This window comes from Ochotona curzoniae, unplaced genomic scaffold (assembly GCF_017591425.1).
Source record: "Ochotona curzoniae isolate NIBS_2020 unplaced genomic scaffold, NIBS_Ocur_1.0 contig_1302, whole genome shotgun sequence".
NCBI lineage: Eukaryota > Metazoa > Chordata > Mammalia > Lagomorpha > Ochotonidae > Ochotona > Ochotona curzoniae.
In genome coordinates, this window is record NW_024465035.1 from 19234678 (window position 1) to 19372359 (window position 137682).

The 137682-nt window shown below is 47.4% G+C and overlaps 1 protein-coding gene, 1 non-coding gene and 1 pseudogene across 5 annotated transcripts; 2 read left to right on the plus strand and 1 right to left on the minus strand.

The window, feature by feature from the left end:
* Positions 1–4065: 4065 nt before the first annotated feature.
* Positions 4066–4173, minus strand: LOC121146288. Its single transcript, XR_005882170.1, has one exon. It is a non-coding gene; the product is annotated as a U6 spliceosomal RNA (small nuclear RNA).
* A 12874-nt stretch (positions 4174–17047) lies between these two features.
* On the plus strand, positions 17048–95422 carry SCN10A (sodium voltage-gated channel alpha subunit 10). 4 transcript variants are annotated; one of them, XM_040965476.1, is made up of 27 exons: positions 17048–17320; positions 18537–18655; positions 22404–22484; positions 43860–43988; positions 44539–44630; positions 46140–46340; positions 46718–46781; positions 48572–48713; positions 48837–49034; positions 50120–50290; positions 53575–53868; positions 54597–54708; positions 60493–60731; positions 63823–63996; positions 72504–72863; positions 74055–74483; positions 75742–75882; positions 77395–77518; positions 78422–78576; positions 81786–81959; positions 85488–85610; positions 86686–86970; positions 88834–88887; positions 89555–89696; positions 90554–90654; positions 91433–91703; positions 94203–95422. In XM_040965476.1, exons 1-27 carry the CDS (start codon positions 17048–17050, stop codon positions 95420–95422), a joined length of 5868 nt encoding a protein of 1955 aa, XP_040821410.1. The 4 variants fall into 4 exon arrangements, with proteins under 4 accessions (XP_040821410.1, XP_040821404.1, XP_040821418.1 ...); XM_040965470.1 differs by having other exon boundaries at positions 89555–89692; positions 90550–90654; XM_040965484.1 differs by having other exon boundaries at positions 75745–75882; positions 89555–89692; positions 90550–90654.
* An 8881-nt stretch (positions 95423–104303) lies between these two features.
* LOC121172167 lies at positions 104304–109710 on the plus strand (annotated as a pseudogene).
* Positions 109711–137682: the final 27972 nt, after the last annotated feature.

Genomic DNA, 137682 nt, shown 5'->3' on the forward strand with positions numbered 1-137682 from the left:
TCCAGAGAAAAAATGCTACTGAATAACCAGGTTGAAGAACCTGTTTTAGGGTATTCTGATGGATGTGCAAGGGGAGACATACACAGGTGGTCAGGGTGTTTTTGGTCTGCTGGGAAGCTTGTCCACATGTTAGAGGGATGAATACAGGTAGGACATTCTGTTTTTGGCCTTCAATCTGGAATCCAGGAGAATGACTCATTCAGGAAATTCTGAGAGTTCCTGCCTTTTCCCCCCTCCCTTTATAGCTCTAGTGCACTTAGTGGAAATTTGATTTTTGACCATGATTTTGTTCTTTGAGATTGTCTGATTGTATTAGTACTAAGAAAAAAAGAGAGAGAGAGAGAATCCCGCTATGGTTTTAAGATGTGATTTGAGTCAGTTTTATTGAACTGGATAAAATAGGCAGGACAGGAACCACACTCACATATTTTGAGTAACAGAAGCCAGAGGTTGGGCTTCCCAGCCACGTAGTGTGGGAGGGAGGTTGAAATGACACAGAGAAATGAATTGCTTTTAGACTGATGAAAAAAATTGTTGCAAAATGGCTTGAAATGTTAGGAAGGTATAAGCGTGGATTTAAAAGTAATTTCCACCAACTTAGTGGCAATACTAACAGTAAACAACTATAAGAAAGGAAACATGAGCTCCTCTCTGCTTTAGACACATGACACTTTCTACAAGGAAGGTTTTGGGGTGCGACCATGGAAAGGAGAGGCGAAAGAGCCTGCAGATGCCATGGAGTGGTAAATGGTGGTTGCCAGTCTTTGAGAAAGAATATTACCAAGGAAACGGTGTCAAAGGGGGAGGAAATTGATCACCAGGTGGGGCAGGCCAGTGTTCCCATGGTGCTGAGATCTGTCAGGTCTAAAAGACTCCTAGCATCTCTAGCTCGGTTTATGAGCCTCAGCCCCTGGTTTCCCAGATCCCCAATTCAAGGTGACACTACGAGCTCAGAGGCTGTGGCAGGTCCCCTCCTCACCCTCTCCCACTGTTGTGCTATCTCTCACTCATTCTGTACTTAGGCTCACCTTCTCTGCACACCAGCCTGTCTAACAGGTAGACCTTGCCTTCCCACCAGAGTAAGGTAGACGTTAATGTCTGTGCACGTGTCCAATGCTTTGGATTACAGTGCTGCGCTTGTTTGATCTCTTTCCATGCCAGAATGTGAATCAATGAGGTGCAGGGTCTCAATCTCTTTGATTTTTATACCTGCCACCAAAACTCTGTCAACATCAGGCATCCAATAAGTGCTTGTGGAGTAAAACTCACAGCTTGGTGTTCCAGATGACATGGGATTATAGAGTCGAACGTGAGAGCCCCTTCTCTCATTCTCTCCTCTTGCTTGCCTCTCTGCATCAATTCCAGGAAAACTGGGCTATTTGTCCTTTAGGGAGGCTGTCGCTCTGGTGCACCTGGCTCATTAGATGTCATGGGCACTGCTCTTACCTAACTGTTGATTTGTGCTGCTTCACTCACACCATCCATGCTTTATGAGCTAGCAGGAAAGGGTCAGAGTGACCACGGCCAGAGCCAGTAGCATAGAACATCAGCCTGTAGGCTGAGTCATATGTTGTCCAGGGTCCTAGTCTTGCAGCTTATTCACACATTAGGCAAATCGCTGCCATTTCTTTTGGTTGCTGAATCACAAAATGGCTGTGAGGTCACCTATGACATAAAGTACTGTAAGGATGCCAAAAAGATGCCTAACCCGGCCCTGTTACCATTCAGTTGGACACAGGGACTCAGAGTTCTAATTTCAGAAACTTTGTCAAGTTCCCACAGCCAGGCACTGGCACAAGGACCCCAGGGCCCAGCCCTGTGTGATACTAAGTGGCTCCATCCTTGTTGGAGATGCCTTGTTTACACTCTGCAGGGTAGAACCAAGGTAGTCAAAGTCTTCACAATCTTTCAGCCAGGGGTGAACCTGACCTTGCCCTAGATACAGTCCTAGGGGAGTTATCATTATTATCATTATTACTATGAGAAGCTCAGCAAGACCAGAAGATGCCTCAAGGAAACAGGAAATGCATGGATGGGATGAGGGAGAGGTCACATGACTACTGTGTGCCCAGTGATCCAGGCAGGGAATCAGAATCATCTAGAAAGTGCTGACTCCGATGACAAAGGCCAGAATACTGGTAGCCATTGAGAAAGAGCACAGTGGAGTCTTCCCCAGGGCAAAAAACATTTCTCTGACTGCTAGCTACACATATTTTTGCCTATGTTTGTAAAGGACCAAACTATGAACTTAAAATTAGTGCATGTATATTATCCCTCAATTGTTTAAAAAAAAAATCACCAGGGCCCAGCGCTGTGGCCTAACAGCTAACGTCCTCACCTTGCACACGCCGGGATCCCATATGGGTGCCAGTTCTAATCCCGGTGGACCTGCTTCCCATCCAGCTCCCTGCTTGTGGCCTGGGAAAGCAGTCGAAGATGGCCCAAAGTTTTGGGACCCTGCACCCACATGAGAGACCCAGAAGAGGCTCCTGGCTCAGCTCCAGCCATTGTAGCCACTTGGGGAGTGAATCAGACAAAAGATCTTCCTCTCTGTCTCTCCTCTTTGTCAGTGTTTTTGTTCCCTATCCTTGGGAAGAAGGGAGAAAAGTGTTGACTTGGATCTTCACTGGCTCTGCCCTTGGCCGAGGCAACCCCAAGGTTTTAGTGTCTTGCATGTAGAAGTGTGTGTTTCAGGTTTGCATGTGAGCATGAAATGGCATAATGTGCATACAATATTTAGTGCTGGGGCCAGTACATAGAAAGCAAGCAGTATAAATGTATTTCTTAGACAGATAACAATCTTTTCTGTTAAATTCTTCAACAAATAGAACTGGGATGTGTTGGTTTTTAAAGGTCTAGCTTGTTCGTTCATTAGTGACACGGAGAGGCTACCAGCTGTCCCAGAACTGTCTGGCATGGGTCAGGGAGCTCAAAAAGTGCTGCCTGGGTTTCCAGCGCATTTCCCTGTGGTGAACCATGACAGGGGAAGGGGGCACTCGGCGCATCCTGATTGACCCACTGAGGCTCATCCAGACCCTGTGCTAAAGCTCTGGGTCTAGCCTATCCTCATCCTTAATGGAAATTTAGTGTGACAGAGGGAAAACACAGTGCTAGCACTGGAGTAAGAAAAAAACTGGACACCTGGTTTACTGTCCCAACTCTGCCTCTTAGCAGCTGCACCACTTGGGCAAGATCCTTTACCCAAGTAGATCTCAGATTCCCCACCTGCAGATGGGACAGCTATACATGGAAAACTATGGTTCGATATAAAAGCAGACAGATTGAGATGTACTTCTGAATCAACTACTTAATAAAAATGCTATTCTGGCAAATAGTATCAACAGCAAAATTCATTTAATACTGTTGTGTCTTTTGTCCTTAGCATTCTAGACATACATGATTAATACAAGTACAGCATGCACACACACACACACATGCTCAGTCAATTCTCATGACTATGTCATAGCACTATTTTTATAACTTTTACAGATGAGAAAACTGAGGCACAGAGAACTTCAATAATTCCACATAATCCCGAAGCTAGCAGTGGAGATTCGAACGTAGAAGGTCTGGCTCTAGAATCCATTTACACCAAGCTGCCTCTCCAAACAATGGAAACATTGTATTGCATTGCTGGAGAGATTTGAAAGGCATGAAATAATTTTTACAGATTTCAAACATTAAACCAAAAACATTTGGAAAACTCAGAAACACTAAACAGATTCTGTGTTTTCATATGATATTTCATATGATGTTTTTCCAATGTGACTATTCCATGGAGACCCCATGTTACCTACGATTTCATGCAGACGTCAGCAATCCCACATAGCACCTGTGCTGTGTGCTGCTCCATGCCCCAGGTGCTGAGTCACCAGGCTGTGCACAGAATACAGGTTGTTTCTGCCCTTATGTAACTTACAGTCCAGGGGTGGATGTTTGGCCTGGCACCTGAGACATGGCTTGCAGCACTCACATCTTATGTTGGAGTGCCTGTGCTTGAGTCCCAGCTCCACTTTCAATTCAGGCTTCCTGCTAATGCATACCTAAGAAGAAGCAAATGACAGTTATGCACTTGGGTCCCTGTCACTACGTGGGTGTCATCCTTGCACAGGGGCCATGCTAATCGTCTCTGTATTGTTCCAATTTTAGTATATGTGCTGCCAAAGCGAACACCACACGGGTGAACTAGATTGAATTCCAGGATCCTAGGTTCCACTCAGCTAAGCCCTAGTTATGTGGACATTTGGAGAGTGAACCAGCAAATTAGAGCGCCTTCTCTCCTCTCTCTCTCTCTCTCTCTCTCTCCTCTCTCTCTCTCTCCCCCCTTCCTCCCACCTTACTTCCCTCCCTCTGCCTATCAAATAAGATAAGATCTTTTTTAAAAAAGAACTTACGTCCAGTACCACAGGCTAAACAAACATAATCAGAAGCTGTGAGAAATGCCAGGGAAGAAAAGAACAGGATTCTTTGGGAAGATTATCTTGGGGGCACCTGATTTAAACAGGCAAGATCAAGAAGGGCTTAAGGCAATGGCGAGCAAGCTTCCACCTCAAAGGAGATACACTATTTTTGTCAGGCTTTGCCATTTGGAAGTAGCATTGGAGGATGCAATCAGAATGTGATTTGTGAACAAAAGACAAATTCCTTCAATGTCAGGAGTTATGCGGCAGCACCAGATTTTCTGAGTCTCCTTTGCTTCTGTGGAATAAGCCAGCAGGCTGCGTTGCTGGTTGGCATTTACATAACGTTCACAGTGCTCCTGCCTTAGAAGTTTGTCCAAAACCCATTTCTACCTGTCACTTTTTATTAGGATTTGCATATTTTTCTTTAGCAATTTAACAAAGGAAAAGGGGAATTAGTGCTCATGAGAAACATATTTGGCTCTAAAGTAATTAATGTTTAAGAGAAAAAAAAATGAACAACCACGAAGATGCCTCATGAACAGGAACCCCACATTGGTGCTTATGTCTTCAAAAAGCATTTGACCAAGGGCAGATCCAAAGAGAAAAGGTCCCAGCAGGTTCCTGCATGTTCTCCAGGGTCCCAAAGCCCCAGCTCACTCGCTCCCTTGGTAGACAGAGTCTGTGGTAGTCACACTGCAACTCGTATAGGCATGAAGACACTCTGGCAGCAGCTTCATCACTCTGTTTCCTCTGCATGTGTGGCAGGCACCTTGATGACATCAAACTCTATGACCACAACCACATAATACAGCTCTTATTTTTTTTTCCTGTTTATTTGAGCAGCAGGTAGATTCAAAGTTCCCCAAAATAAGAAACCCGGCTTGTTGTCAAGATAGAAGCTCCAATCGCTGTCTCAGAATGCTGAGATTCAGAAAGAGGAGGCACCCAGAGACTGAACAAGGTGCCATGGCATGATATCATAGCTATTGCTTCTCCAGTCTCCTGAATCCTAGCTTGGTTACCTTTCCACCACACCCCCAGGTCTCCCACAGCCCCTAGTGATGTACTGTGCATGTAGGTTTAACCACTATTAAACATGAAAGCAGAAGTTAATATCCAGCAGAATGAGACAGAGATAAGACCATCTTGCTCACTCATCCCACATCTCTCAGAAGCTCAGCAGGCACTTCCAGCACTACAACAGTATCAGTGCAGAAACTCTTCAACTAAGGGCCAGTGTTGTGTGCAGCAGGTTAAGCCTCCACCCATATGAGCACTGACTCCAGTCTCAACTGCTGCATTTGGAATTCCGGGCTCCTAGCTTTGGCTTAGTGCAGCCCCAGTTATTGAACCATTTGAACTATTTGTGGAATGAATTTGTGAATGGACAATCTCTGTTTCTCTCTCTCTCTTTCTCTCCCCTCCCCCAGAGAAGTGTTTCAGCCAGGTGCATTGTAAAACTAATCCTGCTGTGTGCTAATACAGAATCAGCCTTCCTCACCCTAATCACAGCTTTCGTTTCCACACAAAATCAAAATTGAATCAGAGTCAAAGCCTTATTTTTGGCCTCACCAAGATGCTGGAGCTCACTGAGGTCCCTCCAGTGCACTTCTCCACCTTTCTGTTTGGTGACTGTTTCTCACAGATGCAGACACAGATGAAAGAACATCTACAGGTCCATAGAGCACCCAAGATGACCCCAGGTCTCCTTCCCTTTAGAGGAGTTTTTTTTTTTTTCCCTCCAGTGACTTCCTCATATTGTCTCTGGATTTGCATTCAGTTGTCTCCCAATTTCAGTCTTCCTTTTATAAAGATTTATTCATTTATATGAAATAGCATCAGCAAGAGACAGGAAGATTTTTTTTATCCATTAGCTCACTCCCTAAATGGCCACAACATCCAAGGCTGGACAAGGCTGAGGCCTGGAGCCAGCAATTTTAGCCTGGTCTACCACATGTGTGGCAGAGACTCTACTTGAGCCATTATCTTCTGCTTTCTCAGACACATTAGCAGGAAGCAGGATCCGAAGCAGGCCAGCCACGTCCCAATACTGGATGCCTGAGATGTAAGCAGGGTTTATTTTCTATGCCACAACACCAGCCCCTCATCTCTTCGTTTTCTTGTTTTCATATTTCAGCTCCAGGATCCCGTTCCTTCAGAAAAGGACCCCAGTCATGCTTGGCATCTCAGAGAATTGAGCAATGCCTTTCATTTTAAAGTTAAAGCAGACCCACTGGCAGCAGAAGTTCTAAACTGAGTAAAATTCTACACTAAGCAATAGACGGCTCTAAAATAGTGTCTCTGAAAGAGTCAACTTCATTTATAAATTTCTTTCTTTACTCAACAAATGTTTGTTTTTTAACATGGGTCACATTGTCCTGGGTGCTAAGGATAGTCAGGAGGGAAAGATGGGCATGGTCCTAACAATAAGAAGCTAACTTCGGATGAAAAGAGCAGATGTTGAACTGATTAACACCAAAACAGCCATTACACTGGCTGCTACACAATGAGTCACAGAAGATGTTTCTGTCCAGAGGTCAGACACAGACACAGGCTGTGATGAAGAAGTGATATTTAAACTCAACTGAAAGAAGAGATATCAACCGTGAGGAAGGGAGGGGAATGTATTGCTGAGAGGGACCAAGCAAAAAGAAACTGGTGAACTGTGCTGAGGAGAAGACCAGGGTAACCACTGGGGGAGAGGGAGGGGGGCAGTGAGGAGAGTCATGCAGAAGTGGGGACATGGGCCAGAGAATGCCAGACCTGGTGTGCTGCCTAAGTGAATTTTGACATTGTTGGAGGAGGAGGTCAGGAAGCCTTTGAAAAATGCACTCAAATGAATGATAGGATCAGATTCATATTTTTTAAAAGATTGCCATGAACAAAGGCAAAAAGCATATTTAGAGAGACCAGTTAATAAGCAACCAAAGATGACAGATGAGAGATAATTATGACTTGGAGTACTTGTAAACAGTTAGGAGGAGGGAAGGAGAGAGAGAGAGAGAGAGACAGTGTATGGGGTTTATGATGACAACAAACGGGAGCTTGATAGTGTCATTCAACAAAACAGGAGATAGGGACTAGAGAAGAAGAACCAATTTATAAGGGGCAGATGTTCAAAAAGTGAATGCAGGCAGTGAGACTTGGCACAGAAAGGGGGTTTAAGTAGAAATTAAAACTATAGGAGAGTAGACTAGATTTCTCTGTAGGGGAGAGGTATCACTATTGAATGGCCCTCTGAGTTCAAAAACAACAGACTGATCAAGGTGTCCGTCAGGGTAGTAGCGACTAAAAGTTCATCTAACATCAACTTCTTGCAGGTCATTTGCAACTCAGTAAAAGCTTTTGGGACACACAAAAAAGTATTGCAATGGCTTGAGGAGTAACATCATGGACTAATGCCTGTTATCAAGTATGTCCTTTGTGATATGATGTCACCTATTTAAACCTGTAGCTTTATCATCCATAGAGAACCTTGGCTACAGAATTGACTGCCCAAAGTAGCTCTCCATCAGAACTTGACAAATAGCAGAGTTGTCTGCTTTGATGATTATAATGTTCTTGTACATTCAAGCCTGATTCTCAACCTTACAAAATTACATCCAACTTAAAAATATCTGCAAATGTTAAATCACATTTTTTTAAAAAAAAAAAGTTGTTAAGATTTCACATTGCTTTCTAATCTCCAGGAATTCAAAATGTTTTCTAGTAATATATGTTCTGGTTGGGTCCCAGCTGAATAGCAGAGGAATGGGGCTGGATTAACAAAAGGAGAAAGGCAATAATTTTGTATGCTTTAGAGAAAAGTCTTCCCACTACAGGAAGACTTATTGGATCTAGTGCAGTTTAAATGACCTTCTTTTTACTTTAAGTAGTTGAATCATGTTCAGAAATATTCACATGCTAAAGATTGGGTATGGAAAAACAAAGTGAAACATTAAGAGTCCTTTATATTGCAGTTAATTGCAAATGATCTCACATGTTTAGTTTATTTGCTGAGAGCTGGTGATGTTTAATGGAAATAGGCTAAGTGGCTATTGGCTATTATCACATGTGTAATGGGAATATTATTATCTATACTGTGCATTTTGTAGCACTTAGCTTACAAAGTGCTTCTGCATACACTGCTTGACTCTCCCAACAGTAGCTCTAGATAAGCAGGGCAGAGAGAATCAGATTCAGTTTGCAAAACATAGAAATGAGAGTCAGAGACTCTGAAAGACCTAGTTAGTGTCAGAACTCACACTTCCCACCTTCAAGTTCAGTGACTGATTCAACAAAGCAGGACTATTGCTCTATGATTACTGAATAGTTGTAACTCAATCTTTGAATTTGCTCCAGCCAATCACCATGACGTTAGAAGTCCACAGCTCTCCCAGATTGAATGATTAGAAAGAGCTTGTTATATTCTTAGAGATAAAAATCTAAGATTTTTAAAAATCTCTCTCCGGTCCCATTTTTAATAACTTGGGGGAAATTTTATGGACATAAAATCCTGAGAAAGGATTATTTCTCCTCTTAAACTTCACTTAGCTCTCCATTCTGATGGGCAGAGTGGTTTTGATTAAATGTCTTAATAAATATTTTCTCCCAGAAGCTCCTAACTTTCTTTCTTCCTTGAATTTCTACATTCTTCCATTTTAGCTTCCCACACAAGCTTTTCTTTCTTGCAACACATCATCAGTGCTGAAAACAGATCACAACTCAAACTTCCCAGAAAACCAGCTCCACTCAGCTACCACCTGTCCCCACCTTCCTCATTCAGAGAACACAGAGGTTCCTATCAGACATGGGCTCCCTTTTTAAGCACCATGGATAGCATCCAAGTTTGTCTGACTCCATACTTTGTTCTCATTCCCACGCCTGCCTTGTTCTGAGGTGAATCATACCCAGTAAGGATTGCCCTTACTTTCATGGCGTGCCAGGGGCAACTTGAGATTCTTGAACCCTAGCGATAGCTCAGTACTCTATTTCTGACCTTATATGTAACTGACAACTGGGAAGTCCAGAGTGTGGTCCCACTTTCACACCTTGAACAGCTTATTACCCTTTCACAGGGCCAAGCATTCTCTGTTCTCAGGCTATCCAGCATTCTGTTGCTCCAATCAGATCTCTGAAGATGAAAATTTTCAGAGCAACGGACAGCTTAGCTGACATATTCCAATGCTATATAAAACACTAAAATCTCAGGAACAGTATTCTTTAAGCCTTGACCAGTCTGTCCACGTCTCCAAAACCAGCAATATTTGATATCATTCTTCTGTTGCCATGGAGAGCTCAGCATCATCATCTGTGCTAAAGCAGCCCGTTCGTTTGTTCCATGAGCTGCTGAATCTAATCACACCCTTTGCACCATGCCACAGTACAGTTCCATGTGTACACAGCTGTGGCTGTGCTACTGCTTCTCAACACAGACCAATCACATTTAACCCAGTGCTATGCAATATCCATCTGCATACTTAGTCCTAGAAGCACCAATATCATGTATGAGCTCCTCTACCAGACAGAGAAGTCAGTCCAGCAGAACCCAGAACAGCTCCAAGTCATGGTCTTGATGCTTTGGTGCCTCTTGTAACTATCTTAGTCATGTTTGCAGTTATACCACCTTATTTCAGCAACTCAATCTAGTCCCATCCTCTTCATTCCACAGTACTTATTCACACACTTCCTGAGTTCCTGTAACTAAAACCATTCCTACAACTAGAATAATGCTCCATAATACTTAAGAATATTCTCTTATGCTTGTTTGGCACTGACAAATTCTCTTCTTCCCCTTCCTTTTTAGTTGCTGCATCTTTGTTCTACGCAGTGCCTCTCCATCCCTACAATCCTCTTGTTTCCAGTCCTCATTGTTCTCCTCCAGTCTTGGAGAACTACTTTCACATAAGTCAGAGTGGATTTTTGCAAGTTGCCATTGAAACAAGACATTTCTGTTTCGGTAGCATGAGAAACAGTTTCTACCCACTCAGAATTCTCCACTCCTTATTTTCTCTAACCACAGTCTTGGTATCAGATGAGATTAACTGCACCATAGCTACCTAACGCATGCTCAATCAGATTCATTGATCAATTTGGTCATTTATTGAACAAACATTTGCTGACTATGCACAAAGTGCCAAGCACTATGCTCAGTATTGGGAATGCAACAGTTAACAAAACAGGCAAAATATGCATTCTCAAGCAGTAGGAATTCTAGTGGAAGCAGAGAAAAAAAATAAAAATGTGAACTATTAGGTAACAAAAACCTAATGTAGAGAGAGGTAAAGAGATAGAGAGTGGCTTGGGTCACCATTTGGGAAAGTTCGATCAGGATGCTCTTCCCTAGCAAGGTTACATTTGAATAAGCCTTGAGGTAATAAATGGAAAGAGAATATTGGGAAGATATATAGCAATCCAAAAATGCCAAGGGAAAGAGTATTCTTGATGTGTTCAAGAGACAGCATAATCTGGGGGACGGGGTTCCTGTGAGCAAAGGGGAATATAATATATGATAAACTTAGGGAATTTTGGGAACACATTGCAGGATGTGTTTGTAAAGGATCCCACTGGTTGCTTTGAAAGTCTTCAAGGGAGAGAGAAAACTCTCAGTGAGTCAGGAAAGCATGACAGCAGCCCAGGGAAAAGATGGCGGCAGTTGGGGCATTGGCAGGATCAGGAACGTGGCTTAGATGGGTTTTGAATATGATGGTGGTCACGGCTGTGATGGGAAATAGACACAAATGAGTGACTAAATGTGAAATTTGAGAAAGAGAAATACAGGATAATTATAAAATATCAAGGTTTATATCCTGAGCTACTGGGAGGATGAAGTCTCAGTGTGTTAAGATGGGGATGAGAGCAGAGGAAGAGCATCTCTGTGAAGATGAATCTGTCTGACATGAGGACGGGATTGATGAGTACTTTTGAAATGTAGGTGAAAGGCCCAGGCTGCAGATATAAACTTAGAATCATGTTTCAGATGCAGCACGGACTATTTTGGTTGTCACTGTAACTTGAGCCTTGTGTTCATCTGTGAAGTAAAAATCTGGGAAGTGGGACAGATTTGTTGGCTGTGGGCCAGAGCTACAGGTAAATCCTAAAGGTTGTGGGCCTACAGCTTTGTCTATTTCTACAACCAGAATCTAAAGCAAGTATCTGGCACCAGTGAGACTTGAGGGGGAAAGTGGCATAAGGGAAGACCCCTATTTTTCCATTTTAAAAAAAGAACTGTGCAGGTTATTGAGATAAGAAGCACTCTGTCTGAGTGGTAGGAAGAGAATAACATCATAGGACACAATGATTTGAAGTGTCTATTGATCTTTCTGGTGCTGTGTACAAAGGCACTGGGTTCACAGACCTCAAGCTCAGAAAAAAGCTCTAAATCCAGGAGGGATTGCCCATATGAAGGTGACAATTTCACTATAAATTGATTGATATAGAAGCTATCAGAAGCCTAAGAAGTGCCATTGTGTAAGGGTTGGAGTTGGCACTTTTACTACTAATTAAGCTTTGGAGAACTAACTCCTCTGTTTTTCCCCCACATCATCTCTGTCATACAAAGCCAAATATTATAATCTTAGCAAGAAACACCATCCACTGAATTCTTGGAGAGTCTCAATAAGCTGTAAAAACAGAAGCTGTTCTTTCAGGCTCCCCCAGACCTCACCAGCTCCAAACACATTCACAGCACTCTCTCAAGTCCCAATATGTTCCAATAACATCCCATCAGTAGGATTCCAGAACTTCTCCAGCAGCCAGACCCATGCCAGGGATGGGAGAACACTTAGTCTGGAAACCAGAGATTCAGAGACAAGCTTGTTTACACCATTATCTGAACATATGCCAAGCCAGATCCTCACTGGTCCTGTTTCCTGACACCTAAGAGAACACCTTCTACTTAATAAAAGGATTTGGATTTTTGTGGGGAGTAGAAGGAACAATCAGGCAGAAGTAAATCCACTATACATGAGTGAGGCCCTGGAAATGTTGCTTTGATTGGAAATGGGACCATTTTTCCTGGAGTTTGGTCAACTGTATGGTCAAGTGGGACTTGATTCAGTGCACTGATAGGAGTGAGCAGAGTTTGGAATCCAGACAGCCAGAGAAACACCTTTATACCTAATACACAGAGGCTAACAGAAATAACTGCCCAGGGAACACACATTCATACCCTTATTCACACCCACATCCTTCAAGTCTGCTGGACCTTCTAAAGACTGACACCAACCACAGCTGCTCTGGACTCAGAAATCCACATTAAAGAGCTTCTAGAGTCGAGTCCCAGTGGGTCTTCTTGCAGCCCACATATCTTTCACATAGAGTAAATATCTACAGAACTGTGATCCTCAGGACCAAAATCATGCTTTCCTATTCCTTTTCTCTAAGTGTAAGCTTTTTGATGTTTCTGGTCAGCAGGTGCCCTGATTCTGCCAACAGAAGAAAGCAAGTCCCGGGGCCTGCTTCGGAGGAGCCCCAAGGAGGCAGAATTTGGTAGAAGAGTAACACAAGAACACCTGTGCCTTAGTGGCAAGCTCTTTTATAATACTCCCCAACCTAGGTTCTGACCTTGCTAAGAGAATTTAAGAGGATAGGTCACCCATGCTCTAGAGCCATGGAAATAAGTCGTGGATCTTGGCTGCATCAGATCCTGTACCCTGACCTGTACTCCATCTTATACGTACAGTGACAGAACTTTTCAGGGTTTCTCAAAGGGCCAGTGAAGTAATGTAGAATCCTGGGCCTGACCTCGGTCTTACTTATGAACATTTGAGTTCAGGAATCTGCCTCTAACCCCATGTAATGTGATGCAGCCTGCCCTGTATCAGGCCGTGGGCTGGCATTGTAAGATTACAGTATCAGAGAAGGTGGGACAACTGCCCCCAGAGCCAGTGATTGCTGCAGATATCAAAGAGGAAAGGTGCTCACTGTAGGGCCTTTGTACAACTTCCCGAGAGGTAGCAGAGAGGAATGCACACAGATAGGTGATTCTCAGCAAGCTGTGCTGGCAAGACACTCTTTCTTAAGCTCAGGGCTGCCAGGCTTCATGAAAGCACGCAACCCAAGGAAACGCTCAAGAACCATCTGAGTGCCTCACAGGGTTTGCTGAGACCAAGGTAGACCAGCTCCAGAGAACAGATGTTAGCAAGGATTTTTTTTTTTTTTGTCAAGTTAAGGAACTGGTAACACATTAAGTCAACATACACTGCTACATCACCATGGGTTCCCAACGGATGTCAGGTACACTTAGACAGAAATAAACAGCCAAATTGGGGTCACAGGTTAGCCGCCTGAACAGGTAAAATCTTATTCATGTGATTCTATAAAGATAACATACATATTAGCAGAAGAAATAACCAATCAGGATGATTCAATCATTTATTTTATTAAGAACAACAATAATGACAAAAACTACAGCTATGCTTCTATCTGTGGTGTATTAGTCAAATGCTCACACTCAGATGGGCCAAAGAAACCAGGAAATTCAAAGAGCTGGCTCTCTTCTCTGCCTCTCTGCTCTTTGGGAATGTCTAACCCCTCTTTTGTTAACATTTACATTATTTTTTTTAATTGAAAATCCAGATTTACAGAGAGAAGGGGACACAGAAAGATCTTCCATCTGGTGATTCTCACTCCAAATGGCCACAGCGGGCAGAGCTAAACTGATCTGAAGCCAGGCGCCTCTTATAGGTCTCTTGCACAGGTGCTGAGTCCCAAAGCTTTGGGCCATTCTCCACTGCTTTCCCAGATTATAAGCAGGGAACCGGATTAGAAGTGGAGCAGCCGGCACTCAAACCAGCATCCATATGGGATACTGCTGCTTTCAGACAGATGATGGGCCAATTGAGCCACTGTGCCAGCCCCTGGCTGCCCTTCCCTTAAAGTGTGCCATTACACTGTACAAGAGCAATAAACCGTACTCTGTCCTTCATACTTCTAGCAAATCCATTTTCATGGGGAGATTCTACCAGCATGGTTTTGCCCACAAAATACTTGTAATAGTGCTCTAAAATTGTACAAAACACGTTAGGGAAAATGCAGGGGTAGAAACTCCTCTTTGAGGGATTAGAATATATAGTTCTACGATGGATGACTTACTGTGAGTGACAGAGGCTGCATGTAAGAGGAGTTTCTGAAGACCTTGGTTGGCCCTCGAGAGTTGGAGCCAAACCCAAACCCCAAAGCAGAAAATAAGGCATTGTCCCTGTAATTTGTTCTGCCTATCACTAAGATTAGTAATGAGGAAGTTTAATTTTTCCCACAGAATCTGGGAGACAGGATCTTTAAAGGAGAGCCGTAGAGAAAGGTCCTTTCTCACCTGTTAGTGAGAAAGCATCAAATGGGCTTATTGAGAGAGCTGAAGAGTCACCAAACGGGGTTTGCTTAGCAGGATCAGCCTTGAAGGAATATGCCTGCAAAGACTCACACTGGGCTCTGGCTGAAGGGCATAAATGTCTCTTGGATTAGCTCTTCACCAGTCATCAATCCAAGAAGCAATCATCGGCCTAACCTTATAACACATTGGCCTGAAACATCCACTTCACAAGAGACATTCAAATACACCCAGAATTAAACATTCCCAATGTGTATTACCCGAAGAGGGAGAATAAAGACACTGATCATATTCACCCAATAAGTAGTGGTTGAGTGACCATTGCATAGATATACCATGTAAATTAGGATGTGGGCATACAGCATGAAGAACCTCTAGGGCAGAAGGAAATAGGGCACGGCTATTAAATTCTAGAATACAGATTGACTTTGAAGAATTTTCTAAGAATTCCAAGAGACAATCAAGGGAAGCATTACAGGAAAGGAGTGGTGACAGAGGTGCAAGGGCTTCTCCCAGGACTACAGTCTGGTCTTGTCACAGCAAATAAGGTGTCAAACAGATACTGAGTGTAACACCAATCTCTAAAACAGGTGACAGCAAGCAAGGTCTTGTTACAGGGACATTGAATCCAAGCGCTGCCTCTGACACTATCTGCTTTACTTATGGTGTGCTAACTTTAAAAGTCACTGGATTTTGTTTATTTTTATGAAGTTTGATAGATTCCACAGACAAATTCAGGTCAGGGACCTGAGAATACATAAGAGTTAGAGAGGAAGAATCATAAGTTATATTCAGAGAGACGAGAGTTGAAGATGCAGGGGAGACAAGATGCTTCCAAGAGACTGTTAGTCAGACAGACTTGAGTTCAAGTGCCCATCGCACCACTCACTGGAATGGGATTTTGGAAGGTTTAACTGTGTTGTTCTGGCTTCTCATTTGCATACTGGACATACTACTTGACAAGGTACAGGATAGTTGATGCTATAATGCATGCAAATTGCTTCATCCCGAGTCTGAAACATAATGGAGTCTCAGTAAATGCCAGCCATGACACGTGCAATAGCATTTATTACTTTTGTTACTATTGAAGAACAAATGGGTCATAGCATACAGCCACCTGATTCGCAATCATGTGTGTAAAATGAAATTGAGAAGGGGCAAACAGAAAGTCAGGAAACCAAACTAACAAAAAAACATAACCCAGGAGAAAGTGGTCAAAAATAACCAACAAGATCACCAAGAATTGAGAAGGGTTCCTGAATACAGTCACAAGCAGATCGCTGGGGTCCAAGCAGGGCACTATGATAATGAGTGTGGGCAGTGAAGTCACACAACAAGGGCTGGAGGCCATGAGTGAAAGAGGAACAAGGGAAGGGCTGGATGGACTATGTGTCCAGATGACAGGAAGAGCTAGGGGATCAGAATAAGGAGAAAAAAGAAATAGCAAGCAAACAACATCCTAAACACAGGGAAAGGATTAGTGCAACCCAGAATGAAGGCTGGCACAGCCCCGGCTGGACAGAGGGAAGGTGGAAAGCAGGGTTCAAGGGCAGGTGAGTTAGAGGTTTGCGGACATGAAACTGAGAGCGTTCTGACTTCCTCCACGAATGGTAAAGTGTGGGCATGGGATCCCTGCAAGATAAGGCAGGAAATCTTGAAATCTCAGACTAGAAGAAGCTGACAACTTCAGAACTCATGTGACTCTGCAGCCCTGCATCACCTCGGGGCTCCAAATACAGAGGAACCTGAATTGGAGCCCCAGGTTGGCTTGAACTTGAGATGTGCGGTTGGAATGCCGGCAATAATGGAGCCAACCGTAGGTCTGAGCTGCTTCAAGAGAGAAGTGTTCTGCCAAAGAGGAAGTAATCAGGAGGTTGGAATGAAGTTCAGAGAGAGGTGGAGACATTGCAAAGGTGAATAAATAAAAGATCATGGTCAGAAAGTAGGATGAAAAGTCTGATAGGATAAATGGCAAGTGGGAGTCTTTGATGAACTTGGAAAGTGCCTGGAGTGGTTCTGGCAAGCAGGAGAGGGGGTCAGTAGGGCAGAATAGAGTTCAGAGACTCTAGATGACCTACACAGAGCAGTGAAAATCTCATGGTTTAGGAGTGCAAAGACTCATGCCCAGGCTGCCTGGAATAGGAAGGGATGAGCACTGCAAGGGGTGGGATCCTCAGAAGGATCTGGAGATGATCAGCTGTAGAGTAGAAACCGCTCTAGGACTGGGAGGGTGGTAGTTGCAGGGGAAGGAGAGGTTTGGAGGGCAAGATGTTGCCTCTCTCTGGTCTGTCCACTCTTCTAAGGGTATACACTCCCCCTGGAGAAGAATGAGAAGATGGAATTCCCCTTTGGGTCCCTGGAAACCACCAACTTCCGTCGGTTCACTCCAGCATCACTGGCAGAGATTGAGAAGCAAATCACCTCTAAGAAGGCAGCAAAGAAAGTCCGAGACAAGCACAGGAAGCAGAAGGACCAAGAAGAAGAGAAGCTCCGGCCTCAGCTAGACCTGAAGGCCTGTAACCAGCTGCCTAAGTTCTATGGCGAGCTCCCTGCAGAGTTGATCGGGGAGCCACTGGAGGACCTGGACCCCTTCTACAGCACACACCGGGTAAGAGTGACAAGCAGGAATGCGGGCCCCTGGGCTCTAGGAGGTGTTCCCCTGAGCCCGGGAGGATGTGGCAGCCTGCTAGAGACTCAGTCAGTCACCTTAAAACAGATCTTCTCACTCGGATACTCCTTTAGACTCCCAAATGACATTTGTAAGACAAGCTAGTTAAAACCCAAATTCACAAAAGTAGACAAGAGCTGCAGAATTTCAGGAAAAACTGGCTATCTCCCTGCATGAGCTCTAGCTGGGGTCTCTGGAGGTGTTAGCTGTTGTAGCAGGTGGCAAACAGAGCACTGGAGTCTCACAGGATGTGGGCAAGAGAGAGCAGAAATAGAAGGCCAGTGGTCCTCAATGAGGAATGACCCAGGAGTTTGCAAAACTTGTAGTGGGTTCATGAGGTCAAAATAAGTTCATACTCCCATTCTGAGGCCATCTGTCTTTTTAACTCCCATTCTATGGAGAGCATTCAACAGTGCACACGGAGGCCACCAATCTGAGGGTAAGTTCCTCCTCTAACGACTGCTGCAAGGTGACCTGCACATGCCTGCATAATAAATATCTTCAGTTTTAAATTTCTCACGTCACACACACCAAACCAAAAGGTGCAGACACAAACAAAAGCCCCTTGATATTGTCAGTGATTGTTGTAACACTTTTTTAAAAACAAAATCTAAAGTTTGAAACCCCCTTGCTTTCATAAGAGCTGTCCTTGACTGTCAGGCTGTGTGCAGTCAGCCTTAAAAGTCACACACAACCACCCAGTGGAGGACTCAAATCTGGAAGTTGGGAGGGGCAGCATTGCGACGTCATAACTGCGTTTTGTAGAGAAAATTTAAAAAGACACTGGGATGTTTTGTCTCTCTTCTCTTTCCTGCCGAGAGCCTCCACCCTCCTCAGTGCTCAAAGGATGAAAACAGAACAGAATTAGAAGGAAGAAGCATCCCAGGACTCCTCCACTGGGTGGGGTGCATCTTCCCAAGCTTGCTGTCTGCCTCTTGTCCTGCAAGCACTGCCAAGGAACCTGCCCAGTGCACAGTCAGCCAGAGACCTGAATGGTGCTGGGGCAGAGCCGATGCAACACAGAATTCCCTTACAACACTGTGTATTTCCATGGTCCCCAAAGCCTGGCTGCGTAAGCATTCCTGTTTGGCCCTGAAGGCTGATGTCCTGTCTTTTTTGTTGTTTTGTTTTGTTTTGTTTTTTTGCTTCATTGTAGACATTTATGGTGCTGAACAAAGGAAGGACCATCTCCCGCTTCAGTGCCACTCGGGCCCTGTGGCTGTTCAGCCCCTTCAACCTGATCAGAAGGATGGCCATCAAACTGTCTGTCCACTCGTATCCTTTGCTCACTTGCTTGTTGCGCATGTTGGTGTCAGCCTGGCCCACCGCACCCAGCACTCCCCTCAGAGGTCAGTGATGGAAGCTTCCAGAATACAAAAGCTGTCTGTGAACTCGATGTGTCCAACATCCCCAAGGCTGTCCCAGATGCATAGGAAGAGTTGGTGTCTCCTGCAAGTTAGGTCCATTTTGGACTCGGACACAGTTATGGACATGGAGAAAAGTCCTCTTTTTAATTTTTTATTTTCTTTTTAATAGTTTACATGATTGAGAGAGGTACACACCCATGTGGACCTCTGATTAGGGCAGGGAGGGTCAGGTATGGAAGAAAGTAGGTCGGAGAAATGTTGCAACTTTTTTCTTTGTCCATGGGTAGGAGATGAGTGCTGTGTCTTATTCTCAAACAACATTAGCACCTGGGGTAAGGGGGACAGTCATTTTTTTCCTCTCTTTTGCCCATGGGGAGGAAGGGAAGAAGACTGCTCCTTTCTGTCAAACTATATTAGCACCCTGGGGATGGGGGACGGTCATTTGATGACACCTAAATGACCCGGATGTAGGGAAGAGTGCTCTGGGGATGTTACCTGAGTGGTTTTGATAGCTCTGAGAATTTGTTGGTTTCATTGCTGCAGAGCTGAAAAAAATCTTTCCAGGGTCTACTGATTGACGAGGTTCACCTTAGTGCATCCACAGATCCAGGAATATGCTGAAAGCTTGGCCAGGAGAATTGTGCAACCTATTTGCTCTTCATCCTCTGATGAGGCAGTCGTTGTTCCCTGCTGGTCCCATGTATGCATTTGGGCATGTTGTCCACTGTGCAGGCATTAGCAACTGAGGGAGGCCCACTCCCCATAAATCACTCCAAGGTCAGACTACACATTCTGTGATTTTCCCTGTGGCCAGGGTCTGAGTCCAGCCATCCAGCTGGGGAATCCCCTAAGAAACCTCGTCTGCTGTGACCTCTGACTTGACTCTTACGTGTGTCAGCCCAGTGCAAGATCAGGTGCTGTCTGTCACCTGTACCAGCTGATGCACATACCCGTGGATGCAACTGACTGGTTAGTTCTGCCTCAGATGAACTAACAGGTACCACAACCCAGCCCAGGCCAGCCAGCCCCAGACACAGTCTGGAGGGTGCTGGAGGGTGCTGCAGCTTAGTCGGGGCAACCTCAATAACTTCCACCAAGCCAAGCTCCAGGTGCAATTCCAGCCCTGCTTTTAGCACGTGCCGGCCTCTGCTGTAGTCCAGACCAACCCAGCCCATATCCCATCCGGCTGTTGCACACACCCATGGGTGCTGCAGCTTAGGTGAGCCCACCCTGCCCCCAAACCCAGTCCTCACTTGTGCCTGGTCTATCTTGGCCCACCCCCAGCCCTGGTTCTTGTGCTCACCAGCAGAAGACACAGCCTAGCAAGGGAGTGCTCACAGTTCCTCTAACAGGCACGCTTCCTGCCCCGGATAAGACAGGAGGCCCAAGTTGAGCTGGAGAGGCACTGCTTACTGGGCCAAAGACAGAGGCCTCCACAGAGCAACCAGAACAGACCACAGCAGGCAAGCAGACTGCTCTATTAGGGTCTCATTGGGCTCCAAGCTCTGCCATCATCCCAGCTTACTCCAAAAACTGCTAGCAGGTTAGAATGCAAGGAGATCTGGGTTTCTGCTGTAGAGGAATGTAATGATATGTGAATAAATGTCTATGTTGCATTAATTGTGTGAGGTAGCAACAAATCCTACTGCAGTTGTTTTTTTCAAGGCCAGCTGGGGTATTTGGGAAAGAAAAGAACTAGGGCTTAGCTTCTAAGGTTCTTCCCTGGTGAATGACCACACTGGAAGTTCCTACTGACAAATTCAGCTCTGGCTTCCAGGGGTTGAGGTGTACACGCAAGATTGCCCTCTTTGCCAGCCTCTCTTGGCAGGCGCTCTCCCCAGCCTGTGCCCTCTGGAGTGGCTTGTTGAGTTCTTGGACAGTTACTACTGGACCAGCCACATTGCTTACTCAGATTGTATTGTGCTTTTTCTGCCTTTATGGCTCACCAGGAGGAGCTACATTTTCTGATTTGACTCCTGGGTTTCCAGACTATATGGGAGGATACTTAGTGACAATACCAGCCTCTCATTGGCGAAATATTTGCTAAGTGTCAGTGCTGATACAGGGTATACATCCCATTTCACAGATAATGAAACTGACCCTCAATGCATCAGTCAACTGTGCAACATCACGGGGCTGGTTAGGAGGTCCAGGCTATATCCTGTTAAAAGCAATGACTATGAAGAGGAAATTGATCATGAATGGAAATGAGTTAGGGTAATTATTCTCTCAATGTGCCACCTCTTCTAGGACAGTTACTGCTTTCTAAAAAATATGTATACCATTACCCAGATATTAACAATAAAGAGAACTGGCAAACCAGCTTTCTGTGGATCCTGGTTGAATTACATCCAGATAAGTAAGAAACAGCTAATTAGGGATAATATCCTTTTAAAAGAAGCAAGAGGCCAGTGAATATTCTTTAATATGAGACTCGATGAGTAAATAATTCCTTGCTGGAGCTGCAGCTGGGTAGCAAGTACATGTTGGAAACTGACAGGTTTGATCATTCAAAGGCACCTATTTGCAATAGAGAATTTTCAGAGAGCAAGTACAACTGTTTCCCCCTGAGTGATTATTGCAGTGACTTTTGATGTGTTCTGTAAGTAGCACTACACGTAAGACAGCATAGAACTTCGAAGGCCTATATAGAATTAGCAGTAGGCTTTTGACTGCTTGGGTAGATGCTTCTCCCTGTGTGAACACATTTCCTGATGCAAACAGCAGATCCCTTTTCAGAGTGCATGTGTTCCCAAGCAACCACGAAACAATGCTCCCTGGAGGCATTTGCAGAGGCCTGAAAGAACCATGCACACTCTTTGGCCCCCACGGAGGTCAGGACAGAGACGAGGGCTGTGTGTGGTCTGTGGCTGGAGCACAAGCAGAGGCTTTGTTTTTCCTTAGGAAGCATTGCCAGGAGCCCAGCTTGGCCAGAGGACAAGTGGCCAAGTGAAGAGTGGTATCCACCTGTGCTTCTCCCAACCCCGGTGACCCTTCCACTCACGCTCCTTTCCCTTCTGATAATGCCTCAGCCTGTCCCCTGCTCCTGCCTCCTCATTGGCTCTTCAGGAATCTCCATGCCAGCCTGATCCATATTTTCCTCCACAGCCAGCATTGCAGGCACTGCTCTGTGCCTGCCTCCACCAGTCCTAAGGCCCATTCCCCCAGTGTCTTTGACCTCAAGCTATTGAACTAGTCATTCCCATGAGCCACTCTTCCATGTGTCTCTAACTACCTAGCTTCTCTTTGTTAGAACAGAGGAGCGGTGTGCCAGCTGAAATGACAACCCACATTGCACAGTGAGATGGATGCATTGGGGCAGAAGGAAATTTTGGAGAAGGTATTCTATTTTCCTAGGAATCTGGTATAAAAGAGATCTGAGTCCTCCTCTCAGCACCAGGCTGAACCAGATGTAAGATCTTGGGAAAATTACTTCAGCCCCAGCGGCCCATTTCCCAATTCCCCTTTGTAGAGCATCATACCCCAACTAGAAAACAGTTGGTACAAAGTGCCCAACCCCGGTGGTGCTCACAGAGTGTTAATGAGTGAGAATATTCTCTCTCCGAGCACCACTTTAATCTCTCAACATCTAGACGATCCTACTTAAGGCCGGAGAGATCTGGACTTTCAGCTTTTCCTTAACCTGTGCCTCTCAGATGGTTCAGCTTGTTTATTACAGTCACTATTGTGGTCAATTGCGTGTACATGACCCAAAGCGAATCTTCGGACAAAATTGAGTGAGTAGATTTGCTGTCCTTGCGCCTCTGTCTTTGTTTCTGTCCTCTTCCTTCACCTGCTGGCCTTTTATTTATCCTCCCAGATCTCATCTGCACCCTGCTGAATCTTGCTATTTCACTTTGTAAGGATGTGCACTTTGGTAACTGTTAAACACACACGTTGAAGTTTTAGATCCAGTGGGAGATAGATTAGTATTTCTGAGCGTTTTGCAGCTTTTTCAACAGCACATTGCAATTTCCTGGGGACACTTTTTTTTTTGTTTTTTTTTTTTTTTTTGGTTTTCTTTGTTTTTTTAATACTGGTGTGTGAGTTCAACCCTAGAAAGTTTGAGTTCTTTGGTCTGGGTGGTATAGGCATAGTATTCTCCTCAGTACCACAGCACATGCGCAAACACACACACACACACACACACACTCACTCACTCTACACATGAGTGAAGTTTAAGGAAGATCTACTCTGAAGGAGCAACAGAGCAAAATAGAGACACAGCTATGAACAATGGTCCAAAAATTACCCACAGTAAAATTAGCCACAAGCAAAGTTACTCTTATTACCACAATTCTCAGATTTCAAATCTCCTTAGGTTATTCCACGTGCCTGGGTTGGAGGACAGACCCTCTCTAGATGCAGAATAACACAATTTTCCAAAATGCCCAGAAAAAAACTTCTGGCATGAAAGTGTAAAATTCTGTCTTTTTCCAACTATATTTTTGACACCTGTGACAGATGACACCTCACAGCAGAAAAAAAAATGTTCTCTTTCTATTAACAAGTTAAAGGGGGAAATCATGTGATTCTCTTAAATCAATGCTGAAAATTATTTGATAAAGTTCAATTTTCACTTTTGATTTCAATATCTTTTAAAAGTGGGGCTAGACATGAAACACGTCAGTCTGACGAAAGGCATTCATTCTTTAAAAAGTAGCAAACATCCTACTGAGCTATGAGCTTGGAAACTCTTCCCTTTAAGAACAAAAGGGGAAAAATGATATCTATTCTCATCAGTTCACCTTTATAATTAAGGCCACAGGGACAAGATTAAAAGGTATAAATATAAGAAAAGGTAAAAAGGTGCTCTAATTTACAACTAATAATCTTGAGGACATAAAATATCCAACAGACTCTAAAGATAAGCTATTAGAATTAGTGAGAGTATGGCAAGGTGTTTTGGTGGAGATTAATATATATATATATATATATATCAATTGCATATCTAGCATCAGCAAATAGGATTTTTTTAAAGATTTATTTTTATTATTTTTTATTGGAAAGGCAGATATACAGAGAGGAGAGACAGAGAGGAAGATCTTCCGTCCGATGATTCACTCCCCAAGTGAGCGCAACGGGCCGATACTATGCCAGTCCGAAGCCAGGAGCCTCTTCCGGGTCTCCCACGTGGGTGCAGGGTCCCAAAGCCTTGGGCCGTCCTCGACTGCTTTCCCGGGCCACAGGCAGGGAGCTGGAAGGGAAGCGGGGCTGCCGGGATTAGAACCGGCGCCCATATGGGATCCCGGGCATGCAAGGCGAGGACCTTTAACCACTTGCGCCACCGCGCCAGGCCCCAAATAGGATTTTTTTCAAAAATATCACTGCTGCCACTTATAATATTATGCTAGCACTTAAAGATATCAAGTATCTAGCAATGAAATTATTGAAATATAACTAAGATCTCTATAAACATAATTATAGAAGGTATTGAGTAAAATTGTTAGAATCTGCAATAAATGGGGTGATAACGTTATGTTCTTGCAACCAAAGCCTCAATATTGTAAAAACTTCTCCAGATGGCTAATAAATTTTATGTAATTTCCAACCCATATCTCAACAGGCTTTCATTGTATTACTTGACAAACTGGTTCCAAAATGTAAATGAGAATGCAAAGAGCAAATTACACTCAAGACATTTTTGAGGAGAGAAAGAGGTGGGAGAAGTCACTGTTCTAGATGTTGTGATTTGCTCTGAAGCTCCAAGCACTGAAGGAGTGCGCCATTGTTCTAACAGCCCAAGACAGCCCAGAGCAGGGGCAGACATCTCATCTGTGGTGACAATGGCCCCAGAGGGAGAGAGGAGAAACCCACTTCAGCAAGCAGTGCTGGAGAAGTAGGAATGTCAGTGGGGAAATTTTATCGTATCCAACTTGGCACCACACTCAGGAATCAATTCCAGCTACTAACAGCTGGTTTTCCTTAGACGGAAAAAAAGCAAAGCTAAATTTCAGGATAGAAAAAGCTTTACTACATGTGACACAAGAATCATAGGGGAAAAGACAGGCACATTTTAGGATACTAAATTTGAGGACTTCTGCTCCTCAAAGGACAAGCTCAAGAAACTGGAGACACCTGTAAGGCATAGCTCTTAAAGGTGGATAAGAATCAGAATCTCTACCATCAAATGGGAGGGAGTCACAAAAGTCAAAATCCAAACAGCCAGGAAGCACAACCAAGTATTCTTAACTATTTTAATCCAGAAGAAGCAAATCAGGCTCAGACTGGGAAATTTTCTCCTTCTCTCACTCTAGTGGGGGGGGGGGCGGGTGGGCACTAGTGCCACGTATCCAGAAACAGCAAGCAAAACTCACGCACCACTAGATGTGTGTATGAATGCAGAAATGTTTGGAAAGCGATGGACATGATCCAGTAAGAGTGACAGCTCATACTCTGTGCTTCTCTAGTTCTCTAGTGATCTTGCACACCTACACTTGACAGGAATATGTGCGTGTGGCCCCAGACTACACATACAAGGAGGAGCACGATCAATGTGGATACGAATCCAATCCTGAAAACAACCCAAATCTTCATAGGTCTGGAGCACGTTGGACATTCCTGTTCTATTCTAAAGTGGGATAATGTTCAGCAATGGGAGGAGTCAACTATAGCTCTGCGCAAGAAAAAGGTCAATTCTTAACAACAACAAAGACCAGACGCAAGGGATTGCACAAGGACCATTCCATTCAAAATTTAAAATCGAGTAAAGCTGTAATGTTTCAGGCTTCTTACTATGAGAAACTTGATAATTGATAAAGGGAGAGCATTTAGCTGCTGGTTCTGGAGGCTCAGAAGCCCAGAAGCATGGCACCAGCGTCTCCCCAGCCTCTGGTGAGGGTCTCATTGCCGCATCATGATGTGCAAGACAGAGCAGCTGTGCTGGCTCAGGTCTCTCGCCTTCTTCTAGTGAAGAAGCGCCATCATGGGCCTCAGCATCATGACCTCATGGAATCTTAGTCACCTGCCCAAGGCCTCACCTCCAAACTCATAACAGAAATTAGCAGATTAAATCTCCAACACATGGATTTTTTTAGGAACACATTCAAATCACCCCATAGATGCACATTAAGAAAAATATATATATATGAAGACAAGAAAAGTGACAGAAATTAGGAAAAGAGCCAACTCCAAGAAAGAGGAGATTTTGTTAGAAAGGGGCTGGTAAGTGCTCCTAGCATCCCATTTTGTGACATGCACAGTTTCACATACACTATTAAAGAATGAATTGTGTCTCCAGAAAGCACCTATAGGATGTTGAAGCACTTGAGTGAAGTTGAATGAGATCATGAGAGTGAAGTCCCTGGCCCACAGGACTGGTGCCCTTTGAAGGGGAAAAGACACCAGAGTTCTTTCCTGGATGATTGAGAACACAGGGAGATATAGCCATCAACATGGCAGGAAAAGCACGTTGTAAGTCCCGGGCCCTGCAGGTCCTCTGATCACAGACATACATCCAAAAGTCTGCACAAATAAATATCTGTCCTAGTCACCTTGCCATGGTATCTTGTGATGAAAGCCATATGACTGATAAACAGCACTAATTTCACCACTAACTTATGCTTTAAGTACACTTGAATTTTGAATAATACATTCTTAAGAAAAGCTTTACAGGGCCTGGTATGGTAGCCTAGTGGCTGAAGTCCTTGCCTTGAATGCTCCAGGATCCCGCGTGGGCTCTGGTTCATGTTCTGGCTGCTCCACTTCCCTAGTGATCTCTGCTTGTGGCTTGTGAAGGCAGTAGAGTATGGCCAGAACCTTGAGATCCTGCACCCAAGTGGGCGACCTGGAGGAGGCTCCTGGCTTTGGATCAGCTCAGCTCTGGCCGTTGCAGTCACTTGGGGAATGAACCAGGGGATGGAGGGTCTTCCTCTCTGTAACTCCTTCTCTCTAAATCTGACTTTCCAGGAGAGATGAATAAATCTTTTTTTCCTTTTTTTAATTTTGAATTTTATGGTACAATTAAGATCAATAAAGAAATGAAAAAGAAAACACCAAAGCTTCTTGGGTAAAGTGATGTTACTGTGGGATCTACAAGTCAGTGGAGAAGTTGACAAAAGAAGCTATTTGGAAGAAATGAATATAAAAACAAATATATCAAAACCCATGGGTTGCAGCAAAAACAAAATGGAAAGGGTTAATGATTTTACAATTTGCGTGAAAGCTGCCTTATATCAGAGAAAACATGATATTTGTCCTTTGGGGATTGGCTTATTTCACTGAGCATAATGGTTTCTAGTTGGGACCATCTGGTTGCAAATGGTATAATTTCATTATTTTTAATGGCTGAGCAGCATTCTGTGGAATAGATGCACCACAGTTCCTTTAACCACTCCTATTTGGGTGGGCACCTGGGTTGGTTGGTTCCATGTTTTTTGCTATTGTAGATTCTGCTGCTCTAGATGTGTGATTACAGATCCCTTTCTCATAGGCAGTTTTCATTTCCTGTGGATGCATTCCTGGCAGTGGGACAGCAGGTTCATGTGGCAGGTTTGTTTGGAGTTCTCTAAGCTTTCTCCATACTGATTTCAGTAGTGGTTGTACTAACCTATACTTCCACCAGCAGTAAAGGAGGGCACCTTTCTCCACACAAGCACACCAGCAGGTGTTGTTAGTAGAGTTCTGAATGTAAGCCAACTTCACTGGAGTTGGAACCTCAATGTGGGTTTCATTTGAATCTCCCTGACAGCTAGGGAGTCTGAACATCTTTTGGAAAATGTCTGTTAGCTATTTCAATTCGTTCTTTTGAAAAATGTCTGTTCATCTCCTTTACCCATTTCTTCACAGGTCTGTTTTTATTGCTGTCCCTGGTTCCTGAAGCTCTTTGTAAATCCTGGATATTAGTCGCCTTTCACTTGTGTAGTATGCAAAAAAATTTCTCCCATTCCATTGGTTGTTCTTCACTTTGTTGTTTCCTTTGCTATACAGAAGCTTTTCAGTTTAATGTAGCCCATTTGTTCATTTTGGTTTTGACTGCCTATGCTTTTGGTGTCTTTTCCAAGAAGTTTTTCCCCATCCCTGTATCTTGGAGAGTGCTTCCTATGTTTTCCTTTAATACTTCAGTGCTTTCTGGGTGTAGATTTAGGTCCTAGTTCCATTTAGAGCTGATTTTTGCATGATGTGATAGATGCTGGTCCTGCTATCCAGTTGTCCCAACAGCATTTGTTGAAGAGACCAGGCTTTTCCCACAGATTGTTTTCAGTTTAATTTAATTTAATTTAATTTAATTAGTTGGCTATACATGTGCATGCTCCCTTCCTGGGTTTCTATTCTGTCCCATTGATCTGCTCTGTTTCTGTACCAGTACCAGACTGTTTTGGTGATCACTGGTCGGTAGTATGTCTTGAGGTCTGGAATTGTGATTCCTCCAGCTTGGTTTTTATTCTTCGGATAGCTTTGGCTATTCATAGTCTCTTGTGTTTTCAGATGAACTTCTGTATCTTCTTTTCTATTTCTGAAAAGAATGTTGTTGGGATTTTGATTGGGATCATAACGAATCTGTATATTACTTTTGGAAATATGGACATTTTGGTAATGTTGATCCTGCCAATCCAGGAACATGGTAAGTTTTTCCATTTTTCTATTTCTTTTTTTAATGTTTTCTAGTTTTCATCATAGAGGTCTTCCACATATTTAGTGAGTCTAATTCCTAGGTATTTAAGATTCTTCTCTGCTACTTTTAGGGGACTTTCTTTCTCAGCCATGGAATTATTTACATACACTAGCGCCATCGATTTGTGTTCATTAACTTTGTATCCTGCTACCCTGCCAAAGTATTCTATGAGTTCCAAAAGTCACTTCACTGAGTCTTTGGTTCTGCTAAGTAGAGAATCATGTCATCTGCAAATAGGGATAATTTCAATTCCTTGTTTCCTGTTTGAATTCGTTTAATTTCTTTTTCTTGCCTAATAGCTCTGGCAAGGACTTCCAATACTTTATTGAAGAGTAATGGCAAGAGTGGACATTCTCGTCTAATTCCAGATCTTAGCAGAAAAGTTTCCAATATTTCCACATTTAGTGTGATAGTGGTGTTGGGTTTTTCGTATATTGCTTTGAATCATGAAGCAACTAAAATCCAAATCGCACTATAACATGGACTGAGATGGAATCAGTAATTAAAGCCCTCCCAACCAAAAAAAAAAAAAAAAAAGCCCTGGAACAGATAACTTCTCTGCTGAATTGTACCAAATGTTCCAAGAGGAACTTACCCAAACTCTCCACAAGCTTTTCTAAATGATAGAAATGGGGCCCCGCGCGGTGGCGCAAGTAGTTAAAGGTCCTCGCCTTGCACGCCCGGGATCCCATATGGGCACCGGTTCTAATCCTGGCAGCCCCGCTTCCCTTCCAGCTCCCTGCCTGTAGCCTGGGAAGGCAGTCGAGGACGGTCCAAAGCTTTGGGAACCTGCACCCGCGTGGGAGACCCGGAAGAGGCTCCTGGCTTCGGATCGGCATAGCATCGGCCCGTTGCGCTCACTTAGGGAGTGAATCATCGGACGGAAGATCTTCCTCTCTGTCTCTCCTCTCTGTATATCCGCCTTTCCAATGAAAAAAATAATAATAAAAATAAATCTTTAAAAAAAATAATAAATGATAGAAATGGAGGCAATCCTTTCAAATTCTTTCTATGAAGCCAATATCACCGTAATACCAAAGCCAGAGAAACAACAGAAAAAGAGAACTACAGACCGATATTATTGATGTACATAAATGCAAAGATCCTCAGCAAAATACTAGCCAACGGGATCCAACAGTACATCAGGCAGATCATTCACCTGGACCAGGTGGGCATGCAGGGGTGGTTCAGCATTCACAAACCAATAAATGTGATATCAACAAATTGAAAAATGAAAACCATATGATCATCTAATAGATGCAAAGAAGGCATTTGATAAAATCCAACACCACTTCATGTTAAAATCCTTAAACAAGATGAATAATTTTTTTAAAAGATTTACTTTATTCTTATTGGAAAGTCAGGTGTACAGAGAGGAGGAGAGACAGAAACGACGATATTTCATGTGATGACTGACTCCCCAAGTGGCTGCAACTCCTGGAACTGTGCCGATCCAAAGGGAGGAGCCCAGAGCCTCTTCTGGGTCTCCCACATGGGTACAGGGTCCCAAGACTTTGGGCCATCCTTGACTGCTTTCCCAGACCATAAACAAGGAGCTGGATGAGAAGCAGGGCTGCCAGGATTGGGCAAGAAGTTTAGCCACTAGGCTACCGTACCAGGCCCAAGATGAAAAACCTACACAGTTACTATATACTCCTTTAAAGAAAAAGCTACTAAACAAAATCAAAAGGAACAAAAAATGAAACTTATAATGCCATGAAGGTAAAAAAACATGCCACTGAATGACTAATATGTCGCTGAAGAAATGAAAAAGAAACTCAAGAAACTTCTTGAAGAGAATGATGCTTCTGTATGACCTATGAGTCAGGGAAGAAATTAGTGAAAAAATAAAGTTATTTTGAAGCAACAAGCAAACAAACAAACAAAAACACCAAAATCTGTGAGATATGGTTTCTGCTGATCTTTGTTGGTGAGATGTGTCTCCTGTTAGGCAACAGATAGATGGATTTTGTTTTATTAATCCAGTCTGCTTATCAATGACTTCTGATTGATGCATTTAAGCCATTTACATTCAAGGTTAATATAAATAGGTGGCAATTTGGTCCCATCACTTTATCCATGGGTTGTTAATTGATATAGTCTTCTGTTGTCATTTTACTGGGATATTCTTCACATTTGCTTTTGGTTTTAGTGGGTACTATTCTTTCTCTCTGTCAAGAGAACATCTGTAAGTATCGTTTGTAGGGCAGCTTTGGAAAAGGTGTGTTCTTTGAGCTTTTCTTTACTGTGGAAGAATTTTATTTCATTTTCAAGGACAAAGGAAATCTTTACTGGTACATAATTCTGGGATGACAATTTTTCCTTTTGGAATCTGGAATATGTTGCTCTATTCTCTTCTGCCCTGTTGGGTTTCCTGTAAGTGACCAGCTGTGAATTTAGTTGCCATTCTCTATAGGTCAATTGGTTTTTTCACATGTACATTTAAGGATCTTTTCCTTATGTTCAATTTAAGAGAACTTGATTATCATGAGTGGTGATGAAGATCGCTTTTGATCAAGCCTGTTGGGAGTTTGTGCCCCTCCTGGATGTTGTTTCCCAGTTCTTTGTCTAGATTAGGAAAATTTTCCTTTCATTATTTCATTAAATACATCTTTAAACCAAGTTTCTTTTTCTGTGCCTTCTAGAACTCCCATAATTCTTATATTTAACCTTTTAATAGTGTATTTTAATTATTACATACTTTTTTTAGCTGATCCAGTTCTGCTTCCAGCTTTGTAACAAGAAATATCTTCTCCATGGTAACAATAAATATCTTCCAGTTCTGAGATTCTTTCTTCTGCTTCACTCATTCCATTATTGAGACTTTTCACTGAATTTTTAGCTTGCTCTATTGAGTCCTTCATTTCCAATAATTCAGCTTGGTTTTGTTTCAGTGTTGTTATTTCCTGTGTGACATATTCCTTAAATTCCTTCAATGCCTGTATGTTCTTCTCATTGTTGATAAGAAGCTTTACAATGAGTTTTCTGAATTCTATATCCCCCATTTCCTTGGTTAACTCCGAGGTTGATAAAGAGTTTTGCTTCTTTTCAGGGGAGTCTTTAGTAATATTTATTGTGCTCTGTCTCTTTTTTTGCTCTTGGTCATTGTACTTCTGGTTATCAGATTCTTCTCCTTAGGGCAGGTTTCTAAGCTGTGTCACCCACAGGTGTACAATTCAATTTTACTTATTGCGGTTGGTACACGGTTTTTTGTTTGCAGTCATATGCCACTCACTCAAGCAAGTTTCAGACCTGGGCTCTTGTGTTAGCCTTCCACCATGGTCTCTGTAGCCTCAGCTCCTGGCTCACCAGTCTTCATCTCCTGTTATCCAGTGCTGTGGCTGCTCTTTTTTCCATACAACCTTTCTTTCACTTCTAGTTTGAGCAGTTTCCAGGATTAGGAAGACACAAAGTGTCCTAAATAACTAGATTCTTGGTGGTGCTGCTCTTGGTGGAACCTGCTGGCCATTAGGTCTGAGGGTCACACAGAGCTATTTTGAGTCATAAGATGTCAAAGTTGGTATTATTTCCCCTGTGGGACCCATGCAATGCACTAAGCTCAGTGGGTTTGTTCCCAGCTCAGCACTAAATGTGCAGCTCACTATTATCCTTGCATTGTCAAAGCCTTTGCCACACTGTATAAATGATGCCTGATGTGCCACTAGTAGAGTTCTTGATCTGTTGGCCATTAGGTCTGGGGCTACCCGGACCTATTTTTGGGGGAATCTGTAGGATGCCATGATACAATTCACTGAGCCAGGAATGAGTTCAGTCCTGACCCATAGCCTATGCATCTCTATACAAAATGGCACCTGATTCAGCACTGTTAGAGGTCTAGGTTATGAAATCCACCCTGTTCCTGCATAGCCTGTTTTGGATCTACTGCTCTCTCTCTGTTCCTGCTTGAGTCAAACTAACCAGCAGGACAGGCAGTTCTTTGGATTCACTTCCTGAACTCCCAGTGAACTCCCCTTCCCACCTGGCTGCTAGTGGAGCTACAGCCAACGGGTTCATATCACCATTTGCTGAATTCTTCTGGGTTATTTTGTCATTGCAAGATCACACCATCGTCTCCTCTGCTTTCTTGTGTCCACCAGTCTCCAGGTGTCCCTCTGCTATCAGTCTGTCCTCTTCTATTTCCTGGAATGTGCCTTCTCTGCTTCACCCTTGCTAATGTTTCTCTGTTCAAATGTGTCCTTACCCTATTCTACCATCCTGACTCTGCTCAGGACCTAGTCACAAGATCTTATTTAATACAGCTGAGATAATGAGTCATATGATTTATATGCCACTTCTGATCATTTAATGCAAAGTGTCCTTGCTCAAAATGAGTTATTTGGGAGATATTTGTGGATTCTGGTTAGATATGGAGGATAGCATGCATCCGTTCTTCTTCATCCTTCAAAAATGCCAATAAAAATGACTGCATGGGAATAAGAACAGATCTGTTCAAACAGAAATATATATAAGCAAATGGAAAGGAAAAGAAAAGCATGGAGGACAAAAGATGGCACAGCAGTCTAGGAGGACCAGAGTGGGTGGAGGGGAACTCATCAGTATGCACTCAGCACCCAATAAATAGTAGGGCCTGCAGAAGGCAAAAGTGAGGATCAAGCTCTGCCCCTTCACAAACTGCACAGGCCCTGGTTGTGTCCGCAGGACAGGAAGAGACATGACAGGCAAGGACACAGGACAGCCTTGGTCCATGTGTCCTTGTTTGGGTAATAGCGTGAAATTAAAGAGTATTCTTTAAAGCTACTAAATCAAGGAGTGGAAAAGCAGACATATTCAACAGTATAGAGGTAGACATGTAAAACATTAAATAAAGTGAGATGAAAGCTAAAACAGAAAAAGAAAAGAATCACTAAACAGAAATATTAGATATTATTTATAGCAACAGCCTATCATGAGTAATATGTTACATGGTCCTAATTATAACTATAAATTTATATGAATTTATACTTACTAAGACCATCCCTAGATCAAAAATACAAACTCTTATAAGAAACAGAAGAATTGGACACCAAAAATCAAGCAAAGAAAACATATCAGATAATGAACTATTGTTAAAACTATTAAATGTGAAACACGTAAGGTCTGGTGCCATGGCTCAACAAACTAATCCTGCCTCCTCAAACACCAGCATCCCATACTGATGCCAGTTCATGTCCTTCACTTCCACTCCAGCTTGCTGCTTACGGACTGGAGGTGCAGCGAAGTGTGGCCCAGATGCTTGGTGCCCTGCACCACTGTGGGGGACCTGGAGAAGGCTCCTGGCTCCTGGCTTTGGATCAGTTCATCTCTGGCTATTGTGGCCACTTGAGGGGTACCCATTGGTGGAAGACCTTCTCTCTCTGCCTTTATCTCTCCTTCTCTCTGTAATTCCTGCTTTCCAATAAAAATAAATATTTTTCTTGAAAAAATAAGATAATAATATATGAAAACTATGAGTAAGCAAATTTGACATGTCAACAAATGGAAATGGATTTCTTTGAAAATTTTGTATTGTATTGCAAAACAATATCCAACAATATGCTGAATAAAAATATACTCCTCAAAATGATATTGAAAGGCTGAAATTCAAGAGTGTGGAATGATACAAGCAAAGGGAATCAGAAAGAAAGAGTTACACTCCTAATCTCAGAAAAGATCAAATTTAGACCAAAATGTACTCAATAGGACAAAAATGATACTTTGCAAATGCAAAATAATCCATAACAGTAATTGGAATATTTGCAACAAATATTGTGGCAATAATAGTCATAAATCTTAAATTATGAGTTTTAAGGTAAATAACCAAAAACATCATAGAGGTTAGAAAGTCAAATGTATAAAACAGTATGGAAAGTCATAGATGACCCAAATAATACGATGAATAAGGTGAATCTGAGGATGTGGTAGCTTAGAGGCTAGAATCTCATGTAGGGAAAACCTCAACAAGATCCCAAAAAATGGACTTAATAAAGAAAAATTTCTGTGATCACACTGCAATACAAACAATTAGAAAACAGCAACAAAAGCAAATAAAAATGACAGTAACAAGATTTTCTACTTGGTGATTTTAAAAACCTCTGAAGAATGAGCAGTTTCATCAGAACTGTCAGATGTAGTTAAAAATATATTCCTGGGACAATTCATAGCATTGAAGCAGACAGCATTTATATCAGTAAAAAAATGAAATTAGTTAAGTACTTCTGATAAAACTAGAAAGATAATAATAAATAAAAAGAAGGAGGAAAGTATAAAAGAAAAATAGAAAATAGAAAAAATAGTAGAGCTAATCGAAAAGTTATTATACAAATATGCATACAAATTACATACTTTTAAAAATGACTATTTTAACAGAAAGTTTTAAATTGCTAAATAAATTTAAGGACATCTCAAGTAAATGTAATAAAAGACTCCCAAATGTTAAAATATCAATACTGCCCCAATAATCAGTGAACTCCCTGTGAAAGTCCCATGAACATTGGCTGAATAGATTTTACTTGACAGAACAAAGCAAAATTGAGTTGCTATCCACTTGGAAACCATGTAGGTTCTAATCAGCATAGCCTCATATTTTGTCAGCACAAATAATTATCTCATGAATTCTCTTCCTCTTACATCCATCTCTCTACATATGATATGGATGAATAGAGGAATGAAATGCCAGAAGCAGAATTGCCAGATTAAAAGAATGTGTGACTTAAATTTTTGCCACATTATACTGCAAAAACCACACCAATTTTAATTTCCATTAACTATTAAATCTATTCCTGAAGAAATATTTGTATTAAATGAATTATTGATAAAATTTCCATATATATACATATACATAAATATATACACATCATACACACACACACACATATATATATATATGATATTGAAATCTTACTATCCGGTCCTGGTCTTTGCTGTGCCTTGTGGAAACTATTGGCCTAGATTTTATTTTTGAAATGGAAGCTGGTACCAGCTATAAGGTGTTCACTGTATCTCTTGGGCTCAGGGGAAGAAAGTAAACATGCTTGGAGATAAACTGGAGTTCCAAGTATCACTTTGTGTGGAAGATTAAGTTACACCCAGTGAGGACTTCAAAGCCCACCTGTCACCATGTTCTTGATACCAAGTGTCTCCCATTCCTTACCTTTCTTCCATTATCCCTCTCAAGAAGATCAGCTTTGTGCTGTCTTCTGTGACAATGGTCGCTCCCTGTTTGCCTGTCTGTCTGCTTGTAGGGAGATCAAGATACATACATCATTTTTCATCATCTTGTTGCGCTCAGAAAGAAAAGAGAGATTCAGTGAAGCCCAAATGTGGAAGGACATTCTAGACTAGACACTAGAATGAGATGAGAGATGTGGGAGAGGCAGAAACAGAGTTCCCCTCCCTTCCCTACCCTGAAACACTGAAGAGAAACACTGAAGGGACTCCTGGGCAGCCCCAGGTCACCCGTATCTAACCATTCTCAGGTTCTGCAGAAGATGGCTAATGGCAGCAATGTGGTTGCAAGGAAAATCACAGGGGAAAGATAAATGCTTTCTCACGTGAATCTAATAGGAATGAATGTCGGCGCAGCGAGAGTGGGGGAATTTTTATGTTTTGTCTTTTCAAATGTACAGAAGTGCTGTGATACTATATGTGCTTTATCTGATACTTTGCAAAAATCAGTCCTTCTTGATCAGGTACTTTTTTTCAAAAACCAATTTTGTTTTTGAGATCTGCGTAAGTGAATACATATAGATCTGATTCGCTCATTTTCTTCACTTTTATGTGATATTCCTTGAAGCTGTTAGATACTTTTACCTAAAAGCCATGCTTTTCCTTTGTACATTTAGGTGTTCCATTCTCCAAAAATTTATGTTTTGTGTGTGCATGGCACTAGGTAGTGTTTCCTCTATGTATTATCCCAACCTCATGTTTTCTTTTTATTAAAAAAATTTTTTTACTTGTGTTGTTGTTGTTGTTTACAGAGAAAGAGGGAGAGAGAGAGAGAGATCTTCCATTTGCTAGTGCACTTCTCAAATGGCTGCAACAGCCAGGGCTGGTCCAGGTTAAATTCAGGAGTCTGAAACTCCATCTGGGTCTCCTACATGAGTGGCAGGGACCTAAACATGTGGGCTATCCTCCACTGCTTTCCCCAAGTGCATTAGCAGAAGTGGAACAGCTTGGACCGAGGTGGGATGGTGGCAGCTTAGCTTGCTGTGTCACAACACCAATGAGATTAACCTCATGTTTATAGGTCATCATCACCGTCACCACCATGCTCTCGATGCCTGGTGGAATCTATTTCTCCCAATCATGTTTGTCCTCTCTGAGTCAACCACACACTAATATAAATGCTGAAAAACCTGGGTTTATTGGTTCTTGTTCTCCTCTTGTTGGTTTTTTTAAAAAGAGTGTTGGGCCTTCCTGTCTCTACTTTTCCTTAACAATTTGAACATCATGTTTTTTAAAGCTTCATTTATTTGAGAAGCAGATGAGATGGACAGAGATCTTCCTCTGACTGGCTTACTCCCCAAATGGACACATTGGCCCAGGGGCTAGATCAGGTTGAAGCTGTGAACCAGGAGCTTCATCAGGTTGTCCCACATGGATGCAGGATCTCAAGTAATTAGACTATCTTCCAGTGCTTTCCTAGGCACATTAGCAAGAAGCAGGATCAGAAGTGGAGCAGCTGAGACTCAAACCAGCATGTATGAGCTGCCAGCTTGCACACGATTGTTTAATGCACTCTGCCACAGCACTGGCCCAAAATGTCACATTTTTTAAGCCTTTTCTTAAAACAATACTGAAGCTTTTATTGGAAATGCACTTAATTTATTTATTTCCAAGGGAAAAATTACATATGCAGTATTAAATCTCATACATTAGCAGGCACATCTTTTAATTCATAAATTCTTTTATAGTCTTTAATAATATTTTATAAAGTCTTATCAATATGTACATTGCACTTGAGGTTAACCAGTAGTTACTTTTATTTCTACAATATGTTAATATGCTTAATTTCTATATATTGCTTTTTTTTCCCACCAAGTAACAGTTGAGCTTCTTAGCAAGTTATACTCCTCCAGAGGGTTTCTTGGTTTTTCTGTTTAGGCAATTCTATCATCTGAATGACATATGATTTTTATGTCACTTATCTTTGTTATTGAATTGATCAGGATCCTTAGCATTATGCACAATAAACGCTGTAATAGTGCCTTTCTGTTTCTCCTGTGTTGTCTTTTTTTTTTTCAAAGATTTATTTATTTTCACTGAAAAAGCAGATTTTACAGAGAGGAAAGACAGACAAAAAGATCTTCTGTCTGCTGGTTCACTAGCCGCAATAGCCAGAAATGAGCTTAACCAAAGCCAGGGGCCAGGAGCTTCTTCCAGGTCTTCCATGTGGGTGGGGGCAGGGTCCTAAATCTTCGAGTCATCCTCTACTGCTTTCCCAGGCACATCAGCAGGGAGCTGGATGGCAAGTAGAGCAGTGAGGACATGAACCAGTGCTCATATGGGATTCTGGGCATGCAAGGCAAGGATTTAGCCACTATGGTATCACACCAGACCCTCTCTTGGTTTTAAACCAATGCTTCATTGTCAACACGGTGTCTATGGTGTCATCACAATTGCTCTCTATCAAGTTATGGACATTTCTGCTGCTATTTTAAGATTTGCATTAAGGATGGATATTGACCTTTTACCAATTGTGTATTTATTAAAGTTATACTGTAGTTTTTTCATATATTAATACAATAGGTTACACTGATAGATTTGCTAAAACTCTTGCTGAATTCAGTTTTCCTGTAGGTTTTCATTTGATGCAACTAAATGGCTGCCAACAGCCAGATTCAGGCCAAACCCAGGCTGAGAACAGGAGTATCATTCTCCTCTCCCACAGACATGGTAGGGGCCCAATATCTTGAGTTCATACTCAACAGTCATGTTCTGCTGTTTTCCAAGCACATTAGCAGGGAACTGTATCAAAAACTGAGCAGCCAGGATACGAACCAGCGCTCCAATATGGGATGCTGATATCCTAATCCATGGCTTAACCCACTCCTTCACACCACAGACCCCAGACTGCTTTTCTGAACTAATGCATTCTATTGTCATCTGCTAGCTGCCTAGATTTGCATTTGCCCTGGTTACTTTAGAATTGCATAATACCACAATTCACAAAAAAAATGAATCATCATCTCAAAATTGACATGCAAAAGTGTAATAGTAACAAGAAATTACATGTAAATTATACAACATGAAATAAGCTCTTAAACAGAAGTAATGAATGAACTCCAATACAGAGATAAACTGCGAGCCTGTCTGTCGTGAGACAAGTAGACAACAGCTGTGAATAATCTGAAAAAGAAGGTAAAAATGTGTACAAGAAAGCGGGCACCAGGGAGTAATGCTCATTGAATTTTGTCACACCAGTGATTCTATTGTCCTGGCATCCAGATTATTATCCATTAACACATTAACAATGTGCACCAAAAATATGAGAGAGATGTGCTTAGTTCCTGTCCTATTTCTCACGAAGCTCATTTTCAAAGAGACATCTAATCTGATCAAACTACAAAACTTTAAAAGATTACCAAAAGGTGGCAAGAAATCACAGTCAATAGATCAACAGAGGGATACCACTGAGCTTTAAACACAAATGAGATTCTGATACAGCCCACAACCTGGTAAAAGTTGAACAACTTTATACTAAGTGAAACAAGCCAGACCCTAAAGGACCCATCTTGTGTGACTGCATCAGTGTGGAGTATCTGATTCACACGGGCAGAAAGTGGAGCAGAAATGTCCAAGGAGTGAGTGGGGGATGGGATTTATTGTTCATTGCCATTTGAGATGACAAAAAAGTTCTGTGAATGTACTCAATGACGGTTAACTGTAAACTTATTATTAAGGTGTTAAATTTGTTGTGTGTATTTTACCAAAATTCTGTAACAATGACATGTTGGAGGCTGATATTATGGTGATACAGCATGATAAATTTCTGCTTACAATAAATACATCACAGTGCCAGTTCAAGTCCCAGCTGCTTCACTTCCAATGCAGCTCCCTGCTAATGTGCCTGGGAAGCAAATGGAAGATGGCCCAAGTGTCTGGGACCCTGTACCCATACAGGAGACCAGGATAGGGCATCTGGCTCCTGGCTTCAACCTGGCCCAGCCCTGGCTATGGTGGTCATCTGGGGAGTAACCAAATGCAAAACAAAAAGAGGTATGTGGAACTGATGCTAAACAAGCTCCGGCCACAGGACAGACAAGGAACGGATCATCATACAAAAGGAAGGCACTGCTTCTTGCAGCAGCACAGACCTTGCTCAGGGAAACCAGCAAGGCCCACACAGGCCCCCAGACCCTGATTTGTGCCATGGGAGGAGTGGGAATGGTGACTGAAATGGGTGCTCTGGGTGGCCTGCAAAACAGGTTTCTGCCTGTTTTCAAAGCAAGGAACAAACACTTTAAAGAACCATCCCTCTGGATACATGCAATGTGTCCCAACGATCTCTTGGGATTTGCAACAGTATGGTTCTTTCATTTTGGAACCTACAGAGCAGCATTTCTTTTTTTAAAAAAAATGATTTATTCATTTTTATTTGAAAGGCAGATTTATAGAGAGAAGAACAAAGAGAGGAAAAGAGATCTTCCGTCTGCTGGTTCACCTCCCCCTCAAATGGCCTCAATAGCCAGAGCTGAGCTGATCCAAAGGCAGGAGCATCTTCCAGGTCTTCCATGTGGGAGCAGGGTCTCAAAGCCTTGGGCCATCCTCCAATGCTTTCCCAGGTCATAAGTAAGGAGCTGGAGAAAGCAGAATAGCTAGGACATGAACTAGTGCCTGTATGAGTTGCCAGCACTAGCAGATCGAATATTAGCTCACGGAGCCACAGAGCAGCATTTCTGATGATTAACCATCAGGATCTATTCAGACTGAAGAGCAGTGTCAGGAACCCAAATACTTACCTTGGAAAACACGTTCCAACGCCACCCTTGGACATGGAGAGGTGGCTCCCAGTGCCAGCCAAGGATGTTCAACCATCCAGCTCTCAGCTGTCTTCTAAAAATAGTCTTTAGAAAAGCCTTGCTCCATAGTTTCTGGGTCTGTGTTGGGTCTGAAAAGCTGGAAATGTCTGCCCAAGTCCCCAACAGCTTGTAATTCTGATTTAGGAATTTCTAATTTAGAAAAGATAAAGAGTTGGAGTGAGGGAGAGAGCACAACACGGGAGCTGACAGGTCCGATGGGCAGGCAGCCAGAGCCCTCTCCCACGACTGACGTCACACCTGAGCTCTCCTCTTGTAGAAGGAAAGCGATTGCTGGAATTAGCTTTGTCATTTGATTTGTACCTTTGTTGAAGGTATGCATATTCGTGGCATAAAAGGTCAGACAGTTCTCGAAAGATTTTAAAGCAGCAGTTTTATGTGCCTCACCTGCCTGTCCTAATCCCATCTTTCCAGAAGCCAATACTTTCACTTTTTTTTACATCATCTGTTCATTTTTCCCTGTCTCCAGTAACTCTTACTATTATTAATTTCTCCATTCTGGATGGTTTGCTATTGGCTCCCAACGACACACAACAGGAAGAAATGAGTGTGTAAATGAATACACGTTGCCTCTGACTCTCACTTTCCTGTGATAGTTAAGCCACCGACTTCGGCAAGATGGTCAAACAGCATGCACTTTGCCTGGCTGTCTTATGGCTGTGCACACTAACACTCCTTTTGCACAAGTTCTGCTTTCCCTGGAACTGCTGACTTGACTTCCTTATGAACTCACGTTTCTGTGTATTTGTACCATACCTTGTTCCCAAATGTTTTTCCAGATGTTTAATTTCTGCTTTAGCTCATCGGAGGACAGCCAGTGGTGTGTGTGTTTGGGAAATCCTTCCTGCCTCACCCTGACCCAGGTAGTCTCTGAGAGCTGAATCTTTACTGAAGATCTGTAATTCCCATCCCGTTTGGGGATTCCTTTTGCCTCTCTCCTGGATTTCATGTCATTCTTTTTTATGGGTAATTTCCCTATTTGGGTGCAGAAGGGAAAGTGGGCAATAAACTTTCTGAGAGTTTCCGGGTCTGTCATTATGTATCTTACCCTTGGGGAAGGCAATTGGCAGTAGAATATATATATTTCTTGCAGAGTTTGGAAGGCATTCCTCATCTTCTCCCCTGCTGTTGCTGGTGGTGTTTGTATTCTCAGTCCCTCCTGCGTTATCTGTTATGTTTGCCCTCTCACAAGCAAGTTGAATCCTCCTCTGGGTGCTCAATGCTTTGAGATTTTGAGATGCTGCGCCTTGATGCATACTCTGATTTTTTGTTTTCTCAAAAAACGTATGACTGTATTTGACTCAATAGTTAAGCCTTCAGGTTTTGAGGTGCTTTATTGAACTAATTTTTCATAATTTCCCTCAGTCTGTTTCTTCCTCTGTATCTTTCTAGATCTCTTTTTAGTCGCATCCACTAGTCTAATTCTCTAATCTTGTACCCATGTCTGCTTTTTGTTCCACTTTTTACATGTCATCCATAACTCTTCACAGCCCCTATTAATGTTCTGCTTTTTTGCTGTTCTGGTTTTTTTGTTTTCAAAATATTTTGGGGGCCTGTTCTTTTTGTAACTTTGCATTAATTTCTCAGTTCTGAACTCTCAGAGAATATCAGTAATATTTTTTTCTAACTTTTCTTCTGCTCCCTGCCCTGTGTCTTGTTCTGTTTCCTTTCCCGCCTGGTTAGCTGCTTTGGGTTTTAGTATGAGATGCACCACTCACAGTCCTGGTACCCCTTGGGCTGGCTGTTGATCGTGACATCACTACACCTTTGGGGATGTACTGTCTTCATGAGGAGCAGAATGGACAATGGATACCTGCCTCTCCATATGTCAACCTCCCCTTTCTTGATATTTAACCAACTATTTTTTATCATTTCTTTATTCTTCTTTATTGTGTTTATGTATGGAGTGCATGTAATGAGCAGGTCAGGGTAACTGGGAAATCTATCCTCTCAGACACTCCTCTCCTCCCTGCCTAAATGTCAGAAGGCCGCTCTGTCCCTCTCGGTCAGCACTCAGAAAACCGCCATCTGCAGCGTAGAGCCAGTTTTTACTACACAGCTGGCATCAGCATGCAAGGCCCAGCTGGATCCTGAACAGATTGCCATCCTGCTGGCACCGAATGCCACAAGGCTTTCCTCACCACAAGCAGGTCTGGGCTCCATGATGCCACTTGCCTTACTCCTGGGCGCTGCCCACTTTGAGCTGGTCTTCAACTCCATCCGTTCCCACTCAGCAGCCTGCACTCCGGTTTCTAAAAGCCGTGTCTGTGCTCCATTAGCTCTGCCTCCTTTTTAAAGGAAATCCTCTGTCCATCATTTCAAAAGTGCTTCACAGAGGCTGGGGGCAAGTACATGAGCTCCATCTTCCACGTGTAGTCAAAAGTCTGTTTTTCTTGCCAGAGTACATGTTTATAAATTTATTACTAAATTTTTGTAATGTGTTGAAAGTGATCTGTGGTTCATGGGTGCACCTGAATTCCTGGGGCTCCCTAAGCCAGCAATATAGCACGTTAGCTGATGACTCATTAGAAATACAAATTCTTTTTTTAAAAAAAAAAAGATTTATTTATTTGTTTTTATTACAAAGTCAGATATACAGAGAGGAAGAGAGATAGAGAAGAAGATTTTCCATCTGCTGTGCCAATCCGGAGCCAGGAGCCAGGAACTTCCTCCAGGTCCCCCATGCAGGTGCAGGGTCCCAAAGCATTGGGCCATCCTCCACTGCTTTCCCAGGCCACAAGCAGGGAGCTGGATGGGAAGTGGAGCTGTCGGGATTAGAACCGGCGCCCATATGGGATCCCAGCACGCTCAAGGCAAGGACTTTAGCCACTAGACCACACTGCCGGGCCCAGAAGTACAAATTCTTTTAAAAAATATTTCAGATCTTTTGCCCAATCTTCACTGGAGACTTTGGAATTAGTGGTGGTTGTTGTTTCAGTTCTTTGTAGGTTTCTATCGATCCTTTGTCAGATAACTAATTTGCAAATATTTTTCTCCCATTCTCTTGGTTATCTCTTTGTTTTGTTACTTATTTCCTTTGTTGTACAAAAGCTTCTTTTAGAAAAAAAGACTTTTGGTGATGCTTGTTATGAAAAAAAAAATTTTTTTTAAGTCAGATTAGAGGCATTTGAAAGGAAAAGATACAATGAGGCCTTATCAGGCACCTCGTCTCCTTGTCAGGCTGGGAGAGGTGCCTCCCGCTCCCCTCTGGCTGGGGGTTCTCCACCAGGTCCCTGTTCCTCAGAGGTTGCCTGGGTTTCTGCCACACACAGCCCTTTCCTCCCCATCTCATCTTGCACCCCCTTGACCTTCCCTGCCTGCACCTTGTCTCCTTGCCTTGTTGTTTTTCTCCACCACCTTGAAGATATTCTTGGCCCGGTTTTCATCAGGAACAAGCCCAGTGACTTCGCTCCCTCCTGAAGCCAGAAGGACTCTCTGAGTTCTGCCCATCACTGACTCTCCTCCTCTGTCTTCCTGCCCAGGACTGTCTTTACTGTCATTTACACATTTGAAGCATTGCTCAAGATTGTGGCCAGGGGATTTTGTCTGAACGAGTTCACATACCTGCGAGACCCTTGGAACTGGCTCGACTTTAGTGTCATTACCCTGGCGTGAGTATTTCCTGGTGCTGAAGACATGAGTGCGGTTAGGGGCGGGGAAGTGGTCACATGATATTTGCAGGTGGTCCAGGCTTGTATGCTGGAGCCATTTCCTCATCTCAGCTGTGCTTCCTTCTGCACTCTCTTAGGGCCGGGGACTTTCTTGTCCCAGAGTGCTACTTTGGGGGCTACTTCTCAGGGTCAGCTCTACAGGGCCAGAAAATTAGATGTCAAATCCGAGTTGTCTGCATGGACCATACAGGACCTGAAGTTGTACCCACTGGCAAGGCCTTCTTGTGGGCATTCAGCAAGGAGATGGACTGGCCAAGCCTGCATGTGTGCAGAACCATCTGTCTACATATCACTCAAGGTCTCCTTGAGTACCACATCTTTTCTGGTGGTCCATTGACCAACCCAGAAGTGTCAGCCCAAGAATAGTGGTGTTTCTGGATTCCCAGCTTCATTCCTAGGCTCATGTGACCCCGGGTTGTCCTCAAGTAGGCTGCCTGCATTCCCAGGACCCTCTCCTTGCACAAATGCTGACTGCCTTCTGGTCCCACAGATATGTGGCCATAGCCAAGGATCTCCGTGGTATCTCTGGCCTGCGGACATTCAGAGTCCTCAGGGCACTGAAAACAGTCTCTGTGATCCCAGGTGAGCACATGGAATCATAGGGTGCGCGTTGGCTTTCACAAGATCCCTAAGGGGTTCTAGGAGAAGGATTGCTGTCACCAGTGAAGAGGCCAGGCATTAGCTGGACACCTCACATCCCGATTTACCTAGGCCAGCACTCTGCCCACACTCCATGTGGCCCCAGCAGTGAGAAATGACAAGTCCGTGTCCTCACCTTATCCTCTCTCTGCGGGGTTTGGTTTTCATCCATGCACCACACTTGCAAGTGAGAGGGAGCAGAGAAAGGAAGCAGTTTGGGGTGCTGGTATCTCCTCTATTTCTGTAGATCTAAGAGCTTGAGCCCCAACCTTATCTTTGAACCTGCAGATGATAAAAGAATCAGAGAGTTCCTAGTTCCAGAGAACTCATACATAAAGGTAATCCCTTAAGATCCATGGTCAGGGCCTCCTTTACCTGCTCTTGTCCACACTGGCTGAGCCACTGCTTCTCATCTCCCACCAGATAGGTGGTGGGGATGACGAGGCTAGAGTACAGATGCAGGACCCTGAGCTCTCCCCATGACATGCTGCAACACCTTCCTTGCCCCCTCCCCTGTAAAACAGAAATACTGGTCCTGGAATGGGTGTCTCTTCTCGCCTTCCACATGGGCTCTGCAGGCAACCATTCAAAAGCCTTTGCCAGACTTCTCTGCACAAACCTGCAAGGAAGGTTACAGCCCTCAACAGGGAAGATCCTGTTTCTTGGTTGGACTCCCTAGCCTAACCAGACTCCATCTCTGCAACTACCCACCTTGCTTCCTGTTCCAGAACCCACCTGTGGCTCCGCAGATGCTCCAGGCCTTCCACACCTGCTCACCTCTTCACTTGGGCCATGCTGCTGCTTGCCAGAGCCTGTCTTCCTCTCATCATGCAACTCACACTCATCCCACAGGGCTCTCCCACAGACTCGCCTCCCCAAGGAGACTCCCGGATCTTTCCAGACTTCCCCAGCCCCACCACATTTTCACCCTGAGTGTCAAGTGGGGACTGCTGCTTTGATGGTCCCCTGGGGCTTTTCTTCCAGTGTCAGACACACCCACTGCATGTTGGCACATGTGGCTCCCAGTGAAGTATTTGCCCAGCAACATGACAAGCCCAGGAGAGACCCGAGATGGCTTGCTTGGACAAAGCTCTCCCTGCTGCCTGTGATTCTCTCTCCAACCAGGCAGGGTCCCCTTTGTGGCCAGCTGTGCCCAGCTGTAAGGAACTCTTGTTCAGACTCCCTGTGTTTCTATCCCAGGAAATTCTCCCAGTATGGCCAGAGAAAGAGAGAGAGAGAGAGAGAGAGAGAGAGAGAGAGAGAGAGAGAGAAACAGAAACACACACACACACACAAGTGGGGCTCCTGACTGCCTGCCCGCCTCTCAAGGCAGGTGCAAGCTTCAGGGGGAGATGCTGGGCTGGACACTTCCCTGGGCTTTGTGCGGATGGGAGAGTTGAAGCTGTGTATGGCCCTCATCCATGTGGGAGTGTCACCAATGTCCACCCACAGGACTAAAGGTCATCGTGGGAGCCCTGATCCACTCGGTGAGGAAGCTAGCTGATGTGACCATCCTCACCATCTTCTGCCTGAGTGTCTTTGCTCTGGTGGGCCTGCAGCTTTTCAAGGGCAACCTCAAGAACAAATGCATCAAGAATGTCTCTGCTCTCTATGAAGATGCCAACTACTCGCTTGATGCAGCAGGTGAGTTGGGTATCTGCCGCAGGGAACAAGAATGCAGTCAGGACCCAGGGACCCTACAGACCCTGGGATGGGGAAGAGGGGAGTGGAGTTGAGGGCTCTGCACACCTGCACAGGCCAACACAAGTGTTTTGAGTCCTCTCGCCTGCTGATTGGCTTCTTTCAAATTATGTCTTACATGTGTCCCCCAGTATCCCTACAGCAAGGAAGTGAACTGTAAACAGTGAATGCACTGTTCAGGCCTGTTCCATCTGTCTGCTCAGCTCCTCCTCCAAGGTGTGACTGAGTTCCCAGACACCAGCCACCCCAATGTCTTCTTGGAGGGCTCCAGGCCATCGGGAGGGGGAGTGGGGTAGCAGGGGGCGTTCAGCACTTTCTTTCTTTGGCAGAGAACCAAATCAAGAAGTCAGGCACGAATGAGCCTTTACTGTGCGGAAATGGATCTGATGCAGGGTGAGTACTGAGATGACCGCACCCAGACATAGCAGGTGTTTTTACCCAGGGTTGGAGCGGGGGCGGGGAGGGAGGTGGAGAGCAGAAACTGGCTCTCAAGGCTCCAGGAAAATGTGGCAATGAATAAACCATGACCCATGTCCTCACACAATACCAAGATTTCATGACTTCATATGCAGCTCATGACTTTGTTCCTTCCTGGGATGGAATTAGCTGGGCATGGACTGCTCATCCACAGCCAGACAATGGACTGATGAGCTGAGAGAATTGGCTCTCATGGCAAAGGCAGGGTTCCAAGGGGAAAGAATAGAAGTATGCATGAGCTTTTGAGGGGTAGGTTTAGCACTGGCACAGTGGCATACTTTCTGCTTCTGTTGACCAAAGCAAGTCATAGGCCAGTCCAAAAGATGGGAAAACAGGCTTCATTTCACCAAGGAAGGAGCTGCAAAATCAGATGGCCAAGAGTTATGCATGTGGGGAGAAGCAGTATTGCAGGCATTTTTGCAAAAGGTCTACTCCAGGGAGAAGCTACCATATAGTCATGTCAACATTTCTACCTTGAATCATCACAGTTCACTCTATTGTATGAGTTTCATTAGTGCTGTGTAGCAGAGGAAGAAGCACATGCATCAGACTGTGCAATTTCAGATTCTTACAGAGGTCAGAGACGTAGCCAACGAGTGGGAGGCCAGATGGGAACCATAGCAACCAAGAGTCCATGCCCTCCTCTAAAGGGGCAGCCACTGCTCTGCTAGGCTCTGGGTTGCCGTGGAAATCTGGGTCCACTACTTCCAGCTCTCCTGACATTTGAAAGAAAAACAGGAAACCTAAATTTTTATGTGAACTCTCTCAACTCTAAATTTCACTACATATTTGATGAAGTTGTCCATTTTGGAGGCCAAACAAAATATTTCCATGGGGCCAAATTCAGCCTATATGTTTCCAGTTTGAGACCTCTCACACATGCATTTAAAACACCATGCAGTGTGGAATAAGCATTGTACTAGAGGTTCCAGGGGCTGGCAAAAGGACATGGTAGATGACAAGATGAGGGAAGACTTTCTAGAGGCGGTAGCTAAGGTGAACATTCCAGAACTCCTTAGCTTTGCCTACCGTGCTGTCCACTGGGAGTGAGATGGGCAGAAAGTGTTCAGGCAGCACACCAGAAAGGCCCATCTTTCCCACCCACCTCCACCTGACTTCTCTACGGAAAAAGGTTTACAGTTTCTTTGTACATAAAGGATTGTTGAGATGATTCTATTATAATCTTTGTATAGCACCTACGGTAAGGAGAGGCACGCAGGAAATACTCAGTGAATGGGACCTGTCATTCCCCATTGTTAGATATAATGATCAGTGAACAGGGCTAATGTGAGGGCTCCTTTGATAGGCAGCTCTGCAGATAATCCAACAAGCTCAGTATTTTTGCTACCAAGTTAATCTTCCCTGGTGCAAACTTGTAAAGCATCTGACATGTGATGGGGTTATGTCTGAGCCACCTGCTGACCTTCCCCAGCTATTCCCTGATCATAAAACTCCCCAGTGCCTATAAAACTGTATCACATAATACAATGTTAACAACAATAAAAAAACTCTGAAGTACAAATATTGGCATCTTCAATTCATGGATGAGGGAGACTGAGTTAGACCATATGTCTTAGCTCTTCAGCTAAAAAAGACAAACTCTCATCTCTGACTTCAAATCCTGATGTCAACCTACAACTCCAACCTGCCCGGCCCCCAGCAAGCAAGGAGCCACACCATTCTGACCTTCTCTGTTTTTGCTGCAGCCACTGCCCTGTTGGTTCTATCTGCCTTAAAACTTCTCAGAACCCAGATTTTGACTACACCAGCTTCGATTCCTTTGCCTGGGCTTTCCTCTCTCTGTTCCGCCTCATGACACAGGACTCCTGGGAACGCCTCTACCAGCAGGTATTGATCTGCATTTCCCAATGTGGGCTTGGTTGGATTATGGGGGGGGTCAGCTACATGGAGGGACTCGCGTTAAACCCAGGGTGCTAAGGTACAGGTCTCTTCTTTTCCTTGAATCTGCAGACCCTGAGAGCTTCTGGGAAATTTTATATGATCTTTTTCGTGCTTGTAATCTTCCTGGGCTCTTTCTACCTGGTCAACTTGATCTTGGCTGTGGTCACCATGGCATATGAGGAGCAAAACCAGGCAACCATGGCTGAAATTGAAGCAAAGGAGAAGAAGTTCCAGGAGGCCCTCGAGGTTCTCCGAAAAGAACAGGAGGTTGGTGAAGCACAGGAGACTGGATTCAATTATAGGCAGCATTGTTGGATAAAAGTCTGGACCAGCACTTAGATTAAGGTTATTACTCTAGGACACTATAGGGGAGACTCATCTCACACAAGGAGACTTCTAAGATCAGGTTTTCTCAAAGAAGAACCCACATAAAGGTACTTGTACAAGTGTCTTGAAGGAGTGCTCTCGAGAGAAGGGACATGAAGGAAGCAGGGGTGGAGGTTTCTTTTGGTTTTTGTTTACCATAACAAGGTACCCAAAACAGGCTACTTATGAAGAAAAGAGGCCTGTTTAAATCACAGTTCTGGGAATCTAAGAGCATAATTTCTGCATTGCTTCAGCTCTGTAGAGGTTTCTTAGCTAACTCACATCATGGTGAAGGGCAGTTGTGGGACCACAAGCAGGAGTTAGTAATCCCATTTTGAAACAGGTAGTCGGGAGGTTGGATGGAAACTGACTCAGGTTTTTATAGCAATCCTCCCTTTAGAACTACCAAGAGGTCCACAAGAATTATCTTAGTCCCATTTGAGTACATTCCTCCAGTAATCAAAATATGCTCCATCATTTAAAGGTTCCATGAAGTCACTTGTTGCCACACTAAGGAATTGGGGCCCAATACATAAAACCTTGAGGGATGAACCACAACCAAACTATAGCAGGGTGAAACTAAGCACAGTGATCTCAGCTGGAAGCTAGCTTTAGCTTGGCCCCATGGCAAGCTCTGCAGTAGGAAATGCATCACAGAGGTGGCCCTTCCTGGAGGCAAGAAGGATGACCACTGACATGCCTGTACTCATCTTAGGGGCAGGCAGCCTCTTGCAACATGCTGAAAGTCTGAGTCAATCCATTGCTGTCACTGGGATCTTGTTTGTGAGAAACCACCCGCTGATTCTGAGCTCTGGATGAGGAGGCAAGCCAGAGATGGCCATTTTGCCATGTCCTAATCCCACTACCACCCAGGTCCCTCACCTTTGACCTGCTCTACTTCAGACCCATCATGTTTGGAGGACACATTTATGCTAGTGCTCACTAAAAACAGACCAGCAGCTGCAGCTGCTGTTTTCTCTCTGCAGGTTCTGACAGCACTGGGGGTTGACACCGCCTCCCTCCACTCCCACAGTGGGTCACCTTTAGCCTCCAAAAATGCCAATGAGAGAAGGCACAGAACGAAGCCAAGAGTATCAGAGGGCTCCACAGATGACAACAAGCTACCCCAATCTGATCATTACAATCAGCGCAGGATGGTAAGCAGCTCCTGTTTGGCTTGAAAGATTGCCTGCCTCTCCGGATGCCCTGCCCAATGGGAGAAGCTGGAGGCATGAGACTAGGGGGATGTTTTAGAAGTATACACACCCCCTACCAAATGATGGCATAAACAAAAAAGAAGGGGGGACATGGCGGTTAAAGAAAATGGATAAACTGAAAGAATTTTCAGGGAGCAATGGGGTGAAGAATAAGATTGGGATCTTGGGAAGTGGGAAAAGGGAGAGAGAGATCCAAGACCACTCCCTAGTTGCAGGACTGGGCAGCACTGAATGACAGTTCTAGGGATGAAAGGGATGCCCTGTCTGTGGTGCTGAAATCAAACCCTCGCTGCTTTCTGGCCCCACAGCTCTAGGTGTCATGTTTTGTGGACACTCGTCTTTGCGACACACTCCAGCCTGAATATAGCTACAGGATCTCACCCAAGGCCCTGCAGCAACTCTCACCCCCTTGTAACTTGCTACCTGCCATTCCAGTGTTCACATTCAAAATCCCGCTCCAAATTTCTTCCCTCTGCCTGTGTGGCTTAATACACCCTTCTCATGGACCTGAATTATAACCCCCTCTTTGTGGGAGTGTATTTTCAATACAAATAATACACAAAGGTGGGAGGGGTCAATGTGGCTTTTCAAGGTTCTAGTCCTTTCTTTCCCACATCCACGTCTCTTTTCCTATGTTCACCTGAAGGATTTTTTGCGGGGGGGGGGGCAGCTTGGTTGCAAGGGAAGAAGAGCCTCACACCTTTAACCCTAGATTTATGTGTATTTCATACAGAGAAATACTCACGTAACTCTGGACTTGATTGCACACCCACACCAAAGCACTGAGCTATACCTGTGCCCTGTTCTCTCTTGCTCTGCCTCTTTTGAGAAACAGCTGACATGCACAACCTGCAGTTGTGATGTTCTACAGGGTGTTTGACCTGGCCTCCAACAAACACAGACTAGGATGAATCAGTTTCCAGAGCAATGTCAATGACTCTGAATTGGGCTTTGATGTCTGCCATGGAGTTGACCCCACAGAGATTAACAACTGCAACCATGTGGCCAGTGTGCTTACCCATCAGGAAGAAAAAAAGAGAGGCTGTGTCTCATTTTCACTCAACAATACTAGTGATTAATGCACAGATATGACTAAAATATGGTTTCTTTCTGGAAGCCTGCCTGGGTTGAGAAAGCTCTACAAAAGCAGTCATGTGTCAGATGCTGTATTAAAAGCATATGCATAGAGTTACGGGGAATACATTGATATTTCAAAAAGTGTGTGGAAGTTAAGCTAAGACATATTTGTCCCATGGCAAAAAAAAACCTTTGAAGGCCACACATAGTTTTTCCATAATGTATGTTTCCATCAGCTTTTTTGAAGACTCCCCTATTAGCCACACTCTTATGAGGGTGGGAAAGGAACAATGGATACGAGTGATAATTGAAGACATAGGAAGAGTTTGAGAGGAGTATTTTGAGGACAAAAACAAAGGATGTATATATACAAAGACAGACATTTGAGTATTTCTTGCTTATTGATTTATTTAATAAAAAGAGAGAGGACGAGATCTCCCATCTACTGGGTCACACCCCAAATACCTGCAGCAGCTGGGACTAAGCCAAAGCCAGGAGCCAAGAAACACAATCCTGGTCTCTCATGTGGATGACAGGTACCCAGACACTTTAGTCATCACCTCTTGCCTCCCAGGGTGTGAATTAACAAGCAGCTGGAATCAGGAACAGAGCTGGCAATCTGTTACGGGGTGCAGTCATCTCACACAGCATTTTGATTGCTGTACCAAATGCCTATCCATGGACATTTCTTTAAGGCTAACAGACTTGGGGGAAGATATCCACTTCCTCCTCTGACCATGCTCCTTTGATAAACAGACCTTAGGCAGTTTATATATAATGCCATTACTCTTGGCAATGGCACGGTGGTTGGGTGTAAGACATGGGAGACAGGGCATTTTCAAAAATCCACATGAGACAAGTTGGCCTTCTTGGATAATGCATTTTCAGTCCATCTTAGTTTTTAAGCTCAGAGATAATTGTCTCCAATTTTTCAAAAAGAAATTATAAAGTTATTGGTCATGGGTTGTCCAATACCAGGTCCAGTTGTCTTAGTACCTTCATGGGTTTGTTTGGTGTTGAAGTGCAGGTAATTTCATGTTTTGACCTTTTACATGGATTTGTCAATTCTGATCTTTTGCTTCCAAACTAAGAAAACGTTAGGGATTTGTATGAGTGATGTAGTCCTTAGACATGTATTCTAGGCAAAGAATGCTTTATTCTACAGTGGGCATGTAGCAGTGTTTACTGAAGAGGACTGGGCTCCAAATTGTGTAGCATGGACATTTCAGTCCTGTGGAATAAGGAAAGAAACAAGAAAAACCCTAACTGTCATGATAGCTTAGTAATTTAGTAACTAAAAGACATTCAGGAAGGAGAGGGCATCAAGAAGTATAATCAAAATTTAATTATTAAATAAGTATTGAGGTCAGAATTAGTAGTTTATTTCAGTCATGCTCCCACATTGGTCATGGGAACTGGCCAATCCCACATTCTCTCAGGGGATCCTGAGTCTGTGAATTAGCTCTTTTCCTCTGATGGTGGTAAGCCACACAGTTCCCTCAGCGGAAGATTTTGATGGGAATTGCTTATTGATTTGGAGGAATGGCATTATTCTTCCAGGAAACTAGACTACAACTCTTCTTTCAATCTCTCATTGTTTATGGTTCAAAGCCTGACTCAAGGGATCCTAGAAGTTCATTACACAATAAAACTCTTGTCTCCGGCTTTGCAACACAAATGCTTACATTCATGCAGCGTGGATCTAATGAATTGTACAACCTAATTTTCAGAAAATAAAGTGCACTCATTCATATTTCAATACTGTGTGCATATTAGATTCTCCTTGGTCATAACATCACCAGAGAAGTTGGTGAAGGGAATGTAACCCTATGGCCAATTGATCCATCCAGTTGATGAGTTGTCCTCTGACGTGCCCCTGGCCATGAAAATCTATATGCTGATATTAAACACTCTGTCATCTCGTCTCTTTTCTGGCCGTCCCCACGTCTGTTCAAAATATTCTTGTTCCCTGTCCACTGCCATGTCTACCTAGAGCAAGCTTTGAATTTTGCCTTTATTTAGCAAGGGAAGGTCACAAAGAGCCTGGGGGAATGTGAGAAAGTAGAGGAAATTATCAGGTAATATGTTTGTTGGAGGACTAGCTTCCAGTCTGCTTCTTTTCTACTTCTTTTGGGGGCAATGCCCAGTCTTTCCTAGGCCTCAACTCTGGAATACGACGGGCTAGCCATGGCAGTGTGTATCACTACCGAGCCCCTGGCCGAGATGCCTCATTCCATGATGGGATCCCAGATGATGGAGTCTTTCATGGAGACCAGGAAAGCCATCGGAGCTCTCTGCTGCTGAGCAGAGATGCTGGCCAGCAAGGCCCCCTCCCTAGGAGCCCACTCACTCAACGCCCTAATCCTGGCACAGGGCATGGAGAAGATGGACACCTCATGTTGCCCACTGGTGAACCCATCCCCGGAGCTCCAGAAGTCTCGGTGAGTTTGTGAATGCCTTCCAGATACAGACCTTTGGCCAAAAAACCCTGAGTATCACCACTGAAAGTATTCTAACTTGTACTGTGCCTCCAGTGCCAGTAATGATGTTTTTCATCTACCCTCTGGCTAACAAAGGAGACAGAGCAAATTTTAGACTTACAAAGAGGTTGTTATATGATTACACTTACTTAGACACGTTCTTTAAATATTTATTTATTTGTTTATTTATTTATTTATTTGAAATACAAAGTTACAGAGGGACAGAGTGAGATCTTTGAGCTACTGGTACACTCCCCAAATGACTGCAATAGCGACAGCTTAGTCAGTCCCAAGCCAGGAACCAGGAACTTCGTCCAGGTCTTCCATGTGGGCGCAGTGGCTAAAAAACTTGGACCATCTTCCACTGCTTTCCCAGGCACATTAGCAGGGAGCTGGATTGGAAGTGGAGCAGCCAGGACTAGAACCAGGCTAGATGCTAACCTTTACCTACTTCACTACAGCACTGGCACATTCAGATAAGTTTTACAGAGTTGCCTCAATTCTGATCGAATGTCACGTGATTCAGGGTTCCAGCCAGAAACAGACTGATCACTCAATGGGCAAGTAGAGAGAATTTCAATAAAGAATTGACATATATGTAGGCTGGGCTTGAACAACTAGTGAGGCTCCTAGATGCCACTGAAGACCTGGTTGGCCACAGTATCCTAATCCTGTCTTTGTCTCTGCAGGCGTTTGATGCAGCCCAGAAGAAGGCTTTCTTGTCAGCGGAATACTTAGATGAGCCCTTCCGAACCCAAAGGGCAATGAGTGTTGTCAGCATCATGACCTCTGTGATCGAAGGTAAGAGCTTCCCATGGGAACATGCATCCACTGGACTGTGGTGAGCAGCAGAAGAAAGGCCCCCAACTTGTGTCAGTGGACACTCTCTGTGTCCAGGGATCCAAAATATCCCAGATATCCCTCCCCTCTCTGCTTTTTCTTCTGCATCTTTTTTTCAAAATCACAGGAATCCAATGAATGGCATGCTCTGGTCCATCTCTTGCTCCACTGTACATCTGCTCCGGAGCAGGTGCTCTCTCTATCGACAGAACTAGGTCTTACAGAGTGATCTGTCAGGCACCAGAGAAATCCAGGCACCTCGCCGGGAGATTAATAGTCAAATTCCCTAACGTGACCAAATTATCCTGCTTTTCATGGCTGTAACTTTCATGACTGTGAATTGACTTCTACCAAAAACCCCATTAAAAGGTAACTGGAGTCAACTGAACCAGTCATTTCCACTAAATTTTTGTGAATTCTGATACTAGAATGGGAATCCACTCAGTCTCTCCAGGGCTGTGTTGAAGTTCCAGGTGCTCATACCAACCCAAGGATGGCAGAAAAGAGTGGCACAGAGCCCAGACCACCTGCCCACCCAAGTGCCCATGGGGCATGGGTTCATCCCTCACCTGAGTGAGGCTTTTCTGTTGTAGCTTTTCTTCTGCCTCAGGCTGTGGAGAAGGTAGCCTTGATCGCATCCAGTCATAAGCCTCCCCCCTGTTCGGAACTAGAAGAAAGATAAGGGAAGTCTAAATGTTGAGGAAGTTGGGCTCTTTCCTCCCAAACCTGAAATAAGCCCTCGCTTAGGTAGAGGGTGTGTCATGCAACAGAAAGCCCTAACATGATGGAGGAAGTTGAAAGAAGAGCATATGTGGGCCTCTTTGTAGGCCAGTCAAGAAACAGATAACCTTAGAAAGGGACCAAAAAGCCAAGCATGGCACAGGAGCCAATCAGCAGTATTCCTGGGTGGAGACAGCCCCAAGCAGCCTCTAGACAGCACTGCGTGGTGCAGAAGAGAAGGAGAGTTGCTGTGCAATGACTTCTCCATCACCATGAAGGTTACGGATGAAAGTGAGTGAGAACTGAAGATGGAAAAAGCCATCCATGACTCTCCCGTCAGAGACCACATGGAAACCACAACTCAAGTCAAGTGCACTTGGCAGTGACTAAGGAGCATCTCAAGCCTCCTACAAACATGACTTCCTCAATCTCAGGCACGGCCTTTGAACTAACTGGAATAAAAATATCCAGGGTGGGATTGTAGTGCAGCCAAGAGGAAAAGAAAATTGCTAAGTTGCATTTCTCACCACCTGTACTCCTCCTTTTCTAAAAGTGCATCATCAGAGAAAGAGAGAGACAGGTGGATAGAGATATTCTGTAAACTGATTCACTCCATCCAAATACCAGGCAAGACGAGGAATCCTTAACTTCCTCCAGATCTCCCACATGGATGGTGAGAACCCACATAATTGTACTATCACTGCTGCCTCTCAGAGTGTGCATCAATAGGAAGTTGAATAGGAAGCAAAGAAACTAATATGGGATGGCAGTGTCCCAGGCAGCGACCTAACTGCTGCACCAAATGCTCTTACCACTCTTAAGCAACAAGGGGTGTAGACTATTATTATTTTTTTCACAACTAATTATTTAATAGGCACTTTTGATTGTAGTGGTATCTGCAATCCTAACATTTTTATGGCTAGATAGAACTTCACAATTTCACAATGTTGCCATGTCTGTTTCGTTGCTTAAGGTGTTTTTTTTTTTTTCTGTTTTCCCTCTAACCACAAGTAATGAGTGTGCCTTTTCATGTGTTCTCTAGAACTGTCACAGTTCTTTTCTTCTTGTCATTTGTTCACTTAGCAGGGAGCACTCACTTAGCAGGGAGCACTTGCCGTTATGGATCTGGTGTTCTTACGAGCTCCAGGGCTCCTTAATGAACATGATGGAAGCAGCTGTTGGGGAAGCCCACATCCTGAGATGCAAAGGCACCCAGAGCATAAACACAAGTAGAATTAGAGTAGTGATAAGAACTGGGAGAAGAAAGAAAGTGATGGGCAGGAAGCCAAGAGCAGGGAGAAGAAGGGGCAGTTTTAGATGCGATGTGTGAGAAAGACCCTTATGGATAAGGAGAGCAAAAATGAAGTTAGACAGTCATGTGAGAGCCTAGGTAAGGTCACTCCATAGATCTGGACAGCAAGCCTGAGACTGCAATGAATCAAATGTGTGTGCCCAACACTGCAGTAGAAGCAAGAGCAAAGAAGGCCTTCAGGTGGAGGAGAGGCAGCAAAGGAAATGGTCAGTAAGAACACACCATGGAGCCTGAACGCTGGTGGACATCCTGGATTTGCCACTGAGCTTACCTGACAGTCTCAGAGTTCCAGACTTCTAGGTGCCTCTATTTTCCCACCAGCAAAAGAAAAGGTGAAGATATCTTTATCTTGCCATGGTCTTTTGAGGATTCGGTAATTAGTTAAGACCAAAAAAAAAAAATCCTTAGAACCAGGACTGGCACATAATAAATATTCACCAGATGTGGCCTGTCCTTGTTCATTGCACTACAAACTCCACAACATGATTCAGTCCTCCATGTGTGGCACAGAGTGGACCATCTCACCAAATAGTGGTGGAATTCATGGCAAATGAGAGGGTCTCAAAGAAGTGGTATGTGGGAGGAGGGCTGCTAATTTGCAATGATCAGAACTAGTTAAATACAGAAGACAATAAGTAACAGCCAGATACATTGGGATAAGGAAGAGTTATTTCAATGAAGATACTAAGAGAGTAGACAAAGAAATGCAAGAAAATTGGCATTTTAAAGGAAATCTCGATCAAGAAAGTTTTAGATCTGGTCCAAGCTTTCTGAGCGAAGTGCATGATTCAGTCCGGTTGCATGTTGAACCCTTTATACCCACAGGATACACGAAGCATATGTCACACCATCATAGCTGTGATAAGGTTTAAAAAGTCTACAAGAATTGGACAATTTGCTGAATTCAAGGCCTCCATGCCTGGTACTCCTGCTGAGATCTGACAATTGTCCAACCCAGAAGCACCAATGCGGATCGAAGCAGTGAAGATGACTGCCCTCACCCTTAGTGAGAGCGAATTTGGAGCAAGTAATGAATTTGGGGCTAAGTGTCTTGAAAGAGAAGTGCAGAATGTTGAGAAAATTTGCTAAGCTTAGTTTGGGGTCATAGACACATTCTAGGTTGCAAAGACTCAAAGGAATAATCAAAAACCCTGCAGCAGAAAAAGCACAAAGAGAGGGACTCGAACTATGATCAAAGAGATGCCCAAGAACTGCCTAGATGGCAATGAAGATACTGGACTTCATCCTAAGCAGAGGGAGGTGCTGCTAAAGGACTGCAGGTGGCCAGGTTCCGGGGTAAGGTAGGGGGCGTGAAGGTGAATGGAAGAATTTGAGAGCTATCTCCAGGACACGGGAACTAGGACTGGTTAAATTGCAAGCAAGTGAAGAGAATTCCTTGCAGTGACTCATAGGGGATCGCTTCCGGGACAGCACGGGACTTTGTTGGAGAGCGATGAAAGAGAAAGACCCAAGAATCAAGCATGGGACATTCTGGGTTTCAGATTCACTGCAAACACCCAGGGATGTCCAACAGAAGCTGACTTTACAATGAGTGAATCTAGAACTTGGACAAAGAATAGTCTGGAGGTGCACCAAATTTCTACATGAAAAAAGTGAAACAGCAAGAGAAGGGGGGGTGGCGGGGGCATGGATGGAAAGGCTTCACAGGCAAGCCATAATAAAAGAAAAAGAAAAGCAACAATAAATTTGGCCGCATTTGAGTTTTTCAATGCACAGTGGGGGAAAGGAGCTGTTAGTAACATTCAGGAGTATCCAGTGCTTTTGACACATTCATTTTCTTTGGAAAAATGCACATGTTGAAAGAATTCCAGGCTTCCAGCAGCATTCCTTCCCATTTTTCGTGAGTCCTTTAAGCCACATCCTATTCATAAATAAGCATACACATCACATGTATAGAAAGATTTTTCTGCCTCACCACAAACCAATCAACCTCATCCTTTTCCATGTCATTTACTGGTGACTTTCCATTGTACGTTGACTGTAAGCAGCGGGTGCTGTGTTTCTTTTACTTTTGTGGACTGGTACATGACTGGGAATGGAACTGGTAGGTAAAGCTACAGCTGTAAGATTGCCCTCCACAGAGGTGGCCCTTATTACACATCAAAGCGGAGATTTAATGGAGGCAAGCTAGAGAGAGAGTGCTCAAGGAAGATCAGTAATTGCATACATTTCTTCTCTGTCTTTTGGGTAATTTCAGTTGTAGAAATGGCATGTAAGAGGACATTTGAAAGAGGACATTTATGGAAAACAGGTTGAAGAAACCATTTGTTTCAATGCAAAATAATTTAAATCCATGCATCTCTAGGGTCTGTAAAAAGTTTGTGGGAAATAAATTCATATGATGGAAAAATTATGTACAGGTTTCAAAATGTTTTTGCACAAGGACAAACTTACCTTTTAACTCTGTTTTTCCATGAGCTTAAATAGACATGGAGGGAGGAATCAACACAGAAATGGTTTCATAGGCTCTGGGGTTCAGTGAGATTCCCTAGAGAGGAAAAAAGGGGTTAAGAGAGAACACTTGAGTTCTCCAATGCTTAGAGGTAGGAAAGGAGGATCAGCATTTGGCATGGTTAAGATTCACCTTGGAATGTTGATATCCAACACTGGAGCACATGAATTCAAGGACTCTGCTTCCAGTTCCTGCTTGCTGATTCTGCACATCCTGGGAGGCAACAGGTTATGTATCAGTGATCAATGACTTAGGTCCCTGCCAAGCAGGAGATTCACTAAGATCCAGGTTCCAGGTTCCTGTCTTTAACTTGGCCCACGAACCAGCAATGGATATCTCTCTCCCTCTCTCTATCTCCCTCTCTCTCCCTCTCTCTCTCTCTTTTTCTCTCTCTCTTTCTCTGTCTCAATTCTGTCAATGAAATGCTGTGAAAGGAAGTGTAAAATGAGGACTCATGATTTCAATTTGGAAAAATAAAACCAGATCCCAGAGAAAAAGCACAAGAGAGGGTGAGGAAGCAGAGGAGTAACCCAAGCATACAAAACTCCTACATGGAATTTCACCATTAAGGAGAACATGGGATCTTGGGAAACATTTTTCAAAGCTGAGGTGAAATTAAATCTGTTTTACATGCTGATGGAGGTAGTCCAAAGGGGAGAGAAGGAAACAGTATGTGTGTAAATGGGTGCACCAGGAGAAAGATGGGGTCACCACTGCAACACAAGGGGCTCAGGGCAGAAAAGAAAAAATAAGCAAGTTATTTTAGAGGCAATCTTGTATTCTGAATGAAACAGGAAAGAGCTCATCAGCAGAGGGTGAGGAGTAGAGGGAAAGAGATGGAGTTGGAGGAAAAAGGAGAAGGTAAAAACTAATGGTCTGGGCAAGTGCAGAGTCTGTGAAATGGGTGCATTCAAGTTGGGTTTCCCTATGCAAATGCAATGGAGTGGAAGAGGGCAACAGAACTTAGAGTCTGCAAGGGAGAAATTAGAGGGACAAATATGACAGCTTAGCTGAGTGAAGGACATGACATAGGTGATGGGCAGTAAAAACGTGTATGTCCAGTGGTTTGAAGGACTGGAAATGCTGAATGAAGCTTTGAGAGTAAAGGAGCTGGGAGGGTAGGAAATGACCCGTGGAGAGAAAGAGGGTTGAAGTCAAGATGTCGGAAGTGACCTGGGAGTGGCCACAGGACAGCGGTAGCACAGAGTTAACAGCTGTCATTTTCCATCCTGCAATGCAGAACTGGAGGAGTCTGGACAGAGGTGTCCACCGTGCTTGATCAACTTGGCGCAGAAGTATCTCATCTGGGAGTGCTGTCCCACATGGATGACGCTCAAGAGCAGACTCTTTGACCTTGTGACAGACCCCTTTACCGAGCTCACCATCACGCTGTGCATCGTGGTGAACACCGTCTTCATGGCCATGGAGCACCATGACATGAGCGACACATTTGAAGCCATGCTGCATTACGGCAACATCGTGAGTAGCTGCAGCAGGTGCTGCCTGCAGGAGCGTGGCAGGGGCTCTGTGGGAGGCAGGGAGGGTGCCTCTGTTCCTCACCATGCTGATCTCATCAGCTGAGGAGAGTGGCAAGTGTGGGCGATGCGGGAGTCCAATCTGGAGGACCCAGGCTGAGCTGGTGGAAATTGCTTTGGGATGAACAAGCACATGCAAGTGGATGGAGAGAGCCCTGAGCAGGAGGCAGACTCCCGGAACCCCTTCACAGAGCCTCCAACAGCCACTTGAGTCTCTCTGGCCGCCAGCTGCCTCCATCCTGACGTAAGGGATAAACAGCACTTTCCTAGCTCATGGCAATCCAAGCACTTGGAAGGTTCCTTCCAGTTTAATTACTTTCATAGCTACAATTAACAGTGGTTCTGATGTTCAATGCTGCCATTTAAGGACAGACAGGGTGGCGACGCAAGCTAGAGGCAGGGTGGGGGGTGCGGCGGGCGAGGGGTGGGAGGAATGTAAAAACAAAAGCATCGGGATGTCAGAAATGTTCTTTCACATCTAGTGTAGGCATGATTCTACTTTCAATTTTCCTGCAATATTTTCCAGTATTATCTGCTTTCAGCATGATAGAAAGAAAAACAGGCTGAGTAAAGGGTCTCCACAGGAGAGCAGCATCCCAGCCTGCTCCTTGCTGCAGAGTAACTTACAGCCAAGGTGACGTGAGCACCCACTCAAGGCAGACACGCTCCCCACGGCTCCTGGGGCATGACTTCATTTTATTTCCACAGCAGTCCTCTATGCAGTCTGCACCCAAACAGACTGACTCCAGAACTCACACTTCTTAACCTTGGGTATAAACCACCTCAAGGGCCTGCTGCTATGACACACATATTTATGTGTATATGTGAGCATGTATGAATGCCCATGTATACACACACAGGACAACAGGAAGTTGGGCACCCAGATGCACCAGGACCATCAGATCTTCCAACTCCCCAGGGACTGCAGGTTCAGGGAATCCTGGAAGAAACTTCCCTAATAACCCCCACCTCATCCTCCACTTCCTCTAAGCACTGAGGAATCCACCACAAACACCAGAACACTGTAGAATCAGCATGGCTTAGATGCTTAGATTCTGGCAGCAGCTGAGCTAAACTGTCACGTTCTACTTAAAGTGGATGCAAATAATTATACTGAAATATTACATTGGGCACCATAAATAGACACAATCAAAATTACAAGAAGCAAGTAAATAGAAACATCTTTATTTCAATAAATAATTACGACTAGGCAGTTGGCTTAGCAATTAGGATACTGATTAAGATGTGCCCACATCCCATATTGAAGTAGCTAGGTTTGAATCCCTGAGCTGGCTCCTGGCTCCAGCTTCCTGCTAATGAAGGCTCAGTTAGGTGGGCCTCTCCCACCCACGTGGAGATCTGGACTGTGTTATCTGCTGGTTCCAGCATGTCCCAGTCCCATCCATTGTGGGCATTTGAGGATTGAATCAGTGAGTATGATTCATTCTCTCTCTCTTTCTCTCTCTCTCTCTCTCTCTCTCTTTCTGTGTGTGTGTGTGTGTGTGTGTGTGTGTGTGTGTATGACCAATATAAATAAATACAGCAGATGTGAAGAGGAAAATGGAAACAGAGTGGAATGCTTACTTACGTAAAGTAATAGAAGACCACACAGTGCCTTTTGAAACTGACTCACAGGGACCGACACCACAGCACAGTGAGTGAAGATACCACCTTCTTTGCTGGCATCCCTCATGAGTGCTGGCTTGAGTATCTGCTGTACCACTTCCCATTCAGCTGCTGGCTGGTGCACCTGGGAAGTGCTTGGGCCCCACCACCCACATAGGAGACCTGGATGAAGCTCCTGGTTTCTGACTTTGGTATGGCCTAGCCTTGCCTGTTGTGGTAATTTGGAGAATGAACAAGTGAATGGAAGAGTTTCTCTCTCTCTCTCTCTCTCTCTCTCTCTCTCTCTTTCTCTTTGCTTTTCAAATAAATATTTTTAAAAACAGATAGAAGTACTAAATAGACCTTGGAACCCCCACACACCCTCGTGCCGTGGTTGGAGAAGCTGAAGGATCATAACAGAGCCAGGGGTGCCTGCATCGAGTCTGGTGCTTGGGGAATGTTAACTCAACACCAAACTCCGTAGTCATCACCATCATCACATGACAAGAGCACTGACAGAAGTCGAGTATTCTGCCCATGGTCACACAGCTGGTGACATGAACCACAGTTGACTTGGGCCTTGGACCTCAGTGCCCCCAGTACACACACACCCCACTAGCCTCCTGCAGAGGCCATGAAGAAGATGCTCTGAGTGCCACAAGTGCAAGTCTGTGGGACTAGGCAAGCCCCTTGGTTCTGAGCTTGTTGTCACAGGGGTGGATAGTCTGGGATCCCAGGTTGCAAGATGTTTCCATTAGAGTATACAGAGGTGAAGGACAACCCTGACCTTAGCCTTTGCTTTCCTCATCTTTTCCTCCACGCTGCTTGTTGCATGACCTGAATCTATCTTGCCCTCTCCCACTGTTAGAATTCTGTTTAAGGCAACTGGAGACATTGGGAGCTGAAAGGCATTGTGCTCTTGTTTCTGTAAATCACAAATATTTATTCATGACTTGCTATCTGCCAGGTCCTAGGATAAGAGCTGTGCATGAATTAGTTTGTTGTAAACCCCAAAGGCTCAGAAAGGCAGCATTCCCTGTCCAAGCTGACCAAGCTAACTAACAGCTGAGCTGCGATTCTTGCTGGGTCTGTGTTGCAGTCCAGCCTGTGCTGTTTAGGCACTGGAGCAGACTAACTGCCTCAGTTGACTCAAGAGCTGCCCTAGCAGCAACCCATACATTTCACTCCCACTACCATTCATTCAGAAAAAGTAAAGTGTGAGTTCTAATGCAACACCCTGGCACTGGTTTAGAAATTCCTTGATCCTGCCCCATTTACTGATCCCCTCCCCAGTCCTCAGGAGAGAGACAAAAAGTAAGATGAGTTTGTTTATAGTGAAAACATATCATGTTCACCCTGCCCATTTTACAGTTGTTCTCCCCGCTACCCCACAAATTCCAACCATGAAGAAAACCTATTTCCATCCACAGGTGTTCACCATCTTTTTCACTGCTGAAATAGTCTTCAAAATCATCGCCTTCGACCCCTACTATTACTTCCAGAAAAGGTGGAACATCTTTGACTGCTTTGTCGTCACTGTGAGCCTGGTGGAGCTGGGCACCCCCACAAAAGGTGGCCTGTCCGTGCTACGCACCTTCCGCTTGGTAATGCTCTCTCTCAGCAACCTCTGGAAGCCCCTTCCTGCCCCTGAATCCAGACAGGTTCACCTGGAGGAGATACACCGTTCTTTGAGCTTTCCACAGGCCAGCTTCCCAAGTCCCTTCTGTCCCTGTAGGAGGGAGACCGGGCACAGGAGAGACCTCTTTGAGCTGGGGTCCTCACCTCTGCCCCAACACAAGACTTCTGAATGATACCCTGTTCTCTCACCAAGCAATGAGAGCAATGACAGCTATACCAGTAAGCATTTCATGTGTTACACACAGTGCTAGAACCCAGATGGAGGCCTCATTCTCAAATGCCCCGGTGCCCCAAATCCCCAGCCTGAATGTCCCATGTACCCCAAAAGCTGCCCATCCTCAAGTGCCAAAGCACATCCAAACTCAGTTCCAGGACTTTCCCACAGGTAGTCTCTCTCTGGACTCCTTACCCATAGGCCATCACTTTTTCAGAGCTACAGTTGTCTGCCCACCAGTCAGGTTCCCCAGAGGAGAGTTGGGGTCACTGGTGTTTCCCAAGTCCTCAGTACATTCACAGGAATGCGGTGCTCTTACTGATTCCTAGGAGTAGCAAAAAGCCTGAAGAGATGGCCTGACCAGTTAACACAACCCTTGTCTCGATACACTCTCAGTTGCCAACCAGAAGCCCAATCTCTAGCAGTAGAGAGAAAAAACCCAAGTGTGTGAAAGAATGGCCAGTGATTTCTCCAAGTGCAGCTGTAGGTTCTGCCAAGAGCCAGATATCCAGGGTCTAAGAGGTTGTATGACTCCAGGATGCCACGCAGCCTACATGAGGGCCTAGGTCTCAGGATGGGACTAACAAATCAGCACCAAGGCCCTCTACTTGCTTGACCTGACTTGTGGTGGCAACCCAAGTGCCTATAGCCTTGAAATGGAGCTGATCACAGGCAATGTGCTAGCTCTGGACATGGACCTCAGAGCAAAAGGCAGAGATGAGTCTTCCCTGCTGTACCGGACAAATGCAAAGCCCCACACCAAAGAGAAGTAGCTATAGAGAAACCAGTGTGACTTCTTCCTGCCAGGCTCCCCAGTCCACCAACAAAACAGAAACCCAGGCTTTTGGGTGAACAAATTTAATGTTAGCTACTAATTCCATTTGTGTATGAAAATAACACAACAGAGGCTCAGTGATGCCTGTCCTGAGACCCAGTGTGTCATGTACCACTAGCTGATCTCATCTGCCTAGACAGATCTGTCCTCCCCCATCCCAGGGAGAAAGCAGAGGGGCCCGACCCTTGACTCATAATCTGTAAATGTCAAAGCAAAATTAAGTCACATTTCAGAAAAGCATGTTTCTTTAAGTATCAAACCATAAGCCAGCAGTTGGTGTCAGGCGTCCAAGTACAGTGAGTTCCCTGATAAAATGTGAACATGATTGGGGAAACAGAGGCTTGCTGGTATCAGGTAGATGTGCTGCCCATGAAGTGCAAAGACGCAAACAAAGTTGACTTCACAAGCTGGGCCAACATCATTGTCCATGTGCATGGTTCCCTGCCAAACACCCTCTTGAGACAGGGGGTGTCTATTCATCTCTGAACTTGGCTCAGATTTCATGATCCACCAATGTTGTTAACATTCGAAAACAGAAATCTTCCTGCCTTTCCCTTCTGCCCTTGCAGGTGCATGTGTTTGGCAAATCCATACCCTGGGGTCCAAGCCAACTCTTTCACTTTATGACTGCATCCAAGATGTGGACATTACTGGAGAAGAGCAATACAGCTCAGCAGGCCAAATTCCCAGCTTTAATTGACAGGCGAAGTTGGGAAGATTGTGCAGACAGCTCCCATATAGCATCTACACCTCAAGAAACACACACACACACACACACACAGGGTTTCTCCTACCATCAACATTTTGTGTTAAGCCAGCACATTCATTGCATGTAATTCTTCAGTGGCTCCCCACATCAGGGCTTCTCCTGGCCTAAGATCTTGGCACACTGGTTTCTTCTGCCTGTGCAGATTTTTCCGTGGGCTTCAGGGAACTCATCTATGCCCCACCTTGCGCGTACAACTGAAGTGCCGCTTCCATGGAGAGGACCTGCCCGACTCTCTCTGCCAGGAGTCTCCCCAGATGTAACTGCTGGGCTCAGTGAACACGGATCTTAAAATTCTGTGAGACAAGAAGCAGAGTTTTCTTGTTTAGCATCCTATGCCAAGATCCAGAACACAGGAAGGAGCTTAGTCAACACTGTTGACAGATGGAAGGAAGGAAACTGAAAAAATGGTGGAGGGGGGGCAGCGGGGGAATAAGAAGGGAGACATGAAAATTCCGTGACTCCCTTCTCAATTTCCACTTCCGCCCACAAAATAGCATCCCTTCTTGCCCTGTGGTTAAAGGCCTCGCCCCACTAGCCAGTGGGCTGACCCTTGTCCCTATGGACTTCGTTATTGCAGCTTTGAAAATGAGCCTGGAAGGCAAGTGTGTCACCTCCCTTTCCATCTTCAGAGATAATATGGCCCACATGCTTTCCTTATTCATGTTAGAATGAGCTTGCTAAGTCACACATCTCAGATGTGTCCTTTTCCATTGAGACTACAATAACATATAGGTCAGTTTGCCAACAAATGTTATCTTTCCATTATACAGTTTTTTTGACTTAGTGAGACAATATGCTCTCCACTGCTTGCTACTTCAATGCAATTTTATAATTTTGCTAGAAAGTTTTGACAATTTGCCCCATAGGACCTCTCCAAAGTTTTTACAACTTTTTAATAGACACATAAAATTGTGTGTATTGGTGGGATGCCATGCAATGCACACATTGTGTAATTTTTAGAACAGACCAGGATATGTGTATCTGTCTTCTCAAACACTCATCATTTAATTGTGAAAATACACAAAGCTTTTCTTCTAGATCTTTTTAAATATATAGTACAGTGTCATTATCTGTAGCCACAATAATGCTGTCAGATACCAGGAGTTCTTTTTCCCCAGTAACTTAGTACCTGTTATCCAGAATTACCGCGCACCCTCCCCTCCTTGCCTCCCTTTACTGACTCCTCAGCTCTGGTGGTCTGTATTCTACTTGCCACTTCCATCAGATCAACCTTTTTAGATCCACATATGAATAGGAACCTTGCACATCTTTCTAAATGTCCTTTTCTAACCTCTTTTGGCTAACATTTTAATCCTTGGTTTTCACATCCAGAAATGTGTCTCGCTAATTCTGATGAATTAGCTAATATAATCTTTTAAATGTTTAACACAATTACATCTTGTACAAATAATGAGTTCTGCTTCTTGTCTAACCCTTATATCATGTGGTCCTTTTTAACTACTTTATCAGGCGATTAGGACATTCAGTACACACTGTTTGAAAGGAAACGGCAATAACTGGCATTCTTGCCATTTTCCTGGTCACAAAGAGAATGATTTCCTACTTCACCAAGAGTTGAAAAAAATTAAAAATCCATATTAATTTAGAAAATTATTTTTGTTTAGAATATTTATCATGGGTAGATGTGTAATCTTACTAGACAATTGTCCCATGTATAATCACTTGAGTCTTTAATCTGTCAAAATGATTATCTTAATGGATTTTCTAAGGTTAAATCAACCTTGCATTAGAAAATTCAGTTCGCTAATAATTTACTGAAGAGTTTTACATCCAAACTGGTAAGTAGTATTTGACATTTAACTTTCCCTATTTGCAGCATTCTTGTCAAGTTTTAGTGGTGAAGTATCAAGGTTATGGTAATCTCCATTAAAAGTCAAGAATTACCCCCTCTTTTTCCTTAATTCACTCTTTAAGTAATCAGTGGAACTATTTGTTCCTTGCAAGTTTGATAGAACTCCCTAGTGAAATCACCAGAGGGTCAAGATTTCTCATTGCTGCTTCAATTTTCTTATTGGTTACACATCTAGTCATGTTTTCTAGTTCTCTCATTGGTTTCCTTTCTTATCTAAATGTTCACGATTGCTGGCAAGAAGCAGCCATTCCAGGCACTGTCGTTGGCATGCTGTCTGTGTGGCTTGCATGTCTGTAGCATGGCCCTCAGAGATGCATGAGACAGTTAAGGAGTGAGGTCCGGGGTAAGGTCACTAGGTCACACAGCATGTCCCTTCAGAGGTGACTACCGCAGGTCTCATGGGGCCCTGGTTGCTGTCTCACTCTGTTTCGTTGTGTAATCTCTCTCTCTGTTGCATGTGTTGTCATGTGTCGTGAGGTCTTCCTCCAAACTGAGGGCCAGTGCCACGCCCTTGAACCAGATCAATGAGTTAGAAAGTACCCAGTCTTATGTGTTCTGTTAAAATAACAGTGACCCAATACACTATGTTCTTCTCTTCAAAGTCTATAGTTAGGTCATTGTTTTCTTAATAATGAGTTGTGCTTTCTTTCCTTGTTTTTCACTAGTCTTGCCAAAAATCATCAATTTAATTAATTTTTTTCGAAGAACCAACTTCTGGCTTTTAATCCTGTCTGCGTCACTGTTTTCCTATTTCATATAATCCTGCTTCTTATCTTAATTACATCCTCCATTTACATATTTTGTTCTTTTCTAACTTCTCAAAATGCAATTTTCAGTCTATTTTCTTTTCCAATAGATTCACTTAAGATTTCCATTTTCTTCTAAGAACTGCTTTAATCTTTAGAATTTTCTTTATTACTTGGTTCTACATATTCCATAATTTCTACTTTGATTAATTCTTTGACTCAAAGTTCAATTACAAGTTCTTCATTTTGAAACGTCTGTAGTGTTTCTAGTTATCTTTATGCCATTGAGTTCTAGCTTAACTCGATTATAGTCAGAGAACATATGCTGAATGATTTTCATGCTTTGAGTTGTATAATTTCCTTCTTTGGCTCGATATATTGAAAATGTTCCTTTTGTACTTGTAAAGGAATATATCTTCTGTGACTGTTGGGTGCAATACTCTGTATACATCCTTCAGTAGAAAAAGTTCATTGTGTGGTATAAATGCCCTCTGTCATTGCTTATTGTCATCTGCTGCTTATTCTAGCAATTACTGAGGGCCGATGTGTAAAATATCTCCCATTCCAGTTACAGCCCCCTCTGTTTCTCCCATGTTGATGTCTTCAGTCTTCTTTTTCAAGCACACATCTATCTCTAAGTTGCTGTTTCTTCCCAGTAAAATAATGTTTTTGTCATTAAAACTGACCTTCTACATCTCTAGAATAGTTCTTTGCCTTAAAAAAAAAATCTCTTTGCTGTTATTCATTAAATACCTTTGTTTCCTTTTGGCTTAGAATGTGCATGGTGTATTTCGATCCCCTCTTGCACTGACAGTATTCACGGATCCTCAGCATTTGCATGTCTCTTGCAAAGAGCATCCAGTCAGATTTTGGATTCATATTCCTTTGTGACAGCCAGTCTTTGTCTTCTAGCCAAAATACTTCACCTACATGTTTTATTGTGATTCCTGATCTCTTTGAATAGGTGTAAATGTGTGTGTGTGTGTGTGTGTGTGTGTGTGTGTGTGTGTGTGTGTGTGTGTGTGTATGTAGGACACCTTAATGTTTAGATTGATTATTTTCCTTTGTTTTGTTTCTCATCTTTGGTTGCTTTGAAAGCTGCAAGCTCCAATTTTGTTCTTTTAAGTCTTGGCTTGGAAATGACAGAATAAGCAGAACTTAATCAAAATTTAATAAAATCTTTACTGTCCACTAGGACACCTACTACTCATTCTAGATATCCCTTCTCAGGACTTATTGTCACGCTACATATTTTATCTTGCTTTTAACCTTTTTTCCACTAACTAGGGGTAACTATTTCTCTTATACCAACAATCTCAAAAACTCAGTAGCTTAACCCAATAAAGGTTTATTCCTCTGATGGAAGACAAGCAGCTCTTGGTGGGACACCTTCAAGGAGTGACTTCCCCATACTCAAAGAAAACCTTCAGCCTTCAGAGCTGACCCCTTCTTTACAGAAAAGCAGGACTCCAAGGACTTTTTTTCTGTTTAAATAATCAGAGGGTTTTTTTTTTTTCAATTGCTTCTCTCAGTTTATTTTTCAGTACAAATCCTTTGGGAATGTAGATGCCACACACTATACATTTAACGTGATTTTTTTGGTAGAGTCCTCAGGTCCGCTTTATTCCTTTGATTCCCTATTTCTGTTCCTGCATCTTTCTCTCTCAGGAAAAATGGTAGCTGTCTCATTAATACATGATCTTTCCTAGGAGTTACTCACCTCATTGGAAAAACTAATCATACATTGCAGCTTAAATTTATTTTACTGTGATGAGTTGTAGAAAATGAAAACTATGTAGGTGACAGCCTTGGTAATATGCCACTGGAGTAATTACGTGGCAGTTTTTATTGTTGCGAACTGGTACGGTTTGATGCTTATCTGTTCATTTCTTGTACAATTTGGCTTGGGTGGGAATAGCTTACAGACACTGCAGGCCATCTCCGGCCTTACAAAAGTAAATATGCAAACTCAGAGAGTGCAAGGTGGCTTGGGTCAGTTTCTTCCCCACCTGAGGTTAGGACTGGAGAAGGGGCGGATGAGATAAACTGAGAAGGAGTGTCAGGAGAATTACCATATATGCACATCAACTTTGCTAAGCAGAAATAATATATTTGTTTCTTTGGCAAATTAAATACGGTTGTCCTATTACAAGCCAAGGCATTTTTGCCAAATGGCTCAAATATACCTCCATTTGTATTTTCTATCTTTAAAATGCTGCTTTGAAACAGGAATATGTATAAGAGCCACTTTTTTACGTAAGGCTCCAGATATATAACAGGTGTGAGATTAGCATAATTTATAACAGTTTGTCAGTATAACCAATATTGAAAACTCAAGTTATCTTCAGCATATTCACATAAATTCAGGGAGAAAAGGTAACCAATTTCATAATGTAAGTTTATTTTTGTTATTTGCCGTATTTGATTTGAAACAGTAGAAAAATTTTGTAAGTCAAATTTGAATGTCATAGTACATTGTATGTTAACTATAGCAAACATTTACATGTTTTTCTGCAGTAAATTTCTTCTAAAGTATACTTTCAATTTTTCTGTGCAGACATATGCAATTAATTGATACGTTAAAAGTCTGGGAAAAAAAGGAAGAAAGAAAGAAAAGCTAAGTGGTGTTCAACAAGTAGAGGTCTAATTCATTCCTTACTATCTGCGATCAGGATGCACTCCACTTCCCCAAATTTTCAAGGTTTCTATGTTCTGGTTCCTTACATTTCTTACAAAACAGTCAAATCTTTCCTGGAATCATTTCTTTCTTGTAATATTGTGACAAACTCTCAATTGCAACTGACACACAATATTAAGATTTGACAAACCCTTCGGAGTGACCCATTCCAAGCCTGTCATGTCAGTTTCCTTTTTGTCCAGCACATGATCACTAAGCCAATGTTTTCCAAGGGGCAATGCCTCTTTTTGCTAATTTTCACATCAGTCAAGATAAATGCAACCAACTGCAACAATCCTCCAATCGCCAATCCCAATCTTTGAGTTAAGAATGGTAGAGGTCTCTATCTCCCAGAACATCCAACAGGATGCTTTCCTGGGAGCGTCCCCTCCGTGTGATGGCTCAGATATTTAGGATGATCTCATCTTGTGATGGCATGGTATTCAGTGGATTCCTCTGTAGTGACCATGGAAGAAAAGGAGAAACACAGAGGTTTTCTGATTCCATCTAAAAACCAATGTACATTACTTTTGCACCCATCAGCCAAAACTCAGTAAGATGTCCCCACTATTTGGGAGCTCTTTCATACACCCATGCAGCATCACTGTTGAGTACGATCGTTGGGATTCATTCTGATGCTTAGCACTTGCTTGCTCTTCATACCTGCTTGTGTGTAGCACCTTCCTTCTGGGCTCATTCTCCATCACCTGAGATATCTCCTTTAGAGTTTCTTGAAGGAAGTGCAATAAACTCTCTCACCTTTGTTTATCTGGAATCTGTCCTTTGCTTTTATTTTGTCTTTGAGAGGTATTCATTACGGGTATAAGCTCATAGATAATGATTTCATCTCCACTGCTGTCGATGAGCCACCAGATTTTTCATTTCACTGTTGTTGACTTTTCTCTGGGTTCTTCCAAAACCTTCTCTTTGTCCCCAGTGTTTTACAATTGCACTATAACGTGTCTAGGCATGGATTTCTTTTTATTTCTAATGCTTAGACTACATTGATTTCCTTAATCTATAGGTCTGTGTTTGTCTTCAGTTCCTGCGAGTTCTCAGGTATTTTCTCAACACATACAGCCTCCATTCTTTTCCTTCAGGCTGCTGTCTCGCTCATGCCTTCACATCTCTTACACCATTTTGATCTCTACCATTTTACATTTCTCTGGGCTGCATTACAAACAACTTCCTTTGATTTATCTTCAGTGCATCAAATTCCTCCTTAACTGTGTCAAATGTGGTCTGACACTCCTCCAAAGGAGTTTATGAAACGTGTGCACCCTGTGCTTTCCCCAGACCTCTGCTTTCTGCCAATGACCACAGATGCCAGCACCTGATGCGGTCTCTGGTTCCCTGCAGCTGCGGGTCTTCAAGCTGGCCAAGTCCTGGCCAACCCTCAACACACTCATCAAGATCATCGGGAACTCGGTGGGGGCGCTGGGGAACCTCACTGTCATCCTGGTCATCATCGTCTTCATCTTTGCCCTGGTTGGCAAACAGCTCCTGGGAGAAAGCTACATCAAAAACTGGAGGAACATCTCTGACTCTGGTGAGAAGCTGCCTCGCTGGCACATGCATGACTTCTTCCACTCCTTCCTCGTCATCTTTCGGATCCTGTGTGGCGAGTGGATCGAGAACATGTGGAACTGCATGCAGGTCGGCCAGGAGTCCGTATGCCTCGTCCTCTTCTTGATGGTGATGGTGCTGGGAAACCTGGTGGTAAGTGGGGGATCTTCTGGGTGGTTCCGGCAAACTTTGACCTGTGTAATGGGGCCCCCATTACACCCCACTGACTGCAAAACCTTCACACTACTCAAAATACACTCACACATGCACACACACCTATGACGAGACGTAGCTTTGGGAGGCAGCTGGACACAGCTGACAGGGAAAGCTCTAGTGTGAATCTCCAAGTCACTGTTCACAAATGGGATGACCCAGGGCAAGAAGCTTAATCTGTCCAAGCTCTAACCCTTTTTGGGGGAAATATATATATATTTATATATATATTTATATTATATAATATAATATTATATAATTTAATAAATAAATTAGATAAATATAATTATATATTTATATTATATATATATATATAAAAGAAAGAAAAGAAGTTCACTCCTAGGCTGCCTGGAAGAATTAAATTATAAGAGACAGCTCACAAATTGCCCGGTGGTATAGGGGTCACGACAGGGACTTGGAGGAAGCTCTTCTTCCTCAATCTGGGAAACCTGGAGCACACCGCATTTGGAGGAGTAAGAGCTGCCACACTGGTCCCAGGGAGGACGGGAGGCCAGACATGATACCCAGGAAAAAAGCAAGGGGCAACATCATTCACAACACCTAGGGAATACTAATGACAAAGGTGTCCACTCCCAGGTCTGGGGACGCCTCCTCTAGAGACTTTCATGCCAGTCGGTTCCGACACCCATTCTGAGGCCTCATTTACATCCACTTGCTCTAGCTGGGGATGCCCTGGCCTACTGCCCAGCTGCCTGGTGAGAGGCCTGGCCTTCTGGGAACCCTGGGAGTCAATTTAATGTCCTTTAAGAATCTTACAGATAGGAAAATACTAGGCTAAGAGAAAGGAGGCAACTACAGGTACAGACTCTTCAAAGTCTTTCCAAGGCATAAGCACATGGGAGTGACCCCAGAACCAACCTGTGCAGGCTCCCCTGGGATGTCACCCTTGGTTCTGCAGGAAGCACTGCTCTAGAATGGACAGCGTGCTCCAAATCTTGTCCATATGCCTTGTGGCATCCCCAAGACTCTCCAAAGCAAGCTTCTGTGATGGCAGGGAGAGTAGGCATGGAGAGGTCCGGACTGTGACCATCCTGCTGTCGAGCTGCAGACATGGCCGTGCCGGGGCCCAGCTCGTTAAGGCTCCATGTTCCCTCCACTCCTTCCCACCAGGTGCTCAACTTATTCATCGCCTTGCTGCTGAATTCCTTCAGTGCCGACAACCTCACAGCCCCAGAGGAAGATGGTGAGGTGAACAACCTACAGGTGGCCCTGGCCCGCATCCAGGTGTTTGGCCGGCGTGCCAGGCAGTGGCTCCACAGATTCCTCAGGAGGCATTGCCTGCTCCCCCGACCCAAGGCCCAGCCACAGCTGCCTGTGAAACTGCCACTATCCAACTCCATATCTGGGAATTGCACTGCTGCCAAGGCTGGTCCTGGAGGGCTGTCCGCTCCCAGAGGCCCCAACGATGACTTAGTCAGCGGTTCTCTTGTGTGGGTCTCTGCACCCATCGCAGAGGGTGAATCTGACCTGGATGACTTGGAGGATGATGGAGAACGGGAGTCTCAGAGTGCGCCACAGGACGGCATCCCCAGAGGGCAGGTGAGAACTCTCTCCAAGGGGCCAGCCAACATGAGAAAGGGGAGGGACCTGAGCTTTGGGACTCTGAGCAGAAGGGAAATATCATGTTGCTGAGGCCTTCCCACATCCAGACTGGCACGGCTAGGCTGCAGGACTCCCAGATCCAATGAGGGGCTTAAACCATGCCATGCTCCCCAGAGTAGGTGGCATTTGCATGGAGTATGAGAGAGAGAGGAGCAAAATTGCCCCAGATGGGCCCCAAGGAAGCAGGGCAGCAAAGGAGCCCCTGGTCACTGTGCTCTATCATTGCAGTGCATGGGACCCATCCTTCGCACAGCTGTGGCTGCCCTGTTGGCTCTGGCCAGCCCAGACTGTGTGCGTGACAAGCTGATGAGATTCCTCCAAGAACAGGATGTTGCTCCGGAGCAAGGTCCTGATTATAACGTGACTCACACAGCTAGCTTTTCCCAACCAGCGATGCCGTGGGGAAACGACACGTGTTCCCCAGAGCTGAAGGCATATGGAAGCCTCTCAGTCAGACACATTTCACAGTACTTTGCACTGCTCTTCATTGCCTTAAGCAAGTTGACAAGCCCTCACTACCTCTTTCCTAAGTAACACAGAGCATACACTTTTGCACACCGCAGGGGGAGCCCCTAGGGACTTACAGGCCTCTGTAAGTGGCTTCAGACAGCTGACGGTTGAATCTGTGCTCTTCCATAACCTTCTTCCCCTGCAGCTGTCACTTCTTTTGTGTTCCAGCAGCTGCTACTATCAGCCTTGGCATTTCCGAAGCCTTTGTCCGGGTGGCAGCTGAGGGCAGGGCACCACCCTCCCAGAGTAAAAAAGCGGGAGCTCTGGCTCAATATCAGTAGTCGCTTTGGGTTTTAGGGGTGCTCCAGGCAACCAAGTTCACTGTCAATCTGACAGCTTGACAAGGAACACTGGGCACGGCTGGCATCAGCTGATCCAAGCAGCTTTGCAGAGCGTGTCATGAGCATTGACGCATGTAGTCATCAGAATAGTGAAGTGGATCTTGCCTTTCAATTTTGCAGATGAAGATCAGAAAGGATACATGGTTGGCCTGAGGTCACACAGCTTCCAAGTGGCAGGTTGGACCCAGATTTGTCTGCACACAGGTGTATGTCTGTGTGGCACCTGCTCACAGCAGGGCCTTGGCTCCAGTAATCCATGTTGTGTGAGAGCTCTTCCAACTCAGAAGTGATCTGCCAAGGGCGGGCCCAAGCAAGCATATGCAACTGGAACCCTCTCTCCCCAGCAGGAGCAGCTGCAGCACACCGGGGACAGCGAGGACACCCCTGCGCCCAGGAGTCCTGGCTCTGGAATGTCTTCCGCAGACCTGGCCTTGTACCTGGGTGAGAAATGGGACAACGAAGTAACTCTTCAGGCCCCTGCAGAGGTAGGTAGGTGAGCATCCCTGTGGGTGTCTAACAGACCTGCCAGTCCTGCCCCACGCCACAGAGGGTTGGGAGGTGGGGGCTACTTGGGGTGGTCTAGACCACACCCAACCACATGCCTCGTCTCTCTCAGCCTCTGGGGCAGCAGCACATGGCCAGCCTTTCCCACACCAGTGTCCCAGTTGTGCGTAGGCCCAGTGTGGGGATGGGAAGCAGCCACTGGGTGCCCTGGGCCAGCTCTGGGGCCTCTTTGAACCACAGCCCCTTCATCTAAGAAGCCAAACAACAATGCCTGTTGCATGGAACAGCTTTGAAGCCCAGAGCAGAGGTTAATGACAGCCAGGGAAGAAAAAAAAAAAAAACAAGAGAACCCACAGGTAAAGTTCACTGTTTCTCTAAGCCCCAAGACCAAAGCTGGAAGTGCTGGCACATGAGGAAGTCTCCCCCGGGGGGGCTCTTTGGTCCCTGTCCTTTTCCCTGCCCTGAGACAGGCTGGGGCTAGAGCAGGCAGCCTCCAAGTCACAGAGCAGGAAGATGTCGGATTGCAGAAGACCTTGCAAGAGGCAAAAACGGACTGTGTCATCTGGCTCATAAACCTTTGAAGACAACAAGCTGTTGGAAACAGGGTGTCCATAAAGAGCTAGTGACTGCCACACCACTGGGTTAAATTCAGGGATCTGGTTTGCCATTACACCCACGGAGACCTGAGCCTGAGCCTGCTGAGACAGGCCTGGGCTAGGTAAAGGTGAGGAAGCCACCGTCCACTCAACCCAGGAACCCCAGCTGCAGGATGTGTGCCCCGGGACAATGGGACAACAGGGACGGACCAAGAGTGGGCTGAGAGGGTGATAGCAGGGAGCTGGCCACTAGATCCCCAATGGGTGGGGGTTGACCTGCTCTTCACGGGGGTGCTACAGGTCCTCCCGGATGCCCACGCACTCTTTTGACTAGCACACCATGCTCCATGCCCTCAGCACACAACTCATGGGCACTGCTGTTGTTTTTGTGTTCTTGTCCCTGACCCTGATCAGGCAGGGAGGGGCCTGGCCGTGACAGCTGGGGACCCACCCCACCATTTGGCTCCATTAGTGCAGCTATCAGCTTCACTAATATGAGAGCAGCTTCAACTCCTAATTGAATTCGTCAGGAGACATTACAGGGCTAGACTGCCAGGAGGGCAGTAGCACCCCGGCAGCCTTGCTCCCTGATTAAATATTCAAGTCCAGCAAGAACCCAGAGTCGTCGTGGGTGTAATTACAGCGTCTCGGGCCATTGCTGGTGCTCCATCAGAGCACGGAGATCTCACTGTGCACAGCTGAGCCTGGTTCTGCAGACAGAGTTAGCATCCTGGAGGGATGTCCAGCAGGTGCAGCAGTGGGAACTGAGCCCTTGCTGCTCTTGCTGCACCTCATGGCTCCCGGACGGTGGAACCTACAGTGATCAGGTAGCATACAGAACACCCCCCAGGACTACTCATAGAGCTGAGTTTGCTGTCTTGGACTTTTGCCCCCTAGGGACTGGATGACACCAGCCCCTCGGAGGGCAGCACAGTAGACTGCCCAGACCCAGAAGAGATTCTGCGGAAGATCCCGGAGCTGGCAGATGAGCTGGAAGAGCCAGAGGATTGCTTCCCAGAAGGTAAATGGGGCAGCCACAGCCCCCTCCTAGGGGCAGAATCCAGCTCCACGGTTCCCCACTGGGTTCACAGGAAACAATAAACAGGGCCCCAGCTGCCCAATTCCTGGTCATAGAGCAGCAGCATCAAACACAGTTGCTGCAAGGTACAGGAGCCTGGTAATGCTCCCGGCTTCTCACACCACGTCAGACACAGCACATAGAAGCTAAGCCTTCCATGCTGCTCTCAGAAAGCATCCAATGAGTGCTAAATCAGCCCTTGGAACTAGAAAAGGGGAGCCACCCTCATAAACACCCCCACAGCTCCTGATCTGGACATAGAGGACCCACACGAGGACTATAATATATCCTTACCTGCCATCCCCTGTAGAACTCTCCAGAAGCAGAGCCTGTGTCCGATCCATCCTCATTCTCAACATTTAAAATAGCAATGTACATCTCATTCCCCAGGCATATTTGTGCCATGAATAAATAAATGGTTCACACTCTGAAGGGAATTACAGCCTCCATGATATATAATGGAAATAGAAAAAAAATAAAACCACGCTGTTGGTTCCACCTAACTCAGGCTGCATCCCAGCCATATGGCAACCCATCAGTCTGGCATAGGCCCCTCAGCTTGTCAGGGATCCTGGGATTTGAGGAGACAGTGGTAGAACAAAGAGGCTCTTGTCATCCGTGAGGAAGAAATGGCCAGGGAGGACAAGAAAAGAAATGCTTCATGGGAAGGACTGCTGGGTTGAAGAACCCCTTGAAAGGAAGTCCTCTTCTCCCATATTCTAAGAAGGAATTTTTCCCAAAGGGCAGTAATAGGTCATCCAGTACAGGAGTCTCTTTGTGGGGCTGTGGCAGAAATGGTTGTGTCTGTTGAATGAACTGCCAGCCATCGGCAACCTCTCCCTACAGCCTGCCTTCGCCACTGTCCCTGCTGCAAGGTGAACGTTGCCAAGTTCCCCTGGTCCGTGGGTTGGCAGATGCGCAAGACCTGCTACCGCATCGTGGAGCACAGCTGGTTTGAGACCTTCATCATCTTCATGATCCTGCTCAGCAGTGGAGCACTGGTAAGGGAGGGGCTGCCCCAAAGCCCTCCATGAACAGGGTCTTTCACCACCCAGGGACCCAGGCTCTGTGGAGGGAGAGCCACAGCTGAGTATGAGGGATCCAAGTACAGCAGGTGTTCCGGGTGCCCATGCCAGAGTTTGCTAACCCCAGCTCCTGGGCATCTCAGGTTAGTGTGTGCTTTCGACTTCAGGGCTGGAGAAACTAAGACCCGAGAGCCTCCAGAGGCCTGTCCAAGGGCAGTCAGCGTTTCGGTGTCAAAACCAAACTTTGCCTTCATTTGACTCCAAAGTCCCTGGCTTCCTGCCCTCTGACTCCCCCCAGCCCACCCCAACACACTGATCTGCTCTGAAATCACAAGACAAAGAAGACCACCCTTCCTTGCCTCATTAACCCACCTGCAAAGGCTCCCCTTTCTCCTTCACAGCTTGCAGGAAATCAGCATGAAAGTACCTCCCCAAATGCAGTTGCTCCTTGAGGGGTGTGCTGGGAACACAGGCAATTTGGCACAGTTGTTGAAAGACTGCAGTCCAGTCCGAAGTGCCTGAGTTCAAGTCCCAGCTTCACCCCTGACCCTGGCTACCTGATAATACACAGATGATGCCACCAAGAGTTGCAGTCCTGCCACGCAGATGACAGACCCTGACAGAGCTTCAGCCTAGCCTGGCCTTGGGTACTGCAGACACTTGGAAAGTGAATCAATAAATAGTAGTTATTTCTCTCTCTCTCTCTCTCTCTCTCTCTCTCCCCTTGGAACATTTCTAAACAAATCCTTACCTGTGGAGGTTATTAAGAGATAGATTCTGATGAGAAACATCTATGGCAGGACCTGAGAATATGCACCCCCAGTGAGTTCCAGCACAGCTGATGCTGCAAGCTGTGAGCCACAGGTGGAGTAAAGGGTGTTAAGTGGAGGGAGATGGAGACACTGAAAGCCAGGCTGGGAGGAGCCAGGAAGGAAACTCCCCCTCCGCGGCGTAGCTTAGGCTCGCTGCCCGGCCTCAGTACTCATCCCACTGGGCACTGAACGGGGACTCACCTCACCATCCATATATACCCACATGCTGCTGAATACGGTCTCCCAAATATCAAATATCTGGGCACTCACTTCAGTGCCCCCCCGTGTCCTCAGTGGGGGAGGAGCACAGCTACTCCAGGTGTGGCCTCAACTCCTTCCACCAAGGAACACAAACTGAGAAGTGGGAAGAAGGCTGGGGTAGATAACACCAAAGCGGGGGAGGGGAATGGTGGGTGTCAAGGCAGCACCCGTCCAGCATCCCAGGGATCACAGGGTCAGGAAACACCCATTGCTCTGGACAAGGCTCAGATGGCTCACTTGGCCTGCATGACACCTGCCTGACACCTGCTGCCTCTCCTGGCGGGCCAATTCCATGCTGTGGTCCTGAGGGCTTCCTCCCCATCTTACCTAGCTCTTGTCTTCCCCGGTCCTTCTCTCTCTCCCGTATTCTCTCCTCCACCTGCCCTTGCTCCTCCTCCCTCTGCTGCCCCTCTCGTCTCCCAGAACAGATCCTGCAGCACCCCCCCCCATCTCCATCCCCACAGCACCACACAGCCATACACCAAATTTTGTCTTTCTTCTGCTTTTGCCTCGAGTGCTTTTAAAAATAACATAAGTCTAGCTTTGACAAAGAAAGGAAACTTGGAAATTAAAGCAAAGGGCAAAGAAAAAAAAAACTCATCCATTTCCTGTCACCCAAAAGAAACTTTCACTTTGAAACCTTTAGGTATACCTCCTTCCCAGCTCTCACACATATCACTAATTAAAAAATAATAATAAGACCTGAAGCTAACTCTGTGGCACAGTGAGTTAACTCTACCCTGCAGTGCCAGCATCCCATATGGACCCTGGTTCAAGTCCCAGCTGCTCCACTTCCCATCCAGCTCCCTGTTAATGTGCTGGGAAAATGGTGGAGGATGGTTCAAGCGCTTGAGTTCCTGCACACATGTGGGAGATCCTGACATGGCTTCTGGAGCCTGTCTTACACCTGCCCAAGTCCCAGCCAGTGCAACAAAACCCTACCCATGCATTTGGTCATTTCTCAGTAAATTACTTTCCCAAGTATGTTCAGACTACTCCACGGAACGGGTTGCAATCAGGAACGTTTCCTGATATGCTCAACCAATCTCTGTGCTTGTGTGTCCCCCGCCTGGAGCGTCCTTCGTAAGAGTGTCCTTAAGTAAGAATGGACTTACATAATCACCTTGGAGACAAGCACTGGTCCCCAGTGCAGACTGGCAGCCAGGTACCCAGCGCAAAGGCAGAAGAGGAGGAGCATGCCTGGGAAGGAGCTGAGAGACAACCAAAGCCCAGGGCAAAGGGGTGCCCAACCACCACAGGGCCCTAACTACCATTGTGTAATATCTGGGTGAGTGCTACCGCATGCAGTGTCGTCTCAGGATGGGCAGCCCAGCATCCTGCTCCTGACACTGAAATGACTTCCTTCCCGCCAGTTGTCCACAGTGCAGCACCAGCAGGGCAGGTTCCCAACTCCTCCTTTTCCTTGATTAATATTTGTTTTCCTTGAAAGGCAGAGAGGGAGAGATAGTCTGGAGCCCAGAGCTCCCTCGGTGTCCGCTACGTGGGTGGCAGGGGCCCCAAGCACTCACACCATCTTCTACTGCCTTCCCCAAGCGCATCAGCTGGGAGCGAGGTGAGAGGTGCGGTGCTGCAGCCAGCACAGAAGGGCTGCAGGTGTCGGGGACCCTCCCCCACTCTTGGTTCTCCTCTCTCAGTCTGATGAAGGGAAAACAGCATCTTCTTTAAATCTGACAAGAGTTTCCCTGAGTGCAGGTGCAACAGAACGTTTTCGTTCACGGGCTTGGTGCAGTTCTTGCCCTCGTTCCTGTAAACTACTTGCAAACATCACGTGATGCCTTTATTTTTAGACCACAGCTCTGTGCAGTTCCCTATGGCTCACTCCCAAAACCCAGCCAGGAAGCTTTCCCTTCTTGCCTACACCAACAGGACTGCCGTACCCCCAGCTCTGAGGCCATCACAGCCCTTGATCTCTCACTACTGTGCCTCAACCACTGCCCCAACCTGACTTCCCACAGCACTGAGAATGGGATGAACCCTCCACGTTGGCCATGGGCTCACTCCCAGAGCTGTAGGCATCACTGGTTGCAGCCTTCCCTCCCCGCGGGGGTCTCCAGGGGCAGCCTGCCATCCTACACCCTTCGTCCCTTGCAGGCCTTTGAAGACTGTTACCTGGACCAGAAGCCCACAGTGCAGGCCCTGCTGGAGTACACAGACAGGGTATTCACCTTTGTCTTTGTGCTGGAGATGCTGCTCAAGTGGGTGGCGTACGGCTTCAAGAAGTACTTCACCAACGCCTGGTGCTGGCTGGACTTCCTCATCGTGGCCGTGAGTGGCCCTGGTGGGGGGAGGGGGGAGCTGGGAAGATGGGGGCGTTACCTCTGACTCCTGGCTATGACTAATGCAAATTCAGCTGAGACCCAGCCTGCCAGGGAGAGGCCACGAGTGCTGAGTAAGGAGTCCGACAAGAACCCTGCACACCTGTACAGGTGAGGGGCAAACAGCTCTGAGCATCCCCAAGGGAGCCCTCAGTTCTTAGGCCTGCATCCAGAAAGGCCACTAGACTAGCTCATGTTTTCATGTCCTAATCAAGATGACAGGTGAGCCCTTGGGGATCTGTTGATTCAGGGGAGGTCTGAGCTGCAAGCAACTGCGCACCTGCTGACTCTGGCCTTCAGCCCTGGCTGTACCATAGAATCACCTGGAACATCAACTCCCAGAGATTCTGACCTGACTGGTCTTGGAGGCAGGGAGGTTTGTGTACCTAGTCAAAGCTCCAAGACATTTCTGGGTGCAGTCATGGCCAAGGACCACAGAGTTCATTTCACAGGCTCCTCCCTCCCCAGGGATGCTGGAAGGGAGAGTGGGTCCCTTCTGGAGATGAGGAGTTCAAGTGGCCACAGGCCCCCTGCACTCGGGAATTCACCACGTGCCTCCCACGTGTGTGATTCCCTCACCCTCAGCCCCAGCTCTGGTCCCTTTTCCCCCTTCTCCCCATGGGCCACTGCTCTCGAGTCCCCAAGGAGCCTCTTGGTTCTCTGAGGACTTCTGCAGGCGTGTTCTGTGTCTGTCTCTGCCACCTCCCACTCCCACAGCCACTGGCAGCAAGACATGTGCTTTCAGAGGTGTAGGAAATGTGTCTCTATGTGACACTCACCTCCAAAGCTGGATAGAGTCCAGGACAGAACATTCTGTCTCTGTTGGCGGGGTCCCCGCAGCAGGCCCATGCCTTTCCATCTCTGCTGATACCATTGCTCCAGCCATAGCCAGTCACTGCACTGCAGGGATCGGCTGGGAGGCCTTCAGTCTGAGTCACAGGTGATCACTTTGTGCACAGCAAATAAGATTTGAGAAGTGAAGACGAGATGCTCTGGCTGCCACTTGCTTCTTTAGGGCAGCCACCTATGCCATGTCAGTCTACTTCCAGTTCTCCCACTTGTTCCGTCCATCTTCCTGATGAATCTTCCTTCCAACACCCATCCTTCTTCCAAACATCCCTCCTTTCATCTACCAAGCCATTCACCTTTCTTCTTCCTTCTTGCCAAGCTTCCATCTCTACATTCTCCATATGCCCTTTTCCATGAGCTGACTCCTTCCATCTGTCTGGTGCCCTTCTCCTTTCCTGCCTCCCTTCTGCCCACACATTTATCCACGGAAATGTGTGTCTTCCTGTATTTGAATTCATGCTTTTGTCCAACTCTGCAGTCGTCTGCCTGTCTACTCACCCATTCACGCAACTTCCATCCAAGTATTGTATTTATTCATCTTCCTGCCCATTCATTCTTCCATGTTTCCAGCCTTCCTTTAGCCCTCCCATTTATTCTTCCTTTCACACTTACGCATTCATTCATCACCTTCACTTTCATTGCTCCACCCATCCATCCATTCATCTTGTCAAGCCTTTCCTGTCATTCACTAATTCCTTTCACTTGTCTCTTCTCTCCAATTCTCTGTTTCCCCCTTCTCACACCTGCCCTGCCATCCCTCCTTCCCCATCCATTCATCCTGCTCATCCAGTAATTTTCCCCTGCTTCTATGCTTTTTCCTTTCCTTCATTTCTTTCTTCCCTTCCTTCTAGTCAACTACCTGTCTTACCCATCCTCTAAGTAATCTTCTACCCAGTCAACATTCCCACTTTGCTTCTTGCTTCCTTCAGTTCACCACAACATGCTTGTATATTTTCTTCCATTTTCCAAAACTATATTAAACTGCAGAACGAGAGTGTCTTCTGAATTGCTCTGGGAAAGACAGAAGGAATAGTCCCTCTGTTTAGGAGTTTACACTTCACTCTTCCAGCAAATCAGGTACTTGGGAAAAATAATGTTACAGTGGTGGAAGAGTGTAACGGTCACTTCTGGAGACATTCAGTGTCTTAGGGACACACAGACATAGCCTTCTCCCAATGGAGCAGTTTAAGAAGGCTTCGCTTAGGAGGTGGTGATAGATTGTAACACGGAGGTGCAACATGGACAAAGGAAGGCAGGTCCTCCATGGAGGGTGACCCTGAGCAAAGGTATGGATGCAGGTGTGATCATGGAGCAGTACATTGGATCAAACATGGGTGAAGAATGAATGAGAAAGTAAATGCCAGCTATACTATGCAGGCTAAGAAGTCTGGAGCTTGTCCTGAGGGCGAAGTGCTAGTGCAGGTTGGGAAGAAGAATGTGTATGACCGTGATCAGATTCACAGTGGAGAATGGTGAGTCGGATGGTGAGCAGAGGTGGCACCGGACATGGCTGAGTTGGCCTTGTGGAGACGGGCCAGCCCCTGTCTGCCCAACTGCACACAGAGCAGGCTACCCCATGAGACTGAACTAGAAATAGCATGAAACCGGCCCCTTGCCTCCCTTCCCTTGGCTTTCCAGAGAGCTTGTGTCCGGAGCTGCTCATTTCCAGATCAGATCTTCATCCTTTGCACTGTTTGAGGCTCCACACCCCAGGGCACAGCTCTCACTTCCTGAAGTGCCAGTGAGCATCTCTCCAGCTAGCTGCCAGGATAAGCTATGTCTGAATTCGGCTCATGATTCATGTACAGCCATCCTCAGGCTTAAGACTACATACACAGTGTTCCCCTGTCACTTGATAAGTCCCAAGCCTGACTGAGAATTGTCTCCTGCCTGTTTGAGTCCTCTGCAGTCCTTGGCCCACCACTGACAGACCATGAGGGCTCAGTCTTGGTATTTCCAGTCTCAACCAAACCTGGATCCCATAGACCTGTGCTGGTCCCTCCTACTGAGAAATGCAGAGCTGGGAAGGCATTGGAGGCAGAGTCTGACAACCTTTTTTTACAAAGAGTGAAAGTCCATGGACTAGCAGGACACTGCCTAAGCCCACAAAAAATTAGGGATCAAGGGAACCCCCACCCAGGTCAGAGCAGGATTCTTTCCATCCCACTTCTTGAACAAATACTACTGAGACCAATTTTATGTCCCTCAAAGTAAACTTCAGTTCGCTTCTCCAAAGGGACCCAGCCTCTCCAAGACTCTCCAAGTTTCTGAAAGTCACAGTCTCAAGGGTGTTAGGGCCTGGTTGGGATCCCTAGAGGGGAAAGAAAGAATAGACTTAATGCACGGGGAGCTTGGTCCCCAAACTCACCAGGTGATGACAGCATGAATGACTGAGTCTTTCCTGCCCAAGAGTTCAGATAAGTGACCAAAGAGATCATCCCTCAAAGGGTGGGGCCTGGACCCTTTGCTGACCTCTCAGTGGAGTTCCAGAGAAGGTGGAAGCCATGATGGCTTAGGCAGAGCAGGGGGCAGAGAGACAGGTTAGACTTCCTGCCTTCTGCCTCCTGCCCCCGGGCCTGGCTTTCTGTGGCTATGCTGACATCCGCTTGTGCTCTCTGCTTACACTCAGATATCACTGACAAGCCTTACGGCAAAGATTCTGGAATATTCTGACATGGCGCCTATCAAGGCTCTCCGGACACTGCGTGCCCTGCGGCCACTCCGGGCCCTGTCTCGGTTTGAAGGCATGCGGGTAAGACCCCTCTCTCTCTCAGAGCTTTGGAGCCCACACTCGTTTGTGTGGCTCTGCACACTGCTGACCCCAAGCTCTGGGCCCCACTGGTAAAGGCTGCTGGACCTTGTGGCTTCACTTGCTGCTCCAACACAGGTGTCACTGCACAACCCAACTCCACTGTTGCCTTCCAGGTCTTCCCTTGTCACCCATAAATATTACACCCCCAAATCTCAGGCCTCATCCCTGCTGACCCCGGGGGAGGTGATCCGCTTGCATGCCCTCCAAGCACCCCAGCTCTGCCTCTTGTTCTTACTTTGAGTATCTCCAGCCCCTCTGTGCTGTCACGACCCCTAGATCTTTCCTGGTTTGCTTTGTTTAAGTGTAGTAACTTCATCAGCTCAGCACCACCCATCTGAGAGCCCACTCTCTTAGCTGGCCCCATGGGTTTCCTCCCTTCCCTTACCTCTTTGCTTACTCAGGCTCTCTCTGCCTGCTTCAGGCTGGATCTCCCAGAGCAAAAAAAATGAGATTTCACTTTGCTCCTCCACCTTTGACTCAAGGCAGAGCTGCAAAAACAAAAGGGCTTTTGAAATTGATTGCACCTTTAGGAACATTTGAAGCTAAAGACTGAGGCAGCTTGATTTTTGTATTTTGTATTTTGTTTTGCAGGCAGGTGTTGGCTGCCTTACAAATGAGCAAGTTGATGAATATGGATTTAGAGGCGTACTTGACACGACATTGTGTTTGTTGTATTCAAAGGGTATAAAGCAAGGTCCTAGAAGATTCTGTGTGCAAGCATATATGCACACGTGTACACACACACACACACACACACACACACACACACACACACACACCACAAATGAATAGTATGTGTGTGCTTATGAACTCCTCAGTAGTCTCAGTGCTGAGAAAGATGCTAACACATGCCCTGGGTGAGGTTTGGTGGGAGAAGATCTGAACCTGAGCTAGAATCATTACACTAATGGACATATTTCTCCTGCTGATTGCAAAGCCCACCAGCTCTGGAGGCACAGAAATAAGTGGAAGTCCGCAGGAGGGGTGCCCTAGGCCCTTTTCTGTTTGTCACCAGGTGGTGGTAGATGCCCTGCTGGGCGCCATCCCGTCCATCATGAACGTCCTGCTCGTCTGCCTCATCTTCTGGCTCATCTTCAGCATCATGGGCGTGAACCTCTTCGCGGGGAAGTTTTGGAAATGCATCGACTCTAGCAATAAAACATTTGCCACGGTGCCTTTGTCCATTGTGGAGAACAAAAGCGAATGTGGGATGCAAAATTCCTCTGGCACGTATTTCTGGGTCAATGTGAAAGTCAACTTCGATAATGTTGCCATGGGCTACCTCGCACTCCTCCAAGTGGTGAGTCAGCTGTGCTACCAAAGGTGCTGCTTCCTCCAGCCACTGCGGGGAGAGGGGGTGCCTCTCAGAAAATACACTCACTCTCATTCTCTCTCTCTCTCTCTCTCTCTCTCTCTCTCTGTCTCAAAGGAGGCTTTGCAGGGCTGGGAGGGAGCTAAGGTCAGTTCCACTGACTACAAAGGGAGGTTAGAGTGTGATCTCACAGTAGGGCAGTCAGATCAGCGTTGGATAACAGGGCAAAGGGCTGGACCTGCTATGCAGCTGTGTCATGGGATGACTCAGAGAATGCTACCTGTACAGAAGAAAAGTGATGTAGCCAAGTGTTTAGGCTGCCATGCCACCTCAGCTCTTAGACAGCAATGAATTATGGTTTTTTGTGGGGCTGGGATTGTTTCTTTTATGAGACAGTTCCATAGACTCAGGGTTTTTCCCTCTTCTTCCCCAATTCTCTCCCCCCAACTGATTTCCCCTATGTTATTATATAGTATAATATAGTCCTTCAAAACAGTCATAAGAAACTATGGTACATCTACCCTATGGAATACTACTTGACCATTGAAAAGAATGAAATTCTACCAAATGCAACCAAATGTCTCCAAATGCAACCAAGTGTCTCAACTAGAGACCATTATACTCAGTGAAATCAGTCAATCCCAAAAGGACAACTACCGTGTGTTCTCTCTGATATAAGGCAGCCTTCATGCAAAATACAAGATCAATAGATCTAGAGGTAAACTGCGTAATAGAGACTATCATATCAAGAAATGAAGATTAGAATTATGTTTAAAATGAAGATTAGAAATATGCTTAAAAGCAGGTATATTCCAACGTTATATAAGGCTGAGGATGACACTCAAATACGTTTGTATGATCACATTTTTTATGATCCTCATCCCTCACTTTCATCCCACTTATTCATCCAGTCCTCTCTTTGTTCCAATGTTGTCTCCACTTACTGTTCATTTGTCATCCGATTACCAGGAAGTCTTGAATTCCATCATCTGTTCATGCATTCACTCAAAAAATAATGGCATGTCAGGCACTGTGCTTTGTCTTAGGAGAGTCAGAACTGCATCCAAGGGCTGAGATTCTACAAGGAAAGCATGGATGAATTAAAGCAGCCCATGAGGTGCTCTGACAGGCTTCAAAGTGCAAGACCAGAGATAGTTTCCATGCCCTGCACAAGCTAGCAGACACACTTATTTTTAAGAACTCAAGAACACTAAGCTAGAGAACAGAGTATGGATGTCATCCATTGCAACTTCCTCATCTTTCAGACAGGGAGACATCCATTTTGCTGTCCTGTGCATGAAGCAGTTAAGTAAGAGTCCCAAGATAAGGAAAGTTGATCAAGGTCATATGGTAGCTTTGTGGCCATTGATCCTGGAGTCGGACATCTAGTCCGTACACCATCGTGCAAGTCTCCATGTCTGTCTTTTTGTAAGTGTTATTTATTTGAAAGACAGAGACAGACAGACACACAGAGACAGATCTTGGATCTTCTGGTCCCTTCACTAAGAGCCAGGCTGAAGACAGGAACCTGGGCTTCCATCTAGGTCTCCCATGTTGGTGGAAGGGACCCAAGTACTTGGGCCTAGGTACATTAGTAGGAATCTGGATTCGAATCAGAGCAGCTGAAATTCATATTGGTGCTCTGTTACAAATGCCAGCCTCCCAAGCGGTGATGTAACCCACAGCATTCAACAATATTGTTAACCTCCATGTCTTTCAAGAAGACATTTGCTTTCTGAAAGAGTCATCTGTGGCTCTCCCAGCCATCTGCTCCTCAAGATACCTCAGCTAGGGGAGGGTCAGGGGAAGCAGATGGACAGTCACTGATGGGGCCCTGATCCTTGTTCCTAGGCAACCTTTAAAGGCTGGATGGACATCATGTATGCAGCTGTCGATTCCCGAAATGTGAGTCCATGCCCGCTATACCTGCAGCTTTTTTCTGTCCCTGTGCCTCCCACACCAGTCTGCCCCTTGCCAAGAGTCAGACCTGGCCTGAATGCTAGAGCAGGTGATGGCCCAGAAGCCTCACACCATCCCTCTGGTTCCATTCCAGGTGCCCAAGCCTGCCTATCCAGCCACTCCCTTCCCATACATACCTCTCTGCTCACCCCAGTGGGAATCAGGCATTGGACAAGACTGAAAGGGCAATGTGTGTAGAGGCATTCCATGGTCGATGGCTGCAGAAAGGATGGGGGCAGAAATAAGAGGGCATTGGAAAGAAGGCAGAATTTGGTGACTCTTATGAGAGCCAGGTTAGAGGAGATGGTTGGAAAGATTTGAGATCCTCATGGGCAACCCTCATGGACAAGTTAAGGAAACCTATAGGAAATGCCCAGAGCCCTGCCTGTCAGGGATACAAGGCTGAGCTATGGCCTTCACAACTCCCCGCTTCCCCTGCCACTCCATTGGCCTTTCTCCGTGCCTGTTGCTTCTCCCCTGTTCCCTCATTCCAGGTCCCCATTCCTCCCCACCAGCTCACCTCCCAAAAACATTGCTAGCATTCAAGTCCTTGCCTCAGGGTGGCATGTGGTCACCCACCCCTGGTCACTTCCTCCTCCTTGTCTGCTCCCAGATTGACTGTCAACCCAAGTGGGAGGAGAATTTGTACATGTACCTGTACTTTGTCGTCTTCATCATTTTCGGTGGCTTCTTCACCCTGAATCTCTTTGTCGGGGTCATCATTGACAACTTCAATCAACAGAAAAAAAAGATGAGTGGAGTGGGACGATGGGGGGTGGTGACAGGGGATGGTTCTGCCATGACCGTGAATACACCAACACCACTCATGGCCACTGGCATTTGGCCCAGAACCCTGCTTTGGCCTTTTACAATAATGCCAGCCTGCAGGCCTTGGTCAGGCTGTCATCCTTGTCTACTACTGGGACACTTACATTCCTGTTCTAGTCACTGAACTCCAGGTCCCTATCCTCCATCCCTCAGTGACCTCAGTGCTCCTGCTGAAATAGGTGTGACTCTATACGCAGTACCTGCAGGGGAAGAAGGGTCTCCAGCACCGCTTTGGTTTGACGTCCTGACTCCCACCATAGTGGCCAACTGTATCTGTCCGCATCCTGAGAACTGGCCAGAATTCTCAGCATGCCTGCACTGAAGCTTCTGCTTCAGAACAGGAGGTCTCAGTCATGGAATTTTCCAGCACCAGATTCAGGGCTACCCTCTTCTTTTTCCCATGTTCCCTTCTTCCCAGGAAACCCTTCGTATGTTAAACTCATCTTAAAATCCCCTCCTGAGCCCCACAGCACTCAACACGCATCCTCAGGGTTTGCAATGAGTCCCATTTCCAAGCCCTCCTTGACTCTCTGTATGCAGGAAGTATCTCTGGGTTTCTGAAGAACAGAAACCAGCTTGGTTTCAGGGACTCCCAACAGGGAAGTCCAGTTGGACCCAGTTGCATAATTGTGCCACCGCTTAAGACACCCAAGCTCCTTGCCCGTGAGCTTGGCGTGTCTTTGCTCTGGGATAGTCCTTTCCCTCCAGTGTGTTCTGAGCCTCGTGTCCCTGGGGAGTCTTCTGCTGTGGTAATGACAGCATAATGGGCCTCTTCTGCACTTAGGGGGCCAGGACATCTTCATGACAGAGGAGCAGAAGAAGTACTACAATGCCATGAAGAAGCTGGGCTCCAAAAAGCCCCAGAAGCCCATCCCCCGGCCCCTGGTGAGTCCCAGTGCTTCCCTCTAAAGATGCATGTGTTTGTGAATCCAATCGGGTCACTGGTCCTGGGCTGGGTGGAGCCTGGCCAGAGCATTCTGCACAGGAGAGGAACTGGGTGGAGTCTGGAGACTGAGAGTGATGAGAGCTCACGGGCTCCAGGATCGGGACGTTGGAAGCAAGCAACTCTGGTCTTCTAGGGGTATATGTAGCTCAAACAGGTGTGACAAGTGAGCCTGAGAAAGGACAGAGTCCCCACAACGAATTTAGGGTTCAGGCACATACACACAACTCCTCACTTCTGGTGAAGCTCAGGTTCGACATTGTACTCCATCCGTAACAGAAGTAAAGGATTCCACCACACTAGAAGACTTATTCTGGAGTATTCTCTTTTTTTAAGATTTATTTTTATGCAAAGTCAGATGTACAGAGAGGAGGAAAGACAGAGAGGAAGATCTTCTGTCCAATGATTCACTCCCCAAGTGGCTGCAACGGCCAGGTCATAGGCAGGAACCGAGAATTCTGTGTCTCTCTCACAGCTGGCATGAACCCCAGAGCTTGGGTCACATCTGCTGCCTCCTAGATGAATTAGCAGGAAACTGGATCAAAGCGTAGAGTAGCAGGACTAACTAGGGAACATAGGCATTCCAAATGGTAGCCGGGCTCACTGTAACCACCCAAGACAGACTTCAGATTCATCTAGCAGAACGCAACCCTTCCAGATGGCTGCTTTGGGTCATCCCAAAGACTCTGACTCATCCCTTCCCATCCTTTCTTTTCTCAGAACAAGTACCAGAGCTTTATCTTTGACATCGTAACCAAGCAAGCTTTTGACATCGCCATCATGGTCCTCATTTGTCTCAATATGGTCACCATGATGGTGGAGACTGACAATCAGAGTGAAGAGAAGACCCAGGTCCTCAGCAGAATCAACCAGTTCTTCGTGGCCGTCTTCACGGCCGAGTGCGTCTTGAAGATGTTCGCCCTCAGGCATTACTACTTCACTTTCGGCTGGAATGTGTTTGACTTCATCGTGGTGATCCTCTCCATTGGAAGTAAGTGGGTGGCCAGCAAATAGGGGTCGGGGGTAGTGGTGGATGGCAATCCGGTCCCTGCCTAGTGTTGGTTGGGCTGTTATGTGAAAACCAAGATGATTTTGTGAGATAGGGTATTTGTGACCTTCCAGAAGCAGTAGTTTGAGGATGCCCTTAGGCTGCTCTCTCACTGTTCTTGAGTCTTTGGGAACACCTGCTAGGGACACAGCCCGAGAACCTCAGACTGGAAGGTCTTCCCTCACCTTAATCACCTTCAAAGTAGGTGGTGAGTGTTATAATATGTGATAATATGTGATAAGTGATGAGTTACCAAAGCCTTCCTGTGTAAATAAAGGTGGCCTGCCCACAGAGTAAGAAGCAGACAAGAGGAGCTTGCTCAAAGGTGCCCCCAGGGTTAGGTGATCGCTCACAGAGGGTGTGTGAGCAGTGAAAAAGTCAGAGCTGAAGACTCATGAGGCCCTGGCAAGGGGCAAGGGGCAAGGTGCATTTCTTGTCATATCCAGCATTTGGGACGCACTGGTGCTCTGAGTAGCAGTCTGGAGCTAACATGGGGAGTGAGACCGCCAAACCTGAGTACTCTGAGTTCTCAGTGCTTGGCTGTGCTCCAGGAGGTGTCAGCATCCTCCCTGTATGTATTTAAAGTATATCCTCAGACACTAAGACAGCCATATGGGGCGCAGCATTTGGGAGGGGCAGAACTGGACAGGAACCAGCAGCCTCCTGTGCACAACCAAAAAGACAGCCACTCAATTGCTCATGTTTCAGCTAAAGGATAAGAAACTGCATCCCAGCTCACAGGCTTCACCTTGCATTGTAAGCCTGCCCACTTTCCATGGCACGATGCAACTGCAGATTTCACTCCCCATCGATTCGCTATCAAGAGCTAATAGTGTCTAAATACAACGTGGTGACATCTAATCATGCTCACCACTGTGATGCTGAGACCAAACCTTGGGCCATATTCGTTTGTTAGTGTGTTCTACATTTGGATTTTTTTTTTCCTTTGTTTTGTTATTGCTGCTGAGTCTTCTTTTTTAAGCCGTTCTATTGAGATACACTGACATACAAAAATCTGTGTCTATTGAATGTGTATAATTTGTGTTTGGAGATAAGTATATACCATCAAGCCATCACCACAATCAATGCCACAAATATGTCCATCGCCATAGAAATTCCCTCTTGCTCAATTTACTTATTGACTTATATGAAATTCTCAGAACACTTTAAATAAAATCTGGTCTCTGGACCCCCATTCCTGCTAATATGTACCCTGGGACATAGCAGTGATAATCGAAGCTATTGGGTTCCTGCCATCCATCCACATAGGAGACCTGGCTTCAGGCAGATCATTCTCAGCTTCTGCGAACACTTGAACAATGAACCAGTAGACAGCAGCTCTCGCTCTGTTTCTGTCTTTTTCCTTCTCTCTGACTTTAAAATTTAAAAACCTGTCTTCCAAATAAATAAATAAATAAATAAATCTTTCTATTACAAAAAAGCGGGGGGAGGCTCATTGGGCCCAGCGCGATAGTGTAATGGTTAAGGTCCTCACCTTGAACGTGCCGGGATCCCATATGGGCACCGGTTCTAATCCCAGCAGCTCCACTTCCTATCCAGCTCCCTGCTTGTGGCCTGGGAAAGCAGTAGAGGATGGCCCAAAGTCTTGGGACCCTGCACCTGCATGGGAGACCCAGAAAGAAGCTCCTGGCTCCTGGCTTCAGATTGGCTCAGCTGCAGGCATTGAGGCCACTTGGGGAGTGAATTATTGGACAGAAGATCTTCCTCTCTGTACATCCGCCTTTCCAATAAAATAAATAAATAAATAAAAGGAGGGGGCCCATTTCCAACCCTAACATAGACCTCCAATGCAGTTGGAAATGAAAGAAATAAATGAAAGCCATTATACAGACATCTGGCCATCCAAAACCATTCTGCTTTGGCTGTCAGCAAGTTGTTGAATCCTTAGACCCTTGTAATTAATACCAGGCTGTGTACAATTATCCAGGGGACCCTATGCCAGAAACTGAGTCAGTCTTCACAGTAGGAGACAGAGAGATAAGTTAAAGTAGGTGCTGGCATTCCTTGAGCACCAGACCTGGCTTCAGAAAATGGCTGCGATGTCTAAGAGCAGTCTGTGACACAATGCCAGCAGACAGAGGACTGGGGGCATGTGATGGATGATACAGTCACTTGTACATGAGCTGGGCTATAGCAGGTGGACTTGAGAAAATAATACTGTGAGCGGGGGCAGATAAGAACATGGTTGGAAAAGGAAGACTTCCTGGTGGGAAAGCAGATCATTGCATTGGCATTTACTGAGCCCACTTTGGGCAGCCACACTTCCCAGGCTTGGAAAGTCCAAAATCCATGAGAGTGTTTAAGTACGGTCCTTGCCAAACAGAGCTAAGGGAGTATGCCTGCAGCCAACTTTGTCAGGGCCAGTGGTTAGTGATAGAAAGTGCTCTAAATTGATCCCCCACCCCCTCCTTCTCTTGTAAGGTCAGCTGCTTTCTACAATCCTGCATTCGGTTGAAAGTCAAAGTTTCTTCTCCCCGACATTGCTCCGAGTCATTCGCCTGGCACGCATCGGCCGCATCCTCAGGCTGATCCGTGCGGCCAAGGGCATCCGCACCCTGCTCTTCGCCCTCATGATGTCCCTGCCTGCCCTCTTCAACATCGGCCTGCTGCTCTTCCTGGTCATGTTCATCTACTCCATCTTCGGCATGGCCACATTTCCCCATGTGAGAGAGGAGGCCGGCATCGACGACATGTTCAACTTCAAGACCTTCGCCAACAGCATGCTGTGCCTCTTCCAGATCACCACATCAGCCGGCTGGGATGGCCTCCTCAGCCCCATCCTCAACACGGGACCCCCTTACTGCGACCCCAACCAACCCAACAACAGTGACTCTGGGGGGGACTGCGGGAACCCAGCTGTAGGCATCATCTTCTTCACTACTTACATCATCATCTCTTTCCTCATCGTGGTCAACATGTACATTGCAGTGATCCTGGAGAACTTCAATGTGGCCACTGAGGAGAGCACGGAGCCCCTGAGCGAGGACGACTTCGACATGTTCTATGAGACCTGGGAGAAGTTCGATCCTCAAGCCACACAGTTCATCGACTACTCAGCCCTCTCAAATTTTGCAGACTGTCTTTCTGGCCCCCTGCGAATCCCAAAACCTAACCAGAATATCTTAATGCAGATGGACTTGCCCTTGGTGCCCGGGGACAAGATCCACTGCCTGGACATTCTTTTTGCCTTCACCAAAAATGTACTGGGAGATTCTGGAGATCTGGATTCTCTGAAAGCAAGTATGGAAGAAAAGTTTATGGCAACAAATCTTTCCAAAGCTTCCTATGAGCCAATAGCCACCACCCTCCGGTGGAAGCAAGAAGATGTCTCAGCCACTGTCATTCAAAAAGCCTATCGGAGCTACATACGGCACCGTGCCTTGAACCTGTCTAATGTCCCAGGGGTACCCAGGGCTGATGTGGACGCTGGGCCCCTCCCAGGTGAAGGCATTGTTGTGTTTGTGACTGATGAAGATGGTGTGCTTCCAGACAAATCCGAGACTGCATCTGCCACATCTTTCCCACCGTCCTATGATAGTGTCACTAGAGGCCTCAGTGAGTCAGTCAACAGGAGCTCTTCCAGCTCATTGCAAAATGAAGATGAAGTCACCAGTCATGAAGTGACTGCCCCTGGGCCCTAGCAAGGATGCTCCAGTATGGACATACCCAGTTCTAATAGCTCTCTCTGCTCTGTGATGATTCTTTTCCCCTCTGGAAGACACCCAGTCACATCCTCACCAATGCATGCCACTGATCACAATGTCAGAACCGGGCAGGGTTGCAGCTGGGAAAGTCTCTGTCTCCAGATAGGGAACTGAAGCTAAGAGGATCTCCATGGTGACTTCCCTTTTGAATTCCAACATCAGTTGATGGGTTCTCTTCCTTTCCAGAATATGTCCCTGGCCCTTTAATTTCTGCTGGGACCAAAGATCATATTTAACAAGACAAACTTCTCAGGCTCAGAACTTCCACGGATGTTGCCACCTAGAGACTGGCCATGTTATTTAGGATTTTGCATGACTGCATGTTGAGAGCTGCCAGATGACTGGCCTGGCCCAGGGTAACACCTTTGGCCTATATCGTGAAAGGCCTCTACAATTATCAATTAAAATTAATATTTTTAAAGGTAGATCAAGGCCATTGTGTTATATATCAAAGCATCATCTTTTTTTTTTTCTTAAGTACTATGAGTCATTTATCATCCTTTCCAGGGCTCCTGATATTCTGTAGTTTGATCAAGAGGCTGAGCGGGGCAGGAGGGATCACTGTCTTGGGAACTGGCTCAGGACCTAACCCTTCCACTGACTTCTGGCTGATGAGGGCCAAGACCTTTACCCCTCTGAACCTCAGCTCCTGCATAATGAATGCTTGCCACACCCTTTGCATCTCATGTGATAGAACTCGATGGTGCCCTGCCCCTACTTAGGTGGAAAAACTTTCTATTGAGGTTACAATGGCTAGGCCTTTTCACTGTGCTGTTCAACAGACTCATGGATGCATTCCAGAAGCTATCTCATAATCAGACTTTAAAGAGGAGAGCTTTTACACGCCCCAGGGTCAGAACTCCATAATTAGTCTAATCAAAAGGGAACATCCTGGAAAGAGGATCTGATAGACAAAAGATGGCCAATAGTCACTTTCATTCATCTCACAATGTTATTAAATACCTATTGTATGATGGGCATTGCTGCAAAGAAGAAGAGATAAGAGAGAAGTCAAGATCCAAAAGATGAATTAGATTTATACAACAAATGTAGTAAGGGTTGCTAAAGCAGGAACCAGACCAAAGGAACATGGCAGGTCTTTCAGTAAAGCATTTGTATTACATCATAGAAGAGAAGGGCTCTTAATTACAGCTACCATCGTCTATACACTCTCAGGACATTCCCAATCACAAAAATCAGGTAGGTTTGTCAGTTGTATATATAATTGATCATTCAGTAAAGTTTTCATTTATGGAATTAAGAAATCTAAAAACTGACTCACTTGACATGCGTTAGGGATGCAGGTTTGGGGACCTTGCTCTCCCTCACTCTCAGCCACCAGAAGCCAAGGAAGATTTCAAGAGGTTTGTTGTGATTTGCCAACCCCCACAAGTGCGGATGAACAAGACAATGATTGGATAGCAGAAGACACAGCAAATGCTCTGTTTTCTGGACAGCCGGTTGGGCAGTAGTAGATCATGAGTCAAAACCAGTGGCTCTTCCCCTGACCCTGGGAGCATATGTCTCCACTACACAGCTCTCCAGCACCTAAATCCACAGACTCAGTGAAGAGGCCACATGAGCGTACCAGTTCAGGTATTTATGTAAGATAGCTGGACACATCTGAGGCCTGGCTTGTTTTTCCAATGTTATGTGGAAAACTTAAATGCACCCAATCATACTATCTTATGAAGCAGATATTATTTTCTTTTTAAAGATTTATTTTTATTGCTAAGTCAGATATACAGAGAGGAAGAGAGACAGAGAGGAAGATGTTCCATCCTTTGATTCAATCCCTAAGCAGCTGCAATGGCTGGAGCTGAACAAATTTGAAGCCAGAAGCCCAGAGCTTCTTGCAGGTCTCCCATGTGGGTGCAGGGACCCAAGGCTCTGGGCCATCCTTGACTAATTTCCCAGGCTGCAGGCAGGGAGCTGAATGGGAAGCTGGGCTCCCGGGATTAGAACCAGTGCCCATATGGGATCCCAGTGCATGCAAGGCTAAGCAACTAGGCTACCATGCCAGGCCCAAGATATTGTTTTCAAAGCTATTCTTATTATATATTTTGCCTGATGCTTTCAGTTGAATTGTGTACCCCCAAAAAACCAATGCGTGTATTATGGTTTTCATAGTTTCTCCCCCAAGGAATCAGGTATGGGAGACAACCACGTAGGTATGCAGGACAACCATGTAGAGGTGGAGGAACCTTCAGACAGCAGAGGCCAGTAGAGGGTACAACATAGTTCCCACAGAACCCCAGCCAATTCTCAGGGAGTCCGATCTCCTGAATCATTCTGGTTTCTGTCCTGAGATGTGATTTCCTCCTTCCACGTGGACTCTCTCATGTACTTTGCACCTCAAGGACCTTGCCAGAGCTAAGCTGATGAACCCCTGAACTTCCAAAACTGCAGCTGCCACCTACAGACTTACCCAGTCTCAGATATTTACTATGGTAATCAAAGCAGCTCTACCACCAAAACTTTGAGTGTGACTTTATTTGGACAAGGGTCTTAACAGACGTAATCAAATTCAAATTAGGTCATGTTGAGTTCATGTGGATCCTAAGCCAATGACTTGCACTGCAGGCCTCACCCCCTGGAGATTGGATAATGAGTTCTGCCCAGCCCAAGGTTTTGGACTTCCAGCCTCCAGAAATATAAGAGAATAAGTTTCTGTTATCATAGGCCACCTAGTTTGTGCTAATCTACCACAGAAGTCCTATGAATCTGATACATCCTCTATTTTTTCCCCATTCAGGACGTAGCTTCCCAAATTATACTGAGAGCCATTGAGAAGTGACGCAATGTACTCATATACATCTTGCTGTATAGGGCTTTCAGGAACATATCTAATGCAAAATACAAGATTGTCTCTCCAACTTTTCAAAGATCCAGTTGCAAAGTTGAAGTAGGAATTGGATTTCTAGGAGGACAAAGCTGCAAAGTGCAAGGCAGATGAACAGCCAGAACCACCTTCTCAGTCTCCACCACAGGAAATAGCGCTCGCATCTCTCCAGCCAGAAATGTGAAGATCCCTCAAGCTGAAGAGAAATACAAGATGAAGAATGCATTGATAACTGCAACCTATAGGTTTTTTAAAAAATGCCTCTACCAAAAGCATTCCCCTCAAAAAGAACACTCAGTCAGCCCAGGTTAGGTGCAGGTAGAGCCCCAACGTGCTAAAGCATTGGCCTTAAAGCAAAAGTCGAAACATTTTCCTGAATTCTGAGCATGCAAAAATAAGGCAGATGCTCAATCCGCAAAGCAGAACATAGGATTAAGTTGTTTATAAATTAAAAAGGCAACTGTACGAGTTCAGGCATTGACAAAGTAGGTTATCTGAATCACTTTGTTGAAAATATTGAATATACTGGATAAACACCAGAAAACAGTAAATGTAGACTGGGAAGATATGAGTTGGTAAAGGTTCCGTAGGTTTACTGTTTACTCAGAATCAAGGGGAAGATGACTAATACTGTTAGAACTGGGCAAGTTAAGAATGAATTAGCAAAGTTGCCCCAAACAAAGCAAATCAGAGTACATAATTTCCAAAGACAGGGAGACGATATACTAGCAAAAACAGTGAAGTAAGAAAGGAGATAATAGCTAAGTAAAGAACAAGAGGACGATTAGAAAAAATAGAGTAATGTAATGCATTTGAACAGTAAGGGCATGCTCTGGCTGGGTTGGAGTTCCCACTGGTGAGTGCAAGCGCCAGAGTGTGGGCTGCTATCTGGTCTGGACATGGCTGCACAAGAGCACAATAGGTCTGGGGTACGCCAGACTGAGCTAGATTCTTAGACCCACTGGTGATCATGAGAACCGGGGAAGGTATAAGATGGGACTAGGCTAGGTCTCTGACCCTGCTGAGCCATGTGCAAGCTGTGACTGGGTGTGCACCAGGTTTGGCTAGGCTGTAACACCCAGCAGTAAAAGCCAGAATGGTTTAAAGGCCAGTCAGGAAAGGCTATACTGTTCCTGCTACGACAGGAGGTTAACTAAGTAGGGCTGGCCCATGGACCCACCAATGTGTAGGAGATCTGACATTGGCAGAGGTTCTGATGGAGGAGCTTTGTTAGGACACAATGCCTGCACATGAGCACAAGAACTATGGTAGGGAGCAGCCAAGACCAGACCAGATAATGATATCTAACTGCATACATTTGGCACAGGCTGGGCCAGTTCACATCATGAGCTGGCAAATCTGAGTGCCAGAATGGAGTGTGGGTCAGGTCAGGTTGGGTCCCACTACATGCCAGTTCACGTGAGGGCCAGGACTGGGAATCAGCTGGGCTGAGCTAGGCTGTATCCACCACGAGTGTTAGCTGAATTGGGGGCAGGCCATGCCAGGCTGAGGGGTTGGGAGGATGGGGCAAAGCTGGTAAGGAGACTGAGTGAGGTTCCCCTGTTGGATCACCTCTCCCATTGGAGAGAGCGTGAGTTGGGATGGGAGCAGACCAGACCAGGCAGGGCTACAACACCTGTGGGTCTTATGTGAGCTAGATCAGGGAAAAGCCAGGCTGGGCTGATTGTTCCTACTGGCGCAAACATAAATCAGAATGGGTGAGGGGTGGTTGGGCTTTGCTATGGCATCAGCTGGCAGATACTGGCACTGGGGACAGATATTTTCAAGTTAAACTGCAGAACCACCTGGAGAGCGCATGATGTGGGAGTATATTTTTATACATGGAGTGTATATGTCAGAGCTGGGCCTCCTCGGTGGACAACATATCTAGATGCACATGGAGACTATGGCATACACTGGAGCCTAAAGAGGACACGTGGTACTACAACAGAGGACAGAACACAGAACAAATTGATCAACTACACCAGCCAAGTGTTAGCAGGGAAAATCCGGGCAAATGGAGACTTTAAGGTGGACTGTGTCAACCAGTGGATTCTGGAGAGATTTCATTGTGCTTGGAGTGGCGAGATTGGCAGTAATTCAAAACTGTTGAACTATTGAAACCTCTTGAGCAGGACTCTCAGAGCAGGACCCACATTGGGGATCTTGGGGCGGTGTCAGGTGGCCGTCCTCCAACCCAGGGTACAGAGGCATTTGGGAGGTTTGGTGTGGCTTCTCTCCTTGTCTCCCCTCTTCCCCCAGACATGGAAAGGAAAAAAAGAGAGAGATAGAATGTGGAAATAGTGATCTTACCCACCTTCCTGTAGCCCTTGATACTTACACCCTAATCAACTATGTAAAAATCACCAAAAATAAAAATAATTAATTGAAAAAACAGAAACGAAGGAAAAAAGAAAGAGAGAAACAGTGAAAGAGGGAGGCAGGGTGGGGAGGAAAGAAGGAAGGTAATGGGACCGCTGCTCCTTGCTTGTAGATTTAGTTGCAATGGCTAACAATACACAGCATCCGGTGTGTCCACCAACAGTAGTTAGAACAGGATGCTGCGGAACCACTCGGAGCTGACATTGTTTGCAATGATCACTCAACCAAGCAGCTAAGCCACACAGCTCTGCCCTAGCCGCCAGGGGTTCCAGTTGAATGCTGGGCCTTCTGTTGCTCCCAGAAGTTTCTATGAGCAGTTTTACAATGGACATCAAGATCCCAGCCCTGATGAAGCCACCGAAGAAGTTCAACATAGATTTAAAAAATGCTTGGCAAGAGTAAGACAAGGAGAAGTGCTCCACCCAGGTTGTCATGGTGAGGACAAGAGAAAATCCCCCAACAGGTATGCAACGTGTATGTGAATCCCTAGCTCCTCAAGCCCCCAGAACATTCCAGAGGAAGGCGCAAGTGGGCAGGATCCCTTCCCACTATGATCCCCTTCCAGAAAACAGCCCTCTTCCACCCTCACTTCTTTGCCTCAGTTTGTCCTCTTATTTTGAAATCTCTTGAATGATACCAAGAAGCATAAGGAAGAGTCCAATCAACACTTTCACAAGTGTTTTATTTATTTATTTGAAAGGTAGAGTTACAGAAAAAGTGAGCAAGAGACACAAAGAGAGGGATCTTCTATCCCCTGCTCCACTCCCCCTTGTAGCTGCAACTTCTAGGCCAACTGCCATAACTCCACCCAGGTTCCCCACAGGCTTGGCAGGGACTAACAACCTGGAGTATCCTCCGTGCTGTCCCAGGCTATCAACAGCTGGGAATCTGAATGGAATTAGACCAACCAGGACACAAACTGGTGTCTGTATGGAATGCTGGTGTTGCAGGCAGTGGCTTTGCCTGCTACACCATAATACCAATCTAGATTTAACAAGTGTTGACTGACCTTGCACCAAGTTTGTTCCATATGCAAATACCATGTACTCATATAAGTACTGTTTATGGACAGCAAGAATGGATGTGGGCAGGCTGTGACATGAAGAAACAGATGTCCATTGTTATGTGGAGGAGAGGGAGTAATTCAGCCCCCACTTCCTCCCCCATTGCCCTCTGGACAGCTCTTCCTTAGACCCTTCTGAATCACCAGTGTGCCTCTCCAGCCCCCTACCAGCAGTGCCCACTGGAACATCTCCAGGGCACCGCCCTCATCCTCACCAGCCTTCAGGGCCCCTGAGCCTTTCAAAGCACCACTTACCTCCCAGATAGCACAGTCTGGATTCCCAGTCATTAGCGATGGGTGCTTTTCCACACACTCCATAGGTTTCCAGGCTCTGCCAAGCCATCATCTCGCCATCTGCATGGTCATGCTCTGAGTCAGGGTCTGACCTTCTTTCTGGACCAAGAAAGAGTTCAACAGGAACAGGTGCTTGGAGGTACAGTAGAGATCTTGCTGGATGTGTCCCTATCTCACATCAGAGTGGCTGAGCTTGAGACCAGCTCCATTGTCTAGCCAAGGTTTCTGCTAACACACACCTTGGTAGGCAATGGTGATAGTTCAAGTACTTGGACCTCTGTAGCCACTTGGGACACTTAGATGAAGTTCCTGACTCTTGTGGTCAGTTACAACATTTAGGGAGTGATCAGCAGATGAAATGACTCTCTCTCCTTCCATTCCTTCTCTCGTCCCCTACTCTGGGCAATAAATTATAGAAATAAGCACTTTTCAAGAGTCATATATCGAAAACAGTCATCAGGAAAAGACAATTACAAAGAGGAAAACAGGAAGGGAAATCGTTGGCTGGGAGGGCCTCGGGCTGCAAATGCAGAGCTGACGCCTCACACAGCTGACTCCTAGGACAGGAGAGAGGAAACAGAGCAGAGTCTTGTAGGAAGACTTTCAGTATGCTGTACAGCTGATTGACAGCAAGCCTCCAGCAGGTGAGCAGGGAGTCCTAGATACAAACCACCCAAGGAGAGGTCTTTGCTTGGCAACAATGGCCCAGCTCTAGTATCTACCTTGAGAAATAACCTCTACTGGCTCTAAGGAAGGACTCAGACTCGGAAAGAACAGCAAGAACAAGACTTTATTAACTATGTTGCAAAAGCAGGTGTCTGATGGGCCTGCACAACCAAGGAGATTTACAGAAAGCTACTCATTTCCTAGCACTTACAGAAAGCTACTCATTTCCTAGCACGCAGTACCTTTCCCCCGTTTCTCATTGGCTGAATACTACTGGGTTACAATCTTCCCAGCATGTATTTCAGATATTTTGGCCACCTCAAACATCCTGTTTGTCTAAAAATTTTTGCAGGCTAGCAGTTTTGTTGGCTGGCCACTTGTAACTTTCCACACTTCTGCAAGCTATTACACTAGCTGGTTGCCAACTCACAAGCAAACACCTTACTTTGAAAATGAACCAGATGTTTACTTCTCACACCACCTTCAGTGGGAGAAGCATAGGAAGAAACCAGCCTACGCATTAATAGTACATTTGAAGTTCCATCAGTAGAGCCCCTCAGAGCTGAACATCCTTAACCAGCTTGGACTAGGAGAGTTGCTCTCTGATTTTATCCAATAACATCCCTTCTTAGGGACACACAGTCACCATCATGGTCCCAAATAAGTTCAGCAGTGTTGTTGAAGCAGATCCCACATGCAGGAAGCCCCTACATCACCATTCAGCCTTCTCAAAGGAGTATTTCAAAAGTAGGCTGCTCCTTCCCTGCCTGCACCATCATACTCCCTTCTCCAATACTGGCTACAAAAGTGAGGACAAGAGTAAGATGAGGCAGGTGTCTTGGGACCAAATTTAAGAAGGCAGACATTCTCAAAAGTTGAACCTGTGCTTCCAAGAGCCTGTACTTCTAACAGCCTGTACTTCTAACAGCCAGCTTAATTTTTTTTCTCACTTGTAAGGCAATAAAGACAGAGATGGAGAGAGGTCGTCCATCTCCTGATTTACTCCCCAAATGCCCACAACAGCCAGGGTAGAACCAAGCTGATGCCAAGAGCCCAAAATTCAATCTGGGTTGTCTATCTAGGTGGCAGAAAACCATGTACTCGAGCCATTCCCTGCTGCTTCCCAGGGTGCACATTCGCAGGAAGCTGGATGGAGAATCAATAGAACTCAGATCCAGGCATTGTGATGTGAGATGCAGGCTTAACTCTGTGCCAAACATTCGCCTCTGCCTCCTTGCATGCTTCGCCTTAGCCCTGGCCCTGATAGCCGTGCTCCTATTCACTTAATGAACTCCAGGATTCCATGAGCAGCCATTGAGGCAGGAGCTGAGCTTACTGCCCACTATTCATTCACAGCTGTGGCTGTGGCCCACTGCCCCATCTCTGTTTCTAGCCTAAGATCCGGGGTGATTTACCCAACACACTCAGTGCTCAGGCTCCTTTGCACCCAGTGATCATTTCCTCAACCCTGCCTTCCCGACTCTGCTCAAGTGGTTATATCCCCGAAGTTTGTTCTCGCGGGGAGGGGAGTTCCTGCCAGCAGGCCCTGAAACCACCAAAGGAGTGAGGCGATGGTGTTCTTCAGCTGCAAGAACTACTGGGGACAGTCTGATGGGGTATGTCCAATAACCCCCACTGAGCCCACCCCAAGCCTGGTTTTTGCATGTGCTGCAGCATAGTCCAGTCCATCCTGCATCCCATCTGGTTCTCATGCATTCCCATGGATGCTGCAGTTTAGTTCAGCCCGCCCTGCACCTAGATCCGGCTACACATGTTGGGGTGCTGCTGCCTTGAACAGCCTCATCCATCCCCGAGCACTGGCTCTCATACTCATCACTGGAGGAATGTCCACAGCCGCCCTGCCAGGCATATTCCCAGCCGTGGATCTTGCACCAGCCAGGAGGTACTTCAGCCCAACCTAGCATTGTGTTTCATCCAGTCCTAGCACTTGCCAGTTGGTGCAGCAGCAGTGGCTAGTCAGCCCGAGTCTCGATTCTGACACTCACCAGTGGAAGTAATAACCCAGCAAGGGAGTATCCAGAGTTTCCATACCAGGCCCACTCCCACCCTAGGTCTTACATATGCCAGTGGATTCTGCAGCCCAATCTGAGATGGCCCACCCCCAGTGTCAGCATTTGACAGTAGGTGCTATCGTCTGGCTCATCCCAGCCTTCCCTGCAGTCCCAGCTATCAGTGGTGTGTACAGCAGCGTAGGCCAGCCTGGCTTCATGTGACCTGGCAGGTGTTGTAGTTCAACCCAGTCAGGCTTTCACTAGCACAAGTGTGTGCTGTGGAGTGGTCCAACCTAACTCTCCCTAGACCCAGCTCACACATATGCCATCAAGTGTTACAGCTTGGTCTGGCCGGCCTGCCCCCAGCATGGCTCTTATACTCACCAATGGGAGCTGCAGCCTAGTAGGTGAATTCCCCAAGCTTCCCTACCAGGACAGCTACCTGCCCTGGATCTTGCTTGTGCCAGCAAGTGCTGTGGCACAGCCTGACATGGCCAGGCCACAGTCCTGGCACTCACCAGTGGGTACTGTGTTCTAGACAGACTGACCTGCACCCATTCCAGCTCTCACCTGTGGGTACCGTAACATAGCCCAGCCTGCTCCACACACATCCTGGCTCTCAGGGTCACCAGTAGATACTGGAGCCTAGCCCAACCTGGACTGCCTGTAAGCCTAGACCACATGCATGCCAATAGGTGCAGGAGCCTTGTCCAGTCCAATCTTCCCATAGCCCTGGCTCACACTCACCAGTGGGAGCTGCATTTTAGCAAGGAAGTCAGTTACATTTCTATGCCTCTTCTTCTTTCCTACAATCATCTTACCGCTCTCTTCTTTCCCTCCTATTGTCCCAACTCTTACTTCCGTGTTCAACAATGCAGTTTCATTTTGGTCATTTAAGAGTCACTGGCCCCTTAAATTTTATCCAGAATGGAACTTAAAAATCCACACTGCTGACTATTCCTTGACATTTCTGACAACTCTCTGGTAACAAAGAGTGCACTGATCACATTAAGTCACAAAAGACAGTCTCCATTTGGTCCTTGGGATGCCAATCCCACTTGAGTGCCAACGCTTTCAGTTTTGGAGTTCCAGTTACTCCCCCCTCTCAAGCTAGAATCTCTGTCTAGGGTGGGGATGTTGCTTGATCTTCTCTCAAGTGCCTTCTCCCTTCTCCTGCTTGCTGTCTCTGGTCTCAGTGTGGTTGAATGCTGGAGAGGGGAGAACACTGGAAAATTCTTATCAACCATCACTGTTGGGAGCACCCTTCCTGCTCTCTGAGCCTGGTCAGTGTTTAAAGAGGATTCACTGGGAATGTCCATGGGTTTATCTTAAAAAAAAAAAAAAAAGCCTCATTCTTGAAAATCTCTTACCTATAGTTCCATAATTTACCAGAGTGGGCTGCAGCTCAGGTGCCCAATCATTTCTTTCTACAGGTGGTACCCCCCAACAGTGCCTCTGCTGAGGCTCCCCTTGGCCCTTTCAGGGGATCTTGCTTCTCTCTCTCTTTCTCTCTCTCTCCCCCTCTTCCACTCCCATCATCTCTGATCCTGTCTGGGAACCCTCACAGGTCCTTTACCTCAATAACTTGTACCAGGGCTCATTAATTATTGGATTCATTCCCTAACCTCTCTGTGCCTCACGTTCCTCCCCAGCAGTAAGGGATTGCCCTAGCGGTCGGTGTTGTTGCAAGCATGCCACAGCTGTGTCACATATTTGCCATCAGCCTGGAGCCTTGGGGAGGACAGCACATACTAGCTGGTCATTTGTTTCCCATGTACTTGAAAAGGCCCAGATGCTACAGGTGACCTGAGGGGAACACTGATGCCCACCCTGTTCATTTCTCTTCCTAGAGCACTTTTGTTATCACCAGGATTTCATATTTACCCTACATAAATTAATAGCATGCATAATATAGGATGTTTGGGTACTTTATTAAAAGATGCATAGATGGCCAGTAGTCTGTGTATTTTTCTATGTAGTACTTTTTTATCCAACATGAGTTGAGGATACCCTTTAAAGGCTCATCATTTTTCATTGTTTGAATGCAGCACAACTAATATACAATTTCCAGCTTTTGCACACTTACATCTTTTCAAATGTTTATTTTTGGGAACCGTGCTGCTCAGAACAGTCTTACAAACACTTCACTTGTGGCTAGACCAGTTGTTTCTTTAAGGTACAAACCTTCACATTTTTCTCAAATTGCTCTGTGCGTTTCTCATTAGCTGCTTTGAAACACGCAGGCAAGGGGCGGAAAACTCCCAAGCACTCTGCACAACTTCACAGGAGAGTCACTGTGTGAGCACAGGTGGCCATGCTGTGACACAGTGAGCCAGGGCACTGCTTGCGATGCCAGCACCCACATCTCAGAGTGCCAGTTCAAGTCTTAACTGCTCCACTTCCAATTCAGCCTACTGATAATACAGCTAAGAAGACGGCAGAGGATGGTCCAGGTACTTGGGTCCCTGACACCCACATGAGAGAGACCCAAATAGAGTTCCTGGTGCCTCCTAGCTTTGACATGGCTAAGTCCCTGCCAGTGCAACCATTTGGAGAGTGAACCAGCAGATACAGTCTCTCTCTCCCTCTCTCTCTCTCTCTCTCTCTCTCTTTCTTTCTCTCTCTTTCAAATAAATAATGTTTTTAAACAAATACCCAGGGTCTTGGGGGATGCCTTTCTGGGGGAATGGAATCTTCCAACTCACTGTCGATTGAGTTACCTTGAGCTTCCTTCAACTATTCGCCATACACCAAGAGTTCTATGTAGTTCAAAGTGGTCAGATCCAATTACTTGAATTGGGCAAAAAGTTGCAGCTTATCAACACCCACACTAGGTAATAGTTGGTTAAATTTCTAATACTATGAAGAAATGATGAATCATTGGTATTTTAATTATGCTTTCTTATCTCCTTAACTTACACTTCTTAGAACCAGCCCTTTAGATGTATTTGGATGTAATTTCTAGATCACTATTACATAGGCAGCAATAGAAGAGAGCAGTCTAGCACTTTAATATACGCCATAGGGTAGATGGGTGGCCAAGTAGTTAAGATGCCACTTGAGACACCCACATCCCAGATAAGCATCTGGGCTTGGGTCCCTGCTGCTCCACTGTGGATTCCAGCTCCCTGCTAACACACCTAAGAAAGCAACAGAGGATGGCCCAAGCACTTACACCCGCATGGGGGACCCAGATGGAGGCTCCAGCTGGTGCCCTTGCTGGAAACCTTTCGTAGTCACAACAATATCTTAACCAGAAAGTATTCCATGATACCATCCACCAACCTGTGTAAGATTTGGCCAGCTCCACCCACACTCTGCATGCCTGTGTGTATTTTATGTTGTCCATTCCCATCACAGATAGATTTGTACCCACCACAATGGAGGCAGAGAATGCCTCCATCACAAAGACCCCTTTGTGCTTCTCTTATGCACATAATCCCTGCCTCCACACCCTACCCCAGCCTCCACCAACCACTAATATGCCTTCAATCTCCGTAACGTTGCCATTTCAGTAAAATCCTGGAAACACCATCATGCACTGTGTAAACTTTGAGACTTGCCTTTTTTCACTGCAAAAGCTCCCTTAAAATCACTTCAAGGCACCAGATGTGGAAAGAATCAAGATGGTGGGATAGGGTGAGGGTGCGTTTAAACAGGCCCAGAATCATTAGCCAGGGTGAAGCAGACAAGGCACATTCCAGGAAATAGGAAAAGACAGGGCAAAAACAGAGGAGCACCTGGAGACTGACGGACATGGGAAAGCAGCAAAGACAATGGTGTGGTGTTGCAGTGACAAGGTAACCCAACGGCACTCAGCAAGCGGCAATGTGAGCTCCATCAGCGGCCAGGTGGAAAGGGGAGTTCACCGGGAGCTCAGAAAGTGAACCCAGGCAAAGAATTGCCCATCCTGCTGGTTTGTTTGATTTGACCAGGAGCAGAGAGAGAGCAGCAAATCCCAAGCAGGTGGTGTAGGAACACGGTAGACTTCACAACCCAGAACATCACCAGAGCTGCATCAAGTGCCATTTTGTGTAGGGAAGCAAAGGTTGTGGGATGGGACTGTGCATTCACTAAGCTGGGAGATGATTCATTATTGGTTCAGTGAATTGCACCAACACGGCATCCTACCGGTTCCACACAAGATAGGTCTGGGTAGTCCCCAGAGCCAATGACCAGTAGATCCAGAGCTCCACCACTGGCACAGCAGGTGCCATGTTGTACACTGCGGGAAAGACTTTGACACTGGAGAGACAACAGTGAGCTGTGCATGCACTGAGCTGCGAGAGAACTCACTTCCAGCTCAGAACATTGCACTGGTTCCACAGGGAAAATAATATCAACTTTGACATCCTACAGGTCCCACACAAAATAGGTCCTGGTGGCACTCAGACCTAATGGCCAGCAGATTCTGGCAAGATCAGCACCACCAACAACCTAGCTAGTTAGGGCACCCGGTGTCTCCCTAATCCTGAGAACTGCTCCTCCCAGAAGTGGGAGAAAGGTTGTACAGACAGCATGGAATCACAGGGGGTAGAGAGTGAGGCTATTGAGACCATGGTGAAAGTCTAACATAAGAATCCAGATCTGAAATTTGCTGGAGGGAGTGGCAAAAGTGATGACAGAGAAGCTGGTTGGTGTATGAGGTGTTCGTCACTGTTAGAAGATTGTTCAAGCAATCACTGTGTCAACCAATACAGATGTTTCTCTTTCTTCCTGTGATGAAGATCAGAGACCCAATCTTATCTGAAAAGCTAAACAGGCATCATTTGTCCCCATTGGGATGGCGGGTTTTGTGGCAATTGTTGCATATGGGCTGTACAGACTGAAAAGCTGGGGAAATACGAAAATGTCCCTTTACCTGGTCCATGTGCGCGTGGCCGCTCAAGGCTTCATGGTAGGAGCCATGACTGTTGGTATGGGCTATTCCATGTATCGGCAATTTGGGGCGAAACCTAAGCCTTAGAAGATGGGATGCAGGCTTGGCTCTGTTAGACATCTCATTTCCTGTTGAAAACAAATAATTTGAGTGGATGCCAAGTTAAAACAATGTTACAGCTTAGTTTCCTCTTCTGAAACTTTTGTAGTTCTGAATAACAACAGGCCAACCTTGAACCTACTCCCAGTTTGCTGCGGAATATCACATGCTTTGCATGTTAGGAGTCTAATTACCCCAGTTAATTCTCTTTTTTCCTGCCTGCCTCATAGACTGGTTGACTATTCCAATTTGGGGGGCTAGTTATTTTTTTTTAAACTTCATGGAATTGAACTTGTAAACGCTTCCCTAACTGAGAGAGAGTGTGTGTGTAAAAACAAAAGCTTTTAAGGTAGCTGTGTGGTAGCATATTTTAGAATCACACCTGGAAACATGAGACTAATTTAATTATGAATTCCAATTTAGTTATAACTACAGAATTATATTTTTGCTGCTGTTATACTAGGATAGTTTCTAAATTCATTTTGAAATTGAAACTTGTGTTTGGGCCCAGCGGCGTGGCCTAGCAGCTGGGGTCCTCGCCTTGAACACGCCCGGGATCTCATATGGGTGCCGCTTCTAATTCCAGCAGCTCCACTTCCCATCCAGCTCCCTGCTTGTGGCCTGGAAAAGCAGTCGAGGACGGCCCAAAGCTTTGGATCCCTGCACCAGTGTGGGAGACCTGGAAGAGGTTCCTGGTTCCTGGCTTCAGATCGGCATAGCACCAGTCGTTGCGGCCACCTGGGAAGTGAATCATCGGACGGAAGATCTTCGTCTCCGTCTCTCCTCTCTATACATCTGCCTTTCCAATAAAATAAATACATCTTTTTAAAAATAATAGTAATTTTTAAAAAGACATTAGAGCTGGATATTCTTTTTTTTTCTTTTTTTTTTTTTTTATTGTTGCTTACATTGTATTATGTAGTACAGTTTTATAGGCGCTGGGGATTCCCCCCACCCCTCCCATACCCCTCCCCCCATGGTGGATTCCTCCACCTTGTTGCATAACCATAGTTCAAGTTCAGTTGAGATTCATTGCTTGCAAACACATGCCTAGCATAAAGTTCAGCGTCTTATTGTCCAGATAAGTTCAGTGGCCTCTTGGGGAGACCTTCTATGGTCTGAAGATAGGTCTAACAGAGTAAAGATCCGGTCAGTTAAAAGCCCCAACAAGGCCTCAGTATCAATATACAACATTATGGAATTAATTGACATAGTATTGGGTAAACAATATGTTAAAAATAATGCAAGTTCCCTTCTTCGAAACCTCTGGGTTGAGACAGTATCAATGACAGGTTCAAAAAATAACAAACAACCAAACAAAAAATTACAGGTTAAATCAAGGCAAGCATGTGGTATCTAATCTTTTGGGATTCGCTCATTTCCCTTAGCATTATAGTTTCCAGTTGGGCCCATTTAGCCACAAAGAACTGCATTTTGTTTGTTTTAATAGCTGAGTAGTATTCCATGGAGTAGATGAACCAAAGCTTTCTTATCCAATCTTCTGCTGATGGGCATTTCGGTTGCTTCCATGTTTTTGCAATTACTGATTATGCTGCAATGAACATAGGGATGCATGTTGGTTTGTCGTAAAACAGGTGTTTTGGATATATTCCTAGGAGTGCTATTGCTGGGTCATATGGTATGCAGATTTTGAGTTGTTTGAGTGTTCTCCAGACTGATTTCCATAAAGGCTGTACCAATTTGCAGCTCCACCAGCAGTGGAGTAGGGTTCCCTTTTCCCCGCATCCTCGCCAGCAAGCGTCGTTGGTGTTCTTGTTTATGTGGGCCAATCTTACTGGTGTTAGGTGGTACCTCATCGATGTTTTAATTTGGATTTCCCTTATTGCTAGGGAGCTGGAACATTTTTTCATATGTTTGTTTGCCATTTGGACTTGTTTCTTTGTGAAATGTTTGCCCATTTCCCGTGCCCATTTCTTGAGTGGCTTGTTTGTTTTGGTTTTTTGGTTGTTTTGAAGTTCTTTGTATATCCTGGAAATTAGCCCCCTATCGCCTATATCGTGTGCAAAGATCTTCTCCCACTCTGTGGGTTGTTTTTTTACTTTGTTGATTGTTTCCCTTGCTGTACAGAAGCTTCTTAGTTTGATGAGGTCCCATTTGTTTATTCTGTTCTCAACTGCTATTGCTTTTGGTGTCCTTCTTAGAAAGTCGGGACCTACTCCTAGGTCTTGCAGGGTATTTCCTACGTTTTCTTGCAAGAGTTTGAAGGTTTCTGGATGTAGGTTTAGGTCTTTTATCCATGTAGATTGGATCTTAGTGTATGGTGATAGATGTGGGTCTATCTTTTTGTTTCTACAGGCTATCAGCCAGTTGTCCCAACAACATTTACTAAAGAGGCCTTCCCACTTGCTTGAGCTGTCATTGGTCTTTTTGTCAAAGATTAATTGGCTGTATTTGTGTGGGTTCCCTTTTGGTGCTTCTATTCTATTCCATTGATCAAAACCTCAAAAGATGGAATAACATCCCGTGCTCCTGGATAGGCAAAATCAATATCATTAAAATGTCTATACTACCACAAGCAATATACATTTTCAACGCAATTCCAATCAAATTGTCCAAAACATTCTTCACGGAACTGGATACAATGATTCAAAAGTTCATCTGGAAACACAAAAAACCACGAATAGCTAGAACCATCCTGAAAAATAAGAAGTTAGCAGGGGGAATCACAATCCCGGACCTCTGGACATACTATAGAGCAGTGGTTATCAAAACAGCCTGGTACTGGCACAAAGACAGAAAGGAAGATCAATGGATATTCTTAAAAATAAATAAATAAATAAGCGAGCCAGATCTCTCAGGGAGGAAGGGCCCTGACTCTTCTGTCTCATTTTCATCTGCTACAGCCTGTGAGCTAGAAGTGGCTTCCAGTGTGTTCCAGGTTGAGAAGGAAGGTGGAAGAGGAGAAGGAGCCATCCACAGCCACCGTGCGGCCCACCAAACTTGAAATCCCTACTCTGCAACTGATTCTGACAGCTGCAACAGACATACTTGGCCACAGACAAAATCCTCTCATTGGCTCCTTGACTCATCCTGTAAGGGCTGTTATTATTAAGAGGGCCAAGTGAACACCCCCTCCACTTGCTGTTCTTATCAGCAGAGCGAATCAAATCAATCTCACACCCTTGGAAATTTTTCCAAGATTCGTGTCCCCAACGAAGACTTCCGCAGCCCAGTGGTAGGAGGTGATGTTGGGGTGCAGTGAGTTAAGCAGCTGCCCATGACACCAGCACCTCTTGTGAGAGCCAGCTTGCATTTCCAGCTGCTTTGCTGTTAACACATCAGAAAAGCAGCACAAGATGGCCCAAGTGCTTGGGCCCCTGTATCCATGCAGGAGACCCAAATAACTTTGAAATGTATTTTTTTTCCCCTTCCTATCAGCTTGCACATGTCAAGGGAAGCAGCTGGCTTTCGCTTGCAATACCTGACAATACATTTGCACTAGGGGACTATTTAAACTCACCGCATCTGTGTCATTGCAAATCTTCAACTCTCCAACATTCAACACGATGTTGTACTGAGTCATGCGTTCATGCTATGACACGGATTAGGCCTGATAAACAACAAATGGCAAGTGTTTTTAGTTGCTTTATTAAAACAACTAAGAAACAGAAGATGAACCATGAACTCAATGAAAACTCCAGGGCACCTAATCTCAGGAAAGATCTCATGAATTAGGTGAAACACACTTTAAAATTTAGGGGAAAAAATTACAACAGGCCCTTCCCCCAAAAAAATCAAATAAATCCAACAAAATTTATACAAGAGATCTCAATGGACAACTACAAAACAGTCATTCGAGGTCAGATAAGATCGAGGAAGATGTACCAGGTTGGAGAACTGGAACATGGCTAGAACATGAATTCACAAAGAAATTGATCTCAAAGACCCAAGACGGTTTCCTTCTAAATCACACCATGAATTTTGTAGAAATTGACAAGTTGACTCTAAAACTTTTTTTTTTTAAGATTTATTTATTTTATTGGAAAGGCAGATGTACAGAGAGGAGGAGAGACAGAGAGGCAGTGGCCGCACGACTGGTGCTGCTTTCCCAGGCCACAAGCAGGGAGCTGGATGGGAAGTAGAACTGCCGGGATTAGAACCGGCGCCCATATGGGATCTCGGGCGTTCAAGGCGAGGACCTTAACCATTACGCTACCGCACTGGAACCCAACTCTAAAACTTTTACAAGAAAACAAATGATAACAGCCAGAAATATTTTTTTTAAGATAAAAGATGATGCCTTCTCATTACTTCCTTCTTTGCTATGAAACCTTAGGAATCAAGAAGCTGGTCATTAATAGAAAGGAGAAGCCTACAGGCTAACCGAACAGAGTACAGTTCCAACTACAGGCCTACCCATACACTTTCAATCAGTTCTTGGCAAAGGAAATCTTAATGGAGAAGGGATGACCTTTATAGCAAATGGTGCTGGAACAATCAGCTTTCTATGAGGGAAGGAAACTTCTATCTGAATCATATACAAAAATCTATCCAAAATGATTATAGATAAAACGCTAAGACCTAGTAGAAAATATTTTTGACCCTAGATGAGGCAAAGATTTCTTAGCGACAACACAAAAAAAGCAATATCCATTAGAAGAATTGCAAATTAGACTTCATTAAAGTTTAAAACTCCTGCAAAAGACATTGCTAAGAAAATAAAAAACTTAAAAAAAAAACAGTCTGGAAGAAAATATTTGGAAAACATAAGAAATCCAGGAAGAGTGAATTCTGAAGTCCTGCCCAACCCTGCTATTATGCGCGTTTGGGGAGTGAATCAGCAGGTGAAGGTGTGCGGGGTGTGTGTGTGTGTGTGTGTGTGTGTGTGTGCCTGGTCCACTATGCCCTGCGGGGTGTGTGTGTGTGTGCCTGGTCCACTATGCCCATCAGCACAAGGGTTGGAATGTCCATGGCATCAACAACTGACCAGCAGGTGATGAACCAGGCAAGTGAGCCAGGGGGCAGTGAGGACCACTCCCTGCTGGCCACTGCTAGAGGCTTGGCCACTGCAGCCAAGGGTGGCGAAGCTGCTGGATGCTTGTCTCCTATAAGGGCATTCCAGCAAGGGTCCTCTATGTGGACCATGGTGGGCCTGAGTGAGAGCTGCGCAGTAGGGACTTGGGAAGGACAGCAGTCACGTCCAGGGTTCATTCTGGAAAGAACATCAGTGAGAGTGTGACCCTGGCGATGGTGCAGGCTGAAGCCAGGCGCCCAGCCAAGTACAGCTGCTCCAGCTTCCAACACACCTTTCCCTGGAGGAGGACACGGGAGTCTGTTCTCTGCACCTGCCAGAACTGCCCCGTTCTCCCGCAGCACCGCAACCCACCCCCTACCTCCCCACCCCGCGCCAGGCACCCAGCCGCAGCACTCACGCCTTGCCCAGGCCAGCCCCTATCAGCCATCCAGGTCCTCATCCTTAGAGCAGGGGAGGCTGGAGTGGCGGTTGTCTCCGCCCCAGCTGCTCCTTGCCGGTGAGAGTGGGAGGCAGCTCTTCTGTTTGCCTGTCACCGTTCGCCTGAGAAGTCTGCGCTGTCTCAGAAACTGGTGCCTTAGTGGACAAGGAGCTGCTTTTGTCAGTCCCTGCCAGCTCTGAGTGTGTTCTGGCCTGAAGCGCCGACTTCAAGAGTCGGGGAAGAAAAACGCAAAATCGTCCGGATTCACGGGGTCAAGCCTGGCGCCCCAGCTCGTTCACTTCCCCAAGGAGGGTGCAAGTGGCATGAGGCGGACAGGGACACTGAGTGCTGAGAACACGAGGGAGGCAGCCCCGGGGCCAGGAAGGGCAGCTGGACAACCCACCTAGTAAGCACTCCCCACTGGGCGCAGCTTCCTCCCATCCTTGCTGCAGAAGGGGCGAAGAGCGGGCTTCAGGACACCCTGGAGACAGAGGCTGCAGCCAGAAGCAGCTCCCAGTGCTGGGGCTGACCTTGGACCCGTCTGGTGCAGGTTGATGGGGGCTCTGGGGTAAGAGGGGAAGAAGAGGGCATCCCTGTGTGGGGGGCAGGCTGTTGGTCCCTTACTCCCTCCCTCTTCTCCACCCCAGAGCACTGGGAGCAAACCTTGTTTTTGCAAACTCCCCCGACTGCTGCCTCCAGCTCAGGTCAGGTTCACATTCAGAACAGAAGACCGGAAGCCTGAAGCGAGGGGCCCTTCTAGGAGAGCCGTGCTGGCCACAAATCACAGCTCCTGTCTCTACCACTCTCCCTGCCAGTCACCACACCCCCTACCCCCGGCCCCCCACGCACACACGCATGCGCACACATTACACGCATGCATGCACCCACACACTCACATACACACACCATGTACCCACACAAACACATTCAAGCAGGTAAACACACCTTCAGCTTCACTTTGGAAACGTTTTATTTGTATACTGATTTCCATCCATGCCAATTCTCCTCCCTTTGGGTGTGCAGTTCCCTAAGTCACACAGCCAAGGACAGTGGTCAAAACAGTCGCCGCACCCCATCATCCTCAAATGTCCCTCCCTCATGTGGTCCCTGTGGTCCCTCCCACTACTTCCCCACCCGCACTCCTGGCAATCACTACCTTCTTTCTTTCTTTTTTTAAAGATGTATTGATTTTTATTGCAAAGTCAGATATACAGAGAGAGGAGAGAGAGACAGAGAGGAAGATCTTCCGTCTGATGATTCACTCCCCAAGTGATTGCAACGGTCAGTGCTGTGTCAGATTGAAGCCAGGAGCCAGGAACTTCCTCCAGGTCTCCCATGCGGGTGCAGGGTCCCAATGCTTTGGGCCATCCTCCACTGCTTTCCCAGGCCACAAGCAGGGAGCTGGATGGGAAGTGGAGCTGCTGGAATTAGAAGCGGCACCCATATGGGATCCTGGCGCGTTCAAGGCGAGGACCCCAGCTGCTAGGCCACCACACCAGGTCCCACTACCCTCTTTCCTGCTCCCTTTACTTTGTTATCTCTAGAGCAGCACATAAATGAGATTTCATTCTCTCTCCCCCTACCCAACCGCCCCCCAACACACACACAGGCATAAAAATGAAACTGTAGAAGAAGGAAGCTCAGGTCCAACCCTGCCACGACCCCAGCTCGCGCGGGCACCAGCTCCCACACTGCTTTTTGCCAAGATCACTCTGCCCGCCCCCCTCAGCCCTGTCCTGCTCATCACAACACGTGCCCAGCCCTCAGAGCAGCCCCAGCCTCCCCTGCGCCTCCAGCAAGTAGCCACATGGGAGGAGAAGGGGTATAAAGAGGGAGACGCCAAACTCTTGGCAGGGGCCCCCAGAGACCCTAATCCAGGGGTGGAAAACACCAAGGCTTGCCGAGCCAGGCAGCGACTGTTGACAAACTGCTACATCCTGAACGCGGCTCCAGCTGTTGCGGCTGCTTGGGGAGTGAACCATCAGGTGGATGAGCTTCCTCTCTGTCTCTCCTCTTCTCTGTACATCTGACTTTCCAATAAAAATAAATAAACCTTGAACACACACCCCAGGCATTCCCCATGGTGAGTGCCTCCCTTGGGTGCCAGAGCCTGCCGTTCCTCCTGCTGTCAGGAGGGGGCAGTGCTGACCACTCTCAGCATTGCCCTTGCACTCTCCGGCCGCCTCCTTCCCCCATCGCGTCATCCCTGCTTTGCCTTGGCTGTGACCCGCCTGCTCCCAGCTTCCACCCCGAGGACTGGCTGCAACAAGGGAGAAAATTTTGCTTACTCCCCTCTGGTCCTAAATTGGGAGGACTCAGAGGCGTCCCCCGGAGGCCGGGCTGCAGCCATCACTGGACTTGGAAAGCTCTGGCCACACCTGCTGACCACCTGACCTTGTGAAGGGGACCTGTGCTGGTGCCTGCAGACCCCCTCCTGTGTGAGTAAACGCCACAATCCTTTGGCTACAAGGTGTGTTTGCAACATTATTCATACAAAAATCTCACTTCATATGGGCACCAGCCCGAGTTGCAGTTGCTGCACTTCCAATCCAGCTCCCTGCTTATGGCCTGGGGAAGCAGCACAAGACGACCCAAGGGCCTCGGACCCTGCACCCGTGTGGGTGACTTGAAAGATACTCCTGGTTCCTCGCTTAGACTTAACCCAGCCTGCCTGTTGCAAGCCACCTGGGGAGTGAGCCAGCAGATGGAAGATTTCTCTGTCTCTCCTTATCTCTGTAACTCTACTGTTCAAATAAAAACAAAGGTTTCAGTGCCCAGCGGTGTGGCCTAACAGCTAAAGTCCTCGCCTTGAACACGCCAGCATCCCATATGGGCACCGGTTCTAATTCCGGCAGCTCCACTTCCCGTCCAGCTATCCCTGTTTGTGGCCTGGGAAAGCAGTGGAGGACAACCCAAAGCCCTGGGACCCTGCACCCATGTGGGAGACCTGGAGCAAGTTCCTGGCTCCTGGCTTCGGATCAGCATAGCATCGGCCGTTGCACTCACTTGGGGAGTGAATCGTCAGACAGAAGATCTTCCTCTCTCTGTCTCTCCTTCTCTCTGTATATCTGACTTTCCAATAAATAAATAAATAAATATTTTTTTAAAAAAGCATTAGAAAGAAATAATTACCAAAATTTAAAAAAAATGTTTCAGAAAAAATTTCAACTTAAAAATTAACCTGGGTATCTGGCTATTGTGGCCATTTGGGGAGTTAACCAGTGGATAGAAAACCCCCCTCTCTCTCTCTCTTCTGTCTGCAAAACCTGCCTTTAAGATAAAAATAAATAAATATCTTGGGCCCGGCGCGGTGGCGCAAGTGGTTAAGGTCCACGCCTAGCACGCCCGGGATCCCATATGGGCACCGGTTCTAATCCCGGCAGCCCCACTTCCCTTCCAGCTCCCCGCCTGTGGCCCGGGAAAGCAGTCGAGGACAGCCCAAAGCTTTGGGACCCTGCACCCGCGTGGGAGACCCGGAAGAGGCTCCTGGATTCAGATCGGCATAGCATCGACCCGTTGCGCTCACTTGGGGAGTGAATCATCGGACGGAAGATCTTCCTCTCTGTCTCTCCTCTCTGTATATCTGCCTTTCCAATCAAAAAATAATAAAAAATAAATCTTTAAAAAATAAATATCTTTTAAAATTAACCTGCTATAGATTTATTAAATTTCAAGTTCCGCCTTGATTTGGCAGGAACAGACCAAATAGTTTTCTTTTTAAGACTTATTGACGTAGGACCTGGTACAGTGGTTCAATAGCTAAATCCTCACCTTGCAAGCACTGGGATCCCATATGGGCACCAGTTCGTGTCCCAGCTGCTCCACTTTCCATTCAGCTCTCTGCTTGTGGCCTGGGAAAGCAGTGGAGGACAGCCCAAAGCCTTGGGACTCTGCACCTGCCTGAGAGACCTGGAGGAAATCCTGGCTCCTGGCTTCGAATCGGCTCAGCTCCGCTCCAGCCACTGTAGCCATTTGGGAAATGAACCAGTAGATGGAGGATCTTGCTCTGTGTGTCTCTCCTTCTCTCCATGAAATCGGATCTGCTTTTCCAATACAAATAAATCAATCTTTTTTTAAGGGGGTTATTGATTTATTTGAAAGGCAGAGTTACAAAGAGAGATAGATCTTCCATCCACTGGTTCAGTTCGCAGATGGACACAACAGCCGGGGGGGATGTGCTCAGCCAGAGCCAGGAGCCAGGAGCTTCTTTTTTGTCTCCCATGTGGGTTCTTGGGCCATCTTCTGCTGCTTTCCCAGGGGCATCAGCAAAGAGCTGGATTGAAAGTGGAGCAGCCGGGATTCGCACCAGTGCCCATATGGCATACTGGCATCACAAGGGTAGCCTTACCTACTTGGCCACAGCAGCAGTCCCAGATCAAGTGACTCTTCAGGCCTTATCCATCCCACGGGCTGGACGTCCCCTAGTCCTGGTTCAATGATGTCCAATAGAAGACAGAGGGTGAGCAGCTTTAGCCAGAAATGACAGTCATGTGTGTTTTTTTAAAAGATTGCTTTATTTTTATTGGAAAGTCATATATACAGAGAGGAAGATCTTCCGTCTGAAGGTTCGCTCCCCAAATGGCCGCAATGGCCAGTGCTGCACCAATCTGAAGCCAGGAGCCAGGATCCTCTTCTGGGTCCCCCACATGGGTGCAGGGTCCCAATGCTTTAGGCCACCCTCGACTGCTTTCCCAGGCCCAAAGCAGGGAGCTGGATGGGAAATGGAGCTGCTGGAATTAGAACATGGGATCCTGGCGTGTTCAAGGCTAAGACTTTAGCAACTAGACTATTGCACCAGGCCCAACAGTCAAGTTTAAACTGCAAAGCCCCCTGTGCGCTTGTAAAATGCTTACCTCCACTTCACATCATCTGCTGTCTCTACAATTCCAACTTTGGGCAGACAACCCCCGCCTTGGGTTGCGATGGGCCTAGCCAGGCTTCGGTCTTCCCAGCCCCGCCATGGCTGACAGAAGCAGGGCAACACCTCAGGAGGAGATGGTGTGGGTGGACACCAGGGCAGGCCGCCCCGCCTGGCTGTGCGCATCCCCAGCCATGGAAGCTCAGGCTCTTCTCTCCTCTGCCCAGCAGATGGCAGTCGAGGGTCTCGAGGACAGGGCGACTCATCCTCACGGCAGGCCAGCGCCCCGGGACAGCGCTCCTGGGAGTGAGACCCCCGCCAAGGGCTGAGGTGGCAGTAGCGTGGCACCGAACCCCGTCACAGCATGAACCTGTTCCTCACCCAAGGGGGAAGGCAGGATCAGGTCACCGCGCAGCTCTGGCAGCAGGACCTGTTCTTGCCCTTGACCATGAATATCTTCTCTTTGTCCCTAAGAGACTCTTGGCAGCTCTGCCACTCACATACAGCAGGAATGTTGACAACTGTGAAAGCCCATGACATTGCTACTTAGCTGGGGTAGGAGATGAGCATTGAGTGTAGCCTGCAGCCCACTTTACACACACACACACACACACACACACACACACGACCTGGGTTGGATGCCCAGCCTCAGCTCCGGACTCCCCACTTCCCACTGCCAAGGACCCCTGGAGTCAGTGGCCACTGTCCGCCGCATGGAAGCTGTGGCTTGTGTTTGCAGCTCCTGGCTCCAGTGCGATGAGCCAGCAGGTGGAAGCTGCTTCTCTCTGCTCAAGTCAATTTAATTTTTAAATGTACTGGAGTAGAAAACGAAATGAAGGATTTTCTTCAGCGTGGACGAGATGACAGCTCCGGAAAGCTGTCACCAAAACAACAGTGAAATGATTTCTGAGAACATCGACTCTAGCATGAAACAGAACACCTGGGCGAGAGGCCGAGGGCAGAGGAGGTGTGAACTGGAGGTGTGAGCCGAGCCTGCCTTAGCAGTGCGGGGAAGGCAGGATGCGATGGCTCGGTTGGCTAATCCTCCCCTTGCGAGGGCTGACCTCCGGGAACACAGAGCTCCCTGCAACCTTTGCGCGCAGGCGACACCGACCCCACAGCAATCTCCCAACAGAATCTGCCTTCAAACAGAAGAAGCCAAGAGTGACAGGACGCTGGCACGGTGGTACAGCAAGCTAATCCTCCACCTGCAGTGCTATCTATGGCTGCCAGTTTGAGTACCAGCTGTTCTACTTCCAATCCAGCTCCCTGCTTATGGCCTGGGGAAGCAGCTGAAGATGACCCAAGTCCTTGGACCCTGCACCCACACGGGCAACCCAGAGGATGCTCCTGGTTCCTGGCTTCAGATCAGCCCAGCTCCAGCCATGGCAGCCATATGGGGAATGAACCAGCAGATGGAAGATCTTTCTTTCTCTGCCCTACTTTTCTCTCTGTAACTCTGCCTTTCAAATTAAAAAATAAAGCTGAAATAATCACAGAGGAGAGAGAAGGCTGAAGGTGTTCTGTGTTCCACCAGCCTCACCTTCATGGCCAGCTTCCCAGATCCAGTCTGCATTCCCAGCAGCCAGACAAGGAGGAAGTTCCAGGAGGAGCCTGGCTGCCCCAGGCTCTCCCATCAGTAAGACCAGGGCTTCTGCACCCATTCTCAGCCAATGCCAGGATACACCGCCAGCACTGGCATAGACGGAGCTGGAAAGGCAAATGAACAACTTCTGTGCCTTCCAGAAGGCGTGGGCATGAGCGGGGACAAAACGAGGCTTCCCGACAGGTGGGCGGCTCCTTGATCCTCAACCTCCTACCTAGTGGATCTGTGCACCTAAGAACCAGCACTCAGGCAGAGGTAGTGACCCCATATGGGCTCGCCATGGACCCCTCACCATGACAGGATGCAATAGTTTAGTCGGCTAATCCTCACCTTGCAAGCACTAGGATCCCTCCCATACAGGCACGAGTTCATGTCCCACATGCTCCACTTCCCATCCAGCTCCCTGCTTGTGGCCTGGGGAAGCAGCAGAGGACGGCCCAAAGCCTTGGGACCCTGCACCTGTCTGGGAGACCCAGAGGAAGCTCCTGACACCGGATCAACTCAGCTGTGGCCATTTGAGGAGGGGACCGGTGGACGGAAGAGCTTTCTCTCTGTAAATCTGATCGGCCTTTCCAATAAAGATAGATACTCTTTTAAAAAGAAGAGAAGGAGACGAAGCACGGCAGCTACCAGAAGCCAACAACCAGCTGCCTGCCTACGTTCCACGGGTGGAGCTCGGAAGGCCAGTGCCGGGGGAGCAGCATTAGCACAAGAATGGAATCTGGAACAATACCCACTTATAGAAATGAAAAGCACATACACACAAATGGCCAATAAGCCGTGAAAAGCGCTGGATTTCATTAGTCATCAGGGAAATGCCAATTAAAACCACAATGAGGAGCCTCTGGGCACCCACTCGAGAGACTACGATGAAAATCACAAACCTCCCTCGTGCTGGACAATGCAAACGAGCTGGAGTTCTAGTAAGCTCACGGCAGGTGCGGCACACCTTGGCCGAACCACCTGTGGAAACCTGTCGGTGTCGACGCAATTCGAAGTGTACTGTGGGACCCACAGATGCAGCGACAGGAGAGGAGGAATTCCACAGCAGGACAGTCCCGGGTTGAGACTCTACCCAGCAGCAAGAACAAAAATGCTGCACCTGGCAGCAGGTGCATCTCACGAACAAAGCTGCATCTCATGAGGCTCACATACTGTGCAATGGTTTTCCCAAGTGGTTCGACCAGAGCACGCCCACCTGCAGTGAGCTGGCGCTCTACGTCCTAGCTTCAGTGAAAAGCAAGCCAGTGTGGGGGGCAGGGTAGCCACAGTGAATGCCTGGCAGGCCGGCCGGGGTGCAGACAAGACGGGCTTTCCGTGTGCCGGCTGCACGGACTTGTGGCCAGCCTGGAAAAGCCGCCGAGATCGAACACTAGGGGCGAGGCGTTTATCCATGGGTAGAGTTTAGTAGGAGTGAAGGCAGGGACAAAAGGAAGAGAGTGGGGTTTGTTCTCCTGGCCCCAGCATCTCTGCTCTGGCCCTGCCTCCTGGTTGGTTCTATGTCTGTATATAAATCTGCATCTTTGCTTAAAGGAAAGAATCCAAGTGATGGAAAGGTCCCAGAGAGTGTAGGAGCTCCCTGCTAACCCCCACCCTCTGGTCTCCCCCAACCCCGTCAGGGAAGGAGGGCCAACCACTGACCCCGGCTGCACTTCTCACTATGGCCACCAGTGGGTGCTGCTGGCCAACCTGAGGCCCGCTGCGGGCGAGCGGTGGAAGCAGGTCTGTGGTCCAGCAGTCGGTCTGCTATCCCTCCCGTCGCGCGTGGCACTCCGATGCAGCCTTGGGTCCTGAATTTTTCCGATCCTCTTCTGCAATCCCGCTGATACCTGCTGGGAGCTTCCAATGCCTCTCCCCCACCCCGGGAGCGCCACGTCCAGGTTCCCCAGGAGCGGAGACACTCCCCAAATACAATGCCCCAAGATGCCAACCGTGCAGGGGCAGGTGTCAGCCTTGGGGCGTCTCAGCGCCCCGTGAAACTCCAGCACCCGCGCTGCCGTCCAAGAGCAGCCGGTGCTTCCAGGAGCCTTACAGACGCAGTGGGAGAAAAGTTCATTTATGGGCAAATGAGAGCCGTGTGTGCACACGTGTGCACCCAGTGTGGCCGGGGCAGCATGTTAGCCCTTCCAGTGGCAAGGCTGGTGGGTGCCTTGCTGCCGCAAGGGGTTGGGGGTGTCCCGTGGCTCTGGGTGTGATCGCGTCCTCCGTGGATGAGTCTCCATGCCATGCCCGTCTCTTGGGGTGCAGACATGCGTCTGTACGGCAGAAACGATGTATCTATCGTCCCTGTGCGACCTCCACCGACCTCCATGCCAGGGTGGAGCTGCATCCCGAGCGTGCAGGAGCGGGGCATGCGAGGGCGTCGGTGGCTGGCTGCTGGCTGCTGGTCCACACATGTGTTTCTGCCAGCACGGGCATGTCGTATGAGCCCATGGAAGTGTTTCCACTCCGGGGCAGGAGCCCGTGCCATGCGTGGACCTGTCCTGCACAGTGTGGTTCTAGGTGTGTGCATGTCATTGTGTGCCCATCTGTGCACACGTGTCAGAGTGCACATGCGTGTCGAGGCAGGTGTGTCAGGCATGTTTCTGCATGTCCGCGTGTTTCGGTGCGCACGTATGTGTCAGCACAAGTGTACCTATGTTCTTATGCCTCTCCCCTTGCACACGTCAGCGAATGTCAGTCCTAACATGGGGGGTCAGGGGTGCCGAGCCCCCAGTCGCTGCCGACGCGTGTGCCCTCCGGCGCGTGCCAGCGCGCGTTCAGACAACGGTCGGTGAGCCTGTCCGTGGGCGCGTGGGCGGCTCGTCTGCGGCGAGGCGCCCCAGGCCCGGGTGTGCGGCCGCGTCCGTCCGTCCGTCCGCCCGCGTCCGAGTGGGCGGCTGTCTAGGCAGGGCGTCCCCGGGTCAGCGCGGGGGCGTGCGCGCCGGCGAGGGCCGGTCCATTCTCCCTGCGAGCGGGCGGAGCGCCACGTGCGGAGCCCCGGGCGCGTCGCTCTGGGGCGGAGCCAGCCCGGGGCCCCAAGCCCCAGGCCGAGCCCAGGCGGGGCCCGCCCCCGACCCCGCCCCCAGCCCGAACCCGCGCCGCCCGCCGAGCCCGGGAGCCCGAGCCGCGCGGCGGAGCCCGAGACGGCGGCGGAGCCCGTAGGATGCGGGGATCGCGCCCCCGGGGCCGCTGAACCTGTGCCGGGCGCCCGAAGCCGCGCGCACGAGCCGAGTCCGCGCCTGAGCCACAGCCGCCCACCCCGGGGCCGGGCCGGGGGGCCAGCAGGTGAGCGAGCGCACTCGCGTCCCGGCAGTCCCGGTCCCGCCGGGGTCCCCCTCCGCCCGCTGCCTCCCAACTTTCCAACCCGAGGGTCGGAGCCTCTTTGCTCCCCAGCGCTCGTCTGCCCTGCCTGGGTGCTCCTGGCCGCTTCCTCCCGCGCCGGCTTCCCCACCAAGGGAGAGGGGAGGGAAAAAAGGAGGGGTGCGGAGAGGCCTGGCCCAAGGGGATTCCCAACCCTCCATGGGGGGTGCGTCGCTCTTGGCTGCGCACCCCCTGCCCTGCCCTTCCGGGTTTCCCTGCGCGCTGTCGAGGGCCGGGGGAGGGGAGCCGCCGCGGCCCCGGGCTGCCCGGCCATCCCTGGCGCAGGCTCAGGGAGGGTTGGGGACTAGGGCCCGGATTGCCGAAGCCCGGAGACCCCAAGGTCAGAGCGGCGACTGGGAGTCACGGGAACGCGGTTCCGGAGAGCGGGGGGCTGAGAACGGGGCTGGGCGCGGGGGAGGACTTGAGTACCCTCTTTCGCCCTCGTCTTTGTGGGTCGGAGTGTTGATGCCCCATCGGCCCGAACCCGAGCTCCCTGCGTGCTACTGGGGACCCTGGTTGTGTTCTTCCACCACGAGGAAGTGCTGGTGCCCCGGGGCGCGTCAGCACACCTCGAAGATGGGGTGAGCCCTGTACTCCTCTGGCAAGGGAAGGGTTCTCTGCCCTCCTCGCGCGGACCCGGACAGAGGACAGAAGACGCTTGTAGACCTCTTGTTGCCTGGTTGTCTTTGGGGGCACCCCGGAAGGAACGGGAGATCCCTTGCCTTGTCTGGGTGCTGAGGCAAGGGGGCCCATAACTCTGGGGGCTCGGCCCTGGTTGTAGGCCCACCTTGCCAACACCTGTTGGAAGGCCATGCACTGGACAGTTGGGAAAGTCAGGGTTAAGGATGTGGCAGAACTTTCCGTTGTGACAGCCTTTTGGTGGGCGCTGGCCGCAGACCAGGGTACTGAGACCCCAACACCTCTCCCGGACAGGCACTCCAGTCAGCCAGAGGGCCTCAGCCTTCTCCCACGTCCCACGACCTTTTAGGACCCAAAAGGTGGCCCAGGAGCCAAAGCCCAGGCCACTGGTAGCCCAGGCCCTTGGTGCCGCTCTGGCCTCCCGGCTTGCAGTGGGCAGGCATGCAGGAGTGACCCACAGCAGGTGGGGTGTCAGGGACCTGGGAGAGGGTCAGCTTGGGGTCAGCATGTGACACGGGGATTCTGTGCAAGATTGCACACCCCAGAGCTGAAAAGCAGGGTGGAAAACCCCATCACCGCCTTGTGTCGTTGGAGGACCTAGGCCCAAGAGGAGGTCAAGGACACATCCAAGGTCACCAGAGAATTGGTGGACAGGGCACCCCTCCGGGTAAAGATTGCTCCCCAACTGCTTTCTGAGGCCAGGGTCAGCCAGAGTGACCCTGGAATGACCCGAGCAGAAGGGGGCCTAGCCCTGGCAGGGTCAAGGAGCAGCACGCTGGGGCGTCCTGGGCCACAGCTGTGCTTAAAACGGGTCCAAGCTCCCCTGCATGATGTGGCCTCCCTCGGTGTAAAGTCAGAGCTTGGGGGAGTAAGGGGCGAGGGATGCGTGACAGATAGGGGGGCTGGGGCCAGGTCACCCAAAATCACAGGACAGGCTGGCCGAGTATGCGGGCCAAGAGCCTCTCCCACTGCCCATTCAAAGGAGGAGGGGTTACTTCTGACCAGTTTTGACCAAGAGTGTGTTTTTCAAAAGGGGGAGGAAAATCCCTCTCCGCCTGGGTTTTGAAGGGTGCGTAGGAGTTTTCAAAGGAAGGCCAGTGCGGCACTGTCAGGATCGGTGTGCACAAATGCTCGGAGGAGTGAGGTGGCACCACTGTTCACCAGGTGATCTGCTGCCGCTCTCGTGGCGGGCGGCATTAGGACCGAGGTCATGGTCACAGGGGCCCTTAGGAACTGCGCTCAGGAATTGGGAATCTATCCTCAGTAATGGTACTAAAAATAGCTGGCATTCACGGAGTGCTTTCTCCGGCTTGTCTGATGGAAGTGGTGCATTGGTCATGGCCACTCCAAAGGCAGCGAGCCTGCGGGGCAATGCCCTGCTACAAGGCTTTCTTGAGCCCCTGTGGTCAGTCCCATCTGCTCTGTGCACACTGGCTCCCTGCTGGGGACCCCTGGTGACAGGTGACAGTGAGGGTGCGATGCCCATAAGAGGGCAGTGGCAGGTGTGGCGAGAGCTGGCGAGAGCAGGGGCACAAGCGCCAGTGCCCATGGGTTTTCAACTTCGGCGAGCGATGCCCCATCCAGCAGGTGGCTAGAGGGAAGGAGGTCCAGGCTGGCGGCAGCCACAGGAGCCCTGCACTGAGGCGTGGCCGTGTACTAGGTGGTCCCCAGCCGGAGTGCAGGTGGGTGGTCGTGACCCGGGTGACATTCGCATTCCCCTTGGGAAGCTTGGGCCCTATCCACAGCCAGGCTGACCATCTTGGCTGAATGTGGAGGCAGGGCCCAGGAAGCGGATCCACAAACATGGCTGGGGAAGGAGTCCCCAAGACGGCCCAGCCAGAGGGGCAGGCACCCAGAGTTCAGCGACAGAGAAGCTCACGGACAGAGAAGAAAGGAGTGAACCATTAAGACAGAAGCATCCATTCGGAGGGTGCCCGGCATACATGGAGAGCCAATGCATGATTCGGGGGCAGGATGACGAGGGGCACAGATGCCAGCCTGGGCCCGGCTTGCAGACTGGCCAGGAGGTGAGGACATGCGGACACGTTTGTAGACAGCTCTTTCAAAGAGCTTGATGGTTGGAGAGGGGGAGAGAGAGATAGACGGGAGCTGGTGAGGAGGGAAGGTCTGGGGCAGCCGCCACAGGCTGGCGCAGCCAGGAGCCTTTGGTGCGCAGGCACTTAAGGGAATTGCCTGTCCCTGGAGTGAGGGGTCGGAGGCTGTGGGTTAGAGCTGTGCCCATCGCCCTGGTCAGGGAGGCCCAGGATAAGGGTGATGTTGCTGGCATCACCTGTAATTCTGGCTGACATGGGAAGGGGAGGGGAATTCTTGCTCTGAGAAGGGTCCAGAAGAGTGGAATGGGATCTGAGGGGGTTGGAGGATGTGGCATGGGGGAGCAGGAGGCTAAGGGGAAAGGCCTTGGCCAAGCCACAGAAAGTGTGAGACAAGGTGGAGGTGCTGTGGACTAGGGCCGGGAGCTGAGCCCCACTGCCACGGGCAGGGACGTCAGACCAGGAGCGAGCTTGGGCCCAGGGCGCCCACTGCTGCCTTCTGCCAAACCCACAGGTGCCTGAGGCCTAGGTCAGCCTGAGTCAGACCTCCAGCATTGAGTTTATGTCATGGAAGGTTCTAGAAGGTATCCAAGACAGCCTCCGTAGCTGCTCTCAGGAGGTTGACTGGGGCAGAGGACAAGCTGGATACCACTAAACAGATTGAGAAGATGACTTTAGCCAGTGGGCAGTGCTGTGACATAGGACCAGGCGATGGAGGCATGACAGTCTCTCCGGACTGGTGGTGGGGAGCGCCTGCTGAAGAAGCAGGCTTGCCTGAGACCTGAATCACAGAATGGCACAGGGACACGGAAACCAAGTGTGAAGTGTCGGGAAGGACGCTTACACTGTGCCCGCACATGCAAAGGCCCTGGGGCAGAGGCAGGCAGGGAACTGCAGCTCTGTACCTCCTAGTCCCTGTGCCTAACCCTCCCTCTCAGATGCCTGACCCTCGGTTCTGCACGGCTCATACCGCCCACCTCAGTTGGCAGTTGTTCCTGGGCATGAGGCTATTTTTAGCTGCAACTCTTTTCTCCGTGGGCCTAGAACATACTGTGTCTTTTCGAGATGATCAATATGGAATGGCACTATTTATAGAGACCCCACAGCAGGGCCAGGGACCCCCCAAAAGGTGAGGAAGTCCAGGGCCCAGGCTTGGTGGGGATAGACAACGGTACCTCGGCCTCAAGGCCTCCTGCCACACAGGTTCCTTGATACTCAGTTTTTGCCCCTGCAACTCAGGTCATGGGTTGGGGAGCCAGGGACCCAGAGCTGCTCAACTATTTCACTTTCCCAGGTGGACGTAGGGTGCTCTGAGCCCCAAAGCCACAGCTGGTCCGGGAACTCTAGCCAGGTATCCACCTGGGGGCAGGGGCCTAAGACCCCACATCATCTTCCACTGCTTTCCCAGGCACATTTACAGGGACCTGGAACAAAAGCAAAGCGGCTGGTACCTAAACTGATGCTCCAGTGCGGGGGGATACCAGTTTTGCTTACAGCTTAACCCCTGGCACCCACAGTGCCAGCCCCTGGTATCTGATTGAAGCCACCTGCTGATGGGACTCTGTTCAACCTCTCTGGTCCATTCGTTGCTCTGTTACTCTGGGGGTGGGAGGTGGGGACAGAAATGAACACTGAGGACCACCTGGGACCCCCAGTTCACCTTGTGAATCAGAGAGAGATCTGCCCCAGGACAGGGAGGTTAAAGGTAAGGCTAGAGACTTAAGTGAATTAGGGGCCCAGGGTGGCCCAGAGCAGCCAGGGGAGGCTTCTTGGAGGAGGTGGTGTTGGAGCCCAGCTCGGAAAGGAGAAAAGGTTTGGTCTCTGGGTCTGTGCTTGGGTGAGAATGTTGTGCTTTGAGATCTGAGTTGTTTCTCCTTCATCTGCATCTTCATAGGATGAAGTCTCCCCGGGGCTGGAGGTGAGGGCAGTGGAACACCAGGCTCCCTCAAGGGAAGGCTGAAGGGGCTCTCAACTCTCAGCGTGTGGCCCGTGTGGACCTGGGGGTCCCTCTGTTCCACTGAGGGTCCTCACAGCCCTCCTCATAGCCCATGCTCAAGGTCACACAGGGGTGCGGTGGGAGCAAGCCGAGGCCCTTGTTGTTCCCCCTTTGGAAGGCAGCCCCAAGCCTTCTAGGAGTGGATTTGGAACAACAAGCTCCTGCTGGCATCCAGGGGCCAGTGATGGCTTCTCTGGCAGCCATTGATTCCTCGAAGGCCCATGTGGAGGGAGGACCTGGCTCAAGATGTTGTTTTACAAGAGATGGCTGGACAGGGAACAGTGACAGCGGTCTGGCTTTGGGCACCGAAGTCAGCCCTCAGGCAGCACAGCCCCGATGCTCTCACTTGGAGGGAACCAGGGCGGCCCAGTACAATCGATGCTCCCTGCTTGGCCATCTCAGCCCCAGCCTTATTGATCGGCCAGAGGAGTGAGGGAGAGTGGTCCAGACAGGCCCCTCCAGCTGCGCAGCCTGCCCTCGCAGTCCACTCCCACCCAGGGAGCACCTGCTGGTGTAGGGATGCTGGGAGGAGCCTGATCCGAGCGGAAGCAGGACCCAGAGCTGAGCCAGCCCTTTGCTGAGCCAATCCTGCCCTCCGCCCTGGGTCAGATGCGGCACAGACTGGCAGTTAAAGAAGGCAGGAGGCCCCGGGCAGAGCTCTCTAGCAGAGCGGGGCTGCCTGCGTGGGGAATGGTTGCTGAACTTGCATCGCAGGCAAGGGAGTCGCTGTGCCCAGAGACAGCTGGGCTCTGGATCCCTGCCAGTTCCCGCCAGCAATGAGTGCATCAGGGCCTAGTCCCCAGATGGGTCACTTGTGGTCACAGTGTGTTGCACAGATGGCTTGGGTGGCATTCACCAGTCAGCAGAGTGAACTCAAGCCAGTATGTGGACACCGAAAACTTCACCTCTGTGATGTCCCAAAAAGGGAGTTTCTTGCAAGGGGCTGGAGACCCCGGTAGATAGCCGAGGACTGTGGGGGGCTTCCTGCTGTCGGCAGGCTGTGTTTCAGGGATGGCAGTCACGTAGATGCACACAGCAGTCAGAACTTACCCAAATGGGCACCTGAAATCTGTGTTTTTGGAATTTTAGTTACAGTTAGAGTGACACGTTTGTTTACTATGCTGGTGGTCATTTTTGCTGTATAGAGTTAGTATCTTGATGGATTTGCTTACTTCGCTCCAGGCAAGAAGATACTCCAGAGGGTAGACCTGTCAGTCTTTCCACGGGCATTTCTGGCCCCTGGGTGCACACAGTAGGTCCCCAAGGATGCCTTGGTTGCCATGGCTTCAGCTTCTCCAGGGCACACAGTAGGTACCCATGGATGCCTCGGTTGCCATGGCATCAGGGTGCCATTCGCAACCCTGTGAAGCCTTTTTTTTTTTTCTCAGCTCAGGTATTAAGATAAATTAAGTGGAAGAAGCTGGGCTGAGGATGCTGCTTGCCGCCTTCTGGGTGTTTCCTGGGTGGCAGATGGACATTCGACAGACACCTGTCCTGCCAGGTCTAGGACGGCAGTGTCCTGGGGCCTCTCTGCTGTCCACAGCGTATGCAAGCCCCTCCACCAACCCTGGCCCCTCCACAGTCCCAGCCCCTGGAGCAGTGTTCAGCAGAACACACAGATCCCCTTGGCATGGCAGAGGGTGCCCTGCTCACCCATGAAGCCAGCCGTTCCCTTGCTTGGCCCCCAGACGTTGCTCAGGAGTGCATGGATCCAATGAGCTGCTGCCAAACCCGTTAACCCCTCAGAAGAAAAGAGCAGGCCTGGGATGGCCATGCCCCTGGCCAGTTAGCCCTTGACAGGTGGGCGAATTGCAGGTCTCAGGCCAGTGGTGCCAGGTCTCCCTTCATTCCCGCCTGGGCAGTGTGGCAGAGCTAAAGCAAGGTGGGGTTTCCTGTCAGCTCAATTAGCCAAGGCTTCAGCCTGCATGTTGGAATAAATGAGATGCAAATGAATGTAAATGAGGGCATCCCCAGCTTCTCTGGTAGGAGTGTTTGCCTGCAGGAGATGGGGTGGGGTGGGGAGAGAGCAGGGAAGGCAGCAATTCTGCAAGACTTCCCAAGATCCCTGGAGGGGGGCGACAGGAGGAAAGCCGCTGGGACTCCCCTAAACGCGCTGAGGTTCCAGGCTCCGGGCTGGCAGGGTTAATGCCTGTGCAATCCTCAGGGAGCCAGTTAGCTGAGGCCCCGCGCGAGGATATGCCAAACCGCCTTTGATCCGGGAGCCAGGGCATGAATACAAGGACTACAGGCACCAGCTGGCTCCCCCAAGGAGCCTTTGTCCCCACCCTGGTCCCTGAGAGCCTGGACTGTGTGTGATGATTGCCGGGGCTCGGGAAGGAGGGTCAGAAACCAACTGTTACCCTGCCCCTTTCACTCTCCACCAGCTCAACCCGGGATTTAAGGCTCCACAGCCACCCGGAGCCACTGCTAGGAGCCACTGCTAGGAGCCAGGGTGGCCACTTGCTGCTCCCACAGGAACCAATCTCCTTCAGCCCCCACCCACCTCTCCCACAGCCCCAGCCCAGCCGGAGGCAAGGCCCAAGGCCGGGAGCCTTCGGTGCCTTGAACTCTGGCCATGCCACCCAGTTAGCAACTGTGAACTGCAAGTGGTCCCATATGAAACAGTAGACTTTCTTTTTTTTTTTTTTTAATTATTTTTATTTGAAAGGCAGAATTAAAGAGAAAAAGAGGAAAGACAGATATCCTCCATCTGCTGGTTCACTCCCCAAATGGCCACAATGACTGAAGCTGAACCACCCTGAAGCCAGGAGCCAGGAACTTCACCTGGGTCTCCCGCATGGGTGCAGGGTCCTAAGGACTTGAGCTGTGTTGTAGTATTTTCCCAGGCCACAAGCAAGGAGCTGGATGGCAAGTGGAGCCCCTGGGACATGAACCAGCGCCCACAGGGGATGCTGGCACCACAGGGTGGAGGTTTACTGTGATGAGCCCCCTACCAGCCTCTAGATTATGTTTTTTCTTTTAAAGCCTTACATAGGCATTTGAAAGCCAGAGGGAGAGGGGGAGATACAGAAAGACAGAGGGATCCCCTATCCACTGGTTTACTCCCTAGATGGCTGCACTGGGCCAGGCCAGAGCTAGCCTCCAAACTGTAACCTTTCTAGCAGCTCCATTTGAAAACATAAAACAGAGATCAGCATTGTGGCAAAGCAAGTTCAGCCAGTGCTTGCAATTACTAGCATCCCATATGGGTGCCAGTTTGTGTCCTACCTGCTCCATTTCCCATCCAGCACCTGACTTAGGAAAAGCAGCAGAGAAAGGTCCAGGTACTGGGGCCTCTGCACCCATGTGGGAGACCAGGTGAAGTTCCTGACTTCAGCCTGGCTCCACCCTGGCTGTTGCAGCATTTGGGGCAGTGAGCCAGCAGTGGAAGATTCTCTCTCTCTCTCTCTCTCTCTCTTTCTTTCTGTAACTCAGTGCTTTGGGTACATCAATCAATCTTTATTTACTTTTTTTTTTTTAAAAGAAACTGGTAAATAGAAATTCATTGATGTCAACACATTTGATCTGTGCTATGCGATCGAGTTGAGTATTCTCTGTCTAGCTTATAGTCAAGTTAGCCACACAGCATTCTGGAAGGGTTGGAACTTTGTTACTAAGCCTTCAAAATAAGCGCTCCCAGCCCTGCTAGCCGCCTTGCAAGAAGCCACAGGGGAAATGACAGCCCTGCAGATGGTTTCTGAGCTGGAGGGAAGCTGTTGACCCTGGGTGTACGAGCAGGAAGCAGCCAGACATGGACACTGGCAGAGACTGGCTCGGTCCTGGTGGATGGACCACAGGCAAGGCCCCTTCCTCCCAGCTGTCTGTGCCCTTGGAGGTAGCAGTGGGTTGGCTCACAGGTCCGACCTCCCAGGGGCTGGGACTTACACAGCCTCTCAGCTCACCTGTTTCCCACCTTTCCAGTCAGGCAGGGCGTTTATCCTCAGGATGGTGCAAGTCAGGTAATCCCCAGCAGTATTCAGTACATGTGCCAACGGGTATGAGCTGTGATGTGCCACCAGCATGGCCCTTGGTCCAGCTCAGTAGCGGGGAACTTGAGGCCCATAGGAAGGAACTGGGCCACCTTGTGAGTTTGTGACTTGGCGACTGGAAAGTTGAGCTAGCACTCACTCCATTCACCAGGTCCTGTTCGGGGCAGGGCATGGGGGTGCAGGATGAAAACCCATGTGCATGTGGAAGAAGAGTTTTGTACCTGTGATGAGGCAAGTGGTGCCAGGGTCACTGAGCAGGGCACAGCCCGCTGGGCGTGACACATGCTGTGTGCTAGAAGGACAGGCCCCTACTGAGTCCTCTTAGGAGACCAACAAGGAAGGTATGGTAACCCCAGAGGTGGCAGGGGCTGAGCCTGAGAGCCCCGGTCTGTGTGCCCAGCATGTAGAGCTACCGACACACATATGTTCCCGTGGCACAAGGATGGTTATCAGTTTAATTGAACAGAAAACTTGAATTCATTGGCCCGCTGGTACATGGCTGGGGCACAGGACCACACAAGTGAGCTGGATTCCAGTACATAGGCTAGCTCCCTCCCTAGCCCAAAGATAGAGGTGTGGAGGGGGGTAGGTCCTCACAAGGGGAGTGGAGGCCAGGGTGGGTGTGGGTGCAGGTTCTCTGGCCCATTGTATTGGCTGATTGCCAGTCTGAGCAGTTCTGAGCAGGAATGTTCCATGCCGGCCACCACCGTGGTTAGAATCTGTGCAGTGGCACTTAGGCATGCATCTGTCATCACCTGCCAACTTGGAACCCCCTTGTGTGGGAGGTAGGGTGTTCTGTGGAGTCACTTGTAGGACTGTGGGCGCAGTGGGTGCTAATGAAATGCTGACTGTCGTTTCCCAGCTACATGAGTCAAAGGGATCATCAGTTATCATGGCCCCCTCAAGGAAGAAGTGTGTCCTGCCTTCACAGGTGGGCTTCGGGTCCTCATGAGGGCATCACAGGCCATGGGGCTCTGAGTGAGAGGGGGTCCCGGCCTCGCCTCACTCAGGCCCACAGTGAGTTTGGGCGCCTGTGGATGGTGGAGCGATGTTCTGGCCGCTGCTGCTCTTGCTCTGCTGTACCAAGTGTATCTGTGCAGGGACACCTGTCTTCCCTGCAGGTGCCCCCGGAAGCCGCCTTGAGTCTGAGCAGAGAACGGAGCCCTGTGCACGTGTGTGGCTGTGCCCAGGGAGCCCTGGGGGAGCGAGGACCCTCACACCCTCCCCGTCAGCCTCTTCTTTAGGAGGGGGAGGCAGGCAGAAGGGGAGTGTCCCCCAGAGCCAGGCACAGGTGCACCCTCCCATTTGAGGCTACTGGACATGGAGAAGCATGCGAAGCGGAGGAAGCTGCCAGAGACTTCCTCCGGAAGCCTGGGAGCCACTTCCACCATTGCTTTGCATAAATTTACATGGCAGAGGATACTCTTTGCCTATTGTGCACCAGAGGCTGCAATGCCAAGGCAACCAGAATGCCAGACAGACGTGACTCAGGACACTGAGCTGCGGGCCAGCGTAAGCCTGCCATTGCGATCCCAACTGGGAGGGGCAGGAGCTGCCGGGAAGAGCCGGGAAACCTGAGTACTGGCTTGCTGGGGATGGAGCAGTAGCGTAGATGCAGGGCTGGAGTGCTACCACTTTGCATCTGTATCATCATGGGCCAGCACCCTGGGCTGCCAGGTATGGTATTCCAGGTCCCCGCACCCTGCCCAGGAAGGATTGAGAGTACCTCTGTCCTCGTGTGGATACCCAGAAGAGGGGCACCCATGCATCCCCGTGTCAAGATAAGGTGGCCAGTCTGTCTGGGGAGACCAGACATCTCTAGGGACAGTGGGTGACCAGCCAAGACCAGGAGCAAGCAAAGGCCGGGTGTGGCTACCCAGAGGTCAGTGTGGGCGGAATAGGCAGGCAGGCAGGGTGTCCTGGAGAAGGCAAGGTGGGGCAAAGGAGAACAGGTGGAACTCTGCCGGCCCGCAGATCTCGGTGATGGGGAAGGTCCCATTGCCGCGGAGCTCAGGTGTGGTGTGGGGGAGGGGAGCTGATCAGAAGGATGACAGAAGAACCTGGTTGGAAAGGAGGAGGCGTGGTTTGTTACCGCCATGGGACTTGGGGAGGAAGGACAGTAAGTCCAGTGTCCTGGGACAGAGTGCATTGAGGGGTCCCTAGAGTGTAACTACAGGGACGGGGGAGAATGGCCCAGAGAGCATGGTCAGCTGGGAGAAGCTGGTGTTCATGGAAAAGCCAACCAGACAGCTGGCCTGGGTCAGTGGTCAGTGGTCAATGGTAGATGCTGGAGATCTCAGACTCCAACCCTCCTTGGGGTCGCTGGCTCCTCACCTGGAGCACGGCGGGGGTAGAGGGTGGAGCCAGAGGGCCAGGCTGGAGCCAGGTGCAGGCAGTAAGAACAAGGGAGAAAACAGATCCTGCCCAACCCTGGGCCCAGAGACAAAGGTGGTTTGCTTTGGAACCTGAGGCTGCCTGGAGCCTCATCTGGAGTCTGGTTTCAGAAGCTCCTGGTGGCGTATCCTTCTGCCTGGATGTGGATATATAAAGTCTGCCCGGGCCCTCACCCAGGGCCTCAGGCCTGGCCTCTTCCACCTGGCCACAGCAGGAACAGAATAGAAGGTGTCAGGCCCACAGCTGGAGGAACAGCCAGGACTTCCCAGGAAAGCCTGTAGAGCCCGCAGTGTGGGGGGACCCCGGGACAGCACCAGAGGACCCCAGAGCTCCCTGAGAGCTACGCCATTCACCGTCCTCACTGAACAGGAGCAAAGGAGGATCTTCCCAGGTCAGGCTGAATCTGACCTCAGAATCACGTTAAGAAGCCCATCCGTGGAGATCCAGCTGTGAGAACCCTCAAGTTGATTTTGCAGTGATGTGCGTGCTGCCTTGAAACCCCTCTGAATTAAATCTAAAAGCAGCAGTGAGCCCCCATCCTGTGGGATGTGTGATGGAACTGGGAGGTGGGGTCTCACTGCTTCCTGTGCGTGCAGTGACACACATACGCTTCCGTGTTGCCACCTGCGTCTGTGGTGGCAGGACGTGCTGGGTTGGCATCAGTCTGGTGTCCTGCTCCCAGCCTCTGCACCACAGTCAGTAGTCAGGGTAGTTGTAGCCCTTAGCTGAGGAGCAGACCCCAAACTGGGGGGCTGCAAGCAAGCAATCAGGGTCTTGGGGGTGCTGGTTCCCAGGTGTGTTCAGTCTGGGGCTATGATGCACCCGTGTGCGTCTACCTACAAACATTGTTTATTTCCATAGAAACTGCGAACACACCTTCATCTGCCCGTGCAGGTGAAGCTCCTGCTGACAGGGGCCTCGGCAGCTCCTCTGGCAGCCACACATCTCCTGGCATCCTCGCAGGCACGCACACTGACACAGATGGGCACAGCGAGATTAAAAAAAAAAAAATCAGACTTAGCAGGAAATAGCGCCAAGCCCAAAGCCTGGTTTGCTGGTGATTGCCCATGGGGAGAGAGGACCACCCTGCAGGGGGCTGCTGTCACCCAAGCCACCTTCCTTCTCGTTGGCATCAAGGCACTTACTGTTTCTGTCAAAATACCGCAACGAGGATTCCGTCAAAGCAAGAAAGTACAAAAAGTTTAAAATTACCCGAATTTCCAACAGCTAAGTGGGGAAAAAAAAAAAAAAAAAAAAGATGCCACTCACAGGTGAGGATGAGCTGCAGCTGCATCTGTACAGGCAGAGATGGAAGGCAGACAAGGAAACCCTTCGGCAAGAAGGGAACCTACTCACCTGCTATTTTTAACAACGATGTGCCTTTGATTCAACTTGAATGCAGCAGGGAAAAGGCTCCGAGTACAGGCTGGCTGCTCCAGCCGGGCCCTGGACCACTGTCTTCCCGTCTCCTCCCCCCACCTCCTCCCTGGGGGCCACAGGTGCCCTTATGAGGCCTGCCTGTGTGTTGTGTTTGCTCGCTGTTTACCTGCCGCTTGGCCGGGTGCCTGCGTCACAGCCACCCACGGGGCCCCGGCGTTGTGGCCCTCAAGTCCAAGCCTTGGATGCGCCGTGGGCAGGGGTGTGTGCGGTCACCCGGTGGCCTGCTTTTGC

Coding starts and splice junctions, on each gene's coding strand:
- SCN10A (XM_040965476.1), top strand. CDS start 17,048: ATGGAATTCCCCTTTGGGTCCCTGGAAACCACCAACTTCCGTCGGTTC. Junction 17,321..18,536: donor CCTTCTACAGCACACACCGG/GTAAGAGTGACA, acceptor GCTTCATTGTAG/ACATTTATGGTGCTGAACAA. Junction 18,656..22,403: donor ATCAAACTGTCTGTCCACTC/GTATCCTTTGCT, acceptor TGTGCCTCTCAG/ATGGTTCAGCTTGTTTATTA.